Source organism: Lacerta agilis, chromosome 12 (genome assembly GCF_009819535.1).
Source record: "Lacerta agilis isolate rLacAgi1 chromosome 12, rLacAgi1.pri, whole genome shotgun sequence".
Taxonomy (NCBI): Eukaryota; Metazoa; Chordata; class Lepidosauria; order Squamata; family Lacertidae; genus Lacerta; species Lacerta agilis.
This window is the reverse complement of record NC_046323.1, coordinates 13,824,969-13,963,649: the sequence shown is the minus strand read 5'-3', so window position 1 is coordinate 13,963,649 and position 138,681 is coordinate 13,824,969. Positions and strand designations below refer to the sequence as shown.

The window sequence follows — 138,681 nt, the reverse complement described above, 5'->3', positions numbered from 1 at the left end:
ATCCCACGTTTATTACCAAAAGAAAACTGTGGTTTTGGAACATGCGAATGCAAAACTGCCCTTATGCCGGCTGGATTCAGGCAAATAGTTGGGGTGGGGGAAGAAGAACAAGAACAGTGTGTGTGTGTGTGAGAGAGAGAGAGAGAGAGAGAGAGAGAGATTGTTCTCTGATCCAGTGCATGTATGAGGGAAATTGCAAATTCATCGCCAATTGGCTTGGAAAGCTATTCAGTGGCATTCCCAACAGATACTCAGATGCAATCTTGCTTCTGATCTGCTGGCATGCTCTGATGTGTTGGAAATGGCCAGTACGCGGAGAGGATAAAACCTCTTGCGGTTTCATTGTCTTAGTTGTTTATCCACTCCTCAAGTTACCATTAGAAATAGCAAATTCTCCTGTATCCCCTTTCCACAGAAAGATTCCTACACAGGGAACTTAGTGCTGTTATCTGACAGCAACTTGTGTGGCTGTGATTCACAGGCCCTGCTTTCCAGCACTCAGTATGTTGTGCTTAGTGTAGGTCGGAGGTGGATAACTTACAGCCCTCCAGATGTTGTTGGACTCCATTTCCCATCAGCCCCAGCCAGCATGGTTGATGGTAAGGGATGATGGGAGTTGCGGTCCACAACATCTGGAGGCGCACAGCCTCCCCATCCCTGGTTTAAGTAATATACCAGGGGTTGCTCAGAATACCACACACCGATGAATGTGATGGCAATTGCCATTAGCACATGATTGTATAATCAACGAACTGTGTTCAGTTATGACTCTGGCTCATTTCAGTGCCTGTTATGACTTTTCTGCCCAGCTGTTGAAATCTATTTAATAGTTGTTGTTGTTCAGTCGTGTCCGACTCTTCGTGACCCCATGGACCAGAGCACGCCAGCCACGCCTATCCTCCACTGCCTCCCGCAGTTTGGCCAAACTCATGTTAGTAGCTTCGAGAACACTGTCCAACCATCTCATCCTCTGTCGTCCCCTTCTCCTTGTGCCCTCCATCTTTCCCAACATCAGGGTCTTTTCCAGGGAGTCTTCTCTTCTCATGAGGTGGCCAAAGTACTGGAGCCTCAACTTCAGGATCTGTCCTTCTAGTGAGCACTCAGGGCTGATTTCTTTGAGAATGGATAGGTTTGATCTTCTTGCAGTCCATGGGACTCTCAAGAGTCTCCTCCAGCACCATAATTCAAAAGCATCAATTCTTCGGCGATCAGCCTTCTTGATGGTCCAGCTCTCACTATTTAATAGTACCCGCTGACTTAAAAAGAGAAAGGTTTCTGGGCATTCTTCCTCATCTAAACTGCCTTGACCTCCCTGGCGTCTTAAAGGAATATCTCAGAAGTGCCCTTGAGTGCAATGGGACTTGCTCCCAAGTAAGTGTGTATAGGACTGTGGTCTTAAAGACTGAAATAATTACTTTACCTTGAGATTTAGAGCTGTTGAAGAATCTGATATATCCCTCAATCAATTCCCTTGTTAGAATTGGACATTAAATAGTTCGCCTATTTATGTTGGAAGAAAAGATACCAAAAACTGGGGGTGGGTGGGGAATGTTGCCAGATGTATTAATATGATTTCATAACCTGGAGATGAATGCAAGTATGTCAAGTATTAGAAGACAATCCTGTGCCGATTATGGAACTTTCAGCATGGAAATTATTATACATTTATACCCCACTTTTCCTAAAAAGGATTGAAAGTGGTGTGTGTGGTTCTTCCCCTCCTCAAGTTTAACTAACAACCCTTTTGAAGTAGGTTAGGCTGAGATGCGATTAGCCAAAGGTCACCCAGTGAGCTTCATTGTAGGATTTGAACTTGGGTCTCCCCAATTGTAGACCAGAATGCTCTCGCCACTCCAGCACACTGGCTTTTAAGCTACCTTTACATACCCTCCTGGGAAGGGGAGGTGGCGCTATGGGTTAAACCACAGAGCCTAGGGCTTGCCGATCAGAAGGTCGGCGGTTCGATTCCCCGCGACGGGGTGAGCTCCCGTTGCTCGGTCCCTGCTCCTGCCAGCCTAGCAGTTCGAAAGCACGTCAAAGTGCAGGTAGATAAATAGGTACTGCTCTGGCGGGAAGGTAAACGGCGTTTCCGTGCACTGCTCTGGTTCGCCAGAAGCGGCTTAGTCATGCTGGCCACATGACCTGGAAGCTGTATGCCGGCTCCCTCGGCCAGTAAAGCGAGATGAGTGCCGCAACCCCAGAGTTGTCCACGACTGGACCTAATGGGCAGGGGTCCCTTTACCTTTACGTTTACATAACCTCCTAGCCCTCAAAGGGATTGGGTGTGGTTATTACGGTCTTTCTTGTTGGAAGTTCAACTCCTATATGATTCAGAAGACCCGGAATAGTCCTGCTTTAAAGACTATGGAAGTGCCCCGAGTAGTTTTATTGTGCAGCCTTTTGAGGTTATACGTGTTATGACGATATGGATGATGCCTGGGAATGAATGCCTCATGTACATTTATTTACACAGCTCAGATAGTGCTTAAAACCTGCCATGCAGGGAAAAGGATGGAAACTGAAAATGCAGAGCATGATGTTCTTTGTGTGTGCTAATTGCATTTGCATGTATTTGCTACATAGGGGGCTTCTTTATACTTCTTTATCCATCCAGTGGCATAGTGGGGGGGGGAGGCTACAGGGGCGCAAAATTTAAACGCCTGGTGCTGCCTCAATACAGCTGTGCACTTCCGTCGCTGGGCTCCGTTGAAAACGGCTTCTCCGTGCGAACCAGGAAGTGACCTTTCCAGACAATGGAATGACCCTTATTTTCTTATCTCTGCGGCTGCAATCTGCTGGGTGATGCAGACACCGTTAGGCAATTGAATGCACATGCGTACTCCATCCGTTTCTCTCCCACCCAGCCCTGAACACCGGCAACCCATGCTACACCACTGGATCCATCTAGGTCAGATTTGCCTACAGCAGGGGATAGAGAACTTTTATTGCTCATTGCGCCAGACCTTTCTCCCTCCTTCTGCAGGCGAACTCTGACAGGTGGGCGTGGTTTGGGGGAAATTATGTCACAGGCCAACTTGGACTCCCTGGTGAGTCATGATTGACCTGTGGGTCGGCGTTTCTCATTCCTGGTCTACAGCTAACTGGCAGACGCTGTCCAGGATTTCTGGTAAGGGGGAGACTTTCCCAGCCCTACCCTTTAGATTCTAGGGATTGAACCTCTGACCTTCTGCAAGCAAACCAAATTCTCTACTGCTGAGCTATAGCCCCTTCCCCATAGTCACATAAGTGAATTGCACACCTTCCCCCCATGTAATAAAAGCACATGTGAAACAGCCTTTGCTATAGCAATTTTTTAAACAATCATTCTGTAAACATGTTTTGTTAACTCTACACCGCGAGTGTGCAGCTGCTAATTTTATGGGATGCATTTTGCCTTCATTTTCTTTTATTCCACTATTCTGTTGATTAGGAAAGATGGTCAGGACTTGAGTGGCTTGAAATTTAATGTGGTATTGCGAGATTTGTTTAGAATCTCAGGAGAGCATGTTTGAAAGAATGGCTGATCCAGCTGTTGGTGGACTATATTGGGCAGAAAGCACACACTCCCCTTGATTGCATAAACCCTATTGGGTCTTATGGGAAATTATGACATTTTTAATTTTTAATTACTGTATCTAGCTTAATAATGGATCTGCCTTTATTATTTTTTTAACATACAATGTGTATGTCGATTTATGCTTTGTGTAGTACATAAAGGGCTATGTAAACTGAATGTAGCAAATTACGTGTACTGTTGAATCACTTAAAAAGCTATTAACTCTGTTTAATGAAATGAATATTTGTTTTGTTTCTGTTAAGCCACTTGGCTTTGAAATGCAATGGAAGTAACACTGAATGGTTTCTCCAAGCTCCACTCATTGTTGTTGTTGTTGTTGTTGTTATTGTTTTTTCCAGTAAAACATAATAATCTGTGTTTTGTGTTGTGTTTATTCCTGTAGGCATTTATTTGCCCAGCTAAATACTCCTATGTTACAAAGACTCCCCCCCCCCCTTCATTGCTGTTTTCTGCTACACTTTAACAAGACTTAGAGTTGGAGGACAGAATCTTTCCCATAGATTTCCTAAATTAGGCTGCAGTCCTTACGCCTCTAACTCTGGAGTAAACTCCCATTGTATTCAATAGGACTTAACTTCCAGGTAGACATAGTTCGGATTGCCCACAGGTGGCACAGTGGGGCAGTGCATCTGGCTGTTAACCAAAAGGTTGGTGTTTCGAGCCAGCTGAGGGACAGGTGTGAGCAGGATTCCTGCATTGCAGGGGGGTTGGTCTAGATGACCCTTGGGGACCCTTCCAGCTCCACAATTCCATAATTCTAAAAGTTACACAACTAGCGCACAAAATGATAGGTGGCTGCCTTGGTCGACTGAAGGGGAAGCACAAAATCCAAAGTAAAGTACAGCATGCCTTTATTAAGGTCAGCCAAAATTACACGAAATAAGCAGCAATTATTTGAGTTCTTCAAAAAGTCTCCTTTATGTAGCATATTGAGCAAAACAGCGGGGTGGGGAAGACAAAATTGGCATGATGTTAAAAGTCACCGAAGCCTGCAGTTTGAAGGAACACTGTGCCTGCCACGAAGTATATTGGAATGTGCCTCTTAAGGTTGCAATGCTAAGTACGCTGACTAGGGAGAGTTTGCTTCTACGTGGACTTGTTTAGGATTGTACTGCATGCTAGCTTTTTTAAAAAAATGATACACTATGGCAAAGGGATAAACATTCAACTTTTTTAAAGGGGGAAAAATAGCTGGTTAACAGAGCTCTCTACCTTCAACCATGTAGTGTTATGTGGGTCGATATTTTCGTTAAGTCACAAATGAACAGCAATTCAGCCATTAGGAATCTTTATTTATTTACTTACTTATTTCACTTACTATTTTTATTTTAAAATGTGGCACATAAACCATTCTGTTTGTTTCACATGACAAGGCTGTTGTGTATGAGCGTCTGCCAAGATGAATGGGGCCCTGTGCAAGTGGTAGAGATCACACATTGGTAGCAACAGGGAGGGACACTTACGATTATCTTTATGAAAACGTAAGACTTTCACTTGTGGCATACCATCCAAATTCTATTCTTGTTTATTCAACCATTGCACAGTGTACACCACCACATTTCATTGCGATAATGTGAAGCTCCACTAGAGGGCATTGCTGTGCAAATTGCTGGGGTGGTTGACCCCAGCATTTTCTCTGCAATAGTTGCTGGGGTTGTTTTAGAACAGGGGTAGGCAACCTAAAGCCCAGGGGCCGGGGCCGGCCCAATCGCCTTCTCAGTCCGGCCCACGGACAGTCTGGGAATCAGCATGTTTTTACATGAGTAGAATGTGTCCCTTTATTTAAAATGCATCTCTGGGTTAGTTGTGGGGCATAGGAATTCATTCATTTATTTTTTCAAAATATAGTCCAGCCCACCACGGCTGGAAAAGTTTGCTGACCCCTGTTTTAGAATTATAGAATAGTAGTTGGAAGGGACCACAGTAGGGTTGCCATGTGTCCAGAATACGGCAGTCAGAACTAGTGTCTGGGCAGAAATAGCTGGAATGTCCAGTTAAATCGGGACCCATGTCGGAAGTCTTGATTTTGGCGAAGTTCCTAAAAAATAACTCAAAACCTTTTTTTCCTTTTCCTTTTTTGAGATTTTGCTAGCGCAACTTTGGCCAAAAAAGCTCAACAATTTTTTTGTGTCCGGGTTTTCACTTTTTGAAATAGGGCAACCCTACACGAGGGTCATCTAGTCTAACCACCTGCAATGCAGGAACCTTTTTGCCCAATGTGGGGATCGATCCCACAGCCCTGAGGTTAAGAGTCTCCATGCTTTACTAGCTGAGCCATCCCTTCTCAGCTTATTCCAGTTTCTCATGCTCACTGCTGTTCTGTGACTTGATGTGGCCCCTTTGCTATTTTGTGCCCTTAAAGGCAAAGAGTCGAGCATTTGCTGGTGCTTTCGCCAATCCTTGTTCACATGGTGTGGATTACTCCCTACAAACAAAAGCCCAACCAGGCGATGTGTCTTGACTGATAGGGCATGTGTGACAGGACCCCTGGTCTACCTGGTGCGCAGTGGCATGATTGCATGCAGCTCGTTGCGATGGAAGTGCTGAGTGCATGCAGGGATGCCCTGTTAATTGGGACAGGTGGGCAGGTCACACTCTGCTTCCTCATAGTGTCACTCACTAATCTTTTTTTAAATAAAAAAATAAAAATGGGCTATGTTGGTGTTCCTCCCATACACTTGCCCTAGAATCCAAATACAGTGGTAGCGCAGGTTACATACGCTTCAGGTTACATACGCTTCAGGTTACATACTCCGCTAACCCAGAAATAACGCTTCAGGTGAAGAGCTTTGCTTCAGGATAAGAACAGAAATCGTGCTATGGCGGCGCAGTGGAAGCGGGAGGTCCCATTAGCTAAAGTGGTGCTTCAGGTTAAGAACAGTTTCAGGTTAAGAACGGACCTCCGGAACAAATTAAGTACGTAACCAGAGGTACCACTGTAAAAGGCTTTCAGAAGCTTGTTGTTGTTGTTGTTCAGTCATTCAGTCGTGTCCGACTCTTCGTGACCCCATGGACCAGAGCACGCCAGGCACGCCTATCCTTCACTGCCTCTCTTTCAGAAGCTAAAGAGACTTATTTATTATATTGCAGTGTTGATGCTATATGCACTTTAAATGAATAGTGTGGATGTGAATGATGTTCTTACAACCCAGTATATTTATTATATTATATTATATTATATTATATTATATTATATTATATTATATTATATTATATTATATTATATTATATTATAATAAATATAATTCTGCTACTTTCTGACCATTCCGAAGACTTGGACGTTGCTTATTTAAGAAAGCAGAAGAATGAAAGCTAGGCTTCAATAATTTGTAATGATATCCATCTATCTATCTATCTATCTATCTCTATCTATCTATCTATCTCTGTCTATCTATTTATATTGCATACTGTAGTTTTAGCTTTTTCAGTAAAAGTCCAAAGGGCGCCCACTCTATATAGGTGAGAAACAGCTGGGAAAGTCCTGCCCACAGCTCCTGTTTTTTGTTTTCTGTTTTAACTAGGCATGTTACATATATGCAATTAGGGAACTAATTGCATACATTGTAGCATTATTATATGTATTATATATAGTGATGGTTGAACAGCTTTTCATGTTCAACGGACTAAGTCCCAGTTTCCATTCGTTCCTTGTTAATTATAACTTCTATTAAATTCTTTACAGTCAGCCCAAGACGACATCTTTCTTCTAAAAGGAGCTGCGAGCATTGATTCCCTGTAGGTGCTACAAAGCACAGTTGTTAAGTTTTTAATTCAGCTCTCGGCTCTGTCTTTGTGTGTATGTGTGTGTGCGCTGTGCGTGCAATTTTGAGGCTGCTCTTTTGTAAGCAGTTCCTTAAAATCCAAGGTATTCAATCAACACAGAAAGAAAGGCAGAAATTATCCAACAAGCATGTATAAAACCAGAAGTTTGCCAAGGGTTCCTTTTCCAAAACAAAGATACAGTACTCAATAATTTCATTGCTAATAGTGCAACAGCAGAAACATTATGGAAAAGGCAGTGTTGGGGAACCTGCCAGGACTTCTTAAAAAACAAACCCATAAGCTGCCACCTTCTGCTGCCCTGGAAAGAGACATTGATACCGCATAGTGGAAAACAGGCTCTTCGAATACAACCTTCATCAATTTATCCTTCAGCGGTATCTCCCCTTATCCTAGCATACAAGGAGTTTACATTAGAGTGGTTCACACAACCTACTCACATGTGCTTTTGATGAACAGAATTGCACCTGCAGCCAGCATGTTTGATGCACGTGTGAAGGGGACAGTTCTGCACGATGACTGATCCTGAATTGTCCCAGGATCCCCACTTGTGTCAAGGATTCCTTCTGTGTGCATCTGTACACCTGCATGGCCCTTTCACACAGGTGCCAAGCACGCAGGCCGTCGTGTGCACGGCCGATGTGCATGTTGGTGCTCGGGGAAAGGGCCAGTAGTAAGTGCAGTCCCACTCTCTCACATCACATACATGAACAGGTGAGTTTGGGCGGTGTGGGGGGGGCATGTGTGCGTGTGTGCAAACCTCCGTATAGTTTCTTAAACTGGTAGGAACAAGCTACAAGTACCGTACATTTCCGTGTATAAGACTAGAGCTTTTTTACTTTAAAATAATGTTAAAAATCTGGGGGCGTCTTATACACACATGGTGCATATGCCCATTTTCTAAATTTGGGGTCCCCAAAAGTAGGGGGCGTCTTATACATGGGGGCATCTTATACACGGAAAAATACGGTGAGTCGAAAACCCTGGAATATAAACAATGCAATGCAAACACTGAAAGCCAGCAGTTTTTCAAGTACAGGGGGAAACACAAGTTCTCTTTCATGCTCTAACTGGTTCTTATTCATTTTGTTCTTTGATGTTCATGGAGCAGGAGGGGGGGGGAGTTAACTGAAGTCATTCCTGCATGAAACTCAAGAGTTGCCATATACGGTACTTGGTTCTGAGGAGAGATCTCCTTGAGAATTTCCGTCCTCCTTTTACTCAGAAAGTAATCAAGCTAAAGCAGAAAGTGTATAATAAGCCATTCCATCTTGTTGATTCAGTTTCCTACATTCTCATTGCAGACAGAAGGCGCTGCCAGTTCTAGCAAGTATTCCCCCAAAGGAGATTTCAGGTAGCCCAGAGCTACATTAGGACAGACAAATTATTCAAGCAAGCACATACAGTTCAGGGCTGCCACTGTGTTTTTGGCAGAGAGAAAAGAATATCTAATTAAAGTGGCTGAGTATCACCTGAACAATTTTATCTTCATTTCTGTTCTAGCCTGGTTCGGGCTAAGACATGTCTACACCTCATTCACCTGAATTTCTTTCTTTAAAATATTGTATATGCTGCCTTTCAGCCTGACACAACATCTAAAGCTGTTGAAAATCAAATTAATACTATTTCACTGTTTTAAACATACGATTGTGGTCTGAAGTCTACTTTCTCAGACCCTCCAAGTGCCCCTATTTTCCAGGGACAGTCCCAGATTTGCAGAAGCCGTCCTGGTTTCTGATTCCATCCTGGAATGTCCCGCTCTTCCTTAGGACACCCCTATTTCCATCGGAGAAATGTTGGAGGGTATGTATACATAAAACTATCATTAGAAACATGATTAGAAATGTTTGGGGGCTTCCCATAGGTAGATCTGGTTGGCCGCTGTGAGAACAGGAGAGTGGACTAGATGAGGCCAGTGGCCTAATCCGGCAGGCTCTTCCTATGTAAGGATAAAATCAACAAAACTTTTAAAACAAACAAAAGTTCTCAACAGGCATCTAAAACAATACAGCCAAGACTGTCTGCAATGCAAATAGTCAAAACAAAATAAAATATAAAATTCCTTCCAGTAGCACCTTAGAGACCAACTAAGTTTGTTCTTGGTATGAGGTTTCGTGTGCAATGCAAATAGGCAAGCGATAACAGAGACTTCCTAGGCAAGGCTTAACAGAGACTTACTAGAAATAGCCAGATTATTTGTTTTTGCTTCTGACCATTTGGATAATAAGTGGCTAGTCCTCGTCACACTAAAAAGGACATTTAACCTGCCGCCTCTTTGCTTACACACCAGGTGTTACACCTTTCTTGTATTGACCTAGAGGCACAGACTTGTGGGAAAACTGGTGTAAACGCCGCTAATGAATCATTCCTCAAATTGTAGCTCTCCTGTTGCTACAGCTCAGGCCTCAAACATGCCACCAGAAGTCACATGTGCACTTGACATGGTGATTTACTTGAGTTCCTGCATAGCACTTAGTTCTTCATATTAGTCCTGTTGCTAAGAGCTTTTATACAATGTTGGTTTGGTCAAAGTTTACATTGCACAGTTGAAGCCATTCTTCTCGCTGATAATATTACAAGTGGATTAGTATTTGCTTCAGGCAAATTCCCCCCTTCCTATACCCGTACTTGCCGTCTGTATGTCGCCCCGGAATTCAAACACGTGAAGCAATAACATGGGCATGCTAATCTATTGTAAATAAATACCTGCACAGGGCGGAGGTAAGAAGTACCTAGTAAGTTAGGAACTGGGGTGTAAAATAGTGTAGTGCAATCTTGTGCACATCTAATCAGAAGTAAGCCCCACCTAGAAGTTTCATGGAGATACTGGAAAGGCTGACATGGAATAATGCATTGCTCTTCAAATTCTCCTTTTGTAATATGTAAACAAGAATAATGACACAAAGGTAGGGGTGTATACCAGACCAATCGAACCAAATATGACTGTTACGTATTGCATTTTTAGTATGTTGCCATTATATATGAAACATATTAAGTTCCCCCCACCCAAAAAGAGAAGTAAGCCCCACTGGGTTGCTCCCAGGTTAGTGGGCACAAGAAAATTCCCTAACACCCTTAAGGACTGGATTCCTACAGGGGAAATAACTCTGTCCCCTCCAAATATCCCTTCCCTTCTCCCTCGCCCACAAAACTTTAAATTAGGCTCTCTTGCTGATCAAGGGTCCCTCCATAGAAACACTCAAAAGGGAATGCCATAGGAACAAACCAGCATTTCTATATAGAGTTTAAAGGGGAAAAAAGATTTGGAAAGATTAATTTTAAGGCGCCCTTTTTTGAATCATTCCAAGTGACATAAAGAACGCAGTGCTAATGAACACAGCTGTTTTCAAACTGTGATTGAACAACCATTGCACATCTGTTTAGTTTAATTATTCCACACACCCCCAGAAACCCATGTTTTTTCTCTCTAACCTGGTCTTGATTAGGTTATTAAGATAATCGCTAAGATGAAGCATCTCTGGGCAAACTGTCTTTCTGACACAGGTCTCCCATTCCTGTTCTAAAAAGCAGCAATAGTGATAATTAGGAGCAGGAATTATGCAGTGCAGCTTCATAATGTGAGTGTTTGCAGGGTTCTTGCAGCTTGTGATATCCAGAGCCGTTCTCCCGGAGCTCATTTGCCTGGCTTCTCTGAACTCACCGCTCCTCACACCTCTGCAGGCACATCTTCTGCAGATAAAAGGTAAAGGTAAAGGAACCCTGACAGTTAAGTCCAGTCGCGGACGACTCTGGGGTTGCGTCGCTTATCTCACTCTATAGGCCAAGGGAGCCGGCATTTGTCCGCAGACAGCTTCCGGGTCATGTGGCCAGCATGACTAAGCTGCTTCTGGTGAACCAGAGCAGCACATGGAAACGCCATTTACCTTCCCACCGGAGTGGTACCTATTTATCTACTTGCTTTCGAACTTATAGGTGGGCTGGAGCTGGGACTGAGCAACGGGAGCTCACCCCGTCGCAGGGATTCGAACTGCCAACCTTCTGATGAGCAAGCCCTAGGCTCTGTGATTTAACCCACAGCGCCACCCGCGTCCCATAGTGTTCTTATAGGCAAGTGTAAATTTGAGGAATCCACCTCTGTGCTACCTGCAATTTGTTGCCTTTAAAACAGTTGGGTAACTAGAGCAGCTGACATGCCAGTAGATATTTGATGCTATTGATGATAGCAACCCCAACAAATTCCAAGTAAATGCAAAAGGGCTTGATAACAATAGGAATAAATTCACGAGATAAAACACTGGAATAACAAGCTATACGGGCACTAAAACTATGGGGTTTTCAGCAAAGATTCGAGGTAAAGGTTATTTCCCCCCCCCTACAAGGTTTTAAAGCTCTGGTTTAGACAAGTTGTCTATCTAAGGAAATTCCAGATGTATTGGGGTTGTCCCGTAAAGGTCTTCCTCAACCTCGGCCCTCCAGATGCTTTGAGACTACAATTCCCATCATCCCTGTCCACTGGTCCTGCGAGCTAGGATTCATGGGAGTTGTAGGCCAAAAACATCTGGAGGGCCAGGGTTGAGGAATCCTGATTTAGAGGCATTAGCTGAAATTACCTACAGGAAGTAAAGCAGCTGTAGAACGGCATAGAAAAGGAGAAACTGATAATGCAGAATTTTTGCAAAGTGTGCTAGTCTAAGCTGAGCTGCCCTGCCCCAAGGCTCTTTGTTTTAGCAGCAACAGAGTAACACAGTGCCCTCCCCCCCACAATGTTTTTGTGTTTGCCATTGGGATTTGTCTTGAGTAGGCTGCACAGTTCTGAAGATAACTGGAAATAGCACTCATGCAATGGGATGAGATCAATGGGTTGAAGCCCCTCTGATCTTGGAGTATTTACCTACAAACAAAAATGCAAATTTCAGTAGCTGAAAATAGATTCTCCACCCCCACAACCACACAGCTGCTTGACAAACACCCAACCAGCCACTGTATGGTAAACATTAAAAATGACCTATTTATAAATATAGTATGTGAGAGAGTGAGAGTGTGTGTAAAGAAATAAAGGAATTGGATGTTTCTATATGCTGGGACTAAGCAACAGGAGCTCACCCTATCAAGGGGATTCGAACCTCCGACCTTCTGATCAGCAAGCCCTAGGCTCTGTGGTTTAACCCACAGCGCCACCCATGTCCCTTCACCCTACCTACCGCTAAATCCCACATATTAGAAAACAACTGTTGTTTAAAGCTATTGACTTCATGGTAACTAGCAGATACAAATTACTGTTTGTGGGATTCTATTGGGGGAAGCCACGTGATATAAGCACATGACATGGATGTGACTCCCATTGACAGGGATCAGGGACAAGCATGGGATAGGTAAGGCTATACAGTCGTACCCTGGTTGCCGAACGCCTTGGAACTCGTACGTTTCAGCTCCCGAATGACTGAAAACCAGAAGTAAGTGTTCCAGCTTCCGAACAATTTTTGTGAGCTGAACATCCGGCTTGGCTTCCTGCAGCCAATCGGAAGCCATGTCTTGGTTTTTGAACAGTTCCAGAAGTCGAACAGCCTCCCGGAACGCATTCTGTTTGAGAACCAAGGTACGACTGTAGCTGGTAAATGAAGACATTTGGGGGTTTAGAGCTATCTTTTTGGCATGCTTTTTTGGCTGTTCTCCCCCATACTGTACCAAGAAAGGGATGTCCTTATCACTGTTTTGGTTTTGTCAAAAGCTGTTGTCAGGCAGTTCTATTCCACAATTTATTTCTACCTAATTATTTCAAAACAGAACACACGTCAGAGGTTTGGAGGGACATGTTCTCGGGTTTTTCTGGGTTTTTTTGAGCCTTAGTGGATGCTTCTTTGCATAACCTTTGTTCCCACCAGCTGAGGCTGGTTTTTTTTTTATCAAAAAACCACATCAGCTTGTTTGTTGTTAGAGAGTTATCAAAGCCCAGATCAGGCTCACATTAACAAAGATAAGTTTCTGCATTGTACTACTGTAGTCTGTTTTAAGGCTCTGCTAGAAATCAGTGTGTCATATTAAATTGCTTGCTTTGTTCAAGGGCTGTATTTCATGCTTTCACATCAACAGGAGCATACAATTAATGTGTACTCTGTGAGTGTTTGTGTGTACACACACACACACATATAAAGTGGAGGTACATAGTGGGGTCATAGGTGAAACTCAGCAGATTCCATAGCTTGCTAGCATTTTGGACCTTAGCATAGGAGAAGCATTTTGCTGAGTAGGTTGTAAAGCACTGGCTCATTGGAAATAGTGTCTTGCACACATTGTCTTCTCAATGCAGGGACGCGGGTGGCGATGTGGTCTAAACCACTGAGCCTCTTGGACTTGGCAATTGGAAGTTCGGTGGTACGAATCCCCCCTCCCCCTGCACAACGGGGTGAGCTCCCGTTGCTCTGTCCCAGCTCCTGACAACCTAGCACAGTGGTGGGGGGGTTCAGGTCAACACTGTTGAGCTTTTTTTAGGAAGGAAAGTCCTGTTTTTTGGGGTTCGCATAAAAGTTGTGCTTTTTTAGGGAAGAGGAAAACAACATCATGCTTTTTTTAAGGAAGGAAAGCCCTGTTTTTGGTGGTTCAGGTCATTTTAGGGGTGCAGGGCAAAGATGTTGAGGTTTTTTTTAGGAGAGCCAAAGTTTTTTAGCTTCTTTGGGGGGGAGCCACTGATCTACCGGTGACCTACCACAGACGTCCAGTGATCTACCGGTAGAACATTATCTACCTGTTGGACATGCCTGACCTAGCAGTTCAAGAGCACACCAGTGCAAGTAGATAAATAAGTACTGCTGCGGCAGGAAGGTAAACGGCGTTTCCGTGAGCGCTCTGGCTTCAGTCTCAGTGTTCCATTGTGCCAGAAGCGGTTTAGTCAGTCATGCTGGCCACATGACCCAGAAAGATTTCTGTGGACAAACGCCGGCTCCCGCAGCCTGAAAGCCAGGTGAGCGCCACAACCCCATAGTTGCCTTTGACTGGACTTAACCGTCCAGGGGTCCTTTACCCTTTTTTTACCTCCACTATGCCCTCCTTCTGTGCTTATTCTATCACAGAATGTGTGGACGGGAACAACTACTAGAAGCTGCTAAGTTTCTTACTTATATTCTTCAGCAGCCTCTGTTACACCTAAAATATAGGCAGATATATGCTGGTTTTTCTCTTCCATCCACCCATTGCATAATGCACTGGAAGTGAACATTTCACCCAGGCTTTTGCTAAAATAGGATAATTGGTGGGGGAAGGACCAGTCAAGCCTCTGTTTCAGGTGAAGATGAAGCAACAGACACATAACCAGGTGATGTACCAGCAGCCATAGAACTCTTGGCGCGATTTTTTTTTTTTGGAAGCAAATATTATCCTATACTTCAGGTGTACATGATGTATTGGTAATCATCTGGAAATAATGCCAAAGTTCATCAAAGTCAGCATGATAATATTGCTGTTATTAAGATTCCAGCTGGGACAAATCCTACCGTGGCATGGGATATATCGCTGAGGCTCAGCTCAATGCTGCAATTAGGTGATTTTAGACAGAGGACTGAAAAGTCTAATGGGGACCTACCTCTTTAGATAGCAGTGGGTATCCATTACTTCACTTCTTGCAAAAGGTGGCAATCTGTGCTGTACTTGCTCTGCTCTCTTGCTGAATAGGGCCCTAGAGTGCTGCTCCCAAATCCTATCCTGACTGCACCACTTGCCCCCAATTGTACAAAGAAGAAATAGTATGGTTTAGGAAATGACTGCAAAGCACTTTGTGCACTAATAACGCTAACATTGCATTGCTCAGATATCGCCTCTCTTATCTCCTGTGCTCTGGCAACTTGTTCTCATGCGTTAATCTATCTGTAAACATTTCTAGTCTAGCTACAGATAGCAAATTCTCTATAAGTGACTCCAGAGTACAGTGGTACCTTGGTTTGCAACTGCTTTGGATTACAACGGTTTTGGATTACAACCACGTCAAACCCGGAAGTGCATGTCCCCCTTTTTTTTTTTTTGGATTACAACCCATTTTGGGGGGGAGGCCCCATTGGCGAAAGCGTGCCTTGGGTTACAACCAGTTTTGGCTTACAACCGGACCTCCGGAACGCATTACGGTTGTAAACCAAGGTACCACTGTACTTAACCATGCATATGGATTGCAACCTTCAGGGTTCAGAGCTATTCACCTGCACTCCCTATTATTTATTAAAACCACGTGATGCTCTCATCCAGCCCTGGATTAGAGCTCATAACCATCTAAGTCTCTGTCAGCTGCAACTTTCAATGCCTCCCGTTATGCTTTATTTTCCCCAAATTAGCATGAGGGGTTGTGGCTATTGTCCTCTGCACTACCCTGTCATGCTGGTGTGGCACATTAGATGAATCTGTAATTAGGGTGCATGACGAAGCACAGTTGCCAAACTCAGGTTCCAAGTGTGGACTGAAGTATCATAGTGACCTGGCTTGCACTCTTACTTGAAAAGTTCATTATAAAAAAAATAAGGTAAATGGGCTCCTTCTTTCATTCTGACTGCACAGCTATGAAAGGGTGATTGCATCTGCTGCATTTTTCATTTTGCAAGAATTGGTCTGCTGAAGGAAAGAACAATTTAAGAATGCCAGATGGCTACCTAGAGGTACAATTTAAAAAGAACTGCAAGAGAGCTATAGTTCTTGTGTTGAATTTCAGCAAACCGAAATGCAGCACAGCGAAAAGTTTCCTGCTGGAATAATTGTCCTGATATGTTTAAAGAAAGGCTACATTAAGCCTCTCGTCAACTTGAGAAAAGTGATGGCTATACAAATAATGTCTGAAATGTCCTACTGGGAGAAAACACAGGATAGCTCCTTCCCACTTACTAACCCTCCCCACACCCCCAAAGCAATTTATTTGTTGTTGTCTAAAAGTAAAGAGCCCTCACCACTCGAATCACAAAGCACAGACTGTGGGAAGCACATTACTTCTGCAATTAAATTCTCGAGAGGGGGTGGGGGAAAAACCTCAAGGAGGTTGAGCTACACTTTGAAAATGGGATTATACCCCACCAGCTACCTTGCATAACCCCTCCATCTGTTGTTTGACTGCCAGCTCCCATGATCCCTGAGCACTGCCCATTATGACTGGGACTGATGGAAGGTGCTGTCCAACAACTTCGGTTAGCCACCCCTTCGTTATCGGACGTGCAGGTCCTAGCTCCTTCATCTCAAATACCGAGTGTGGCATTGCATGCCTAAACATTACGGGGGACAGATGCAGAACAGATGACAAGCAATAGATGGTCCAGAGGCTTCTACAGAATCTTAACTTCTGTGCTTACATATGCATGGAGAACGATCACACCTATCAACCTTAGGCCCTTGGCATTTACAACATCCACATGCCATGTTGATGCACAAGCCTCTGAGCACAGGCCTATGAGTAGGTCTACACTGCATCATCTATGCCATGGGTAGGCAAACTAAGGCCCAAGGGCCGGATCTGGCCCAATCACCTTCTAAATCCGGCCCGTGGACGGTTTGGGAATCAGCATGTTTTGACAGGAGAAGAATGTGTCCTTTTATTTAAAATGTATCTCTGGGTTATTTGTGGGGCATAGGAAATTGTTTATTTCCCCCCCCACCCCAAAATATAATCTGGCCCACCACATGGTCTGAGGGACGGTGGACCGGCCCACGGCTGAAAAAGTTTGCTGACCCCTGATCTATGCCTTCCAATGTTGCAATGATCCAACTTTAAGCATACAGTAGTTGGCCTATGCAGCACAGATTCCTATGTTGATTTAAAGGTCCTGAAAGGAAGTCTGGTATGGTGAAGATGTAAAACAAGCAGCCACAAAGAAGCATAACCCCCTTCTTCCAACAGTAAATAATAATAATTATCAATAGAATTGTTATTGTTATTATAGCCCGCCTTTTCCCCAGACTCAAGGCGGCTTACGCAAAACAATGTAGATAAAATGCATAAAACTAAAAACATAGAGAAACAAACTGTTAAAAAGGAATTAAATTGTAATGGGATTAAAACATAAAACAAATCCATTAAAACACAATAAAACACACACAGCCCTTTCCTTAAAAAAAACAAGCAAACCAGTCAGTTCCCAAAAGCCTATCGGAATAAAACAGTCTCCACCTGCCAATGTTTTCAAAACTGAGGCCAGGCTCTACACATTTAGAAAAAGCATGTGGCATAGCTCTCCCAGGGGTACTGTACCACTTTAGAATGCCGGCAAGGAAAAATCATCTTCAGCCAGCCTTTCCACACATTAAAGACTCCATGCGCACAGGCAATTAGCATGGCCAGGGTGAAAACTAAGTGTTAACCTTCCCCCATCATATGCTAGCTCCCAATAAGCAAAGGGGACCTGGTGTGATGAAGCTGACAGCCATGCAGACCTCTATCTGTATTCCAAAATTGTATATCCATGGAGGACTGCAACTGTGCGTGTGCGCTTGTTACTTAGTGTAGATTAGCCCTGAGATGTAATTGTAGATCAATGCTTTTATGCAGACTCCATGCTGCTTTATGTTTCACATTTGCCTGACAGCACCCCCGTGTGAAAATTGCCACAATTATATAAAGAAGCCTTGGTTATTCATATTAACTTTGCCAGGGCAATCTTGGTTTTTAACTTTGCCAGGGCAATCTTGGTTTTTAACTTTGCCAGGGCAATCTTGGTTATTTTAATAAGGAATGAGGGGGAATTATAACTTATCTTAAAAACCATTGTAAACAGTTAAAATCGTTAGTAGGATTGGAATGTCACTTGTAGTTTAATGGCAAATTTTGGACACAATGAAGAGGTAAAATGATTTTGGAATAATATCATAAAAGATGCAGGAGGAAATGATTAACAATAGGGCCCACAAAGGGGAGGAGGGAAGTCCAGGAGATTCTTTGGAAATCTTGTTTTTTTAATGTAGTATGCTGGATATGTGACTGTAAAATCTTAATCTGAAAAAAATATCAAATAAATAAATTTATTTTAAAAAGGAGACCATTTGCAGGGGGGGGGGGAGGCCAAGATTTCCTAGGGGGGCCTCGACAATGGCCCCAGGTAAACCCTGCCCCACAACACACACAGTTTGAATGGCAATGCTTATCAACTTTTTTAGAGGGGGGGTGTTTCAAATATTTCTTAAGGGACCTCGCCCCCTAGAAGTCGGCTCCTATGCGTCAGGGGGGAAACTTGAGGCGAAGAGGGAGCAGAGGACGCCACTTCAGGGCTTGGCGCGCGCGGGGGCGCGCTACCGGGTGTCTCCTCCTTCCCTTCTCCCCCGCCAAGCACGCGCCCCACGCCCCCCTCCAGGGACCCGGCTGCCTCAGGCCTCGCCCCCTCCCCGCGCGCCCGGCTCCTTAGCTCTGCCCCCTGGAGTCCCGTCGACCGGCTTCCTCACAGGCGCCGCACAAAAGCCGCCGCCGCCGCTTCCCCCTCAGGCGCTTCGTCCCGGGGCTGTTGCAGAGCAGCGCAGCAGCGCGCAATTCGCCTCAGGTGGTCAGAGCGGGCGGCACCGAGTCCGGAGCGGGCTGGCCTGACTTTGCGGGGAGCGGCGGCGGCGGCGGCGCCCTGGCTCGGGCGGCGGCCCTCCTCCGGGAGCCGAAGCGACGATGGAGCAGCAGCAGCAGCCGAACCACGAGCCGCACCGCCACCCGGCGCAGGAGCGCTCACGCTCGCACACCGTCACCACCACCGCCAGCAGCTCCTTCACGGCCAACTGGTCGTCCGCTTCCAGCACGCTCGCCTACGACCGCGAGTTCCTGAGGACGCTGCCCGGGATCCTCATGGTGGCCGAGATTGTAAGTAGCCCAAGCTGAGGACCAGCAGCAGCAGCGCGTCTCGCTTGCTCGCGAGGAAACGTGCGCCGCGCAGGACTAGGAGCTGCTGCAGCCACAGCCCGCGCTCGCTGGGACCGATCTTCGGCTGCACAACCCGGACCTGCCACTTTATCCGGGAGGGAGCCCCATTGAGTTCCATGGAGCTTACTTCCGAGTAGACACGGTTGCTATTTCCGCTCTTCTTCTTGTCCACATCCCCCTCGCCAGTACATTTCTCTCTCTTTTTTAAAAAATAATTTTTATTAGTTTTCCAAATTTTAACAAATCTATCCAAATTATTAAATTTAATACAATTAAAAAATAATTATTATAATTAGGTTTCCGCTCCTGTTACAAACACATGTCCAAATGCTTCTTGGTGTTGCCACTTCTAGCCCAGTGCATAGCTCTCCCTGCCCCTAGGCAGAAGGGTTCAGTTCCCAGGGCAGGTGTAAAGTAGAAAATGCAATAAAATCAAGTATCTGAAGCTTCTCTCACATGGAATTGTCTCTGCCCCCGGAGTGTTTTGGAACGGGATGTGTTTATAAAATAAAGCTGGGGTGCAAGGGAGAGAGATCCGTCCCTGCACTTCCCTTGGACTTGGAATATTTCACAGAATCCAAATGGGAAGGGATCCCCGAGGGTCATCTAGTCCAACCCCCTGCAACGCAGGAATCTTTTCACCCAATGTGGGGCTCGAACCAATAACCCTGAGATTAAGAGTTTAATGCTCTGCCGACTGAGCTATCAACATGTGTGGCTTGTAGTGGATGGGGGAAGAGAGAAGAAAATGACTTTATATATGCTCAGAGGCACGCCCATTGCTTTAAAAGTGGCAAGACTTGAGCATTGTGAGCTAGTCAAAAACCCCGCACCAATTAATAAGAACTGATTTAGATACAACTGAACAGGTGTAACGCTTGTTTGGAGATACCATTTGTGATGTGGAAATAGGATACTGTTTCTTCATTGTAACTTTTTGCTGTGAGCAACCCCCTAAAAGGGAAGAAGAAAGGGGGAGGGGAGAAGGATTCATGCATTAAGATCATTTTAACTGCTAAGGGACCTCAGTTCCTTTATTTTGTTATGAGAGATCTGGAAGATGCAGGAGTAATACAGATGGTTGCTTTCAAATCTACCAAAGAACGGTTTCCTCTCTCCATTTCTGTTTCTTACCTGAGCTTTGTTCTGTGCTTGCTGTCCACTGACGGTTCTTAACACACCTCTCCCAACTTGTTGCAAATTCATTCCAGCCTGACAGATCATTTGGGCAGCAGAGAGTTAGACAAAGAACCTATGCCCTGGAGTAAGGGGGGGGGGATCTCCTTTCCCCCAGCTATCTGAATAAGAAGCTCCTTAGGGCCATTTCCTCTGGTTGTTGTTTTCTTTGTTGAAATGGAGGTGCTAAAGTGGTTGTAGGCTGGACAGGTTATTGTTGCCCGTAATAGGTCACCTGAGGCAAGATTAGAATCCTGGTGTCAGGTGAATCCTGAATAACTCAAGATAGGCTGGCTGGGCACATTCACAACAGTCTTTTATCTCCTGTTAAGCACTTCAGTACCTACGGCCAGAATGGCATTCTGTTAAGCCTTTAGTAGTGAAGAGGAAGAAAACTTCCCAGGAATGTGCCTAACAGCCTAAATATCCCCCCCCCCCAAGAATGTGTGCTGTAGGAGAGCCCAGAGATGGGAGCGCAGAGGTTTCTTGAACAACTCCCATTATCAAGGTGTGTAGTAGTATAGTATTATACTATACTGTGGTCTAATCCACTGAGCCTCTTGGGCTTGGCGATCGGAAGGTCGGCGGTTCGAATCCCCGCAATGGGGTGAGCTCCCGTTGCTCTGTCTCAGCTCCTGCCAACCTAGCAATTTGAAAGCACGCCAGTGCAAGTAGATAAATAGGTACTGCTGCGGCGGGAAGGTAAACGTCGTTTCTGTGCACTCTGGTTTCCATCACGGTGTCCCATTGCGCCAGACGCAGTTTAGTCATTCTGGACACATGACCCGGAAAGCTGTCTGTGGACAAACGCCGGCTCCTTTGGCCTGAAAAGCGAGATGAGCGCCACAACCCCATAGTCGCCTTTGACTGGACTTAACCGTCCAGGAGTCCTTTACCTTTTACCTTAGTATAGTACAGTGGTGCCCCTCGCAAGACGAAATTAATTCGTTCCGCGAGTCGTTTCGTATTTGTGAAAATTTCGTCTTGCGAAGTGCGATTTCCCATAGGAATGCATTGTGCAAAAAATAATAATCGCAAAATGTTTTCGTCTTGCGAAGCACGACCATAGAAAAATTCGTCTTGCGAGTCGCCTAAAAAAACGCAAAACCCTTTCGTCTAGCGAGTTTTTCGTTGCGCGAGGCATTCGTCTTGCGAGGTACCTCTGTATAGTGAATTGGAAGTACAGTAGACTACAGCAGCAGGTGTTTATGTTACCCATATTTTCTTTAATTTTTTAAAAAAGAAAAATATTTATATGCTGCCTTTCTGTCTTGAGCAGGTAGCCTGGAGCACAACCCAACAATAGAAAGGTTTTTAAATTGTAATACAGTAGTACCTTGGTTTACGAACTTAACCCGTTCCGGAAGTCCATTCTTAAACCAAAGCGTTCTTAAACAAAGGCGTGCTTTCCCATAGTAGTGGGGGACTCAATTTACAAATGGAACCCACTCAACATGTTCTGCTTCCAAGGCAAAGTTCACAAACCACAAGACCTACTTCCGGGTTTGCAGCGTTCTTAATCCAAGTTGTTCATAAACTAAGCTGTTCTTAAACCAAGGTACCAGTGTACAGGCAACTCACCATTGATGCGGGAGTTACATTCTGAGGCACACCCATGGGGGGGAAAGCATGCAAACACCACCGTCGCTCCCTCCAAACCTCCTTGCTTAAGCTCCCATCTCTCCGCAGGCCTCGAGGCCTCCTGGAATTGCACTTGCAAATGCTCATGGAGTTGCTAGATGCCATTTCTGCACTCTTTTAGGCCAGTTTTTGCCGCTTCCGGGTTTGTGGCGAAGTGCATGGTTGCGGATGACTTGAATATGCATAGATGGGGAGTTGCCTGTATTTTTTTTTTAAAAAAGCAGATGAAACCGTTACCAAAAAGGGAGACAGAAGTGTGAAACTGGGCGTGTCAGTTTAGGGTTGGTGCCTGCTCTATATAATACAGGATTGTCCCATATTTCAATGTAAAATGCTATGTCCTGTATTGATACAGTTTTGTGCTGTATTTCAGATCATCTCTCTCTCTCTGCCAAGTTAGCGACCTTCTCCAAATGCATGTGTTTGAAAAGGTGTGTGAAAAGTAATGTATTTAAGCTCTGAGTAGCCAAGCACAGACAGATTTACAAATTCATGTTTGTGTGTTTGTGCGCATGTGACAAATTCCAGAGGGGCCATCCTGTTAGGCTGCAGTAGATTGTAATGGTTACAGGTGGGTAGCCGTGTTGGTCTGCCATAGTCAAAACAAAATCGAAAATTCTTTCTAGTAGCACCTTAGAGACCAACTGAGTTTGTTCCTGGTATGAGCTTTCGTGTGCATGCAGGTATCTGAAGTAGATTGTAATGGATTGCTTTGAAGTCACTTCAGCACCAGATAGAAAGAAAGAAAGAAAGAAAGAAAGAAAGAAAGAAAGAAATCACCCCCAACCGCCCCCTGCATTTTTCCAGAACAAAGGTGGCAACCCTATGTGTCATACCAAATACATTTGCATGATTTGTCCCATCATGATTTTGAAATACTGTAAAAACAAACATTAATCAATACAATATTTTAAAACGGTGGCTAAGACAAGCAGTGATAAAACGTCTTAGGCAAGATAAAAATTTGAAGGCTTTGGAGAATTAAAACAAGTTTGGCCTGGCATTAGATATACAAGAAAGTGGGCATCAGTTGTGCCTCTCCAGGGAGATGGTACCATAACTAGGGTGCCGCAAGGGACTTATAGGCATGCTGGAACATTTCTTTGCCTGGATGCCATCAGGGAGCAGAACCAATCAGGAGTCACAGATAAAGGAACCCCAGAGCCTGGGTGGTCCTACAGCAGGGGTCAGCAACCTTTTTCAGCCGTGGGCCGGTCCACCGTCCCTCAGACCATGTGGTGGGCCGGACTATATTTTTTTTGGGGGGGGGGAATGAACAAATTCCTATGCCCCACAAATAACCCAGAGATGCATTTTAAATAAAAGCACACATTCTACTCATGTAAGAACACCAGGCAGGCCCCACAAATAATCCAGAAATGCATTTTAAATAAAAGGACACATTCTACTCATGTAAAAACATGCTGAGTCCCAGACCGTCCGCGGGCCGGATTGAGAAGGCGATTGGGCTGGATCCGGCCCCCGGGCCTTAGGTTGCCTACCCCTGTCCTGCAGGGTCTAAGTGCCCTCATTCGCACACTCACCAGCTACTGGTGGTAATAATGCAAGATCTCCCGTTGATCTGAGCGGAGAAGCATGATGGTGCTGGAGGTTCCATACTGCTTGGGCTTAAAAAGTAAATAATAAGTACTTTGAATTGGAATAAAAAGCAGAACAGAAGGCAACTGATATAGCAACTGACTTGCATGATGAGGGAAAAAATGACCCTGGTCAAAATACATGCTAGTTTGTATCTGCTAGAGCAGGGGTCCCCAAACTAAGGCCCGGGGGCCGGATGTGGCCCAATCGCCTTTTAAATGCGGCCCGCGGACGGTCCAGGAATCAGCGTGTTTTTACATGAGTAGAATGTGTCCTTTTATTTAAAATGCATCTCTGGGTTATTTGTGGGGCATAGGAATTTGTTCATTTTCCCCCCCAAAATATAGTCCAGCGCCCCCACAAGGTCTGAGGGACAGTGGACCGGCCCCCTGCTGAAAAAGTTTGCTGACTCCTGTGCTGGAGTTTCCAAAGAGTCTTCAAAAGCAGCCCCACTTACTTATAGAGAGCATTACAGTAATCCATCACTGATTCAGGTAAATGTGACCCTGGCCGGCTCCCCCTTTTCCAGGAATGCATGCAGTTGGCAAGTAGCCTAAGCCGTGCAAAAGCACTGACCACAGCTGCCCCTTGGTTCTTCAAGACTCTTAAGTGATACAGGGAGCCTAGTATCCACAAACTGCAGATCTAGCTCTTCAAGGGGAGTATAACCCCATCCAGAATGGACTCTGTTCCTATCCAAAGATCGGCAATCCTATCACTTAAGGGCATTTCTTTTTTGTCTGGATCGAGTCAGTCTCATTCTCCTCCACCTAATCCATTGCTCATCCCGGACACAAATTTGAGACCTCAGTTCTAGCACTGTACAGATATACCCAAGATGGCATACATGGTTTAAGCGACCAAAACAAAATGAAACAGCCCTCAGGTTGCATTGATAAAATCCTGAAATCACATTGATAAAAATAGCAGCAACCAAAGCCCATCATCTGATAACCAAACTTAAAAAAAAGGCATCCTGAAATAAAACAATTCTTTCTTCTTGAAAGGTTCATGGGATTTGCAGGTAACTCTAATTTTATTATTGCTGATTTTTTCATATTTTTCAAGTGCTACAGCAGCAGCTAATTACCTTCGCTGCAACTCTTCAGAGGGAAGCAGTTTGAAACTCTTGGTTTTGTTTTGCATTGAAGTAGTTTGTGCAAAAGTTATCTTTTTTGAGGACCACGCTGAAGGCAGAATAACTTTTGGTTTGGTTTCAGCATGCCTGAGTAACCATGACTGGCATAGAAAAAGGGCTGCTTAAAGCCCAATGTTTTATTTCTTTAGAATAAATAAATGCATTTAAATTTATCTGCAATGGTATCAAGAATGCTCCTGCGGGGGAAATGTTGTTACTTCATGGGAACGCAGTGTGAGTCTGAAGATCTGCCCACACAGATCAAGTAGTAACTGTAACTGTTCTGTTTTGTTTTTGTCCTGGGCCTTTGTCGAACAGGTTATTTACACATCCAGAACCTCTCTTCTAAAGCCTGTTCCATAGTGTACTCTTGAGGTATCACTCTCTCTCCTGCCACACTTATTAACTGCCACCACGCCTTCAGTGCTGTGTTCTGCCAAAGTTCCCGAGCATTATTAGAGAGACCGGGGTGCTTTCTGTTTGAATGCGTTCAACATATACTTCTGACATCTCGCTACGCAAAACAGAAACATTCAAAACAGCAGAAAATGCTGTTATTTGCAAACAGTGATCCATAAGCTAGTTATGTCAGGCTATGTAAATATAAAGTCGGAAACATTCCTGCTATGATCTTGACCGTCGGTGCTTTAGCTCATTATAAAGAGTGCTGTGTGTGTTTTGGGTGCTCACCCCTAGCACAAATTAATTTTAAGTGGTTAATGATTAGGGGATCTAAAACCCTTTGTTCTGCTCCTCTCTCTTTTTTTTGCAAGTCCTCCTTTATACCTTTTACGAATTGTTCTACTTGACTGTTTGGCTTTGATGATGTAAATAGGCTGTTTGCTTGATCACGTCTACCTTGATGCCTTGGGAGTGGAAAGCTGCTGTTGGCTTTGCAGATAAAACAATGGGTTGGTGGAACGCTCAACTCACTTCCTCATGGCTTCCAAACAAAAGCAGCCTGATAGGAAACAGAGGCATTTTAGAACTTTGGGAATAGGGCGGGTGAAGAACTATCTTACAAAATGTTGACTAAAGCTGCAATTCTTATGCCAGGGCTGTGTGTGTGTGTGTCCCTCTTCCTCGTCAAGTACATCTTTAAAATAGTTCAGATACCAAACTTTGTTGTTTTGTATTCCCCAAAACACTCTTCTTCAAAGTGTTCTCCTAACTTGCGGCTGAATTCTCAAAGTTGCTTTGCTCTTCTTTCATAAAACTGTTGTTGTTTGCAGGTAGTTATTATTCATATTTGCAGCACATAATGGCTGCAATCTATAGGAATTGTTTGCAATATTTTGATTAAGTCTGTGGGATTCTTTTGGAGCAGGAGTCCCCATCTTCACTGATTTGGTTATTTTGCATAGCTGCTTCGAAGGAAATCATCAGAAATGGATGGGTAGAAATTCTCCATGATAATTACGGCAACAACAACAACAACAACACACATTTGATTCCTTGCAGCAAAATAGAAAATAGTCACAGACAGTGAAGAGGGACAGTTGCTCTGAAATTTTGAGATAGCTCATTTGATAGATCATGTGACTCAGGATCATGGGTTCGAGTCACAAGTCAGAAAAAAAGAATCTGGCATTGCAGGGGGTTGGACTAGATAGCCCTCGTGGTCCCTCCCAACTCTACAATTTTGTGATTCCATGCCAGTGTTTGTGATCACCTTCACTATGCTCTTCTTTGCAGTTATTGCCTATATCTTGTAAACGATGAAACCATACACCAAGCTACCTCCAGCAACAGCATTCCTCTAGCTCAGGGTGGTCCACCTTTTCATACCAAGTGGGCTGCAAGAGTACTTCAACATTGAATTCATAGCTGGGGCGCTGTGTTCCTCTTCCTCGTCAAGTACACCTTTAAAATAGTGCCTTATTGCACGGGAAGAAGGTGGTGAGACTCTGGCAGGGTCCTAGAGCCCTCCTACCTTCTTCCCAAAGATGGGAAAGTTCTAACTAGACTTTGGCAAGGAGACAGGATGACTCTGGGACCCTGTTAGAGACCTCATGCCACCTTCTCAAAGCCCAGGAGGGCTGTTGGTGGGGAACGGGATATCAAATGTTGCTGAGACCGCCAAAAAAGGCCTTCAGGGATGTCTTGTTTGGTGCCATTATTGTACCTTTAGTAACATGTTGTTATCTTCTTAGTTAAAAGAGTGCAAGTTAATCTAGAGCTAAGAGCAGCGTTCGAAATCCGCCAGGTGCCAGCTACATTTTGCACCTGGCTATTGGCCGCTCGCAGCCAGGTGAAGACGCCTGGGCGCCAGGATGTCACCTGACGTCTCCGCCTTCTGGAGGTGTCATACCTGAGGATCCTTGGATCCGGACTGTTTTCACACACTAATACCCCATCCTGTAGAATTCTATCAGTTATATTTTATCTGCACAATCGGAATGAATTTCAGGAACCAAAAAGTCGTGTTTTTCAATATGGCTTTCGAGCCGCCTGGCCCCAAAATGGCAACTGGGCATTCCGTTTTGGTGGCTGCAACCCTGGTTAATGGAGCCATTTGGCACCTAGCTTACATATCTGAGTTTCTAACACTGGCTAAGTGTAAAAATATTTTATTTTTAAATTGGATCATTGCTACTGAACACAAACTAGGGATTATTCTGAGGGCAGGGACTGTTTTACTCCTGATTTTTGTAATAAACTCTGGGGGCCTTTTGGATAAATGATTTGAATACTATCAGGGTGGATTTGATTTAAATCAAACTGATTTAAATCACGATTTAAATCACTAGTCAGTAAGGCTTGATTTAAATCACAGTTTTCTACATAAAGTCTAATTCTTGCTGGTATAACTTTAATATGCAAGTAGATGAAGATTTTTAGAATAACAACTTTTCATATTAGCTTTTTTAACCCCAGATTAATAGGTTAATCATTCATATTTGGACAACTTTTCTGTTGTACTTAAGAAGGAGAAAAATAATCACTACCTTAATAATAACAATTTAAATAGATTTATTAGATCCATTCCACTCCAAACAATCAGAAACTATTCTATTCACTGAACTTCTTGAAACTTAGCACTGAAGGGGTTGATTCTGTATTCATAGGTTTGTAGAACAATAGGATTAAGGTCTTTTTCTCAACTCTGTTCATGTTATAACATTTTTGCTGTGAAGAAGAGGCATGTGATCTCTGCTGAGTCAAATTCAGTTTTGAGAACTGCAAAAGTAAACCAAGCATCTGTGATAATATCTTGTAGGCAGAGAAACTGCCCAATAATTTTACAAAAAACCTCTGGAAGAGCATAAATGACATTGTGAATGGATTAATGGGATTTATTTACCAAAAAAAAATTAAACATATACAGCCTTATTCTACATGATTAAAAAACTAATCTTTATTTCATGATTGAATAACCTTTGGATGGTAATATATTTTCCTCAAAAAGCATTTTATTTTAAAAAAATCTGATTTAAATTTTAAAAAAAACCGATTTAAATTTTAAAAAATCCGATTTTTTTTTTAAATCATTGGTTTTTATCCACCCTGAATACTATATAGGGCAAGCTCTCTCCATCCCTCTGTCCGCTCCCATAAAGCTTCCCTTTTTTCCTGCGATCCAGGTAGTGCCTCTCATAAGGCATTTTATGTTTGTCTTTCCAGTAATCTTATGATTAAATGATGAGACACTTCCAAGCTGTTACAGATCCTGTTGCAGAATGTTCAGGTTGCCAAGGATGTGGTCCATGTGTTTACTTTCTTGACAGGGGCGTTTGAGAGGACACACGTTTTACTAGTAAGCTGAATGTTCAGAGGCTACCAAAACCTGACTGTAGAATTGTCATGCAGGAAAAAGCAGAAGCTAGAGCTGAAGCTTGACTAATTTCTTGCCAAAGATTGCATTGGAGTTCCATTGCTGCCCTTTTTAATGTGGATTTTTAAGACAAAAATTTGTCTTCTTATCTCAAAAGGGGAAATATTTAATGGAATTTTGGGTGAAATCATGTGCCTTTTGCAAATCCTGGCCTACCTGGTTTTTGGTGGACCTCTCTAGGGGGGATGCATGAGGGCAACTGAACTATTTCACTTGGCACACAAGGGCAAATAGCTGCAACTTTTCCAGCAGTGAAACTAGTGTTTCAGCCATACTAGTGTTGCACCCCCAAACCAGTTTTATTGCTGAATGTCAACTGCAGATTTTACTTCCTAAGAAGATCTAGCAACAGAGTGTTGAGGACATCAATCTCCTGATTGCATCTGTCCTATACACTTAAGGTCACTTCATTTTAGAAATCTTTTGTTTTATATACACTAAAAGTGGGGAAGGGAGCAAAGTACTCTGAATATTTGACTAAGCACCTACTCTTCCTGTTCAGGTAAAAATCCCAGTGTAGTCAAATTTCAAAAGGTAGCAGACCTGTAAATTTTGTGTGAGTTGTCTGTTTCTTTTCTTAACAAGGTGGCTATTGGGAGGTCTTTTAAAATATGTTACATTGTTATTATCTTTTCTTCATAATGAATAATCAGAACTCCACTTGAGCGTGTTCCATGTTGTGTTTGTGTGTGCATCCATGTTTTCCTTGCTTTGAAAACGTACCATTATTTTAAACTCTGTCTCCTGACAGACCTACAACTGTCCAGTATGTTTCCTTGAGAAATATGGCGTATTTTTCACTCCATAAGACGCACCTGAACATAAGACTCACCTAGTTTTTAGAGAAGGAAAGGGGGAAAGCCCTGCTTTTTTGAGGATCAGCTGAAAGTGGTGCAGCTTTTTTTGCAAAGGGAAAAGCCCTGCTTTTTTGAGGATCAGCTGAAAGTGGTGCAGCTTTTTTGCAAAGGGAAAAGCCCTGCTTTTTTGAGGATCAGCTGAAAGTGGTGCAGCTTTATTTGCAAAGGGAAAAGCCCTGCTTTTTTGAGGATCAGCTGAAAGTGGTGCAGCTTTTTTTGCAAAGGGAAGAGCCCTGCTTTTTTGAGGATCAGCTGAAAGTGGTGCAGCTTCTTTTTCAAAGAGGAAAAGCCCCGTTTTTATGGGGTTCAACTCACAGTTCTGCAGCTTCTAGTCCTACAGCCATTTCTACAGTTTCCAGACAGATAATCTAATCAGCCAGTCACATGTTGCTGGGGAAACAAACAGCCTCCCTCTGCATTCAACAATGGAGGCCTGGGCAAGGGGGCGGGGCTGGAAAGGGAGCCTTATCTCTCTCCCAATCACTTGCTGAACAGCTGTTCAGCAGCTTCCTTTCAACACCCCCTTCTCTCTTTGCAAAAAAAAAGAGCATGATCTGCTTTTGGCCCCTAGGCAATTCGGCTCCAGGGACCATGCATTCGCTCCATAAGACGCACAGACATTTCCCCTTACTCTCTAGGAGGGAAAAAGTGTGTCTTATGGAGCGGAAAATACGGTAATTTGCTGTGCTTTACTGTGGGGTATTTTTTGGGGGGGGGTGTGATAAAAGTGGGGGATTGGTGGTGTCAAAGACAGGAAAAATGAAAAGTGACACATGGAATGAGCCCAGCACATCAAGAAAATGATGGAGAGATTGACAAGGGAATGAATTACCATTCAGTTCACATTTGGATTGAATGAAGGCCTAATGAAACAAAAAACACCAAGCCAGCAATGTGTACTCAGTGCTCATATGGAGGAAATTCTCTGGTCTTTTAAAAAGATGTGTGTGTGAACAACCCCTGACTTGCAGTGCAAACCTATGCAAGCTTACTTATCAGTAAAGGTAAGCCACAGTGTGTTCAGTGAGATTTACACCCAAGCAGTGCTATTTTTCTGGAAAAAGACGTGCTGGAACTCACCATGAATGCCTCCCTTGTTCTCGTATAATAGCAATGGTGCCCACCTGAGAGGTGCGGGAACTCCGTTCCAGTGAGTTTCGGCTGAAAAAATAAGCCCTGCTCCTAAGTAAATTTGTAGTCTTAAAGTATTCTTCCTATTTCATTTTCGGCTTCAGTCATATGCAGGTGGATGCTGCTATAACTGAAACCAGCAAATGTCAGTTAGTGTGATGGATAATCCATCCTTTGATACGCATGACTGAGACCATAGAGACAGAAAGCAGAAAATAAATGAACAGTTGTTCTTAATACATTTTGTGAATCGGCACCTGCGATTGTTTGCACGGGGCCCCACCGCCTCAAGCCTTCTGTTGAACAATCGGTGCCATATAATTGTGAATGACTAGTTTAATTATTAAAGGACATATAACCGCAAAACATGTCGCTACGTATAACTGTACTTGTATAACTGTGTGCATAACTTGCTCAGTCAAGGGAACTGTACAGCAGTTAGGGTTACAAATCTTACAAAGTTGCTCCTTGTCTTGATCCCTGGGAAAGACGTTTCTGAATTCCTATCTGCTGATTAGTCAAGACATTTTAGCCAAAGGTAAAACCTATCTATCTCTTTAGAGATACTCATAAGCATGAGACTTTTTAAAAGTGGCCAGATGTCTTGGCCCTTTCTGTGCCTTTTTGTTTATTGTTGTTGTTGTTGTTGTTGTTGTTGTTTGTTAGCTTCAATTGCACAGTTTTGATTAGATTCAAGCCATCCACCTTTGCATTAAATGTACCAGAGGTACCTATGCATATAAATTTGTACTTAACAATTTTTTTATACATGCAAATTATTATTATTATTGATTTTAAACAAATTGCTTCAAAGCGCACAGTGTTTGTGAGATTCCAGCCATCCATCTATGCATTAAATGCATAGGTACCAGAGGTATCTGTGCATATAAATTTGTACATACAAATGCAAAATAGCATCATGGGCTGCGTGCCCCAACTCTTTCATCTATCTAGCAACTCCTCCACCCCACCCAGTGGGTGAGCAGCCAAGATTTTTGGCATGTGGTCTGATATTGATGTAATATCCTTACGAAACTTTATTTGGTTGTTTGATCTATCGTAAGGCAACGTTGCTCTGGAATAACAACTTGATACAAATTCATTATTCCAGTGGGTAACATTTATGATATACAACAAAAACACAAGAAGTCTTTTGACACCTAAAATTTTTATTTTTTTAATTTTTTAAAATCTTGTAGGATGGCTTCCATGGGCTAGAGCCTGTTGTGATATTATTACAAGCCAAGCTGCGAACGCTGCAGCAGCGAGGCCAGCATGACTATTGTGTCTGTTTTTATCCTGTGGGAAAGCCACTAGTTCTACCAGCTTTCCCACACACGTGATGTTTTTTACTGTACTGTTGTATTTTACTTTCATTTTTTTTTTAACAAAATTTTATTAGCATTTTCATAATATAACACAAACCCAACCCCACACCTACAAATACAAATACAAATACAAATACACATAAAGTCAGGATTTTTCTTCTTGCTTATATACCTTACACACAAAAAAAAATTCTAGTTCTGAATCTTGACATTTGACTTCCCCCGCCTTTTCACCTTCGGTTTTAATTCAGTATACTATTTCCTTAACAACTTTTTTCTATAAAAAGATTTAACTTTACTTAAAAAAAGAAAACATACTTATCTCAATCTTTGCATTATAACCTAAATCATAACCAAATATTCTTATAGCTAAACTTATTTCTTCTGTCCTTTATCATGCTGCTTTTAACTTAAAATTCAATATCTCCTTGCTTAATTAAAATAAACTTGTAATTAACAGACTTCACACTCCGATTTCGGATACCATGGCAGACCATTTAAATTATACATTTAGTACTTCAACCCACTCCCCCTCTATCCATTGTCTTTTCCTGTCTTTCTCCACAGCCAAATCTCCCTTTGTCTTCCTCTGAGTGTCCACAGATCCAGGCAGCGTCCGCAACAAACCCAGCATCGAGCCTCAGGGCGTTCCTCATCTCCAATCTGGGCTCCTCCGATTTTTTTCCTCCTTCTTCTTGTAAAAATCTTAATTCCATGTCCCTTGCCCCCGAGCTGCCACCTCGGGGTCTGGATATTGTAAATTTTCCCGTTTCAAGTTCCTTTTCCTGTCGGGTTCGCCCAGCCATTTCAGACCATTCTCCAAGCGCCCCTCCCAGCTCTTTGCCAAGGCTTGATTCCATTGTGTAAAACTTTTGAAAGGCCTCCTCTGTGGAAAGTACATCCTTTTTATGAATAATTCCACTCAAGACCTGTAGTTTCCGATTAAGCAATTCCATCTGCAAGATAGTGAGCATTTCCTCATCCCTTAAATCAGAGTTCGATGCCAGCGCAATCACAAAGTCCAGCATTTTAAGAGAGAGGGTGAGTATCAGATTTCAGTTCCTGTCTCTTCCTTCCTTTGTTTCAATTTTTTCCCACGACAAACCAAGTCGCCGCCATTTCTCCGAAGCCGGAGTATAAAGACCAAAACTTCAAACGGAGATATTTTTTCCCCAGTTAACCCCCGAAGGGAGATCTCAACAGACTCAGTTTTCAAATTCCAAGTACTTTCTATTGATTGTTGTAGCAGCAGCAGTCACTTAAAGGGTTAATCTCTTTCCCCACTCGAAGGGAGGGAGGCGGGCTGCCTTTCTTCTTTCCCCCAGAGCGTTCCAGGAATACAAAGAGTCAATCAATTACTCACAGCCTCTGGGTTCTTATCAGCTCCTTAATGACAGGTAGAACTTAGACGCTCATCACAGGCTTTGCCGCCGCATTTCCATCCCGGTTGGGGCATGTCCCCTATAGCCCGGCTCCGTCGTCCCTTCACCCCCACTCCCCCTTTACAGGGGGCGCGGGGGAAGGGTTCGGAGCCACAACGGGCACAGCCGGGGAGCCCAGGGTGCGGGACGCTCTTCCCGCACCCCAACCGGAGCCCCGCTATGCGGCTGCAGGGCTCCTGACCCCCGGGATGAACTGGGTGCTTCGCAGCCGAAGCAACCCACGACCACCCATAATGGCGTCCGCCGCCAGAAGCCTGTTGTATTTTACTTTCAGTTCTGGCTCGAGAGATGCTGGACGGCATTACAGACAGCTCTGAAATCATGAGCTGGCTAGCAGACACATACTCTGCATTTTAACTGCAATAAAGTAGTTTTTATCCTTCACTGGCTTGTGTGTGTTGTTCTTCAAGCTGGGAACAATCGCATATTACTAATGTGCCCCTGGGCTCGAGTAGCCAGGAGGGCACGCAAGCTTCGTTCCTGCCTGGGGGTCAGTCCAACAACTTGCCCCCCCGGGACGTATCATAACAGAGCCCACTTCATTAAACACACAAGGTCTTGCCTGCAGTCAGCAAATCGTCTGCATGGAAGAATGATGGGATAGGGAGCAAAATGTTATTACAGAGCATGACCACTAACCCTAGAGTTAGTAGCAGATGTGTCAAAGTATTATTTAGAGCACTAAGAATGAGGAGAATCATTCAAAAAGAGTAAAGGATCCAGTGTGCAGAGTCTTCGCCTTCCTGTTTATAAAATATCAGCTGTTAACCCCATGATATTTTATATAAAAGGGGTAGAGGGGTAGTTTTGCTGGGGTGGCAAGGTGTGATATGGATATGAAAATGGTGTGATATGGATTGAGAGAGAGGAGAGAAGGTGGTGGCAGAAAGAGTGGGCTGCCCTGACACCCCCATTTTTATAAGGACAAATTGCCATTACAGATTATATCAATTGAAGCATGTCTAAAGCTTATTTTCCCTTTCTCTTAATAGTAGAAATGTCTAAGAACAAGAAGTCATTGATTCTTTCACCTGTTGGGAGTGATCAAACCAGACAATATGCAGTGAGCCACACAATACTTTAATGAGCTTGTTGGGGATTAATTTCTAGAATCTGGTTATCATCAGACATGATGACCAGACGCATTGTGCAAAACCCATTGGCTTGTCTTTTTTTTGTCCGACAGAAAAGGCCTGAAGGGGCAAATATTTGCAGAGCAAGATAATCTCTGGGAGGTAATGGCCCCGCTTTAGAAAGTGCCATTGTTGAGACCAGTCAAAACTCACTTCATCACTCACAAGTGATTGATGAAGCCAAATTCTTTAAGTTAGTTACATGTTGGCATTTATGTTCTCCTTATAAGATTACGTGAAGAAGTAGAGTTTCAGAGTTGATATGACTATGTACTGTCTTTTGTTTCAATCCTTGGTAAGGTCTCACAAGCCATAGGAATTTCTGGAGCAGTTTTTGAGTAGTTTGAAAGGATCACAGTGCAGAAGTGTGCATGCACACAAAAGCTCATACCAAGAACGAACTTAGTTGGTCTCTAAGGTGCTACTGGAAGGATTTTATATTTTGTTTTGTTCATGTAACATATTGGGTCTTCCCAGCAGTCGGATGAATTAGGCAAAACAGTAAAAATGGCAGAATAAATTAGACAAATTTACCCAGGGAAAGTTAAGCACTTCTGAGACCTCGTGGTTTCAACAGAGCATTAAGCACATCCTTCAATCTCCCACAGGCTTATAAAAGGGCTTTTAACTTTGCATGGATTGTATCTTTGGTTTCTAAAACTTGTAGAATTCAGTCCTTATTTTCACAATTTTGGGCCTCTTTGGTGCAGAAACTAGATCTGAAAATAAGCAAGCAGATAAATTTTCATGGTTTCAAATTGAAATATTAACATAAACCTTACTTTGCTGTATCGGAACATAAGGAAAACTGAACGAGGAGAGATGAAATAGGGGAGATGCTCTTTCTCATGGCTGTTCCAAACCTTCTCCAGGAATGCATAGTAGAGTCTGAGTTCCAGGAAAGATGGGTTCGTGAAGGAAAGAGACCCCCATGTTCTAAAGCTCCCCTAAATCTTTCAGAGGTACTATAGCCAACACACATTGTGGACATCCAAATGTTTCAAAAAAACAAAAAGTGGTTTACCTTTGAAAGTTTTAAAGGTTGGAAATGGGGGGAAATCCTTGCATCTGCTCACTGGTCATAGTGGGGAGATAGCGGTTGTCCTCCTGCCACGACTTGGGAAGGCAGGTAACGTTTGCATGGTGGTTAATGCAAAAGTACACTTTTTAAGAAAGGGGTGGATTTTTGGTCATAGTTGGTATAACTAAATCCTATTTGATCAGCATAGCAATTTCAATGCAATGATTAGAGAAAACCCTGATGGCCATCTCTGGCAAAGATCCACATAGTCAGGAAATGGGAAGCTAAGGCTGATGATGCCTTAACACAAATGCAAATACATTTTGCAACGTTGTAATCACAAACTGTGCTTCATTACAACTTAACCTTCCACAACAACAACTTTACCTTGGTCTTTCAGACCCAAATCCAGATGTGGCAGATGAAATGCCTGGGACAATCAAAGAGGCACCATGTTGCCTTATGCAGCATCTGAGCTGTTCTGTATTGCTAGAGGAAACCTCCTGTGAGTTGACTTGTGTCCATTTGTCATTTACATCAATAACTAACAGGATGGATTAAACCAGAGGGGGGGGGCAGGTGCTATTCTGTGACTCCCCCCCCCCCCAATCCTTATGCTGGCTCACAGCAGAGGACGTATTTGTGTGGCACCACAGCAAGTGTGGGGAACCTTTTTTTCTGGTCTGGCCAGAGGGCCACGTCTTTATTCCCCTCACCCATGATGGGCCAAAGTTGACAGGTGGGCAGGGCTGCCTACCTGCCAATCAACTGACATCATTGTGACATCACCCGGGAGATGCTACCTGGTTGTCAGGACTTCAAAAGCCAACAGCGGGACTGTCAAGCAGCCCTTTGAGAGCATACTAACACAGAGAAGTTTACAAAGAAGGGCCCCACATTGCTTCTTTAAACCATGGATATTTTTTTTTTTTTTTTTTTTAATAATAAATTTTTATTATTTTCCAAAAAAAAAAAATAAAAAAAAAAAATAACAAATTACAACAAATAATCATATCTAATAAACAATGCAATACTATAGCTCCGCCGAGCTCTGACTCCCCTCCTCCACGTCAACAGGTTTTCTAGTCCAGTTTTGTCGCGCAGTTCATATTACAACCTTATTAGTCTTTGTCAAAGGTTTATTCCAGTCCTACAAGTGTTTTTAAACTTCCTCTGTTCAATCTTAGATACTCCACAAATTTACTCCAGTCTCTTTGAAACCTCGAGTCATCCTGGTTTCTGACCCTGCCGGTCAGTTTTGCCAATTCAGCATATTCCACCATCTTCGCCTGCCACTCATCAATTGTAGGCAACTCCTGTAATTTCCACTTTTGGGCTAATAGTATTCTTGCAGCAGTTGTCGCATACATGAACAATCTTTTGTCCTTCTTAGCTATTTCATCTCCCATCAATCCCAACAGAAAGGCTTCAGGTTTTTTTGGGAAAGTATATTTAAACATCTTCTTAAGCTCATTATAGACTGCTTCCCAAAAACCTTTGACCTTATTGCAAGTCCACCACATGTGATAAAAACTACCTTCTTCTTGTCTACACTTCCAACATAACTTATCATGCATTCTATACATTTTTGACAATTTTACTGGAGTCAAATACCATCTATACATCATCTTATAAACATTCTCTTTCAATGTTTCACATGCAGTGAATTTCAAAGTCTCATTCCATAGTTTAGTCCATGCATCATAATCTATATTGTGCCCAAAGTCCATTGCCCATTTTATCATCACCTCTTTCGTCAACTCATCTTTAGTATACCATTCCAACAACAAATCATACATTTTTGTTAAAAATTTACCTCTACCTTCTAATAGCTCAGTCTGAAATCTAGATTTTTTATCTTCAAAACCAATCTTTCTGTCTTCTAAGAGCAAATTATGCACTTGGTGATATTGAATCCATCCTGTAAAAAGATCTTCCATCTGGTGGTATGGTTTTAACTTCCAACCTTTTTCTGTTCTCATAAGCAAGTCCTCATATGTGGACCTTTTACCTTCCATGTTAACTTTTTTTAAGGTAAGAACCTCAATCGGTGAGATCCACCATGGGGTCTTGCTCTCTAAAAGTCTCTTATTCCTTTCCCATACTTCGAAGATGGCCCTCCTTATCACATGATTTAAAAAACCTCTATGAGCCTTTATCTTATCATACCAAAGATAGGAGTGCCATCCGAATCTATTATCATATCCTTCTAGATCTAACAGATCAGTATTTTGCAATGTTATCCATTCTTTTAGCCAACACAAACAGGAAGCTTCATAATACAACTTCAAGTCTGGTAGGGCGAAACCGCCCCTTTCCTTTTTGTCAATCAATAACTTCAATTTAATCCTTGGTTTCTGTCCCTGCCAGATGAATCTATTCAATGTTTTTTGCCATTCTTTAAACTGTCCTGTTCCCTTAATTATTGGTATTGTCTGAAATAGGAATAACATCCTCGGTAAAACATTCATCTTAATTGCTGCTATTCTTCCACTAAGGGAAAGCTTGAGTCTAGTCCATACTTCCAAATCTTTCTTAATCTCCTTCCAAACAGGTTGATAATTATCTTCAAAAAGGTTGATATTTTTTGGAGTTAACCATATTCCCAGATACTTTATTTTCTTTGATACTGCTATACCCGTTTTTTGTTCTATCTCTGAAATTCGCTCTTTTTCCATATTCTTTACCATCATCTTTGTCTTGGTTTTATTCAGTTTAAATCCTGCTAATTGTCCAAAATTCTCCATCTCCTCTAATACTTTCGGGACGCTGTTCTGGGGTTCTTCTAACGTTACTACCAAATCGTCTGCAAAGGCCTTTAATTTAAATTCTTTTGCACCAACTTTAATTCCTTTTATTTCCGGACTTTCTCTCAATTTCTTCGTTAAAACCTCCAGGACCGTTATGAACAGTAGCGGTGATAGCGGGCAGCCTTGTCTAGTGCCTTTTGTTATTTCAAAACTTTCTGTTATTTCATTGTTCACTATTAATTTTGCTTTCTGATCCGAGTATATCGCATCAATTCCTTTCAGGAAAGATCCCTCTATTCCCATTCCTTCCAAACTCTTTTTCATAAAATGCCAAGAAATATTATCAAAAGCTTTTTCCGCATCCACAAACATTAATACAGCCGTTTTTTCATTCCTGGTTTCCAGATACTCTATCACATCAACAATATGTCTTACATTATCTTTTAACTGTCTACCAGGAAGAAATCCGGCTTGATCCTTATGTATTATTTCATTCAATATTCTCTTCAATCTTGTTGCTAAAATATCTGCAAAAAGCTTATAGTCATTATTCAATAAAGAAATTGGTCGATAATTCTTGACGTTTAAGCGATCTGTATCTTGTTTGTGAATTAAAGTTATATAGGCTTCTTTCCACGTGCTTGGGATCTTGCCTCCTTCTAAAATATTATCCATTACTTCTTTCAAAACTGGAATCAGCTGTTCGCTGAGTATTTTGTAATATTTTGCCGAAAGCCCATCCGGTCCTGGAGATTTCCCCAATTTCATTCTTTTTATTGCTTCTTGTATTTCCAACGCCGTAATTTGAGTATTCAGGATATCGGATTTCTCTTTTGATATTTTCTCCAATTTATGTTCTTCCAAATACTTTTCTATTTTTTTCTTATTCTCCTTCTCCTGCTGGTACAACTCTTTATAGTATCTTTGGAAAGCTCTCTTTATTTCTTTTGGATCCTCTATTACACCGTCTCCAATTTCTAATTTGTTAATTATATTTTGATTTTGTCTCTTTCTCAATTGCCAAGCTAGTAGCTTTCCTGTCTTGTTAGCTGATTCAAAACTCTTTTGTCTCATCTGTTTAATTTTCCATTCAATCTCTTGATTCACCAGCGTGGAGAACTGAGTTTGCAATATTTTTATATTCTGTTTCAATTGGATATCCATTGGTTTCAATATCAATTTCTTTTCACATATCATCAGTTGAGTTAAAATTTCTTCTTTCTTTTTTTCCTTGTTTTTCCTTTGATGACTATTCTTTTGTATCAAGAATCCTCGCATTACAGCTTTGCTTGCATCCCAAACCACATCCAGTCCGGTTCCCTTCTGTAAATTCAAATTAAAATACTCTGTTATTTCTTCTTTAGCTTTGGTTATCACTTCTGGATCATCAAATAGACTATCATTCATTCTCCATCTTGTGGGGGTTTTCTCTTTGTTCTTTAAATCCAAATCAATCGAATTGTGATCCGACAGCGTTCTCGGTGTTATTTCACATCTAGACACCCTCCCTATTAATTCCTTTGTAATCCATATGTGATCAATTCTTCCAAAACTCTGATTCGGCTCTGAGTAAAAAGTAAAGTCTTTTGTAGTAGGGTGTTTCAACCTCCAAATATCCACCAATCCTAAGTTTTCCGTCATATCAAAAAATGATTTTGGTAATTTACCTTCTCTTGCCGTCTTTCTTGTAAAAGATTTATCAAGTTCCGGCATCACTACACCGTTAAAGTCCCCCATCACTATCAATTTCTGATCCATAAATTCCATCAATTTATCTTCCAAATTCTTAAAAAATTCTGCTTTATTTTCATTTGGTGCATAAATTCCGATTACCAGCAGCTTCTCGCCTTGCAGCGTGATTTGTACTATCAAAATTCTGCCTTCCTCATCTTTCGAGATCAGTTTTGGTTCAAATTTTTCCTTTATATATAGTGCAACTCCTCTCTTTTTCGAAGAATCCGAGGAAACAAATTCTCTTCCCAGTTTTTTATTAATTAACACATGTCTATGTTTTTTTGCAATATGAGTCTCTTGAAGACAAATTATGTCCAATTTTTTCCTATACAACACGTGTCCTATCCTGTTCCTCTTGTTTTTATCGTTAAGACCATTTACATTCCACGAAGTAATTTTCAAAGCCATGTTTTCCTTTTCTCTTGTTTTTAAACCTTTTAGGGTTTATTATCCTTATTATCAATATCTTCCTCTTCTTCTTCTTCTTCATCTTCCCCCTCCAATTCTTCTCCTTCTTCTTCTTCTTCTTCTTCTTGTCCTCCGTGTGCTCCTAACTTCTCCAAATTCTCTTCCTCCTCTTTCTTCTTGTCCTTTTTCTTCTTATCCTGTTCCCTCTTGCCCTCGTCCGGTGCTGGTCCTGGTGCTCCTATCTTCCCTAAATCATCTTCATATCTTCTTGTAAATTTCTTCACCTCCAGTGCGTCTGTCAGTTTAAATCTTTTATCTTTGTAGTAGAAGGAGATCCCCTCCGGATATTCCCATCTATGTTGAATCCCTTTTTTCCTAAGCGATGCCACCAATGGTTTGTACGGGTCTCTCTTTCGCAGGAATCTTGTCGGGATCTCCTTAAACACGATGATTTGCTTCCCATCGATTACCAACTTCTTTGTATAGCTCAATCTTAAAATAGCATTCCTCATATCCATTGAATTAAACATGACCAGACAATCACCTGGAAATTTCTTTGCCTTTGCTTTTACCGATCTTACTTTAATTCTGAAAGCATTAGTGATTGAATAGGCCACTTCCTCTTCCTTCAAATCCATCCACTTAGCCAATTCTTCAATTATTTTCTTCCTTATATCCTCATTTGCCTCTTCCTTCAATCCTCTGAATTTTAAATTCATCTGTTTCTGTCTCATCTCCGTTAGGGCCAAATTATCCCACATCTCTTCCTGTGCTTTATTTATTTGTGTCATCTCCTCTTTCACTTGTTCTGTTTCTTTTTTCGTCGCTCTCACCTCTTTTTGTGTCCTCTTCAATGCTTCTTCCATTGTTTTGGATTTTACTGACAACTCTTGAATTTCTGTTTTTAATTCTCCAACGGCTCCCTCTATTTTTTTATCCAGTGTTTCTTGTACATCTTCTAATTTTTTCTCCATTCGCTGTTCATTTTGCCTAAATTCTTCCTTTATTTTTTGCCACAATACTTCTAAATCCTTTACTTCATCTTGTTTAGAAGGCCTTCTTTCTAACGGAGTCGCTGGGACTTTTTTTGATTCTCTTCCTGTCATTTTTCCAAAAAATTTAATACCTGTAATTACAGAGATTCACCACTAGGGGGAGCGCCTGTTATTTGTTACTTTGGCCACTGGAGGGAGCTTCTATTTACTTTAAGTCTTAACCAGTCTGCAATACCACCCGTTGCCACTAGATGTCCTCTATAACTCTAATCACTCTCCAAAAGCACAGGATAAAATGTTGCTATTGTTTTTCCCACACACAGGCAAGGCAAGAGAAAAACAGGAAGAGAATGTATCACAGGGAACTATCACAAAGAAACATTGTCTCTTGCACACGGAGTTACAAAAGTTACCAAAAGTCAAAAGTTGCACCACACACAAAGCAAAAAGTTCAGTTTCAGTATTAAAACTAAATTATATTCCCACCCCGATGGGTTTTGTAATCCTCGCCCCCCGACTGGAGGCAGCGAATTAAAATCAATAATCCCGCCCCGATGGGCTTTGTAATCCACCCCCCCGATTGAGGGATCGTTATGTCTCTCTATCACTACCAATAATCCGCCCCGATGGGCTTTATAATCCACCCCCCGACTGGGGAAAGCGATCTCCCTTCCCCCCCGATTGGGGGATCTTTTCGCCACCGATCTCTGTCTGATGGAATAGCGCGCCTTCAGTGAACCCCCCCCTCAGTCGTCCCTTTAAAGCAACACTCGAAACCAAGCCTCCAAACCAGGACGGAGTTTAACTAGTCTTTCCGTGCCCACTGGATGGGTTTTACCCCCTCCACAGCACTATTGTCTCTGGCTATTGTCCGGTATGGTTTTAAGTTCTGGGCTGAGGTGCAGACGTATTTCACCCCCCAACCTCTCGGTAGGGACTTCACCAGGGGTTTCCCGAGGTCTCTCCACTACTATTAAGTTCAATGTAATTCCAATTCAAAGTCTAAATGCCTTTCCCTTAATGGTAAAGGTCTTTACTTAGTACTCACTCAGTAGGTTTTTAATACGAAGATCACTCCTGCGACTTTCTGTTCTGCGCCATTTTCCTCCCCGCTGTCGGGCGGACTCCCTTGTTGCGCCCTTCAGCTATCCGAATTCTTTCCAACGTCCGAATTAAATCAATTTACAGGGATCCTTTCCCCTCTTTAAAAGCAGAATCCGATTGTAATTTTAAAGGAAATCCGACGCTTTCATCAGAAGCCAGAGGCTGCGCAGAGTCGGGATAGCGGTGTCTCCCCTTGCGCCAGCAGCTCGATCCCGTCTTGCGGATTTACTGCAAAATCCGCCGATCGGGAGAGCACGCTTGCAGCGCTGCTGGGTGCCACAGCCCACAAGGTACCCCCTCGTGGGTTTAGGGGTCGCAGAGCCTTTGCGAAACCCCTTAAAACTCCCGACTTTGCTCGGAATTCCCCGGAGGGCTATTCCGCGCTTCTTTCCGATGGCCGCGCCGAACCGGAAGTCCCTAAACCATGGATATTTTAAGGAGAAGCAGGGAGGTGGGAGAGTTGGAGGGATGCACTCAGCTACCCATCAGTTGATGAGACAGAAGTGTGCCTTAAAACCCCCTCTACAGTTCAAAGAAGAAGCAGGGAGTGAGGTTGGAGGCAACAGCGTGCCTTTCTTGATCAGCGGAACACCTGGGAGCTTGGAAATCCCACCCATGCCTTCCCCACACTTGGTGTGTTTTGTGACATCAGATGGTGTGTGTGTGTGTGTGGCAATGCTACATTTGGTCCATGGGTCAGATGTTCCCCAGTCCTGCATTACAGGAAGTTTAAATGTAACAAGAACTCAAGCTTCTTATTCTGGATTTGGAACTGCAACACAGTGAAAACAGAAATCTTCACTCGCTACCATGTTGATATTTTTGCCAGCAGTTAAACTGCAAAGCATCTTTGGCACCCGAGATTCTTGGTGGAAAGAAAACGGGCTGGGCAATAAAACCACCCTTTTCCAGCAATGCTATTTCTTTATTTTAGACTGCACCTCCCAACACCACTTTACAACAGAAAGATGGTTTGTGAGCTTGGCTGTCTAAACTACCGTATTTTTCGCCCCATAGGGCGCACTGGACCATAGAGCGCACCTCGTTTTTAGAGGAGGAAACAAGAAAATAAATTTTTTTCTGGTTTTCCTCAAAAATCCCTGTTTTTTTGAGGATCAGCTAAAAGTTTTGCAGAGGGGGAAAAGCAAAGAGGAAAAGCCCCGTTTTTATGGGGTTCAACTCACATTTCTGCAGCTTCTAAAGGAAAGGGAGCCTTTTCTACAGTTTCCAGACAGATAATCTAATCAGCCAGTCACATGTCGCTGGGGAAACAAACAACCTCCCTCTGCAGCACATTCAACAATGGAGGGTGGGGCTGAAAGGGAGCCGGGACTCTTATCTCTCTCCCGATCTCTTGCTGATCAGCTGCTGAGCGGGGACCTTTCAACACCCCCTTTTCTCTTTGTAAAATAAAAAGCATGATCCTCTTTTGGCCCCTGGGCAATTCAGCTCCAGGGACCACCATTCGCTCCATAAGACGCACAGATATTTCCCCTTACTTTTTAGGAGGAAAAAAGTGTGTCTTATGGAGAGAAAAATATGGTATATGCAGAGGTGGTGAGCACTGATTTTGAGCAAGTACAGATTGCTCAATTTATATTACAGTGCATTTGAAGGCCAGTGCCTCTCCCTCCCCCCCCAAAAAAAACCCCCCACACACACCCAACACTCACAATAACTGTGGGATAAGAAAAGAAATAGTTCAGGCTCTGCATAGTGTACTGTGCTGAACAATATTGGACTTGACAGTCTTGACATATAGTGGCTTTTAAATGCCAGAAAAGGTCTGCAGGTCCTGCAGTCAATGGAATTGCCTTTAGATTCTCTTGCTTTCCTTTCCTTTTGCAGTTTTCCTGCGTTGGCACTGGCACTTCTTTAGCTCTACATATTCACAAGGTCCGCTGGAAGCAATTATACAAAGCATTTTCATACAAACAACAATGCTAATTTATGGCGTGTTCTGGTTGGAACTAAATTATAACGTTATTTTGCTAAAGAGCTGGTTTGGGGTGTTGTAGCTAGCTCCCTTGTGCATTTAACTCCTCACATGAAAAGTGTAACACAGGGAAACAAAGGAGGGTATGAGCTATTTTGCAGATCTCCTTGGCTGAACAGGATGTCCAGTGAAACAGGGCGTCTAGCAGATTAAAGTTCTAAGAAGCTCATCCACCAGTGTCATGTTGTTCATGGGAGTGGAATAGGGGTGGGCAACCCTTTCATTCTGTGAAGCCATATGTGGTGGTGGGTGGGACTTGAACTGGTGTGTGTGTGTGGGGGGGAATTCATAGACATTCATATAGGCACACCTCCCCATTTGTGTACCGTTCTCTCTTGACAAAATTACATTTCCCCACTTTGCCAAACAGCTTTTGGGCAGGCTGTGGAGAACATAACTTTTCGTGGGTGCATTATTTTTATTTACATTCCGCCTATCTAACTGGATTGCTCCAGCCACTCTGGGTGCCTTCCAGCAATCAAAACATTAAGCACAGTAAAATATCAAACATAGAAAACTTCCATATACAGGGCTGCCTTCAGATGTCTTCTAAAAGTCAGATAGTTGTTTATTTCATTGATATCTGATGGGAGGGCGTTCCATAGGGCAGGCGTGACTACCGTGAAGGCCCTCTGCCTGCTTCCCTGTAACTTCACTTCTTGCAGTCAGGGAACCACCAGAAGGCCCTCGGAGCTGGATCACTGTGTCCGGGCTGAATAATGGCGGTGGAAACGCTCCTTCAGGTATACTAAGCCAAGGCTATTCAGGGCTGTAAAGGTCAGCACCAACACTTTGAATTGTGCTCAGAAGTGTACTGGGAACCAATGTAGGACTGGTATTACTTGGTTCTGGCAGCCACTCATTCTCCGATGATCAGGCAAATATGTATTTACGGAGGCAGGCAGGCACCTGACCTTATAAAAAGCTGAATGAATGAATGAATGAATGAATGAATGATGCTTTGGCCGCTGTCAGTATGTTGCCATTTGTTCAAGCAGATTGCTTGATGGCTGTTGTTATGGATGTTTTTACCTGCCTGATTTTAGGCGTTTAATTCTCGCTTGGTATTCTGGTCTCTCTCTCTCTCTCTCTCTTTAAAAAAAATTGTTTTAAAATGAATACATTTATAGAAGGTTAAGGGGGGAAACAAACAAAAAAACAAATAATAGAAGAACACACAATTAACAACAATACCGAAATCAGCAAAATTAATATAACGGACATCATTTATACACCCAACCATACAATTAGTTGTGAAACTTATAAAGAAGAAGAAAAATATAAAAAATGACTTCCAATTAATCTCACTGTACTTTGTCTATTAATTACCTTATACCGCACTGTTACATATTTCTTGTGTAGTTTCTTTATGCATCCCTAAAAATTTGTATTTATACAATTCAAGGTTCAGTCTAGTTCTGCCAAAAGGTTTCCTTTTATATCATAGTTTTTTAAAGTATTCTTTAAAAATTCTCCATTCCTTATAGAATATTGGTTTTGTTTGGCCTCCTTCCTGTCATTTTTGCTAGCTGCAGGTATTCTGCCATTAGGATTTGCCAATTTTTCCATACTAGGTATTGTTGTATTTTTCCAGTTCCTTGCTACTAAGAATCTGGCCGCTGTTATCCCATACATGAACAATGTTCTTTTCAATTTCCCTACTTCTTTTGGCAATATACTTTGTAGAAATATTTCTGGCCTTTATCTAAAGAAGTGTGCATGCACACGAAAGCTCATACCAAGAACAAACTTAGTTGGTCTCTAAGGTGCTACTGGAAGGAATTTTTTATTTTATTTTGTTTTGACTATGGCAGACCAGCACGGCTACCTACCTGTAATTTTTTTAAGTTCTTCATACTGTATATATTATTCCAAAATACACAGATGTCTGTACAATTCCACCACATATGTAAATAAGACCCAATTTCTTTATTACATCTCCAACATATAGATGTTCTATTTTTATACATTTTAGCAAGTTTTTCTGGGGTATGATGCCATCTGTGCATCATCTTCCTTGTGTTTCCCCTGAGATTGTAATAGGCCGTAAATTTTATGTCTACCCGCCATAATTTTTCCCATTGTTCCATGTAAATATTATAACCTTGATCTTGTGCCCATCTCACCATTACCGCTTTCACTTGTTCTTCCTTTACCTCCTGTTCTAATAGGAGATCATATACCCGTGAGATATATTTTCCTTTACTTTGCATCAATTCTTAATTTGGTCTCTCTTTTACTGTCGTCAGCCTCCTTGAGCAACATCTGGTGGGATTGAAACTGAAAAAAGAAACAGAGAATCCTGTGTGGGTGTGTATCAAGAGAGAGAGAGAGCGCTGTGCACAGACCTCAATTATGGCTCCTCTTTTGACCTGCAAGGAATGCGTTTTACCTCTCCAAGGACTGTGCAATAAAATGGCAAACAGTGCTGGGAAAGCGGATGGAGAAAAGTGTTTGTTCCTCTCAAAATACTAGAACTCAGTGGGATTAAACAAAGCTAAACTTTGGGAGACTCAGGACAGATGAAAGAAATTACCTTGCACAGGGCACAGTTGAACTATAGCATTTGATCCCAGAAGAGGCAATGATGTCCACCATCTTGGCTGGGTTTAGAAGAGGATTAGACAAATTCATGAAGGGTATGTGTATTGGGGCTTCTAACTGATGACTGCTTTACCTCTGCTACCTGAGGCAGTTGGCCCCTGAATACCATTTGCTGGGAATTGTAGATGAAGATGAAGAGGAGGAGGAGGAGTTTGGATTTGATATCCCGCTTTATCACTACCCGAAGGAGTCTCAAAGCGGCAAACAATCTCCTTTTCCTTCCTCCCTCACAACAAACACTCTGTGAGGTGAGTGCGGCTGAGAGACTTCAGAGAAGTGTGACCAGCCCAAGGTCACCCAGCAGTTGCATGTGGAGGAGCGGGGAATCAAACCCGGTTCACCAGATTACGAATGTACCGCTCTTAACCACTACACCACACTGGCTCTCTGGAATAATGCTGTCCTGCTTGAGTCCTGCTTGCGAGCTTCCCATAGGCATGCGGTTGGCCTGATCCAGCAGGCTTTTCTTATGTGTATCCTAGAGCAATATGAAGTCCATAATTTTTAGAGTTCATCGGAATTGCCTGGAAATTTGAGTTGAGGAAAACAGGAGAGCTGGACATAGATTGGGGCTCTGCTCTGACAGGCAGTGCCCAAATGCACACTGCTTGTTCCACAGGCAAAGAATCTAAATAATTTGTTTCCAAATTTGCCCATTGGGTTACCGGTACTTGGAATAACAGTTCTGGCACAGCAGCAAAAAAAAGCTAACACTATTCTAGGCGGCACCAATAGAAGGATACCGTCCAGATCAAGGGAAGTAATAGCACCACTCCATTCTGCCTTAGTCAGACCACACTTGGAATATTGTGTCCAATTCTGGGCACCATAATTTAAGAAGGATGTTGACAAGCTGGAACGTGTGCAACCAAGAAGATCAAGGGTCTGGAAACTAAGCCTAAACATTTGGAAAAACTTTTGACAGTAAGAGCTGTTTGGCAGTGGAACAGATTCCCACGAGAGGTGGTGGGCTCTCCTTCCTTGGAGGTTTTTAAACAGAGGTAGGATGGCCATCTTTCAGGGATGCTTTAGCTGAGATTCCTGCATTGCAGGGGGCTGGACTAGATCCCTTCAAACTCTTATGATTCTATGGAGTTTGAGAAGTTAAATGTTTGCACTGCTTGAAAATACTGCTTAACTGTAAGAGAGCCTTGATCTACCCTGAATGTGTTTTGCTGCAAATTTTCTAGAGGAGAATGTCCACGCTTCTGTTGGATTATGCAGAGTAGCTGAAAGTACTTTAATTCACAGGCATAAATGAAGGTTCCAGTCTTCTGATTTAAAAAAAACCACCATGAATAGTCTTGCAGAAGGGGTTTAGAATTTGTCTTTGTTTTGTTTTTAACTTTTGAGGTTGTGGGTTGACTTTTGTTTCCTTGTTGCATTTATCTCACTTTTCAGTTTAGGTATTCATGTTTCATTTTGCATTCACACTGTTTTCATACTTGTTTCTTGAAAGCTGCCAAGAGAGCTTGTAGCGTAGCATGCAAATGTCACAAACAAGATGTACAGTACAAAAATTTAGAATTGTTGTTAAATGGCTTCTTTGAGAATATGTTAATGCATCTGTTGTCTGGTTGGGCCATGTTTCCATTTTGTCTCTGCCTTGTTTAGTTGTTCAGCTTTTATTGCAACAGGAGTCCATGCAAATTTTGTTTCTAACAAGTGTTAGGGAAAGCTTTTTCTCATGTTAAAAACAGATCCACAGAACAATGATGGTACCAGCTATATATAGATGGTGTAGCAGGAAGGTGGAGATTCAAAAACAACAAAAAAGCTTGCCACTATTAACGAAGCAGATGTATACAGCATTGTTCTTTTGCAATGGTTAGAAACTCTTTAAACAAACCAACCAACCAGTGTAAATAAATCTTTGGTCAGGAGTTATTAACAGGCACTGTTAGACATTCCTCAACAGAATAGAAATTGGGGGGGGGGGTCACACAGATATTATTTAGGCATAACACTAGCTCAGTAATACAATGGGCTATTAAATCTGCAGTCATTAAAAAGACAACTCTTCACAGTGTATTTGCATTTAAACAATATCAATGTAAATAAAACCTTTTAATATTAAAGGGCAAATTTTAGGACTGAAGTAAAACCAAAAAAAGTCCCAAGTTTCTTTTTCAAAGGGAATATTTTATGCAATTGCTTAGACAAAGGACATACTTTAGTATTTTACATTCCACACATTTTTCCCGCATGTGGCATATGAAATGTTTAAAGTCTCTCATAGCTTGACAGCCTGTTCCTCATCCTGTTTAAGTTGAAAGTGTAAGTCCCCTGAATTGGAATTCATTTATTTATAAACTTTTTTTAAAAAAAATACACTGTATACTGCTTTTTGGCTCTCACAAAGGGGTCCCTAAAGCAGCTCATTTAAAGAGCAAAAGGGAAATGGAATGAAAACAATCAAAATACAATGAAACTGGGAAACAGGATGAGACGTGCATCCAAGTAAGTGTACTTGGAGGTGAGGTCAGAAAGAAGCTTCTGCGGGACCGGACATCTTTCTAGCACAGTAGTTCTCAAACTTGTTTCTCTAGGGCACAGTTTCAGAATAAAAATCTGTTCGCGCCTCACCAATTGTTTTTATTGCTAGGAAATACCGTATTTTCCCGTGTATAACATGCCCCCGTGTATAAGACAACCCCTGTTTTTTGGGACAACAAATTAAGGAAATGGTGAGAGATTGCCCAGAGTTGTGGAGCTTTTTTTGGGGGGGGGGGGAATTTCCCAATAATAGGGATGTGGGTGGCGCTGTGGGTTAAATCACAGAGCCTAGGGCTTGCCAATCAGAAGGTTGGCGGTTTGAATCCTTGCGACGGGGTGAGCTCCCGTTGCTCGGTCCCAGCTCCTGCTCACCTAGCAGTTCGAATGCACGTCAAAGTGCAAGTAGATAAATAGGTACCGCTCTGGCGGGAAGGTAAACAGCGTTTTTGTGCGCTGCTCTGGTTCGCCAGAAGCGGCTTTGTCATGCTGGCCACATGACCCGGAAGCTGTACACCAGCTCCCTCGGCCAGTAACGCGAGATGAGCGCCTCAACCCCAGAGTCGGACACAACTGGACCTAATGGTCAGGGGTCCCTTTACCTTTACCTGCCCAATAATAATAATAATAATTAATAAACCATCATCTTATACACGGAAAAATTCAGTACATTAGAAAACAAAGTAGAAGCAAGTTGAAACAGTGAAGGTCTTCATTTGCTTTTGTAAGACTGTTCCCTGGTTTTATGAAGTTATGTACCCAACTTTGAGCCAGTTGACGAGATACCGCCTAATTGATAAGTTTATGGTGGAATATGGCTGGTTCTCTGCAAGCTCCTTTTGTTAGCGTGGAAGACGAGGGGGATAAACCTGGCGCCAGCTTCTGAGAAAAGTTATTCCATATTTTAAAATTAGTTTTAGTTGAGGAACGAAATGTGGCATCAGAGTTGTTTGTTCATACCAGTGCTTTTCAACCAGTGTGCCATGGCACCCTGGGGTGCCTTGAACAATGTTCAGGGTGCATGGGCAACACTAGCCTCTCTGCCTCTTTCCTTCCCTCCCTCCTCTGATGCCCTCTCCTGTCTCTGCCTCCCAAAGGCTTGGACAGCTTTTTGTTGCAGCAGCGGCTGCCTGGAAGGACTCCCAAGGAAAGGGGAGAGGAGGCTGAGGGAACACTCTGCAAAAGAAGGTGTTTGAAAAAGGGTGGAAGAGAGGTTACTAGGTCTGCAGGCAAGGGGTGACATAACTGGGCTCCTGAGCCCCACTGGGGTGCCGCAGAAAGAATGTAGTTGGTCAAGGGAGCCGTGGACTCAAAAAGGTTGAAAACCTCTGGTTTATGCCATAAGAGTTACCACAGCTGTGACCCACATTTTGTTAGCTTACCTTTTAAAAGATCTAGCTCTCTTCCACCTCTTTTTGTTGCAGAACAATTACAAGGGACAGTATTTCATTTAAAAATAATAATTGCTCTTAAAAAAAACCAACCCACAACATTTCCCTGGTAGTATGGTTTGGGTAAAAGAGGCTTTCGCCAGTTCTCTGAGAACAGACTTGTAAGTTCCTGCAGTGTGTGTGTGTGTGTGTGTGTGTGGATATATAAACACATCAAAGTCAGAGCAGAATTACTTTCAAGTGCTTTCCAGAACAATAGCTGTGTTGGTCTCTGGTACTGAAATCTTTTCTCTACCCATTTGAGAGCAAATCTACCAAACCTGGTAGGGCTTAATTCTGAATAAACTTGCATAAGCCTGGGAACTCTTATTTGAGGTTGTCATGATGGAAGATTGAAGCAGGGCACCCTTTATTTTGAATTAGCTTGATCCACAACAGCTTTGTCTCTGGCTCTTGCCACCACCAGTATGCATCCCCTAACAGATTACTCTTGTGGGAATGTAGCTCTCAGCAGAAAAAAAAAATATTTCCTGATCCTGCAGTAGAACCATAGAATCATAGAGTTGGAAGAGACCACAAGGGCCATCCAGTCCAACCCCCTGCCAAGCAGGAAACACCATCAAAGCATTCCTGACAGATGGTTGTCAAGCCTCTGCTTAAAGACCTCCAAAGGAGGAGACTCCACCACACTCCTTGGTAGCAAATTCCACTGCCAAACAGCTCTCACTGTCAGGACGTTCTTCCTAATGTTTAGGTGGAATCTTCTTTCTTGAAGTTTGAATCCATTGCCCCGTGTCCGCTTCTCTGGAGCAGCAGAAAACAACCTTTCACCCTCCTCTATATGACATCCTTTTATATATTTGAACATGGCTATCATATCACCCCTTAACCTTCTCTTCTCCAGGCTAAACATACCCAGCTCCCTAAGCCGTTCCTCATAAGGCATAGTTTCCAGGCCTTTGACCATTTTGGTTGCCCTCTTCTGGACACGTTCCAGCTTGTCAGTATCTTTCTTGAACTGTGGTGCCCAGAACTGGACACAGTATTCCAGTTGAGGTCTGACCAGAGTGGAATACAGTGGTACTATTACCTCCCTTGATCTAGACGCTATACTCCTATTGATGCAGCCCAGAATTGCATTGGCTTTTTTAGTAGAGTTTTAGCTGTAATAACTGCTGGCGAACTCAGTTGTATTTGGACATGTCACCAACGTAACAGCTGAAGATACTCAGAGTAAGCAAATTGCCATCTATTTGCATTTTGCACTAGCCGCTGCTACTTAGGGAGTCCAGATTTTATCTGCAGTTCAGTGAAATTCAGACCCATTTGTTCTCGTGAAACCTAAGTATGCTTTGGTGTGTGCTGAAGAACAGTACTGGTGCCAGTGAAGATTCCAAGGAGATTCATTTCAGCAAGTAGGTTGGAAAGGGGGGAGGGAGGAGGAAAGCTGTGTTTCTTTGATCTGATTATGTCACAATTGTAAGAGAGCGGAGCAGACAGTCCCTTTTGTGTAAGGTCAAGCTGAGATCCATGCAAGGATGGAGGCCTTGGCTTTCTGATATTCTGCCAGAAGCAAACTGGGACAAGGCTTGAAAAAGGAAAACCAGACTCTTTTCTCCCCAGTGAGATCCTCTTGCATTGTACTCCACTGTAGGAAACAAACATTTTTAATTGAGTAGGAAAAGTACCGGAACATAAAAAAACAACACTAATGTGTCACAGCTTTCCATTGAGAAACAGGAATATGTTTATTCTAGTTTAGAAGGGTGCATGTTAAACCAATGAAGAGTCGTCTTTGAGAAGGAAGAGCCTTCCTTGGAGGTTTTTAAGGCATCTGTTTTGAGTGCTTTAGCTGAGATTCCTGCATTGCAGGGGGTTGGACTAGATGACCCTTGGGGTCCCTTCCTACTCTATGAGTCTATGACATCTAAAAGATTTAACATTGTGGCACATGCCATCCTGGGCCAGTGCCCACTTTGACAGTTGCATGACATGTTCTTAGTTGACAGGTTAGGTACAGTATAGTCATGAGTACTAAGCAAAGCAGAGCAGAAGGTGGGGATAAATTATTACAAAGTGAAGTTAGGAGGCCCAGCAAGGCAATGAGGTGCATGTGTCTGTCACTTTATTATGCGGGGCATAAATGATAAGGAGAATAAAAGATCCAAGCCGAGTTGCTGCAACCCACCATCCAACCAGCGGTGAATTTGCAATGCCAGATGAATATTGTGTGTACAAGTCTAGATTGAGACAATTCCTTCCTGTCGTCAGCCACCTGCTCCCTGCCTTGAGCCCAAGTCTGATAGTGCACATGAATTCCAACTTCGGAGCTTATCATCTTTAAATGCCCTTGTGTTGAAGCACAGCTGCTTTCAAGTCTGTTACAGCATGTCATAGAATTGCAGAGTCATCTAGTCCAAACCTCTGCAACGCTGGAATCTCAACACATGGTCCCCCATCCAATTTGAAACTATACTGAACCCTGCTTAGCTCTGCAAATGTGCTAGCAGTTTTATTGCTGCGCCACTAGGTTTTTTGAGCTTTGCCATATGTAATGCCTGATTTTTGTCCATTTATTCTGTTGCACAAAGATGTTCCTATTTCATCAATATGTGCATTGCTGGCAACAAAGGTTGAACAAGTGATCAATCAGAGCTATTTTTCACAATGGATCTCTGAAATATAGTCCACATGTATTTGATTATCCAAGTTCTATGTTAGAATAAAGTCTGTGAAAACATAAAGCCTATTTGAGTTTTTATGGGGTTTGTTTGCAGGGGAGAGTTATGTCTTAACAAGATCCGACATTGCTATAACAAATCAAGGTTTAGAAACTTATCACACTAGCAATAGATTTGTATGCATTATATCCTTTATACACTGCTACAGACTTGCTCTTTCCTTCATAAGGAAATTTCTAGGCAGAGGTTAAAGAATTTCAGGTTTATGGAATGAAAGTTCTTTATTGTGTTACTAACTTTCTCTCCTAATAATAATAATAATTTATTTATTTATACATCGCCCATCTGGCTGGGTTTCCCCAGCCACTCTGGGCAGCTCCCAACAGAATATTAAAAACACGATAAAACGTCAAACGTTAAAAACTTCGCAATACAGGGCTGACTTCAGATGTCTTCAGATAGTTATTTATCTCCTTGACATCAGCTGGGAGGGCGTTCCACAGGGCGGGCGCCACTACCGAGAAGGCCCTCTGCCTGGTTCCCTGTAACTTCACTTCTCGCAGTGAGGGAACCGCCAGAAGGCCCTTGGAGCTGGACCTCAGTGTCCAGGCTGAACGATGAGGGTGGAGACGCTCCTTCAGTTATACTGGGCCGAGGCCGTTTAGGGCTTTAAAGGTCAGCACCAACACTATGAATTGTGCCTGGAAAAGTACTGGGAGCCAATGTAGGTCTTTCAGTACAGGTGTTATGTGGTCTTGGCAGCCACTCCCAGTCACCAGTCTAGCTACTGCATTCTGGATTAGTTGTAGTTTCTGGGTCACCTTCAAAGGTAGCCCCACGTAGAGCGCATTGCAGTAGTCCAAGCGGGAGATAACCAGAGCATGCACCACTCTGGCAAGACAGTCCACAGGCAGGTAGGGTCTCAGCCTGCGTACCAGATGGAGCTGGACACAGAACTGACCTGCGCCTCCATGGACAGCTGTGAATCCAAAATGACTCCTAGGCTATGCACCTGGTCCTTCAGAGGCAGAGTTACCCCATTCAGGACCAGGGAGTCCCCCATACCCGCCCACTCCCTGTCCCCAAGAAACAGTACTTCTGTCTTGTCAGGATTCAACCTCAATCTGTTAGCCGCCATCCATCCTCCAACCACCTCCAGACACTCACACAGGACCTTCACCTCCTTCAGTGGTTAATGTTCACTTGTTATTGTGATGACTTCTGAGATCGTTCAATAAACAAACTTGGCTTGACTGTTCATTCCTCCACCTAAGAAATGCAGAGGAGCCTATAGGATGTATTCCCATTTTATTATTCTAGTAGCTTTACGAAACAGATTGGATCAAGAGATAGAAACTTGCATCTTGTTGCTTTTGAAGATGGGTGTTTCTTAGGTGCAATGACCTGGTGCATCTGAAACGTACTTGGCCCAACAAATGGTGATGTCCAAAATCAGGATTGCAAACCATGGTTTGCAGGAACCATGGGAAACTGTAGTTTAACCAACCAGAAAGTATCCTATCAAGGCAGGTGTGTGAGTGAAGGGGGAGCATGACTCACTCTCATTCCGACAAACCACAGTTACTGAACTGGGGGACATTTGAAATCTGTACCAGGGCATTATGTGAATGAGACCACACTCTCTATTGGACCAGGCAAAAGATCTATGGGTAGATCAGCAGGAGGGGCTCTGGATATGCAGAATGCAAAACCCCTCCTCTGTTCTCTTGACATCACACCATGAATACACCAGTTGACATACTTACTTTCAATACTTACAAATGGCGACCGATGTCTCTTTAAAAGGGAGAAGAAAGGAAAGATTCCTCCCCTGTGTGCGAGGCTGGCAGTGCTTTTGATTGATGTTTCATCTGACATGGCTATGCCATCCCCCTTCCATGTAGGATTGCTCTTTTAGTTACATTGCAAATCACTTTGAGATGCCTTATGGGAAAAGAGTCATAAAAGCTCTGGAATAGCACAGTTGGTAGAACGTGAGGCTCTTAATCTCAAGGTTGTGGGTTCAAGCCCCATGTTGGGCAAAGGATTCCTGCATTGCAGGGGGTTGGACTAGATGATCATAGAGGTCCCTTCCAACTCTACCATTCTGTGATTCTCTGAAATAAGGAAGGAATATTTCTATTCCTCATCCATGACAAAAACTTTTTTTTCTTCTGATAAAGATGGTCAACAAGATGTTCTTGTAGGGTCCGTGTGAGCTTTGAGGCACACTTCATTAATTTTGGTCTCAGCTTTGAGATATAATGGGTTCAGGGTGTTTGACATTTTCAGCTGTTCCAGGAAAGCTGAACACTGTATTTTATTGAGCCTGACAAAACTCCAAAACAACATTACACATTTCTTGATTAGAATTTCGAAAAGGTCAGGCTGGCTGTTGGCTGATGACTTATGCTCAATCCATACCTGTATACATGTGTGAAATACAGCATTTCCACAGTGTTAAAAATGTCTCTTGCAAATTGATTTAAATATTCACAGGCCCAGCCAGCTAAGAAAATATATGAGGCTGTAACACCCATACCCACCCACCCACCTGCACCGAGAGACATCTAGGGGACTTATCAGAACAACCCATTCATTATTTGCTAGTTTGGTATGTCAAAAAAGTTGACTACCACAATTCGGCAAGCCTGCCTCGTAATGTCCCGCTTGTCCTCTGTGTTACAAGCCCTTTGCCCCTTTCGTGGTTTGTAGAATATGTTGTGAATTCTTCTTGTCGCCTTGCTTGCTGGATATTCAAGCCTAAAATAAATAATGAACAGTTATTAGCCTATGTGGACAGGTTACCTCTAAGCAATGGTTAAGATAAACAGAGGAACCGGACCGATGAGAGAACTAGGCCAGTGAAAGCAAAGCTGGCATCTTGGGAAAGGAAAAGCTACAATAAAGCTCACAACTGTTTTTAATGCAAGAGAAAAGAGAAAAGAAAAGCTGTTGCGCCCTTATGTGGCTGTGGCAGTTAGAACTACTTTAACTAGGTGCTATGATAGATTAATTAGAAATTATAGTTATTGATTGGTTCAAAATTGGGAAAGGAGTACGACAAGGCTGTATATTGCCTCCCTGCTTATTTAACTTATATGCAGAATTCATTATGTGAAAGGCTGGACTGGATGAATCCCAAACCGGAATTAAGATTGCCAGAAGAAATATCAACAATCTCAGATATGCTGATGACACAACCTTGATGGCAGAAAGTGAGGAGGAATTAAATAACCTTTTAATGAGAGTGAAAGAGGAGAGCGCAAAATATGGTCTGAAGCTCAACATCAAAAAAACTAAGATCATGACCACTGGTCCCATCACCTCCTGGCAAATAGAAGGGGAAGAAATGGAGGTAGTAAGAGATTTTACTTTCTTGGGCTCCATGATCACTGCAGATGGTGACAGCAGTCACGAAATTAAAAGACTCCTGCTTCTTGGGAGGAAAGCAATGACAAACCTAGACAGCATCTTAAAAAGCAGAGACATCACCTTGCCAACAAAGGTCCATAAAGCTGGACCATAAAGAAGACTGATCGCCAAAGAATTGATGCTTTTGAATTATGGTGCTGGAGGAGACTCTTGAGAGTCCCATGGACTGCAAAAAGATCAAACTTATCCATCCTTAAAGAAATCAGTCCTGAGTGCTCACTGGAAGGGCAGATCCTGAAGTTGAGGCTCCAGTACTTTGGCCACCTCATGAGAACAGAAGACTCCCTGGAAAAGACCCTGATGTTGGGAAAGCTGGAGGGCACAAGGAGAAGGGGACGACAGAGGATGAGATGGTTGGACAGTGTTCTTGAAGTGACTGGCATGAGTTTAGCCAGACTGCAGGAGGCAGTGGAGGATAGGGGTGCCTGGCGTGCTCTGGTCCATGGGGTCACGAAGAGTCGGACACGACTGAACGACTGAACAACAACAACATAGTTATTGATCATTAATGGAGATGTGAAGAATTGGATAACTCAGTGGTTACCACTGGTTATTTCAGAACTGGAGGTTTGATCAAGGCAAAAATCACAACCAAATTCTATCATCTGTTTTTTAGAAACTGCCTTAATACCTCAGAAGAAACATTTCTGTGCAGAACAATGGTGACCTCCAGTGGCAGAAGAAGCTGAATGGTACCAGAAATGATAGTCGGCAACCGATGACAATCTATATAAAAAATATAACAATGAATATTAATATGGACTATTACTAAATTAAAGGAATCGCCCGTCAGTTATTTAACAGGCTTTTCATTTGCATAAAATACTCATGTAAATGAACCAATCTAAGATTTAAGGGTTTGGATAAGCATGCCCGAAAGTATAGTAGCCTCTTTCTGTTGTTCCTCTTAAGCGTTAATTAGAATTAAGAAAAATGAACGTGTATGTAGGATGTGAAATATTCCTAAAATTCTATGACTGCGGTGCAAAGTTAACATGCATTTGTATATATCCTGAGCAACGCTCAGTAGGTCCTTGATAAAGCGAAACGGCTTCCCCTCTTTCTATAATACGAAAGTGTATGTAATGTTTGATTTTAAGGCCTGTTAAATATGGGCATTTGGAACTGATATAATCCTACTGATTCGGAAAGAGAGATTAAAACTTTCCTCAAGGTCATAGCCAGGAAGAGAGTAGACTATTCCATACATTACTTTGACTGTAGAGTCTCTGCTGAGTTGACAAAACAAAACTCTCACTAAAGGATTCCAAACTTTTTTTTTGCTATCCTACCTTACTATAGAGCTGTTTACCTGATGTTATACATTTTGCCTAGCTTTCATTATATTAGATGATACAAGCAGTCTGTCTACTGAAATTGCCTCTTGTTTAACCATGGATGCTTTTTTTTTTTGCTGTGAAATATTATTTAAATTGCTTTGGAAACAAATCTGTTGCACTAACATTTGTACGGATAAAAATAGGAAATTCTTTTCAGTAGCATTTTGTTTCGACTATGGCAGACCAACACGGCTACCCACCTGTAATTTGTACGGATCAATTTCATATAGAAATGCCTCTTGCGGCAGACCTAGATGTGGTAAAATCCTGACTACACTGATGTCAAACCTAATTCCCATTAACTGTGACAGGATAGGAGCTCTATCCCGTTCTTGTGGTCATTTTCTGTGTTTTCTGTGCCGGCAGATAATTGCTTAGAGAGTTGGCCTTCTATTCCAGTAACCCATTTTCATGAAGCAGAACAATATTTTGTGCATGTACATGTGATGCCTTTCATCTGGGTAACACTATTCTGTTTTCTTTGCATATTTGCAGGTTTTGGGGTTGTTGGTATGGACGCTGATTGCTGGAACAGAATATTTCCTGTATCCTGTCTTCGGCTGGGTAATGTTTGTGGCTGTGTTTTACTGGGTCCTTACGCTGTTCTTCCTAATCATCTACATGACGATGACTTACACTCGGATTCCCCAAGTGCCATGGACCACTGTAGTGAGTATCAGCTTTCATCTACGTCAGAACACGGGAATGTCATGATAACAGCATATCCTTGTGCATATAGGAAATTCCTGTGGGTGCACCAAGCTCCCCAGCCTTGCAAGAACCTTCCATTCACTTCATTGGAGGGGTCATTGTTACAGAATACTGAGGACCACACAGGGTTTTCTCCTCAACCTCTCAACCTTGACCTCTACCTCTTTCCTTTAAAAAGTCCAAAAGCCAGAAAGAGTCAACATTCCTGCCACTGCTACAGGTGCTTGAGCCCCTATACACTCGTCGAAGTTTTCTTTTTACAAGAATCCCTTCAATTTTTCAGTATTGGACTAATAATAATAATAATAATAATAATAATAATAATAATAATAATAATAATACCTTGTCCATCTGGCTGGGTTTCCCCAGCCACTCTGGGCGGCTCCCAACAGAATATTAAAAACAGGATAAAACATTAAAAACTTCCCTAAACAGGGCTGCTTTCAGATGTCTTCTAAAAGTCAGATAGTTGTTTATTTCCTTGACATCTGATGGGAGGGTGTTCCACAGGGCAGGCGCCACTACCAAGAAGGCCCCCTGCCTGGTTCCCTGTAACCTCACTTCTCGCAGTGAGGGAACCGCCAGAAGGCCCTCGGAGCTGGACCTCAGTGTCCGGGCTGAACGAAGGGGATGGAGATGCTCCTTCAGGTATACTGGGCCGAGGCAATAGCAAGTTTGGTGAGAACAGACAAAGGATAGAAACAAAGGAGCAGTCCTGCACTGAAAAAAGGACATGGGTTTATTCAGTGCTATTTTTCTCGAAAAAAGAGGTGCCAGAACTCACCACAAACTCATCCCTTGTTCTCTTATAATGGCAATGGAGCCCAGCTGAGAGGTGCTGGAATGTGAGTTCCTATAAGTTCTGGATTTTAAAAAAGCCCTTGGTTTATTTCAAACGAAAATAGAGGTGGTAATGTCTCTCTGTAAATAACTCAAATCAGACAGGGGGAGGGAGAATGAAAAAGAATAAAGTTTCAAAGTGCATAATAAAAAAGGAAGTTTTAATAGTGACACACGAAATAATTTAAACAGAAAACGTTACCAGCAGGAGCAAAAATGAGAAAGAATAATAAAATGCTCCACAAATCAGAAGCCAAGTGTGTACATAAGCAGAGATAATCAAGCTCAAAGACCTTCTTAAAAGAAGACAGGTATAAAGTGTTTGGATTTTTGGGAGTGCATTTCTTCCTTTACTGGCTGGCAGAAACGGGGTGGCAGGCAGGGATCCCAGAACTTGTGTGTCTCAAAAGCCCTCTTGATTTCCAGCCACTTCAAAGGGGAAGAATCCTGAGCCATCCTTGTGTGGATGGAATATTAATCTCTGGTTGAAGCATGAAGAAGAAGGGGCAGGAGGGTTTAACCCATGGACAGCCAGTTCTAACTGCAATATCTTCCTTGAGTTCTTGGAAGAGTGCAGTAGAAGGGATGAGCCCTTTGGGGAGTTGGACCACTCCATGTCTTGACATGCCTATGAATTCAAGTGATGAACAGCTGACGTACAAAATAAAACGTGAAGCATACCAGAGAGAGGCTGCTTGAGAGTGGGAGCTCTTGACATCCTTGAAAGAATGGATTGGATACGGTTGTGTTCTGTTGGCCACACTCGAGAAATCCAGCCAGCGCACAGAGGTAGTGATGCATGTGTAAAACTGCCCCTCTCACCTAAGTGAACAAGCAAGCCAATGCAAATTATAAACAGTAATAAGTTGTTCCCGTAACACTTACCGTACTTTAAGGAGGAGGAATGTGACATTCTCCTTGCAGAACATTCTTTGTTACTCTTTGGCCTTGTGGACCTTCATTGGAGGTTTAAAACCATCACTGGTAGGTTTTTAAGCAGAGGTTGGATGGCCTTCTGCATTGCAGGGGGTTGTACTAGATCGGGCATAGGCAAACTCGGCCCTCCAGATGTTTTGGGAACTACAACTCCCGTCATCCCTAGCTAACAGGACCAGTGGTCAGGGGTGATGGGAGTTGTAGCCCAAAAACATCTGGAGGGCCGAGTTTGCCTATGCCTGGACTAGGTGATTCTTGGGATCCCTTCCAACTCTACAATTCTATGATTCTGAGAAATGTGTGTCGCAGAAACTGGAGCACGAGAAGCATGTGGAAGCACCCCAGTCTTGTGAACCAGCGAATTGGGATGTCTACTTATTGGTGCATCTCCAGGCAGAGTGCTCCACAGCTTGCTAATCTGCCCAGGAAAAGATGGGGAGTCTTTTTCCTGGAGCTCTTCATTTCAAGCAGCACACTCGGAACATTTTCCGGCCAGCTCACTTAATCCTGGGAGACTTAAAACAACAATAATTGTATGGAATTGTTCCTGGGGCACAGATCTTTTGACAAAAGTTGTTGTAAAAGCAGAAGCTTCAGCTAGATGTGAGCAGACCTAGATGAGTTTTCAGTAGAGAAGTCCAGCATTAACAGCAAGTCTAGGGTTGTGGCCACAGGATTAAGCTCTCATCTCTTGTTATTCACATAGCTTCCAGTTGAACAGGAAGCATCTATGGAACACTGTACATGGAAAAAAACTACCCTCTTGTCTTTCTTTGCCCTCCCTACAGGGCCTGTGTTTTAACGGGAGTGCCTTTCTTTTGTACTTCATCGCTGCCATTGTAGACGCATGTGCCGTCACCAAGGAATTGGACAGCCACAACTACAACAGCTGGGCAGCTTCTTCAGTAAGCTAGTTTTTAATCTTTGAATCATGGATAGTACTCGAAATATGGAAGTGGGTGGAGGAAGTTGTTTATGTGTTCCAACAAATAATTCAGGAACGAGGTATTAAATTGGTGCAGGTTGAAAGACCAGGTAATCTAGATACGTAATTATTGTTGAGACCGTCAACAGAGACTGGCGCAGCATCTTCCTTATTTTTATGTTTTTATTTAAGTAACCTTTTCGTCCTCCCTTTCCACCTGTAAAAGTGCTCATGGCAGCTTTGCGTAAATAGCACGAATTATATAATACATAAATGGTCTCTGAATTTTCGAAATAAATGAATACAGTATAGGTATTTGTTTATTATTAAAAAAAAATAGCTCTCCGCAGGACCATTTCGCAAGTTCCTCCATGCACAAAGAAAGCTCATCAGGAGGGTGGAAGACTCTGCCTGCTCTCCCAGTGTTGCTTTGTTGTATTTCTGGTCTGCATATGCAACAAAGGTTTGAAGATGTGCATTGGTGCTCTGTGTGATCAGGAATCCTGTGCATTCCGCCTTCCTGATGATACAGGGGCTGGATGTACATACATCTATAAGTGAGTGCTCTTCTGCAGAACTTTGGTTCTGAGTGCAGGGGCCCAGGGATGCAGTTAGCAGGTGCAATCCTGATCCCCTCTTTGTATGACTGTGCACGAAGATAGCTCATTTTGACAGTGGAATCATACAAAGGAAGTAGGTTGTGTGAGTTTTCAGTGCTCTTGATGGGTCTTAAAGGTAAAGGGACCCCTGACCATTATGTCCAGTCACGGATGACTCTGGGGTTGCGGCGCTCATCTCGCTTTACTAGCCAAGGGAGCCAGCGTACAGCTTCCAGGTCATGTCGCCAGCATGACTAAGCTGCTTCTGGCGAACCGGAGCAGTGCATGGAAATGCCACTTACCTTCCCGCCGGAGTGGTACCTATTTATCTACTTGCACTTCGATGTGCTTTCGAACTGCTAGGTTGGCAGGAGCAGGGACCGAGCAATGGGAGCTCACCCCGTCGTGGGGATTCGAACCGCCGACCTTCTGATTGGCAAGCCCCTAGGCTCTGTGGTTTAACTCACAGAGCCACCCGCGTCCCTTACCTGTGTGTAATTATGATACTCTTGGCACGCTGATGAATGGTGAGGTGCTTGGTGCCTCCGTTCCGGTCACAATAACCTTATTACATATGACCTTGAGATATTTCTTCCTTGATACCTTCAAGGACTACTACCAGCATTGTTCATATTCTTTGGACCCATTCAGTCACAGCAGGATTTTGGTACTAGGTTTGCAAGTCATCATGCTGGAAAATCATGTTGAAGTGTTTGTTTTTTTCATTTTGAAAAGAAAGTATGTTTCTAGTCCTCGTGACTGGAAAGATACGATTGAATGTTCATGGCAAATGTGGATACTGTCAGCATAAGAAGAGAGCTCTGCTTTACACAGAACATCCAGCTTTCAGAATGGTTATCTACTACTGAGTGTTCTCTAATCTACTGAGCCACAGAAACTGCAAGTGGCTGGTTCAGACATAACTATCACTGTCTAATAAGCCATGCTTTATTAGGCCAGAACTCAGCCTTATGTCTGCATGCTAACTTTTCTTCTGCACTAGAATTCAAAACCTCATGGGTTTATTAAAACACACTTTTATTCACCCCTGAAGACATCCCCTACATTGTCTCCCAAGACAGACAGGTGCCAATTTTCTTGCTACATCCGAAGGGGGAAATTGTGGTTTAAGCTCTGCTTACAAACCAGGATATGAAACCAATAGGTTTCATTAAACTGAGACCATTAAAGCAGTGGTGGTTGCTGAACTTCCAGCACATTTTAACCACATGTGAACTGAAACCAAAAGAATGCCTTACATGGCAAGCTGAACAGAACAGAAGTGCTCAAGACAGGGTCCTGAAGGACAATAAAACAATGAGTGGTTATTTTAAAACCCTTGTCTTGTACCCCATGAATGATCTGGGAATACAAATAAATCTGCTAAATGGTTTTTACTATTTTCTAACAGCTGTTTTCTTTTCCCCCCACAGTTCTTTGCATTCGTTGTAACTTCCTGCTACGGTGGAAATGCCTACTTTAGTTTTGTATCTTGGAGATCGCGGAACTTGCAATAAATGTCCTCTTTAAGTTAAGAAAAAAACACATTTGGGTATAGTGCATCGTTTTTTAATTATCAATTCCTGCAGTGGTTTTTCTTAATGCTCAGGCAAAGCATTTTTACTCAAGAGAATTTCAATGGCTCATGGCTCACATTATGACCATCTTCTTACTTCCTGATTTGTGGTAACCATTGTTTCCTGTGACTTCCAAATTGCAGGATACCATAAATTGAGAATCTGATTATGGATTAGCATGAGGGATGGTGAGAAGAAAGCATGGAAGCTCATAGCATGTTCCTGATGGCCAAACCCACGGTATGGCTATGATACCTAAACTCAACCAGTGATCATGTTAGCATCTAATACTGAACCACGATTCAGTACAATGCACTCTCCCTTTCTCCTGTGTGAGTTGGAGGAGGACACCAGAAAGTTTTACTTAGTTTTCTTTAAGCAAGGCTTGTAGCATCTGGATTAGGGTTTAAGCTATGACAGTAACTCTGGCCAATTTCAGAACAGGCAAACTTCAAACCATGGGTTATGAAGCTGTCTTGTTTAAACTAACCATAGTTGATATAAACTACAAACCCCAATTTAAGTGTAATGTGACAAGCTGTGTTTGAGGGGAAACTAAAGCAGAGGTTTCTGAAGTCATCCTGGCCGTGCAGGAAGAGATGAGAACATGTGAGGCCAAGGAATTTGGTATGTTTAGCCTGGTAAAGTACTGAGAGGAGTTATGATAGCTATCTTCGAATATACAGTGATACCTCAGGTTAAGTACTTAATTCATTCCGGAGGTCTGTTCTTAACCTGAAGCACCACTTTAGCTAATGGGACCTCCTGCTGCCGCTGCGCCGCCAGAGCACGATTTCTGTTCTTAAGCGGAGTACTTAACCTGAAGCGTACTTAACCCGAGGTACCACTGTATAAAGGACTGTCACAGGGAAGACGTAGCAGGCTTGCCTTCTCGTGCTCTGGAGGCTAGACCTCTCACCAATGGCTTCAAGTTACAAGAAAGGAGATTCTGACTAAACATCAGGAATAACTTTCTGACAGTAAGAGCTGTTTGACAGTGGAACAGACTCCCTCAGGACTCTCCTTTGGAGGTTTTGAAGCAGAGGTTGGGTGACTTTATCTGTCATTCATGAGCTAGTTGAGATTTCTGCATCGCAGGTGGTTTGACTGGATGACTCTAGGGGTCTCTTCCAACTCTACAATTCTATCATTCTAGTGTGAACAAGAGACTAATGTGTTTGATGGTGCCTACTTCCAAGTAAGTATGCATAAAGCCCTAAATGGCCTTAGCCCTCTGTAGCTGAAGGAGCGTCTCCACCTCCACCGTCCAGCCTGAGGTCCTGCTCCGAGGGCCTTTGGGTGCTTCCCTCACTGTGAGACATGAAGCTACAGGGAACCGGGCAGAGGGCCTTCTTGGTAGTGGCGCCCGTCCTGTGGAACGCCCTCCGATCAGATGTCAAACAAATGAACAACTAAAAAATTGTCCAGTAGCACCTTAGAGACCAACTAAGTTTGTTCTGGGTATAAGCTTTTGTGTGCATGCACACTAATTCAGATACAATGAAACAGAAGTCCAGTGTTTCAGTGTATCTGAGGTCCTTCTGTTTCAGTGTATCTGGAGAAGTGTGCATGCACATGAAAGCTTATACCCAGAACAAACTTAGTTGGTCTCTAAGGTGCTACTGGATAATTTTTTATTTATTTCGACTGCGTCAGACCCAACACGGCTACCTACCTGAAATGAACAACTACGGTATTTGACTTTTAGAAGGCACCTGAAGGCAGCCCTGTTCAGGGAAGTTCTTAACGGTTGGTGTTTTGTTATGTTTTTAATATTTTGTTGAGAGCCGCCCAGAGTGGATGGGACAGTCAGATGGACAGCATATTAATAATAATAATAATAATAATAATAATAATAATAGAAGCCTTAGTTAGATTTGATGGAAAATATAAGGGATTAAGACTGGAATCCTCCACCACCACCCCTTATGCTGGACTGGGGGGGCGGGATTTGTAGGGAGTGAAGACATTTATCTCCTTGCCTCTGCCGGTTCATCTCATCTCATCTGCTGACTGATGCCAATGGGGTGATGTTTCTGCTACTCTGCCAGCACAGACCTCACTCTTCAGCCTATTGAAAGTATTCCACCCACTGATTTCTCATCAGTCCAGAAGAAAACTCTGAATTAAGTGTTCCAGGGATAGGACTGAGGCAGCTTGGAATCCCAAGTTGCTCTCTTAGCCTATGCTGGCCAGTTGTGGGTGTGATCTGGGCCCAATTTCTGCACCAACCTAAAGCCCTATCTTCCTGTGCCCACACCAATGCCATTGTGAGTGTGTCTCGTTTTTAGCAAGGAGCAATAGTGTCCTCTGCCTGATTGAGAAGTACTGTGAATATTTTACATCAATTAATATGTTTCAGAAGGCAGTGTATGTATTCTGTTGTAATGAAATGCGCCTCCCTTTATTTTTTTACTTTGTAAATATAACTGTCACAGTCCATTTCTATGTATATTGACTCAGATACACATAGGACTGCAGCTTTAGAATAGGTGATGAGATATATATTAGAATAATTTATCATATTTTTATACACGTTAACTTTCTGTCTTTAGGAAAACTTTCCTGCTTAAATGCTACTGTACACAGTCTTGAAGATTTAGAGATCTAAATGAGATTCTCCTTGGAGCGCTAATGTTTCTAAATTGGCCTGGAAGAATTTATTTTGTATTGTAACAAGACACAATCCAGCAATTGCTTTTGAGAGTGAACCACCTAAAGGTGCCAAAGGCCAAAGTTAATGTACTATTCTGAAGCTGCTGCAGTGTAAACATATGACTAGAATGGGAAATCTACAAGACTGTAGAGTGGATCCTTTTTCAAATTAATATGGGTAGGCCAATCAGCTTTCATAGCTGGTAGATAGTTAGAAGCAGTGGGAACCTTGTAAATTCACAGCTCAATTTTATATGTGTCTACTCAGAAGTAAGTCCAACTGAGTTCAATACGACTTACTCCCAAGGAAGATGTGTCTAGGATTGCAGCCTTAAAGAAATTACTTTCTAAGTAACTGGCTCATATTGGGTGGCTATGTGGAATAAACAGAAAAACATCCTCTGGAAGTTCACATTTTGTACATTCTTATCTCAGTTCTTTTTCATTTGATTGCTGACAAACAAGTTCTTCCTTTATTATGGATTTGTCCAATAGCAATATTGGTGCTACAGAATCTGTGTTAGAGATGATTCGATTCTTTCTTTTTTATCTTTAAATCTGCGTATTACGATTACCAAGCTATTTTATATATATATATATATATAGCAAACCATTTCCAACCTGTGTGGTGCCATGATCATCTCCTCCTTCGTTGCACATTTTGTAAAGTATTGGATTTGTATTCCCTTGAACCATTTCAACGTACATAAAAATGAAAGCTTTTTTTAAAAAAAATTTTTTAATTGTTGCAGTGTTCTTTATTTCACTTACTAATTCAAAAATTGTGGAATGTCAATCCAAGGAGCATTATATATACCTTGATCTTTGACTTGGTAAGGAGGCCTCCTTCCTGTCAAAGGTCTCATATCTTCAGGACCAATCTGTCAAGGACAGCATGTTGAGCAGACCTAAGAGCCCCAAACATGGCAGAGCTACCCCTTCTTCTCTCTTTTGCTGTGAGGTATGGGGTCACCAACCTTTTTGGGCCTCTAGGCACACTTGCAAACAAGAGATCCTGTCATATATAATAGAACTGTAGAGTTGGAAGCAACCCCAAGAGTCATCTAGTCCAGGGGTCCCCAGGCTAAGGTCCGGGGGCCGGATATGGCCCAATTGCCTTCTAAATCCAGCCTGCGGACAGTCTGTGAATCTGTGTGTTTTTACATGGATAGAATGTGTCCTTTTATTTAAAATGCATCTCTTTGAGTTATTTGTGGGGCATAGGAATTTGTTCACCCCCCCCCAAAAAAATAATAATAGTCCAGCACCCCATGAGGTCTGAGGGACAGTGGACTGGCCACCTGCTGAAAATGTTTGCTGACCCCTGATCTAGTCCAATCCCCTGCAATGCACACACACTCTACAACCAAGCATGCACAACATATTACGTTAACTATAGCAGAAACCTTTCATGCCTAATTTCAGCAGATGCCACAGAATGTAGAGGTATCAGGGAATGCCTCTTGCAGCTGCATGTACATTGGCAATGCTCCAGTTTGGTCACTTGTTACAGTAGCACAGGCTCTGGTGGGTTGAGTGGACGAGACCCAACAGAGGATCCAACGGTCAAGGCGGTGATTTCTACACGTGCTATAGAGGGAAGGGAGGGGCAGGTGGGGCTCGTCAACCTGGGAAGCTTGCCCTTCCAGAAGGAAAACTGATGCCTTGCAGTTATACTCATTTTTGAGAAACAGGCTTCAGGAGTAAACCCTGAAGAAGAATCCATACCCTTCTGCCTTGCACAATACATTTGGGGGAAGAAAAGGCAAACCCGTTCCATTTCAGCAGGGGTTTCAATCACACCTCCTGGACGGGAAAACCAAGTTGTCTTCTGGACAGGTGGTGGAGGAAGGTGACTGATGGACCTAATAAGGACTTGGCCCATGAAGCCAAACTACTTCCCCTCTCCTGATTTAAAGGGTGGGGGGGAATGGTAGGCTAACTCTCTTTCTCAGTCTGGTCTCTGGGCTTGCTGTGTTATGATAATGCTCCCATCCCCCATACATTTGAATGAGAGATAAATGAACCTTCATTGTGGTCCCTTGGAATGTTACTGTGAAGGTAAGATTTTTTGTGGAGACCATGTGCACTATCTCTGTTTGTATAATACATCCCTGCACACTGAAAGGCACCCCAGAAATTAGACAAACTACACCACGAAGAGAGGAAGAAATGCATAATAAAGTCCTTTATTCACACTAGCAGGGACAAGTATTGCATATTCCTCCTGCGTATTTGGGATGAAGCGGAAATTTCTGCTGGTCTCAGCAAGCCCCTTTGAACTTTTGACAGGTGGGCACCCTGTTCCAACCTGTCAAAATTGGCCCATGGGGTATGGGCAAAATAGGGATAAAAGTTCAATTCCTGACATATAAAGCTATGGCTGCGAAGATCTCTGCCTGAAATCCTGGAGAGGTGCTGCTCATCATTGTTGTCAGAGGGTGGCCAAGACCATCAAAGGTCTGGAAACCAAGCCTTATGAGGAACGGTTGAGGGAACTGGGTATGTTTAGGCTGGAAAAGATGAGACTTGAGATACGATAGCTATCTTCAAATATCTATCTACAGTGCTGCCACGTGGAGGATGAAGCAAGCTTGTTTTCTCCTGTTCGGGAGGCTAGGACCAGAACCAATAGATTCAAGCTAGAAAAAAGGAGATTCCAACTAAGCATCGGGAAGAACTTTCCAACAGTAAAGAGCTGTTGGACAGTGGAACAGGCTCCCAAGAGAGGTGGTGGACTCTTCTTTCCTCAGAGCAGAGATTGGATGGCCATCTGTTACGTATGATCTAGTTGAGATTCCTGCATTGCAGGGGGTTGGACTAGATGACCCTTGGGGTCCCTTTCCAACTCTTACAATTCTGATTCTATATGAGTGCCAAGCCAAACAGACCAATGTTCTGACTAGCTTTAGGGCAGCGCCTGTTTCCCAATGACACGCTGAGCCCATATAAGTAGGCTGTGACAGCAAACTCCTTAAATTAGTTGTGTGACAAGTATTCGTCAACGAAAGCTTAATGCCATAATAAAATTCGCTGGTCTTGTAAGGTGCTGCAAGGCTCCCTGCTGATTTTGCTGTAACAGTCTAACATGGCTCTCCCCCTGTAGAAACTGATAAAAGGGAAATTGACATTCCTGAATTGTTGCCTACATTATCACTCACCTCAATTATATTCCTTATTGGGGAAAGTTGGCGATAATGAGTAAAAACTTCAACTGAAACAATTGAGCAGTCTTTAAAAAAACAACATAGTGCCTTATAAAGGGAGAAGTTGACTAAAATGCTCAACTATTATGCCATTGTTTTTGCACAAGCAGCAGGATAAATAGGGAAGGGTTTTTGTTCTTCCCACCAGAACCTCCTGTTAGCATATTTCGTTCACAATCTAGAGTTTCATTTGCTGCCTATTAAGATCTAATTAAAACAAAAACACAGTCCAGAGCTTAACCTTTGGAGAGGAAGTTGGTAGCACTGAATGGAAAACCCATCACTTGCACCTCCGTGTAATTAACCACCTCCTTTTATTAAGCAGAGGAGTGAACCCTGAGAGACCTTTCGGAAAGGAAGTTGCAAAGCTAAAAGACGACTTTCCAAACTCTGGCGGGTATTAGGTGGGAGGGGAGGAAGAGAAAGACACCGTCATCGTTTTTAAAGCTTCTGCAAATGAACAGCCCAGCAATCTTGTGACACCTCGACGACTGAAATATTTATTGCGGATTTGTGTTTTCTAGGAAGAGTTTCTCTCAGTAACTTCGGCCCCGCCGCCTGAGGCGGGATAGGCAAATAAAAGCGTTCGCGAGAGAGGCCTCGGGCCCGGGAGTCTCGTGTGAACTCTCGCACCGGGTAAACTCAAGTTTTAAGAGTTCTTGTTAAAGAGGGTGGGGTCCCCTCCTCGCCGCCTGCAGCCGAGCCCCGCTGTCCCGGCTAAAGCTGTGGCTTGACACCACCACCGTCCTTTAGGAAATGGCTTCTGTCTTAGGCGGCAGCAGCTGAGGCCCACCTTCCCTCTTCAGGACGCGCGCCACAGGCCGCCTGGTGGAGGAGACTCAGGGGCGCCGGGGCCTCGCTCGTCCTCTCCGCCCCGCTCCAGCTGTGCAGAGAGGCGCGCCAGCCAGCCAGCCAACCCAGCCCGCCCCGCCCTGTCCCGCCTCCGAAGCCCCATAGCGGTCCTAGCAGCGCTGAGGAGGAGGAAGAAGAGCGCGCGAGGGAAGGGCCGGCCGCGCCGTCTCCTCGCCCGCCAAGATGTCTCGCGGGCTGCAGGTGGTCCGCACCGACGCCAGCGGCGGCGGCGGCGGCGCGTCGACGTCCTCGGCGGCGCCTTCGGCCTCGGGGCCGGACTCCGGGCTGCTGGACAGAGGCTACGCGGGCTCTTGCTCCGCCTTGCTCAAAGTGGCCCAGATGGTAAGGGGGCGAGGCGGGGTCCACCAGCAGGGATTCCGGGCGGGTTCCGTCTCCAAAGTTTCCGCGCCTGGCTTGTTTTGCCGCGCGCCTTTCCCGCCCCACCCCCTCAAGGGAGGACGACGTGGCCTAAATCTGGCGCCGCTCGCTCGCTCGCTCCAATGAGAGGCAGGGGGTTTGTTGCACGTGTTGCTCCCGCCAGCGCGCCTTTCTCTCCAAGAATAGCGGCGGGCGCCACATTGCGCCGTCGAGCGCGCGAAGGTGTTATCGCTCCACTCCGCCTTTGGTCAACCCTGTTTGAGCGGGGCGCGGGGAGGGAAAGCTGAGCTGGCTGCTTGTTTCAAAGTCGATGGCCTAGCAACTGTAACTTGCTTTATTTACGCAGAGGCGTACCTACGGTAGGCTCCCTCGTGCGTCCGTGGCGAGGAGCTGTATCTGCGCCTACGAAGGCGGGAGAGACCATGGACCAGAAACTCAAAAAAAAAGTTTGCTTTCCGTCGTCTTTCGCGCTCCGCCAGCGACTTCCCCCGCGGCCATGGGGTCGGGTCTGCTCTGCTCAGCCTTTCCGACGGCCCAGCTGTCTGTCTGTCTGTCTCTGTCTGCCTGCCTCCCTCCCTCCACTTACTGCTTTCCCTTCTGCCTCCTTCCTTCCTTCCTTAGATGCCCTGGAAGAACCACAAAGGACTCAGACCTGCAAGCTTGCCTAACTGTTTGATAAATTAAGTACCTTGGGGCACAGGTAGGGCAGCTACACTTGTTAGGGTTTCCTCCAAAAACAGCCTCCTTCATGAGTGGAAGAGTTATTTCCACTAGTGAAAGGGCACATTTGGATCCAGTCCTCTACCTTTGTTTTGTGTTTGTTGTGCATGGCTCTCATCTAGATCTGAAGAAAAAATAATAAGGGGAAAGTTTGCATCTGCATATGAATTGAAAACATGTCAATTTAAACTAAAAAATAAAAAAATCATTCCAGTTGCACCTTAGACCAGTGTTTTTCAACCTTTTTTGGGCAAAGGCACACTTGTTTCATGAAAAAAATCACGAGGCACACCACCATTAGAAAATATTTAAAAAAATAACTCTGTGCCCATATATATATATATATATATATATATATATATATATATATATATATAAAGACTGTTACAAATCTGAATCTTTATTGTTCTGAAATGCTAGAAACTTAAGACGAAACCCTCCAATTTTCAGTCTCAGATGAGGTGTGGTTCAATGCCCATTTCACATGTAACAAGGCTTCCTTTAAAAATAAAAGGGGAAAAAATGACTAAAGTTCATAAGGATGTGAACGCAACCCTTGGTTTTGACTCAGTTTTTGCAACATCACAAGATCCAGCACCTTCTTCAAAGCTGCTCTTGCTATGATGCTTGGCGAACCTTTTGCCACTCCACAAATTCATCAAGAAGAACAGGCCATGCCCCATCTTCATCATAGTTGCTAAGATCTGCATGGACAGTTCTGCTGAATTCTAACACATTGTACCACTGATCTTTGTTAATTACTCTGTATTTTGACTGCTCCAAGTATTGGTAAAATATTGAAAACAGAGGCCACGTTCTTCCAAGCAGAAGAGCTAACATAGATTTTGCAGTGTCAATATCCAGACTTCTCTGGTCTTTATCCCTTGCAAAATCAAAGGCATATCTGTAGATATTCTTAAATGTTGAAATATCATTCAGTTGCGAGCGCAAAAAATCAAATTTACTCTGCAGCTTTTCTGTGCAGTCACATTGTAATGAGGTCATCCCCTTTAACCATTCTTCCTTTGTAAAAAATCCCATGCTTTCAGCCTCCAGTTTCCAGGCTAAAACTAGCATAATAATATTTTCAGGTTCAACGCCAATGTCCTCACAGAATTTCTCCATTCCTTCTGGCCCTACCACTTCATCCTCACCTGCATATTCATAAAACCAAGCCAGGCACTTCTTGCTTGAAAAATGCTCCTCACCGCTTATCACTTTACTAGAAGCTTGAGACCTGCAGTAGCTGCTGATTTTGCACTTCTTGAGGCCCGTCTCGTCCCCCGCCTGCCCCGAGGATTTGCGCTTCTTCTTCACGGGCATCTCCCTCGGTTCGCCCCGGACGGGGGCGCGGAGGCGGAGGGCCGCGGGGCCCCTCGGGAGGGGGGAGGGAGCCGCCGCCTCTTCCTTCCCTCGCAGCTGAGGAGGAGGAGGAGGCGGAGGAGGAGGCGGAGAAGCTGCCGGTGCCGTCGCGGCTCTTGCCTTCCTTCCTCTCAGCTCGCCGCCGCCGCCGCCGCCGCGCCTGGTAGATTCAGGCGTGGGAAGGGGGATACTGTGGTGGGGAGCGAAATAAAGAGCTTTCCTGAGGGAGAAGCGGCGGCGGTGGCGGCGGTGGCAACGCTGGTCCTCTGTGCCTATATTGACTACATATAAAGTAATTTTTCCCACGGCACACCAGGCAACATCTCGCGGCACACTAGTGTGCCGCGGAACAGTGGTTGAAAAACACTGCCTTAGACACCAACTAAGTTTGTTGTTAGTATGAGCTTTCGTTTGCATGCACACTTCTTCAGATAACCTTGGTGTCAATTTAAGATTTCTTTAGGACACGACAGGATTAAAGCTCAAGATTATTAAACCCTTTGTCTGTTTTGGCTTGGAGGCTAGCTCTGGAAAGACACTGCATTAAAAATCATCACTTGCTAGAAAGAGAAACATTTTTTTTTTGCTGTAATCTTTTTCCCATGTGAGGGCTCCCTATTTCAGCTGCAGCTGAATTTCCTCCCAAGGTTTCAAAATGTAAAACCAATTCGGTATGGCTTTTTTGTTTGCATGTTTGTTTGTTTTTTTAAAGGAGGGCTCTATAAATATTGAATGATTTGCTGTGATTTGAGCAGCATTGTAAAGAACTAGTAATAGCAGATTCAGCTGAGTCAAAACAGGAAGGCACAAAAAATGTGTTTCCTGTTCAAAGAAGACACTGGGAATTGAGGTGTTTTACTGTCAACTACTTTCTCTAACCTTGTGTGTGTGTGTGTGTGTGTGTGTGGAAGGCTAGAGAAATTATTGCACATGGTGACCCTGACACCTGGAGATTTAAAAAGGTACTTCTGCTCAAATGCGTAATTGTCAAGTTACGGCTTATTGTATCAAATCTCTTACCTTGCACACACTTGTTGCATTGCACAGTGGGGACTGGAATCCATCTTTCACTGGAGAAGGTGCATGAGTTTTCCTTTTCCAGGATCTCTTCCCTATCCCTTTCATTGTTATTTTTTGAGGATTTCTCAAGTGGAATTGCATTACCCACCTAATGGAGAGAGAGAAATACGGTCTCTTAACTTTTATCTAGAACAGGGGTAGTCAACCTTTCTGTACCTACCGCACACTAGTGTATCTTTCTTGATGGTAAAATTTCCTTACCGCCCACCAGTGCTCGATTGAAGGAGGATTCAGCTTGTGCCATAGAACCCCCTACCGCCCACCTAGAATCCTGAAACGACCACTAGTGGGCGGTAGGGACCAGGTTGACAACCCCTGATTAGAAGGAGGACTTTTTTTTAGCAGATTATTATTTCAAAAATACATATTGGTTGAGAATTAGTGGACTGGTGTGCTCTGGGAGGTCAAGGTTCTGTATGCACCTCAGTGAAGACAGCCACATTTGCTGGGGTTTCCTTTTTGCATGAAGAGCTACCCTTCATGGAAGAAGAGTTTGGATTTGAAGAGTTTGGATTTGATATCCCGCTTTTCACTACCCAAAGGAGTCTCAAAGCGGCTAACATTCTCCTTTCCCTTCCTCCCCCACAACAAACACTCTGTGAGGTGAGTGGGGCTGAGAGACTTCAGAGAAGTGTGACTAGCCCAAGGTCACCCAGCAGCTGCATGTGGAGGAGCGGGGACGCGAACCCGGTTCCCCAGATTACGAGTCTACCGCTCTTAACCACTACAGAAATCTCCCATCTGTGCAGTGGAATCGTTTATCTCCACAAAGGGTTGTTGAATTGGTGTGAAAGAGCAGTTCAATTCAGGCATTATATGGATGAGTACGTAGAATATGTGGGTGGGGAGGAAAGTGCCACTTCTGTTCCACCTGTCCCTGTCACCTTGCATAAGTTGGAGGACAACCATCTGCAGTGAGGAACCTCTGGTACTTAATGGAAGATTCCTATGGCAGTGTAGAGCCTAGATTTCTCCGGGATTCTGCATCTTGTGGGGGAACCTATAGGAGCACAATGCCTTCACTGCAGACACTCTGCCTTCTAACTCTTGTACAGTGATGGGGGCAGAGGTAGCATGCTCGTCCCTGTTTGCATATTCTGTGTAATGTGGAGTTGTATAATACCAGAATGCAGCTAATCAGAAGCACATTCATTGGTTGTAGAGCTTGCTAACCTTCCCAGTATCTCATGCAAATGCCTTCCCCAGCACCTATGAGGTCCTGTCCTCCCCCACCTGCCATGCTGAGAATAGTTTTGAAAGACATAGTCTTTTGCAGCTGTTAAATGGAATGTTTGGCAGGGGAAGAATAAGTGTGTTTGTGTGTTGCATCTGTGTTCTGATTATGTACATGGTGCCCAGAACAGTTTCTCTGGTTTGCAAATGTACTCACAGGCCCAGAAAGATTGGCGGCCTCTGAAGTGTGTAAATAAGGTTGGATGTCTCTAAATGTGGAGGATCTTGGAATTTTGAAGCTTAAGGAATCTTACGTGTACTTCCTTAAGTACTGAAGGTCGTGGGTTTTTAAATATAATTTTCTGGGTAGCACAAGAGGAGGGGAAGGTGCTATTGAGTTCTGGTCCACATTGCAGGCTTCCTATAGGCATCGAGTTGGCTCTTGTGGGGAGAGGATACTGGACTGCATGTGGTGTTTTTCATATTTAAAACAACTGTAAATTATTCTTAAATGCAAGGTTTTCCTGATTTAGTCATAGTGAGACATAGTGTTAGCATACAGCCATTGTGTTCCGGATCTCTGTTTGCTGATGACCTAAGCCCCCACTTAGCAAAACAGTAGTAACTGTTGCCAGTCCTTAGAAACCTGCCCTCTTGGCAGCTTGAACCCAACAAACATTTACACCGAAGTTCCACTGACTTCAAACTGAGTTGCATGCTGTAAGTTTGCTTAGGGTTGTACCCCAGTGTATTCCCTCCCCCAGTATATTTTTGTAATCTAAACTTTTAAGTTTTATTATCATTGCTTTAGCTGGAATTGTTTTCCTCTGTTTGACTCTTCAAAAATTGGTTTTTCTTTTCTTTTTTTCATTTTGAGCATTTTATTGCGAGTTGGAATTTGGGAATTTGTTTCTTTGGCATTCCTATTCACTCACCCTATTTCGTCTCTTGCCTTTCAGCTATTGCTCCTGATCGGATTTATCTGCATCATTGCTTCGCCGGTGGCCGGTCACAGTTCATATACCTACTTCAAAATTGTCTCCATGTTTGACTTAGTTATGATCTTTATTTTCTACATCGTCTATATCTTCAGAATTTACCGGATGCTGACTTGCATCAACTGGCCACTTGCAGTAAGTTCCTACTCATAGTTAAAATAGTTTTTGTTTTTAATTTCCTGGGTGTGTGTGTGTGTGTGTGGCTACAAGTTGTTTTTAATAAATTGGCCCATGACACTTGTAAAGACAAACAAAAGCTTCCCCAACCCACAAAAAAGTTAGTAAGACACTGGGACCAAAAAGCCATAAAATGTGACAATGAGATCTAGGCAGAGCCCAAACGTAAAGAGAATTAAATCTTTTTAAGTGTGGTGTAGTGCAGTGTTTTTCAACCACTGTTCCGCGGCACACTAGTGTGCCGCAAGATGTTGCCTGGTGTGCCGTGGGAAAAATTGAAAAATTCAAGAAAATTACTTTATATATAGTCAATATAGGCACAGAGTTAATTTTTTTTAACATTTTCTAATGGTGGTGTGCCTCGTGATTTTTTTCATGAAACAAGTGTGCCTTTGCCCAAAAAAGGTTGAAAAACACTGGTGTAGTGGTTAAGAGTGGTAGACTCGTAATCTGGGGAACCAGGTTTGTGTCTCCACTCCTCCACATGCAGCTGCTGGGTGACCTTGGGCTAGTCACACTTCTCTGAAGTCTCTCAGCCTCACTCACCTCACAGAGTGTTTGTTGTGGGGGAGGAAGGGAAAGGAGAATGTTAGCCGCTTTGAGACTCCTTCGGGTAGTGAAAAGCGGGATATCAAATCCAAACTCTTCTTTTCTTCTTCTTTAAGTGATCAGCTCCCAGTCATCAGTTTTCACAGTAAGAAAATTTACATTGTCAGAACATAAAGAGGAACCTCGGGTTTCCCCCAGCACACTTTCAGGCCCTTTTGAAACGGCAGGATTCCCGTGACTCCTTGCTGTCCTAAAATGTGATGAGCACTGCAATCTGCATTTGCAACAAGCAAGTTAGAAGGGCATTGCATGTGAATTGGTTTTCAAATGGAAAAATCAAAACTGGAAACAGAACTGATCGAATCGAACTCTAAAAACCTTTCCAAGATGTATAACTTGATGCTAGAGTGGCATACGAAAGATGAATTGGTTAAATCGACAATGATAGATTGGGCGAAAGATGTGGGTCACAATATTATGATGGATGACTGGGAGAGATTGTGGCAGAAAGGTATCAAATTTACTGCTTGTAATAGTTTAAGAGAAAATATAATGAAAATGATGTATAGATGGTATCTGACACCAGTTAAGATAGCTAAGATGAATTCCAAAATGTCTGATGTGTGTTGGAAATGTAAATCTGCGAAAGGTACCTTTTTTCATATGTGGTGGTCATGTCCTGGGGTGAATGCTTTCTGGGATAAGATTTATAACGAGTTAAAGAAGGTAATGAAAATTACCTTTAGTAAGAAACCAGAGGCATTCCTTTTGAGCATGACCAATGAAGAGATTCCCAGTCAGGATAGAGTATTTTTCATGTATGCCACAACAGCTGCTAGAATTTTATTGGCAAGAACCTGGAAGGGTGAAGAGATCCCAACAGTGGAAGAATGGCAGATGAAGTTAATGGACTATATGGAACTCGCTGAACTGACCGCTAGAATCCGAGACCAGAGGGAGGAGGAGGTGTCGCAGGATTGGAAGAAATTCAAGGACTATTTACTTAAGTGTGTAAAATTGAATATTTGAATATTTGAGCAGAACTAACTAGAAGAATCGGCTGTAGCAGGTTAATATTAGAAAAATTGTTCAGAAGAAATTTATGTTGTGAATGATTTAATGGTGTAAGAATATTTTAAGATATTGATTATAAGTGATGATTTATATTAGATTAAGTAATTTTAAAGAGTATTAAGAGATCTGGTTAATGTTATTGGAAAAAGATATAAAGCTACCTAAAGAGTATATATGATTTTAAAAGCAGTGGAGGGAACAGGGGAAGTCCCCTAACAGATAAGCCAGAAACAAGAAAAGTACAAAGATAGATGTTCGTTAAGGTTTGTATATGTTTTTCTTTGTTTGTTGTTATGGTTATTATTTCTATTTTGATTATTGTTTATTATGTAGTGTGTTTTTATTGTGTTTATGTTTATGTAATGTTTTTTCTTCTTTCTTTGTTTTATTGCAAAATAATAAAAAATCTTTAAAAAAAGAAGAAGAAGAAGGGCATTGCATGTGTGTTGGCTGTGCTGCTTAGCTGCCACGATGTTTCAGTTTGTGCAGATGGTCGAAGACTATACTGTAATACATGCATGACGATGGCATTCCCCCCCCCCTCCTGATTTGACCCAATCTTCCATGCTGCTATCGCTGCATACAGCATCCATTGGAGAGATGAGTCTGCTCTATCTCTCTCACTTGCTATTCAGGGACAAGAATCAACTGCTGCAGGCCCTCTCCCTTGGGGATGGTCAGACAAATGGAATATTTGCTCCAAAATCTTCACGGCACATGGTGGGCAAAGGAGTGCAAAGTAGCAGAGCAAACTCTGTGTTAGAGTTTGCTCTAATTGGTACCCAAGAGAATAAAGACAACATCTCATGCAGTTCAGGTCTTTCTGGGAAAGAAAGAAAGAAAGAAAGAAAGAGGTGTATTGGTGACATTATCACTTTCCTGTTGTACTGTAAAGTCCCAGTTTCAGAAATATCACGTAGTTCAAACCTCCTGGGACCACCACTGTACCACTTTAGAAATGCTTATCAGTTTTGAAATGCTTCCTCTTTGCAGATCAAAAAGTAGCATGGGTGTGTGGAGACTAGACCCATCTCTGATATGCTAACTTTCAGCAGTAGCCTTCAGGCAGGTGATTCTGTAATCTGCTTTATAGTGTTTAGCATTCCTCGAGAGCTGCATCGTAATATAGGGCATTTTTAGCCCTGGTGTCAAAACGTTTGGAAGTGTAGCTGCAGCATCTCTGTTAAAGGCTTTAAAATCAGGTGTACGTATTATTACAGTTTTATACGCCACTTTTCCTCGCAGGAGCTCAAAGTGGCATTGTTACAAGGTGGGGCATGCGTTTGAATCCATGTGCAGGTGTCTTCCTATGCACAGCCCCAATATTAAGCTGAGAGTTAGAACATGCATCTGTTGTGAATATATTTAGCCAGTGTGGTGTAGTGGTTAAGAGCGGTGGACTCGTAATCTGGTGAACCGGGTTCGCTTCCCCGCTCCTCCACATGCAGCTGTTGGGTGACCTTGGGCTAGTCACACTTATTTGAAGTCTCTCAGCCCCACTCATCTCACAGGGTGTTTGTTGTGGGGGAGGAAGGGAAAGGAGAATGTCAGCTGCTTTGAGACTCCTTCAGGTAGTGATAAAGCAGGATATCAAATCCAAATTCTTCTTCTTCTTCTTCTTCTTCTTCTTCTTCTTCTTCTTCTTCTTCACCTTATGCCCCAAGAAGCTCACTCCAGAGGAATAAAGAAAAGTTGAAACAAAACAAAACAAAAAATTCATTCCAGTAGCACCTTAGAGACCAACTAAATTTGTTCTTGGTATGAGCTTTCATGTGCATGCACACTTCTTCAGATTATTCTGTCTGAAGAAGTGTGCATGCACACGAAAGCTCAAACCAAGAACAAATTTAGTTGGTCTCTAAGGTGCTACTGGAATGCATTTTTATTTTATTTTATTTTGTTTTGACTATGGCAGACCAACACTGCTACCTACCTGTAAAAGAAAAGTTGGTTCATTTCTTGAAATGAAAGTGATAGCGGATATGAATGCTGCTTCAGAAAGCAAATTTGCAAATATAAATGGGCAGCAAATTGTGCCGCATACACACCATGATTTAAAGAGCAAAAAGGATCCCCGTCTATTCCAAAGCCTAAAGAGAGAATGACAGTTTGGCCAATGACAGATGCACACTAAAAGTGAGGAAGGGAAGCAAGCAGAACTCTCAAGAGATCAATAGGGCTTTGCCTTTCTGTTTGGGAGTTACCTTCTCCTTATCAATAACATGCACCAGCAAGTCTGCAGCATCTCTCTTACCCAGGGGTCAGCAAACTTTTTCAGCAGGGGGCTGGTCCACTGTCCCTCAGAGCTTGTGGGGGGCTGGACTAATTCCCACACTGATTCCCGGACTGTCCATGGGCCGGATTTAGAAGGCGATTGGGCCAGATAGTTTGCCTACCCATTCTCTTACCCATTGTGCAATCTCGAAAAGAACTTGTTTGTTTGTTTGTTTGTTTTGGCGGGGAGTGGGAAGAGCAAGGGATAGTAACCTTATCTGTTTCAGCAGAACATTGTCTTTCCTCCAGGAAATGTGATTTGGGCCAGAGACAGCAATCCCATGTTTCCTTTTTCACATGTGATTTAAAGCAAAAGAATCTCATTGGCTGGCAGTGTTGTGCCACATTGAAATGCTCCTTTTATTGGGTTGTCTAACTGTTCTGTGCTTGTTTCTTTTCAGGAGTTTCTCCATTACCTAATAGGTACCACCCTTCTTCTCATTGGATCTGTGGTGGTGGTAGCAAGGAGCTCTGGGTCAGCAAGTCTTACAGCTGGAGCGGTGAGGCTACTTTTTATTTTTTATTTTACTATCGACAAGGAATTGCTTTTGCATTGTTACTGCTGGGGTCTGATTTTAGTGCAGATTCCAAGTTTCCCCCCCTGCATAATTACTCTTTGTATGCATGTAAGGTAGAGCTGTATGTAAAGTAGAGCCACAGTTTATACCACAAGTCAGGATTTGTCCCTTGTTTGTGCTCTGTATCCTGGTTGGGTTGAGTGTTGGAGGTCCTTTGACAAAACCTTGTATGCATTACAGTGGTACCTCGGAAGTCGAACGGAATCCGTTCCAGAAGTCCGTTCAACTTCCAAAATGTTTGGAAACCAAGGCGTGGCTTCCGATTGGCTGCAGGAAGTTCCTGCAGCCAATCGGAAACTGCGGAACCCATGTCAGACGTTCAGGTTCCAAAGAACGTTCGCAAACTGGAACACTCACTTCCGGGTTTGCTGTGTTTGGGAGCCAAAATGTTTGACTTGCAAGGCGTTTGACTTCCGAGGTACGAACTTTGCCTTATCCTATTTTACCTGTTCTCATCCATTACTGGATCTTATTATTACTTCACTTTTTTTACTTGGGGTGTGTGGCAACCACAAGATTCGCCTTGTATCTGTATCGTTTGGAAGCACACTATATGGCTACATCATGGGGCCATTGGGGTCATGCAGATTTCAGAGTTTCTGGGTCATAGCTGCTAATGGCCACTCTTTTAGCACATTAAATTAGAAGCCTAATTTATCCTGAATAGGATCTATCAATTGGATGCATGCAGGTGAACAGAATCCTTAGGGGATAAATCTTAAATGTGGGTATAGGGTATATTGGATTCTCTATACTAGAAGGTTTAGTTATCACACGGCTCTTTTTGTTTTGTTTTTAAACAGGTATTTGGCTTCTTAGCTTCATTTCTGTGTATCTTAAGTATATGGCTATCCTACAAAGTCTCTTGTGTCACTCAGTCAACAGGTAAGTATCTAGTCAATTAAACTGCACCAACCATAGCTAACATGCATTATTTAAACATGGAATGACCAATTGGTGGTCCATCAGCAGAACTGTCTGAGCGTAGGTGAGGATGACAAGCAAGAGTCTCTTAGGCAAGAAAGACAAAGTGATTCTACCCAAGAAATTGTCCTCCCCCAACCTGTCAGTGGCATCGTGGATCGTCTCGGACATAAGAAACAGCCTTGTTCACTTGTGTTCTCTGACTCTTGCAACCTATATTGTAGACCTAGATACTCCATTCCTGTCGTAGCTGCAAGGTTCAACAAATAACTAAGCAATATGTTTGACCCAAGCCAGCTCACATTTAAATTACTTAAATTCCTCCATTTGCTCCCTTCATTGTAAGATATTCTTGGCCTGCTAAGCATAAGCTTGGTACCTATAAGATTCCATCTCATGTGCAGACATCTCTGATTTTATTCATGCCATCCCTTCAATAAATGACTCATTATATAAAGGAGTGGATTTTTTTTTTAAAAGTGTACCTGCTCATTAGCTGCTTTGAGCAGATGGAATAAAATATTTTAAATAAATACTCACAGTTAACTGTAATTTAGCTGGTGACCTTTATCAGGGATCAAAGCATTTGAACACACTCTCATTCTGTATTAATTTCTCCCTGTTCATGTCTATATTTTAAAAAAAAATAAGACAAAAATCTTCTGGTTTGGTACTGTTTGTATATAGTTCAGCATTTAAAAATATTTACTAGAAGCTCCTACACCTGCTCGCTCCATGTGGCAACCCTGCCTACCTGCCAATCCCTTTGCCAACCTTTCTCCCCCACACCAATACCATCTATGCATCAACTCCTTCGTTTACCCCTGACCAACCCCACCTCCCTTTCCACATCTATGTATCCCTTCACCTATTTCCTCAGAGCTCACCCAAACCTGCCCCTTTCCTTATAGGTCGCCCAAACACCTGTCCTCTTTTAAAGGAGGGGAAAGCACTTCAGAGTATGGTTTGGCCAACTGCTCTCTGAAGCATCTCCCACCTTCTGTTTAAACAGCTTGACTGGGCCTCTGACCACCTGCAATACTTCCTCATCTGCCTGCTCTTCTGTTTCCACACTGGAATTGGCATAGTTGCCTGCCGAAGGTCACACAAACTGCAGTGTGATGACAGCCTTACATTTTTATGTATATAGGAGGATATCACATCTACACTGAGAGATGGGGTCTTACTGTAGAGGCATCAATGCAGACAGAATGGATATTGGGTGGTTCCAAGTCACCCCTTGCCCTCTTAAGTATGTGACAAATCTACCGTTACATCTTCATGCCCCAAACATTTACAAAGCTCTCCTCTTTCATCAGATGAAATTGTTGTGTGAGCTTGCCTAGAAAATTCATGTTAGGGAGCAGCTATATAAATTGTGTCTGTAATTTGCTTGACAAGTTTATTCTAGTCATTCTTTTTCTCTCTCTGTTTCTTTTTCAGATGCTGCTGTGTGAGTCTTTTGGCACTCATGATGCACACACCAAACTGAGAATCTCATAGGCTAACAGACAGCAAATGTATGTAAGATGGAATTTTGTTCTGGTAGTCTTCTTGAGGGCTTGCTTTTGTAATGACTCCTGAAACCTCTTACTAAGTGAGCTGACCACCAGAGGGCTCTGGTCTTACACTCCTCATATTCATTTGTCCAGATTGTTATGATAATACCAGCAGCCTCTATGCTGCATTGTCTTAATACCAAGATTCTTGTATTGCTTAAGTATTAGGGAATCTGTTTTTTCTTTCTTGCTACAAACAAAGGGAAACCAGGATTGAAATTCTTACTTAGCCGTGAAGTTAACTGGGTGACCAGATGTTTTCCCTCAGCCTATCCTACCTCACAGGATTGTTGTGAGGATAAAATGGTGATGGAGAACAGTGTATTCTACTTTGAGCTCCTTGAAGGAAAAGTGGGGTGTAAATGTAAAAATGATTATTCTATGTCACGATTTGGTAGGAGCGAGCTCCCCTCTTTTCACGTTGATATCACTCAAGCTACCTGAGTGATCTGAACAGGGACCTGCATATAAAGGTTGAAGGTGGGCAATGTACTGTTTCCTTTAATCTGCAGCTGGAAAATGCTACATTTCACCACGGACCAGCAGCTGCTTTATATTAAGTTTTACATGCAAAGTCTATTGCTTACCTCTGCCTTTCCTGCCTTTTGGCTCCCAGTGCAAGAAAAGGCATTTGATAATTTATGTTTTGACTGGCTTACTGTGAATATTTCTTCAGAAGTGAAACCAAGTTTCTTTTTTGTCCTAGTGTTTCTTCTGTTTTTAAGTATTTTTGTACATGACAAAATAATTTTAAATAAATTTTATACTTCAAAAACATCACTCGCTTCCATATCCATACCTGTTAGACAGAACCAACTCCCCAAAGTTTTCAGTTTTGATAATATGTTGCTTGGCATTATTAAGAGTTAACTTTGGTCCCGGTGAAGATCAGCTCTTTTGGCTGGAAGGCCCCAGTTAAATGCAATCAAATCTTATTTTGTGTTGCAAATGAGCAGTTCATGGGGAAATCTTACGGCAGCTATGTAAAAAGAAGCAAGTTTTCTTGTTTCATTATTTCAGTGTTCAACGTGCTATTTCGGTTTATAGGGATTCTATTGCTGATGGTTTGTTTTATATTCCCCTGTTGTCTAACTGCAATACATTGGACAGTATCTTCTTTCTATGGTAGAAGCAAGCTAATAGAACGCCCTCAGTGAGAATTAACTTCATGACCTTCAGGTACCAATTTAGGAAAATTCACTTCCAGAGCACTTTTGAGTCCTAGATGGTCTTAACGTTATCATTGCAGGTTATTCTCCAGGTCTCTAGTGTGTTTATGTCAAATTGTGTGGTTTTATTTTGTTTCATTGTGCTTTTAATGTTTTTAGTCACTTTGCAAATCTACAGGAAACAGCGGAGTGGAAACATTTGAATAAACAAATCTGCAAAAGGGTTGGAACCTTTCCACAAGATAATCTAAAACTGTTTAGCTGAGAGCAAGTCCTGTATAACTCAGTGGGGCTTGCAGCAAAATCCTATGCTTGCTTACTTGGAAGTAAGCATTTAACCCAGTGCTTTCATTTCACAGCCCGACAGCATCTTATTCTGTTTCAGGATAACAAGGTGGGCAGTTTGGGGTGGGGATTCTGTAATGTTTAATTAAAGATCGGTCAAGTAATTTATGCTTTTAAGTTGCCAATATTATGCTAGCACTATTAGGAAAAAAAAAAACAGGACAATGCATGAATAGAAGTACGCCTTTCAAAAAGGCTCTAGGTAACCAGAAATGGTTCATGTGATATGCTGTCTGGGGTGACTTGCTTTTGCATGATTAGAGGCCAGAGCAAGGGTGCAGAAGACTGGCCATTAGTGCTACAGGCTCAAGGAAAACAGTCATTAATACTGCATGCACAGCAGTTTATCATGCATGACATCAAAGTAATTATGCCCTTGGCAGGCTCAGGCTACACAAACTGTAAGCAAAAACAACCCCGTTTTTCCTCAAAGCAAGGGTTTAATTTCATCATTATCTCCATCTTTTAAATTAAAAATTACTTAAAAAGAAGCAGTTGCTCAGGTGCCTAAGTGAAACAGAACATGCAAGCCAGATAATAGGACATGGCAAGAAAAAGCTGCTTTGAGACTCCTTCAGGTAGTGATAAAGCGGGTTATCAAATCCAAACTCTTCTTCATCTGTAGGAAGAGTTGCATCAGGAAGAGTTTAGTGCACCATGGGATATTTTCAGGATGGTTCATGAGAGATTTCCCTGAGAAAACACAACGGAAAAGGCCGGCACTCCAGTTTGGGTAGTGCAAACTGCTTCCTTGTAACACAATTCAATGGTTCAGCCCTCAGGGGGGGGGGGGAGGACATTACCATTTATCCCTGTTTCTTCAAGAAAAAGTGGGTTCTTGCTGCCCAGTTACCAACAGCAGAAAAGAGAAATACTCCAAAGCAACATGCTTTCTACAACTTTTAATAAAAACAATCATTTCGTAATCAAGGGATTCCAATGAAGATAAAAAATAGGTAGTAAAAAGGCCAGGCTACAATAGAGAAGGTCAAAAAGTTGACATATAGCATACAGTTTACAATAAGAGTCTATACAGTAACAGTTTAGGCAAGAGTTGGTTTGTCATTACACATTTCCAAAGTGAAGACAATGTTATAATTCACAGTTCAAAATCACCCAAACCTTTTTCACGAAGTATATGCTATTAGAAAAGTTTGTGCCTAGCCTACATTTAAAAAACCCATTGTAAATAATTTCTCAAAACCGCTGAGTGTCTTCCCATCTTGACAGTGGGCCATTTGTCAAAGCATTTCCTGTGTTATGGATGGAATGCATGTGATTACACAGGGGGTGAGATCCAAAGAACAGCACCCTTCTGTGTGCCCTAGGCACCATTAGGCGTATCCAAACAGTGGCTGTCTGTGTCATGTGGGAAACCACTTCTGAAACTAAGGGGACTTTCTGACTTTCTCTCCTGGGAGAATGGGGATCTGCTGTACGAAACAGGGAAAGTAAAAAAACAAAAAAAAACCAAGTGTGCTCATGCTCTTGGTGGTGCCACAAGTAGTTGTTTGGATCTTGGCCTGTGCCCCTTCTACTCTAGGACACTGCAAACACAATGGGTTGGATCCAAACAGTCAGCCTTCCTTTAGGCAAGGGGCAGCTGACATTTTTTGGGGCTGACGGCTGCATTGAGCCAAGATTAATTTTTAATGTGAAAATGTTTTGGAGGAGTCTAGAGGCAAAAAACCCCCAAAAAACAAATAAACCACCTTTTGACGTCATGGTGTCATAGTGGTGGGTCCATTAGAGAAGTCAATTTTAATTTTTTTGAAATAATTAATTTAAAAGGGTTAATTTGGTGGATCCTAGGGGATCGCAAAAGACAGCTTGGGAGGCTGGAAACAGCCCATAAATTAGCTACGCCTGCTTTAGTCCTAAAGAAATCTATGCAACAAGTTACTCACTACTTAACAGGTCATTTGATTTCAATGGGACTAAAGTGTGGCAAGCAGTTTGGATCAAACACAGTATGTTCAAAGGGTTTGGTCTTATGGCGCTGAACTATTGGTATAAAAAGGAGATAATTGAAGTGGGGGGTGATTGTTTTGAGCCACCAAGGAGTGTGTTTGTGTGCACATGCACATTAAGGACGGAAACTTAGGAGGCTGTATGATCAAAATCTGCATGAGATTTTGAAGCAGAAAGTGCAATAATAAAAAACTGGCAATTCCAATTTAATCCCAAAACAGCTTTACGCACACTGGAAATAAGCTAGTGTATTTTCAGAGACGCTACAGTAAGTTGCCTGGTGGTGCAACCTTGAATAGATTTACATGAAATTGAAGACCCACTGGATCCATTCACATGAGCAAGATTTCAGCAAGTCCAATACAGTATAGTATATCTGGATTCTTTAAGCAGCAACAAAATTAAATAATGATAAAATGTTCTAAACTTGGAATGAATATGATATGGGGACAATGGTATGAGGGGAGGGGACGGGGACACAGAGGTTTTATTGGGGGGGGGGGAACCCAGATCATTACAATTTGTGCTGAAGGAAGTGAGAACAGCCCCGTAAATAAATATCTCATTAGTTCACCTCTTAATAGTTCATCTATTCACAGATATTTTAAAGTTCTAATACTCACAACTTGCAGCTGGCGGGGGCGACGTGGGGATGACACTCACTAGCTTCCCATCTACAAGAGCTTTCCTGCCAGATCACTTTGAGGCTATCATTACTCTCCATGGAAAACCAGGCAAGTGAATATTTCCAAACCTACATTGTTAAGCAATTGTTGCCGTGTACCTTTTCTTCTATGCGAATTCAGCCTGAACAAGCCGGGAGGCTCTAAGCAGTCGTATTTTCTGGCATCGCCCAGCTATGTGGAAATATTACCAGCCTGGCTTGCTTGAGGTGGTGCCAATTAGGCCATCTCATATTTCACTGTTTTGCAGAAACTTAAAATGACAGCAAACTGAAATTTACAGCGCAACCCTATACAAATTTACTCAGAAGCAGGCTCCACTGCGTTCAGTAGGGTTTACTCCCAGGTAATTGGGTACATAATTGCAGCCCTAGTCTCCCTTTATATGCTTAGTAGAAATAAGCTGCCTCCTAACAGCTTTGCACAATTCTTCCCCCCCCCCAAAAAAAACATAGTTTAGGGCACCTGGGAACTATATACAGTACAAGGGAAACCACATTATTGCAACCCAGGCCCTCAAGATAACCCCCAACAACACAAACATCGGAAAGGGAAAGGAAATATTTGACAAATGAAGCTTGAAGTCTGTTGCCTGTAACTGTTTTCTCAAATACAATTCCTGTTAATACATGAGAGATTGTGGAGGATAGATCTATCGATGGCTACCAACCCTGACAGTTATGTTCTCCCTTCACTGTCAGAAGCATTATGCAGCTTTATACCAGTTGCTGGAAACAGCAGAAGAGGAGAGAGCTGTTATGCTCAGATTCTGCTTGTGGGCTTCGCATTGGTAAAAAGGTAAAGACCCCTGGATGGTTAAGTCCAGTCAAATGTGACTATGGGGTGCAGCGCTCATCTCGCTTTCAGGCCAAGAGAACAGACAGTTTTCTGGGTCATGTGGCCAGCATGACTAAGCTGCTACTGGCACACAGAGGACTGTGACAAGTGCCAGAGTGCACAGAAACGCTGTTCACCTTCCTACCGCAATTTATCTACTTGCAATGGCATGCTTTTGAACTGCTAGGTTGGCAGGAGCTGGGAAAGAGCAACGGGAGATCACCCCGTCATGGGGATTCGAACCGCCGACCTTCCGATCAGCAAGCCCAAGAGGCTAAGTGGTTTAAACCACAGCACCACCCACATGTAGTTGGCTACTGTGAGAACAGGATGTTGGACTAGGTGGGCTACTGGTCTGATCCAGAAGGTGGTTCTTACATGTTCTTATTTCACTCTACAACCCAAATACGCTTCCTTTAAAAACAACAAGTCCTATTCCATCCAAAAATACCACAAATATGTCACAACAGCATCCCTTTTCTACTTTTGAGGCTGCATCAATGTGCAAAACATGCAGGCCCTGTCCTGGCAGTGTGTGTGTGTGTGTGTGTGTGTGTGTGTGGAGTTGTATTAACATTTCACACCGGGAAGATGTGGAAACCTGACAACAGGTTACAGTCGTACATTGGAAGTCAAACGGAATCCGTTCTGGAAGTCCGTTGTAACTTCCAAAACATTTGAAAACCAAAGCGCGGCTTCTGACTGGCTGCAGGAAGCTCCTGCATCCAATCAGAAGCTGCAGAAGCCCCATTGGTAGTGCGGCTTCCAAAATAATGTTTGATAGATAAGGATAAGGATAAGGATTAAGATTAGTTGTAAAAGAAGAGTTAAAGTGGTTACAAAGTTACTACAGTATATTTGAAATGAACGCAAAGGAGAGGGCGTGAGGAAGTCCCTTAAGTAAGATTTTAAGTAAGATTAGAATAGTTAAATGAATGTTCCAGTTACAGGTGGGTAGCCGTGTTGGTCTGCCATAGTCAAAACAAAATAGGAAATTCTTTCCAGTAGCACCTTAGAGACCAACTGAGTTTGTTCTTGGTATGAGCTTTCGTGTGCATGCACACTTCTTCAGATACATGTGTCTTCAGTACATGTATCTGAAGAAGTGTGCATGCACACGAAAGCTCATACCAAGAACAAACTCAGTTGGTCTCTAAGGTGCTACTGGAAAGAATTTCCTATTTTGTTTCGACTATGGCAGACCAACACGGCTACCCACCTGTAACTGGAACTATGGAAGGCACCACATTGAGCCGCATTAAATGAATGTTGATTGTGAGATTTGTTTTTGTTTTTTTAGTTAGGTTGTTGTGTTCTTTATGTTTATTTGTATTTTGTAAAATGTATTTTTCGTATTTTTGTTTGTTAAATACCAATAAACTCTTATATGTAAAAAAAGAAATAAAACCCAAAATAATGTTTGAAAACCGTAACAGTCACTTCCAGGTTTTGATCGTTTGGGAGCCAAAACGTTTGAGAACTAGGCTATTCGACTTCCAAGGTACGACTGTATTTTACATTGCCCGCTAGCTGTCACATGTAGGCTGTTGGTTGGTTGTTTTTTTTTAATTACTTGCAAAACAAACAAATTAAAGCCAGGATGCCTCAGAAAATTTCACTGCATTCTTATCCCTATATGGGCATTATGCGTGGCCTGCTCAGCAACTCCCCAAATGAAGTTACATTTCTGGGGTTTCATCGTCATCCACCACCTTGACCATGATTCCTTCTATACATCAATGAAACTCTTGGGAGTCAATGTGGGCTGCTACACCTTGAGCAACAGTTATTGGTTAACTTCCTGTCACCAACAGCACACCCACCCCTGCCCCCAAAGTCTTCCACAGTCTACAGTATTTCATTCATAAGCAGGAGAAGCTGCACATGCAATTGACTACACAAAATAGCCCAAAAGCATCGCACTATTAAATGTTTTATGAATAAGATTGGAGGTGACAAGTGTTGCTCTTTATACTTCTTCAACACATGAACCAAGCCCTTTTTATATTAATACAATCTCCTTTTAAAATTTCAGGCAGCTTGTTACAGTTTTAAAGTTGTTTCCTCTTGGTTGACTACCTCTCTCTGTCTACTTCTTAAAATTGTAACAGCTCTTTCAGAGTCCTGAACATACAGCGAATGCAGGTGCCTACATACTGCACTGATACTGTACATAATTTAAACCTGAACTTAAAGACCACACAGAAATAAAATAAGGTGTATGTACTGCTATGTTACAAAATGGTATAAGACCATATGGACAGTATCAATTATTAATACAGTATCAATTATTACAGTATCAATCATTACTATCATGAAAAATCATATACATCAATAACAACACCCACACATGCCAGGGCACCAGCAAACATCAGGGAACCCCAAGATTTTCACATATATAAAAAACATTTAGAGGGGGGGAAACCTTCAGTAGAGAATGCCACTTCCCAATGGGGTCAGAATGCTGATTAACTATTGGGGCGGAATGAAATCAAATGGCTGTAATCCTGAATAGAGGACACTATGCTGCAAAACTATGTTTCAGGCCCCTGGCTACATTATAAAAACCTTATTCTCAAATGCCAGCAGTAAAAACCCCACGTTTATGGGCAGGGAGTGGTGAACATGATTTAAGAGGGGAAAACTGATCCCCTAGGTAAAGAATTGGGACCACATCCTGGAGGGGGGGGTGTAAGAGCGAGAGAGAGAGCGCCCTACTGATTTTCACACGAGGATACTCCACAGGCCATACAATATCTAATTCCTGTCTTTGTTTTATTTCCCAATTTCTAGTTTTTTCCTATATAAAAACATGAAATGTATCCCTTCTGCAATCAATCTGGGCAGAAACCTCCACACTGTCCCTTTCTCTTCGGTTATTGGCCCATCCCATCCCATCCCCCTTCATTACTGGGGCCTTTTCCTTACGAAACTAATTTTATTCTGAACTTGAGAACCATTTTTCACCTGTCAAAAATTTTCTTCTGGAAGAAACAAAACCCAATTATTTCATGATCCTACCGCAAGTTTCCCTTCCATACTGGTGATGTATAGTCACATACAAATGAGTGTGCAAATGCACAAAACCGAGTGCTTATTTGAGTGTGTGGGGGGGGGGAAGAAGCCCACAATTCTAGAACTGTTTAGTTGTGCGAACTGTGCAAAGACGCAGCACTAGGACGGAGAGTTGAAAACTGAACGAAACTTAACTATCTGGGTACTCTTTAAAAGGCAGAATCATTTTCAGCTTCACCCGGGCATCTGGTAATAACAATAAGGGTGGTTTAGACCTCAGACTTGCTAGTTATTCAGTGGCTGATTCTCTGTCGGATTCAGTGTATTGGCTGGGTTTTCTGTCTTTCTCTCTTCTTTTGCCTTACGTCTCTTCAGATACATCAGAACAGCGTCCACACAAAATGTTATCGTTGCGAGAAAGCCCAAATACCTGTTAAACAAAGTATGAGAAGAGTCTATATATATATATGAATAAACTTCAACTGAGATTTAAAAGTATACAAGAATAGTTGGATTATCTCCAGGTACATTTTCCTGTTGGTCTGTATTTAAAAAGGGTTGGATTCTGGCCCTGATGACTCTTCCCCTCCTCAGCCACACCCCTCCCTGGCCCTCATTTGCCACCCTCCTTAAGTGCTTTTGCCTGGCTGGACTGTGTCCTTCAACTCTGACAACACTTGCTTGCCTAGATGAAGGATAGAGAGGGATGTGTGAGTTTCCTCCAGTCTCCTGTGCAAACCTAAAGCATTCATTGCTCAACCCACTTTGGCTCTGGCTCCACCCACCACGGACACATGGGCACCAAAACATCGCCCAGAAAGGATACAGCCCTTTTCCATCCTACTATAAACTTGCCAATGACAAATGCTGAAAGGCATTTTGCGGCTTGTGAAAAACGAAAGTGGTTGGAACCCCTGCCAATAGGCAGTGCAAATTAAGAAATGAGAGTAGGAGGCCTGGTAAGACATCCAGGAACAGAACAAGAGGAAACCGGCTGGTCCATATATCTCCAATCCCTAATAAAAGGATCATAGATGTAGCTGGTGCCATTTTAACGGGATATTTTTTTTTTAACAAGACCACCTGCGATGAAGGTAAATCTCCCACCATGTGAGCGCCAAGTACAGTACAGGTTTTCTCCCCTTAGGTTCAGAGACTACATACTTGCCCCCATCTCACTGAAATTTGTTAGGCCTACCAAGTCACAGTTTTGGGGCAGCCCCCAGCTTTGGCAATCCCAACACAGCCATACATTGCACGGTCTGATGAAGTGTGAGCTGAAGAAAAGTGTCTGGCTCTACGCTGCTGTAATGACGTCGTGCCATTTAGTTGTTGTTTTTTAATTTTATTGGTTTTGTAAGATTATAAAAAGATAACATCACGCAACATTTTATACAAAAGATAAAAGATGAAAAAGAAAGAGAACAATAAGTTCTTCTTACATATATAGCTTACAATCACATTCTATGAGACCTCCCTCGGCCCCTCCCCAATCTGCATTCCATTTCCTTAACAATCTCTAGCAGTTTCTATAAACTAATATCTTAAACACTTACATTCTTAAACATATAATTAACCTAATTCAAAGAATATAACAAAAACCTGTAACTACCAATAACGTCGTGCCATTTAGAAGCTCTTTTCCAAATGCAAACACTACTAACTTCCCAAAGCAGAGTACCAACTTTGCACCCTCCAGCTCAACAGCACAGTGCATCTGGCGTATGTTGAGCTAGTCTGAAAGCATTGGTTTGTTTTGTTTTGTTTTTGCTACCTGCAGTGCTGCATTTCCATTGTATTTATTGTCCTCAAGTGCATTCTGTGCTTCTGCCAGTGCACATCCCTTCAACACATTATTTCATTTGGAGCACCTGTCAAAAGCTTCGTGCATCCTGTCTGCATTATCATCTTCTCATGAATACTTGGCTATGATAATGATATGCACTTTGGGGGCAAGCTTAGATTTAAAGCGTGGTGCAGCAGTCTGGCGCACATCCAGATGGGTGTGCACCGGATGTGGGCTGTGGAAAATTATTAAGAAGAAGAAAGGGGAAGAACCATTAAAGGAAAGTGATAAGAACACCAAGGCTAAACGTTTTATTTAAACGGCAAGAGGAAACTAGGAGGGGAATGACCTAGTAGAAAATTTATAACTAGCACAACCTTTGTTCAAATGGGAACCATCAGTAGCACTGAAGGGACATCATGGCAATAGTAGTAATCATTCTCAGAGGTCCTCATTTTAGCACAAGAAAACAACTGGGATTCAGACATGATGTCGTGGTGCAGGCTGGAAAAAACAACTAGTGGTATTCATCATTTCACATACAAAATCAAGATGGGGTGAATTTCCCCCTAGCATCAACGAGCCCCAATCTAGACTTTAGGCTGTCTGAAGAAAACCATTGCCCACATCTTAAGTTGTCAGCCCTGGATAACATAACTCATAAAATGACCTGAGGGCACTGATATTTTTCTTTTGTTACTAGATCCCCTGTAGAAAGAAAGGGGAAAGACAAGTATGTAATGAACACCAATTTAAAAATAACACCAGACTACCAGATGGACAAGATGCACAAGAGTTTTCCTTCCCAAATGGGCCAGGTAATCAGAGGCTTCAGGCAGAGGGGAAGCCACATGCGAGGAATGAAGCAATTTTCAACTGACTCTTAAAGTTATTCCACAGCAACTTTTTCACTAGGTCTTAACAGCAGCATCCTACTGCGTTCTTTTTGCATCACCTGTGCCACATCTTCCTGTACATGCAGAAGGGAAGGCCTGAAAATGCAAAATTGATTCCACACACCAGATATCGAACACAAATAATGAGGAGCAAAGGGCCATGTACTTACAATAGCAGCGCTTTCGGGGGGTGTATTATCGTTGGTTGCAGCAAACACAATTGAAGCTAGTAGGAAGAAGACCGTCACTACTGAAACAATCAAGAAATCCTACAAAAGGGGGAAAGTGAAAGGTAGCTTCAGAACTATCATTTGTTCTTTGTTTTTTTGCTCCTCATTCCTAGCACACAATAAAAATTATAATGCGTATAAACATTTCTATAATCTAGTACTACTGCACTTTTGATGCACAAAATGCCTCATCCTTTACTTTGTTGTCCCTCAAAGAAACCTGCCAAGCGAGATCACTATTACTCCCATTTTACAGATGGAAAGTGAAGTCAGGAGCTAATGACTTGCTCCGGGCAACTCAGTACATTTGTGGCTGAGTGCAGTTTGAAACTGCATTCACCCAACTCAAAGTGTGCCACTGTGACCAGTTTGCCGTGCTTCCTTTCAAAGTAAAGCCCCTCTTGCCCTCCAATTATTTTAACTGTAAATGCTCTACAGAATCTCTTCCACCAACTGCAAAGGTAAATATAGACACCAAAACCAAGCAGAGAAAATTGGAAAGCAAAAACTTCAGTGCTGATGGTATTCATTAGGAAAATGTCAAAGGGAAGCTTGGATGTGAAAAATGTGTACTAGTGATGCATGGTAATAAAGCATACTACTAAAGCATACCAAGATGTTTAAATGCATCTTAACTGGTAACCTCTGGAGATTAAAAAAAGGCTTTTGTAAACCCATGCAAACAAAGGAACATGACACATGCTTGACTTGTAAAGCAGAGAGTGGAGAACCTTAGGTACGGGTTGCAAAATGAAATGCCTGCTTCCCAGACCATACCCCCGTCCTCTCTAGTTTTCCTGCCTGCCTTTGGGGCTTTTGCCTGGTTGGAATGTGTCTTTGAACTGTAATGTGTCTTGCTTGCTTGCCTGAATGAAGGGTGGCGGGTGTGTACATCAGAAGCCCCTGGAATGTCGCCTACTGTGCAAAGGCCACATCTGTTGCTCCACCCACATTTATCTCTAGCCACGCCATCCGCTAACATGTAGCTCCTGGAAGATTAACCCAGAAAGCAAAGTGGTCCTTGAGTTGAAAAAGGATCCCCACCCTTAATATTGGCACTGCTACACATCTCACCTGGGACGCGGGTGGCTCTGTGGTCTAAACCACTGAGCCTAGGGCTTGCCGGTCGGAAGGTCGGCGGTTCGAACCTCCGCAACGGGGTGAGCTGCCGTTGCTCGGTCCCAGCTCCTGCCAACCTAGCAGTTCGAAAGCACGCCAAAAAGTGCAAGTAGATAAATAGGTACTGCCCCAGTGGGAAGGTAAAAGGCGTTTCCGTGTGCTGCTCTAGTTTTGCCAGAAGTGGCTTAGTCATGCTAGCCACACGGCCCGGAAAAACTGTCTGCAGACGAACGTTGGCTCCCTTGGCCAGTAAAGCGAGATGAGCGCCGCAACCCCAGAGTCGTTCACGACTGGACTTAACTATCAGGGGTCCCTTTACCCTTTACACATCTCGCCTAGTCATCCTAGCAGCGTCACTGTTCCACAGGTAACCCCCTGGGGTGGTGGCAATAGACCCTGTAAACATAAGCTGCCATCACTGTTCCTTGTCGGACAGGTTCTATGCCCTGCCCACCAGTTGAAATTCTCAGTAAATTAGCATGACATGTTTAAGTTGCCAATACAAGTTTGGATTTTCCTAATTGCAACTTTTCCAGGCTCCTCCAAGCGCTGAGGCAAGGCCATGTTGACTAATCCTGAGCATGCCTATGGCTATTAAAAATTATGATATTCATAACATATATAAAAAGCGGCTCCCTTTACCACAGTTGCTACTTTTTCCTTCCCTGTCCTCTCGTACAAAGAAGTGCAATATGTAACCAGGATTGGGATATTCAAGAGGAAGGCACTGCAGCTGACAAATTCAAAGAAGTAAAGGCCACCGCAATTGCTGCAATGTTGCACAATTTCTTCACAAGAAGGCTAGGAAGGACAGGGCCTGTTGGAGAAGAAAGAGAAAAAAAAAAACACTGGCTGTTAGAACCTCCCTTCAGCAGGAAGGCAGTTGGCAGATTGCATGGTGTTACCGCGACTCAAGCACTATGTTTATGAAAACACTTTTAAGATCTAGAATGCTTTACAATCTTATCTGCTGCAACTTTGTGAGAAATGTTCTTTAAAAGTTCCCATTTCACAGGACTTAAGCTGAACCAGAGACATTTGAGCCACACACGCTAGCATGCTTCTCGTTTGCAGTAAACCGTCCATTTCCCCGGCAACTGTAGGGGCAAATTGCAAAGTACCTCAAAGGTGCAGAAAACTAAATATGATGGCATGTGGTTGCCGGCCAGTTTTGCAATGCATGTTCTTGGGAATAAGAAGCTCCACTGCAGGCAATTCTTGGTCTATTTTGACAATACAGTGGTACCTCTGGATGCGAACGGGATCCGTTCCAGAGCCCCGTTCGCATCATGAGCAGTCTGCAACCCGCAGCGCCGCTTCTGCGCACGTGCGGGTTGCGATTCGGCGCATCTGCGCATGACGTCATTTGACACATCTGCGCATTTGCGAACCCCCGAACTCGGAAGTAACCCATTCCAGTACTTCCGGGTTTGGGGTGTTCGTAACCCGCACCGTTCGCAACCCGCAGCAAACACAACATGAGGTATGACTGTATTTTTAAGTCACAGGAGAGTTTCTAAGATTTATCTGAAAACAAAGCAAAGTGACATTCACATGTCTTTCCAAGAACACCTGGGCAATGCCACACTGCTCCAGATTCTCATCATTTCCAGAAGTCAGCTGCATATTAATTCTTCCACTTATTGTCTATCTCCCTGCAGTCCATTTCCTGACTGCCTCTTTCCTTTGTCTCTCGATTGCTGAGGGAACAGGGGACAATATGACTCCTGCTTTGTTTTACTTTCAGTTTTTGCGCTCTTTATTTAAATACCAGCAATTACTGCTGCACAGCAACAAAAAGAAGCACGTATGAATTGTCCAACAGCTCTGCCTCAAAACAGACTTACTGTAGGTGATTAAATCCAAGCCTACATAGAAATAACATCAATTGGCCTTGCACAATAAATGTGCAAAGTAATCTGGAATCTGGTGAAATTCTAGAATGGATCAATTCTTTCTACTTGACACATATTTCAATGGCACAGAAGAGGGCATGAAAATATCCATATCCAATTACTACTAAGCATCAAGCTTATAGTATCAAAGTAAGATACTCCAGCATAGGACTGAAATTTTCCCAGCCCTGATTAGTGATGCTATGACTGAAGCAACAGCAGATATTCTCAAGAAATCAATGCACATGGATGATTGCTCTCAAATGTTCTTCCTAGAATGCAAGCTTCCAATTTCTTGCTCGTTAATGTGGCTTAAAATTAGCAGCAGCAGTGACATAATTAATTCACCTTTGTCCATGTAGATAGAAATGGAACTGATGAAGAAGCCTCATGCACACAACCAATTTTATTGGTTCCATCTCTTGACAAGTTATCAGAGCTGTCTGAGTATGTATGAGTGCAGATCCTTCATCCAGCAGTATACTTGGAGGATGCCAAAACTACCTGCCAACTGTAAGCTCAATTAAGCTTGTGAAAAGCACAGATGCTCACTACTAGGCTCTTCCAGCTAAAAAATAATCAGTTTTCATGTATATTACCCACCTACCAGCTGAGCACTGCCTCACAAAGAGCCAGGGCTCAGTTGTAAAGTACAAGCTTGAAATGCAAAAGGTCAAAGCTTCAATCCGTGGAATGCCCATGTAGGGCCAGGAGAGATACCCTGGTGAGCTGTTGCCAGTCCATGTGAATGATATGGTGCTAAATAGACCAGTGGTTTGACCTCATATGGCACCGCTTCCTATATTCCTCTCCAGTATGCCAAGCCCATGCTTGATGTACAGTTCTCTGCAGTCAGGTTTTGGCTTTGGAAGGGCTAGTGAGAAGTACAATACCTACTAATTCCTGCTAGGAAGCACTGATATGGTCACACATCATCATACACCATGTGTATGGTGCAGTAAATTAATTTCCTGGTAATATGCAAACAGTATTGGTTATGGAAATGAATTTACATGTACCACGGTTAGTTATACCATGTGCAAAACCAATAACACTTTCATACCACCCGATAAGAAGTGATTACACCATATACAGCGTCAATGGCTTTTTCTCCCTGGTAGTATTCAATCTTGCAATTTAGAACAAAATTTCTGCTTGCGAAAGCAAAGCAAAAACCCAAGAAGTCATCAACAACCGAAGATTGTTTGTTGGGAGACGGTTCTGTTGACAGGTAGTGTCACCCAATGTAGAGTCAACATAGAATCACAGAATCGTAGAGTTGGAAAGGACCCCAAGGGTCGTCCTTGTCCAGCCCCCTGCTATTCAGGAATCTCAGCTAAAGCATCCATGGCAGATGACCATCTGACCTCTGCTTAAAAACCTGGATGCAGCATCCTGTAGGGACATAGAAATCTGGGGACAATATTCCATACTTAGGAAGTTTGCACCTAGGAGGCCTTGAGTGACAAACTGCCCAGTGCAACTACCGGTAATTGGCTGAGCTGCTGCTAGTTAGGAAGGTGTTCTTAACACCGTTAGGAGCCAGGAGATTAGGCTGGTTAGGTGTTAATTTTTTATATAAAAATTGCTTGCTCTGTTACTGCTAGATGGAGTATGGTCTGCTCAGAGCATTGTGCACTCATGGGGGGAGTTATGTAGTTTGGTTGGTTGGAAGTAAGGGCGACCAGAGAGGCTGTAAGTTTTAAAGGGACATACCCTGGAAGGTAGACATTTCAAAAGAAATGTCACTGCTTTATACAGTGTATATGTCATGAAAAACAAATAAGACTTTTCCTTACAGACTGTGTCCAAAGGTAGCAAATACTTTGCATTTCATGGTGAAATGACCGTGGCTTTCCTTCTACCACTAAATAAAAAAAATCAAAGTGAACACAAAGTTTAAATCTGAAACCACCGCAGTATTGCGGGATTATTAGCTTGTTAAGTCATTTTGATTCTGGTATCTTACTGTAATGGGAATATTCCATTCTCTCAAATGTAATTAAAAAAAACAACACAAAATCTAACAGATGGGTTTCCCCTTTCAAAGTGCGCTGTTGGCTTTCATTTATTTACTTTGTAAGTTCTCAAACTTGGGAAATGACCTCCATCTACCAATTTCCTCCAAAAGGCAGCTATATTGAGACCATGCAAGTTTATTTAAAATTTAAGCCACAGAAAGAGGGACATGCAGAAACACCACGGCAATGTGGTGGCAAATGCACTAAGCAAGACCCGGAAGCAGGGGTGTGGGGTGGGAGAAAAGAGAATGAACTAGTTGCTTAAATTGCCTAATAACCACATTGCAAAACGAACCACATGCCATCGCTATTTATCTACAAACAATTGCTGATGGACAAAACAGGACAGCAAAGCGTCACCAGTAACAAATTGTTCAGAAGCCAACAAACCAAATTCAAGTTATGAGCGCTGCACAGAGCTGAAGAAGCAGCTCAAAATTTTAGGCACCAGAATCACATTTTTAGGCGGCAACTAGGTCAGGCACTTAGTGTATTTCTACATGGGGGACAAGGATGGGCTGCATTTGCCCTATACATAAAAGGGTTTATGTTAATATATTTAGGGTGGGGAACCTCACCTTTTGATTTGCCTGGCTTTGGGGTGCATGGGAGCTTGTTGTTTTGAAGTTTAAAAGAAGTGTCCTTTGAGACACATCTGAAATCCCCAGAGCTGGAAACTCTGTCATTTGTACCGCACCGTGTAGCCTAGTGCTTCATGACAACTGCGAACTTCCCAGATGATATCCAATCCCTACCCTCCCAGCCATGGTCTCGAGGGTGGGGTCTTGCTGCACAGGAACATAATCATGTGGTAGAGTAATAGCCTTCCTATTATTTCCAATATTCACTTATGGAAGACTTCTAATCTAGCCTGGTTTCAGAACTGGATCAGTCTTGGTTGACCTGCCAGATTTCCCTTATTAGAACAAGGCGGCTGGTGGGGAGGGGAGTGCAACACTTCTTTATCTTCCAGGGGCTTTTGATACCATTGACCCTGGTATCTTACTGAACCAGCTTCTAGATCAGGCATAGCAAACTCTGGCCCTCCATATGTTTGGGACTACAATTCCCATCATCCCGGACCACTGGTTCTGTTAGCTAGGGAATTGTAGTCCCAAACACCTGGAGGGCCAGAGTTTGCCTATGCCTGTTCTAGATCTATCACTGTGACCGGAGGCCTAATTAATAATAATAATAAGAATAATTTATTTGTACCCCGCCCATCTGGCTGGGTTTCCCCAGCCACTCTGGGCAGCTTCCAACAAAGATTAAAAATACATTAAAATATCACACATTAAAAACTTCCCTAAACAGGGCTGCAGATGTCTTCTAAACCAGTGTTTTTCAACCACTGTTCCGCGGCACACTAGTGTGCCGCGAGATGTTGCCTAGTGTGCCGTGGAGACGGTTGGGATTTCCCCCCCTACTTGGGTGCAGATGTCGCGGTATGGCCGTTACGGTGGAGGTGAGTGGCGCGGGTGGAGAAGAGACCGCAGCGACTCTCTTTGGCTCTTTTCGAGGCCCCGCTTAGCTAAATTCGCGGCGCCTAGGAGGGGACTCCCCTCGGGGTAACGCGGGCGGGGCTTGTGGCTGGACCTGGCGGGGTTTGTTTTCCCTCCCTTCGGCGCTACTGACGCTGCGCGGGCAAAATGGAGGCGGCGCCAAAGATGGCGGCGCCCAGGGCTGCTTCGCTCGCCTTCGGCAGCGATGAGATGGGCGGGCTGGTCGAGGGAAGAAGCCGCGAGGGCGGCACCGCGGCCGTGCGTTTGGCGGAGCCGTCGGCAGAGGGAGGGCGGTGCGAGGGCGGAGAAGCGGCGCCGGAGGGCGTGAAGGGCAGTTACCGCTGCTTGCTCTTCTCTGCCGGCTGCCTGCTCATTGGCGCGCTTTCCAGGAGCCTCTAATAAAGGGAGCGGCGGCCTTCCCCTTTCTCCTTCTACACGCGCCTGCTTAAACTTTTGTGCCCCGAAGTATGTGAAGTGCGCTTCCTATGCGGGTTTTTTTAAATTAATTGCTTTGAGTATCTCGGCTATAACATCCAATTAGATTGACAGAAAAACTAGGCGAAATCTTTTGCGTTGATACAGGGTGTCGGTATAATAGTATTATTTTCCTCCTTGCCGTCGCTTTGACGTGGGCCCTTCCCCGCCCCCTCCATAAGCTGCCAGCATGGATGCTGGAAACTTGCGTTTATGATGGTTGCAGCCCTCCTTTTGCGGTTCAGTGGGAGTGCAGTTTGGCAAGTGAAGTGAACATAGCCTGAAATTGGCTTAAGACTATTAAGGACGTGTATTTTCTTGGAATTTTCCATAAAAAAATCTTTTTTCTTTTGTGGGCGCGACTGTGTCCTGGGTATGGGGGGTGGGTTTTTTGACATCATCTTCCGACTTCCTTCCCGCCCGAGCACAGTGTGCGCAGCAGCGGAGAGAAGAATTTCTGTTTACTTACTTCATAATAAAGTAATATAAAATACTTTATTTGTGTTTATTTGATTCCTATTAAAGAGAATTACTTTATATATAGTCAATATAGGCACAGAGTTAATTTTTTTAACATTTTCTAATGGTGGTGTGCCTCGTGATTTTTTTCATGAAACAAGTGTGCCTTTGCCCAAAAAAGGTTGAAAAACACTGTTCTAAACGTCAGGTAGTTCTTTATCTCTGACATCTGATGGGAGGGTGTTCCACAGGGCGGGCGCCACTACCAAGAAGGCCCGCTGCCTGGTTCCCTGTAGGGAACTGCCAGAAGGCCCTCGGCGTTGGGCTTCAGTGACCCAAGTGGCCACAGTGACTAAAAGTGTCTTCTATCAGCTTCAGCTGGTGGGATAGCCCGACAAAACCTGACAACAGTGGCCCAAGAATTGGTTACCAGTTGGGATTGCTCAGTCAGTGAGTAGAGCATGCGTCTCTTAATCCTGCATTGCATGGGGTTGGACCAGATTACCCTCGTGGTCCCTTCCAACACTAGAATTCTATGAAGACTAGATTACTGTAACCTACTCTGTGTGGGGCTGCCCTTAAAAGGAACTGCAAAACGCAGTAGATGAGGAGGGCAATCTTAATGCAAGCATGCGTTATCACTTCTGAAAGAACTGCAACAGCTGCCAATTTATCACCAAGCCCAAGTATGAGGTTTTTTGTTTAAAGCTGTAACAATTGGGAGCTGGATATTCGAAAGAACAACTTCTCCTATACAGGCCTGTCCTTACTGATTTTCAAAACATACATAACATATCACGATTTCGGGGTGGGGAGAATATTAAAGCAGTTTACAACAATTATATATACCATAAAGCCACATAAAACTATTGTTGCAGATTACCAGCTATTACAGAATTATTTTTTTCCTTAATTGATGGTGGTATTAAAAGTTTTCATCAAATATTTAAAGATGAATGCATAAGACGTGTACTAATCTCTCCAGGAACAGCCTTCCCACACAAATATGCTAAGATCTCTGCATGAGGCCCTGCTGGCATTTGTACTGAAAACCCCGGGGAGGAGCTGTTCCAGTTTGGTGCACCCCAGCCTGTGGATCACCTCCCCTCTAAAGAAAAGCATTTTGATGTGCTTTTGATGATTGCTTAAGACCCTTCTATTCACCCAGGTATTTGCAGTGGCTGTGTTAATAATCTGGCTGTGTAGTATCGGGGTGGTCTGCTGTAGATTGTAGTGGTTCAATTAAGGCTGGTATCAAAATGTTTTAAATTCATAGAATCGTAGAACCTTCTGGCGGTTCCCTTGCTGCGAGAAGCCACGTTACAGGGAACCAGGCAGAAGCCTTCTCGGGTAGTGGCACCCGCCCTTTGGAACGCCCTCCCACCAGATGTCAAAGAAAAACAACTACCAGACTTTTAGAAGACATCTGAAGGCAACCCTGTTTAGGGAAGCTTTTAATCTTTGACGGACTATTGTATTTTAATATTTTGTTGGAAGCCACCCAGAGTGGCTGGGGAAACCCAGCCGGATGGGTGGGGTATAAATAATAGATTATTATCATCATCATCATCATCATTATTATTGAATTCGAGGGTCAACTAGTTCAATGTCCTGAAATGCAGTAATCTTTTGCCCAACATGGGGCTCGAAGCGATTAATAGTCTCATGCTCTACTGACTGAGCTATATATATATGTAAAATACTGTATAGAAATTACTGTGCTGGCCTGGAGTTGGAGCAGAATGCATTTCCCCGTGACAAAAAGTGTATCAAGTGATGATGAAATCTGGTTTACTTGTATCAGAAGTGCTGCCTTCAAAAGAAACATCTAGATCACTCCCAACTTAGATACTAATTTTAATAAAGACAAAAACTGTACTAAGTAGCAACTCCAAGGGTGTAGCCATATTAGTCAGTAGCCATGAAAACAATGTAGAGAGTTGGCAATTTAAAGGCTAATGGATTCATTATAGCATAAAATCTGGGAATAGAGAGGACTCATTAGATGCAAGAGGTGTTATCTTTAGTTGGCAGGTGCATTAGACATGCTTGTGTGTATTATATATGCACCCACCTGGGTATTGGGGGGGGGGCATGTACAGTCATACATTGGTTGTTGACGCCCCAGAACTCATACATTTCGGCTCCCGAATGATCAACCGGAAGTGAGTGTTCCACTTTTCGAACAATTTTCGGAAGCCTAACATCCGGCACGGCTTCCCATTGGCTGCAGGATGCTCCTGCAGTCAATCGGAAGTCACGTCTTGGTTTTCGACAGTTCCAGAAGTCAACATGGACTCCCAAAACACATTCTGTTCGAGAACCAAGGTATGACGGTATATGTGTGTTATACCTGCCATCGATGAAAACAGTTCATGCATCTGATGAAGTGGATGGACTCACTCTACCGTGTTTCTCCTAAAATAAGACACCGTCTTATATTTTTTTTCGCTCAACAAAACACAGTATGGCTTATTTTCAGGGGATGTCTTATTTTAACCGCGTCGCATCGGTACGCTGCATAGCCACGCCTCTCCAGGTTGTTTTAATGGGAGGTACCACGTCACTATGGCTTATTTTCGGGGTATGGCTTATTTTTGGGGAACGGCTTATATTTCGCAAATGCATAGAATCCTGCTATGGCTTATTTTATGGCTATGTCTTATTTTAGGAAAAACAGGGTAGTACACAAAAGCTAATGCCATCATAAATGAGCCTTCAAGGTGCCACAAGGTTATGTTGCACATAGGAAGAGTAGCAATTAAGAAGCCAAGCACTACCGGGGAAACAAATATTGTTTTATTGTAGCTTCATTATAGGCCATGCTACATGTCTACAAGACATTTCAGGTGGGAAAATGCAGGCTAGTGGGAAGGGGTGTAAAAATCTCCCAGATTCCTTCCAACCCTACAATTCTAGGACTCTGTGATTCTACTGCTGCTGAAGTTGGTTACAGGCATGAGACTCTTAACCTAACCTAGTTCAAGCCCCACGTTGGGCAAGAGATTCCTGCATTGAAGGGGGTTGGGTTAGATGGCCCTTGGGATCCCTGATGCTATAGATGTGTGTTTGTAAGAAAGGTGCCACACTCCCCGCTGTGAGTAGCCGGGGCCAGATGCCCATCCCCAAATCAATAAATAAAAATACTTAACTGACTAATTGCATCACAGAGAGCTCTGTTCTGCTCCCCCTAACAATAATCCAGACTGTGCCCATGCATTCCCCCACCCAGCCCCAATAGGAAAGTTTGCCCAGTGTTTCTCAAACCTGGGTGTTGTTGGACTACAATTCCCATTATCCCTAGCTAGCAGTTCCAGCAGCCCAAGATGATGAGAGTTGTAGTCCAACGACGGCGGGAGACCCCCCCCCAGTTAAAGAAACACTGGGCAAACTTGTTGTTGGACTACAACTCCCATCATCCCTAGCTAGCGGGCCCAGCAGTAAGGGATGGTGGGAGTTGTAGTCCAACGGCAGAAGACACCCCCATTTGAGAAACACTTCTCGCTGCACTACAACCCCCATCATCCCTAGCTAATGGGTTAGCGGTAAGGGATGCTGGGAGTTGTAGTCCAACAACAGTAGAAGACCATTTGAGAAACACTTCTTGCTGCACTACAACTCCCATCATCCCTAGCTAATGGGTTAGCGGTAAGGGATGCTGGAGTTGTAGTCCAACAACAGTAGAAGACCATTTGAGAACACTTCTCGCTGCACTACAACCCCCCATCATCCCTAGCTAATGGGTTAGCGGTAAGGGATGCTGGGAGTTGTAGTCCAACAACAGTAGAAGGACCATTTGAGAAACACTTCTTGCTGCACTACAACTCCCATCATCCCTAGCTAGCGGGCCCAGCGGCAGGGATGATGGGAGTTGTAGTCCAACGACAGCAGGCGCCCCAAAGCTGAGAAAAAAAATGGCCTGAGCGTTTGCTGGTTCCCCTTCCAAGCACGTCCCGAGGACCCTAAAACTCCGTCAGCGAGCGAGCCAAGGGCGGAGCTCGGAGGACGCCAAGCGTCAGGGCCGCTCTCCCTTCCTCGTCCGAGGCGAAGAAAGCGGCACCTGCTGCTGCTGCAGCGCCGCCATGAGCTCGGGCGGACTCTCCTCTCGGCTTCGCCACGAGATCCGAGCTTGGGAGGCGGGTCGAGAGGCTAGCTATAGTCCCGAAGCCCCTCACGGAGGCTGCTGTGGGCCTGGCCGTGCTTGGCTCCCTCCCTTTCCCCAGTGCTGTGTGTGTGCTTAATCCCCGCCCTCCCTCAGCCTCGGCAAGGCGGGAAAGAAGCCCTGGCTGAGGGGAAAGGGAGGGCCGCCATCCCGCCCTCCCTCACGCCGACTCACCAGCTGCGAGGCCTTCAGCGCCAGCCGCCTCACTCCCAAGTTGTCGGCGGTGCAGCCAGTGCAGCGGGGGCCCTTCCCCGGCGGCTGCTCGGCGGGGACGGTGGTGTCGGCGTAGACCGGCGCCCCGTTCTCCATGGCCGCGAAAGGAGTAGGCCCTGCGAGGAAAACCAAAGGGAAAGACGGCCTCCGCTTCAGCTTCAGGGGGAGTTGTCCCCAGAGAGGGCCGGGTGCCAAAGCCTAGAGGAAGGAGGAGGTGTGCCGTCGAAATTTCCCCGCCTTTTTTCTTCTCCCGCGGAAGTAGGTGAATCGGTCGCCTATCAGGAGAAATGGGGCCTTTTGCTTCAGACCCGCGGCCAAATTCACCTCACGCGTTTCACCCTGTTCATTTATTGCCCAGAAGCATTGAGGAGCAGGCTTCAAGCGCCGCCCTCTTGCCGTTGGCAAGTCCTCCCTGCATGCCGAATAAATAGGCTTTCTTCTTCTAAGAGACGAACCCCCCAAATAAGTTGCATTATTAACATAAAACTGCAAAGCCCCGCTGCCACATAATAAGGAGCACGTTTTTTTTTAGTCCCTCTGAACTCTTAATCAGGATGGATGTTAAGCAAAGGCAGAGGGGGAAGAGAGGAAAGGCTGGCTTTTGGTGTTGAGGCCATTATAGCTCTTTTGGTAAAGAAAGAAAAAAGAATTATTTTTGTTGCTTAGGCTTAGAAGGGGTGTAGCTTGTGTGGGCTTGTGTTCAAGAAGCCCATACTTTAGAATTTTCCCACTACATTTATTGCTTGTAATGTACAGTTTCCACCCCATACTGACCAGAGCAAAGGTGTTTTTTAATGGATAGCGCAGGTTATATAAGTAATGGCAAGGTGTGTTTCAGGGCACAGACGATAAAGAAACAGGGCGTTAACTTCTGAAGAGTTTTGAGCCCCTGCATTTGGCAAATCAAGCTATTATCCCCACAGTACCACACACACAAAAGTTAAGCAGCAAACTTCTCCAATTAACAGCAACAATTCTATATTTCTTATCAGAACTTATGCCTGATACCGACATGCAGTTTAACATGACTCTTCCTCTTTCCATTCATAGAATTGTTGAATCCAAAGGGATCCCGAGGGCCATCTACTCCAACCCCCCTGCAGTGCAGGAATCTTTTTGCCCAAAGTGTGGCTCGAACCCAAGACCCTGAGATTAAGAGTCTCTTTAAGGGACCCTCAGGCAATGGCTATTTCTGCCAGTGTAGCTAAACATCATGCACAGAATACCTGGGTGGGAAGCCTGGGCCCTCCAGATGTTGTGATCTCCAACTCACCCATAATCATCCCCAACCATTGGCCATGCTAGTTGAGGCTGACGGGAGAGAAATACCAATAGCCAAAGTTTCCCCTCCTGCTTTAAGAGGTGGCACAGATGTTAAGAGGGTAAGGGCTCCGGATGACCCATTTATTGTGGTGACTACTGTACAGTAGAGTTTTGAACTTTTGGAGCTGGCAGACTTGTATTTTAGTTCTACTGGTTCACCTTGACAAAGCGCTCTTGCACTTGCTCAAACCAAAAGCCTCATTAATTTAATGTGATTTACTTCCAGGTAAATATGCAGAACTGTAGCACTAGAAGATTAGTGTCATGCATCACAAAGCTATGGGGATCAATGCATCTTCCAACTCTCACAATTATATCTGAATCCGAAAACATGTTACAGGAAATCTAATCTACATTATTTGACCTTTAGTATTTTTTTCTTTAAGCCTTCTCAAAAGTGTGCTACCTCCCCCTTGTGGACATCTATATGAAGTACCAATACATTTTCCTTACATATTTTAATGTACAGGTATGTCAATTGATAACCTAGGGCAGGGGTTGTCAACCTGGTCCCTGCCGCCCACTAGTGGGTGTTTTAGGATTCTAGGTGGGCGGTAGGGGGTTCTATGGCACAAGCTGAATCCTCCTTCCATCAAGCACTGGTGAACGGTAAGGAAATTTTACCATCAAGAAAGATGCATTAGTGGGCGATAGGTATAACGCAGGTGGCGCAATGGGGGAGGCGGGTAGCACTGTGGTCTAAACCGCAGAGCCTAAGGCTTGCTGATCAGAAGGTCAGCGGTTCGAATCCCTGCGACGGGGTGAGCTCCTGTTGCTCAGTCCCTGCTTCTGCGAACCTAGCAGTTCGAAAGCATGTCAATGTGCAAGTAGATAAATAGGTATCGCTCCAGCAGGAAGGTAAACAGTGTTTCCGTGCGCTGCTCTGGTTCTCCAGAAGTGGCTTAGTCATGCTGGCCACATGACCCGGAAGCTGTATGCCAGCTCCCTTGGCCAGTAAAGCGAGATGAGCGCCGCAACCCCAGAGTTGTTCGCGAATGGACCTAACAGTTAGGGGTCCCTTTACCTTTAACTTTAGGTATAAAAAGGTTGACTACCCCTGTCCTAAGGGTATGGGCACCAGGCCAAAATGCACAAGACAAGACTGAACTTGTACATAAAGACAGTAAAGCAAGTGGTAACACCTTCCTCGTAGTTATCTCTCATACTCTCTGACCAGCTTATTTTTGTGTGAAAGTTATTGGGTCAAACTGGAAATTTGCAGGATGTTTAAGAAATAAATGCAGAAACTTGCTGCAAACAGGTTGTTTACCCCCCCCCCCCATGAGTGGGGATGTGTGTGCATGGGTTTCCTCCAGCCTCAATACTAGGTGAGAAACTCTTGTTTAGCATTATTTTAAATTTACATTTAAATAATAAAGCTTCCCTTTCTTGATAGGATCTAGTGTAAACAAGGAGATGACAAGTGTGTGAGAGAAGAATAAAACAAATTAATTTTAGAGTCATTACATGATTGAGGAATATAAACTAATGACTAAGGCTGTAATCCTATACCTTAGCAATGGGCCTCCAGCCCATGGTTCCAATTTAGTCTGCCAACCCATTTCCACCAAGTCACACTAGCTGCCTTACATTTGATGCCATATATGATTATAGCAATGAGACAGGGAAAGATGCAGCTGGACGAAAACTTCAGGCACAGCTGATCCACAGTGGCTACAAAGCCCTGTGCAAAGCAGATTGTCAGGTCTTGTGGAGCTCCATGCACAGTGCTTTGTGAGACTCAACAATTTGCAGGCTGTACCTTTGCCTGCATGGCTTGATTTCAAACCATGAACAGTAATTGGGCACTGCAGTTATTTCTAAGAAAACGTCATTCTGAGCACAGAATATGCTTTGGGGGTGGGGGAAATTCCAGTAGTTAAAGAAAATAAATACTAATTTAGATGTTATTTGTCAAGTGCATTTTTCTGTTACTAAGTGATATGTCACACTGTTTCTGAATTTATGTATATATTTATGCAACAACTATGGTTTAATACAAATTATTAGTGTGCCAGTGCATGGTGCTCAATAACTCCCAGGGTGCTCTTCCCCACTCCTCCTCCTGCTGTGTGCCATAGACAAAACAAGCCAGGTCTGGCTTATCATGTCATCCAAATCCAAGCTAGCTTGTTTTCCCCAAATAAATCTTGTTTACTTCTCATGATGTCTTGGGGGAAAACAGATCACAAGCCCAAGATCAGACAAACAGAAGTCAGACACTGGCTTGTTTCATCCACAGTGCAGCAGGAGAAAGGGACGAGTTATGGGAATTTCTGAGCAGTGTACACGTTAAGCTATGGTTTAATGTTATGTACAAAGAGTTGGAAGGGAGCTTTGTGGGGGGGGGGGACCACTTGTGTGTTTTTCACCTTGCAAAATATGGACCTAAATTTCCCTGTACTTTTTCTACAATGCAAGATGCTAAAAAAACTGAATGCAACAGTTAGACTCCAACCTACCTGAAAAGATGCTTCTGCCATATCTCACTGTGATCTTTGATTCTGAACTATTTGACACAAACCACGTGCAAAATTCAAATGAAGAGGGAATGGATAATGACATTTTCAGTGATGGTTCCACAATTATATTTTCCCCTGGTAACTCCACAATCATCTCTTTCCCTGGTAGCTCCACAATCATCTCTTTCTCTGGAAGGCAGATAGAGCACATTCTAAAACTATGCTAGGCTTGACCAGCACTTAGTGTACACAACTAAGCTTAATATATTTTACATTTGTATGCTACCCATTTTTTACTCATTTTATGATGTTGCTATCTGCGTCATGCTCTCTCATATTTCCTCCCCTCTAGCTTCTTGGTATTGGATTGGTAGCTGACAAAGTAAAAGTGCTTCTGGCACCTTTTTGTCCTTTCAAAGCTTTTGTTGTTATTAAAAATGCACTTCACACCAGCAGAGATAAATATATCTGTCTATACTTTTGTTTGCAAGAGGGATACTTTCTAATAAACTCCAGAGTGTGTAATAAGTATCTTAAATCATTTGTTTAGTGTCTTTAGATAAGCCATTTCATATATTATTATGTGAACAGTAAAGATACCTTCTACAACGCATAAGAATTACAGAAATATTAAACAATTCAACTCTAGGATACAAAGTAACTGAAATAAAGACTCGTTACTTACCTCATCAGTAGTATATACTCATGCACATCTTAAATATACTCAAATAGTTCGCTGTGTTACATAGTAGTAATCTGTTCAAAAGTACAATTTGTGCCATGCATGTGATTGGAAATGAAAAGCTTTGTAGAGTTGCTCCTTTCATACAGTTGCTCCTTGTCATGTTAAGCATTCAGTCAAGAAAGTTAGATTTAAATGATGTAAAATACTACAACCATCAAGTAGTTGTGGAATTCCTTATGGTCTCTCAGAAAGGAACTTTTTTTGAGGGGGGCAGAATTTCAATCCAGAGAGCTTTACATTGATAAAACTATTCTTAAAAACAAAACAAAACAATAATAGTACTGGAAATGCAAAGAAGAATGCCCCAAAGTAGACTACTAACTTTTCAAGCAACGTTGGCCCAAGAATGTAGACATTCTACACTAGAGAAGTTTCCTATTTTCTGGAAGTTTTGAAAGCAGCACTTTCAAGTTTGCTATACTGTTCACATATTCATGTTTATTTTCTTCCATGTTTATTTTCTGTTCAAAGAAACAAGCCCAAAGTATTCATAAACACTACTTACAGATCATTGCCAGTCTATGTGCAAGAGTGTTTTGGACTTGTTTCTTTGTTCAGCATCCTTACATGCTATATGGCTTTTGAAAGTGAGGGGAATTGCAAAAGCTGTTGAATATGCCATCATGGCTGAGTGTTTGAAGGAGGGGGTGGAATCTACTGAGGACACACAAGACCATGGACAATTCTAAAGTAGCTGTATGGCTCCCAACCTATGTATATCTTAATGAAAACTACCAGCTAACTGCTCATTGTCATCAAGTGTAGGGTCTTGTGACAAAGGTTCTGCTCTGAAACCAAACAGAATCTAACCTTTACGAATTACAGCATTTCATTTGCAATTACATCTATGCATTTGACAGGAGTTTGTCAGAAATTTTGGTTTGGAGTCCAGTGAATGGCCTGGAAGTGTCAAAGTCTGCAGAATCATCAAGGATAAGCAGGTACTAACCTAATCAGTTTCTTGGATGGGAGATAATTGGGAGTCCTATAAGAGAACAGTTTTGTTTTGTTAAAGGAAGAAATATTACTTTGAGGAAGAAACAGTGAATACAGCACTGTCTTCCAAAAGTATTAACATTTATTTAACTGATCCGGAAGGCAGCTTATTTAAGAGGTATGTGTGAAACAGATGTAGGCTTTATCAAAGGCAAAAATCAGTATGGCCTTTTGTTAAATGTATTGAGAAACAACTTAGATCTTTGTAACCCACTTTGAGGGTTGTTGTTTTTTACAATCAAGTGGTGTATAAATTTTATGTAATAAAAATATATGTTGAGAATAAATTGCTTGATTATGGATAACTAATATACCCTTAAAATGAAAAGTATGGTAGGTCTATTGTACATATATATCTGCATACATCCATGCTCCAAAGGTTTTCCAGCAAATTTAGTTTCAGGACCTTCTCCAGCTAGACTGGAAACATTTATTATTAAATTCCAAAATTTATTCAGCTTTAAGCCTGAGCTTGGTAGGAAATCCTCAATAGAACAATATGTTCTTGTTTAATAGTTCAAGTTTGTTCAATACAGTTTAGATTTCAAATGAGACCAGCACAGTCTGAAGTCATATTCCAAATGAAGTGTTAAATTTTATTTGAGTTAGTTTATTGATGATGCACAAAAGAACAACAGTTGATCCATCTCTTTCCAACAAAAACTAGTAAATCCTCTCGAGGTTAATTTGCAAAATTGCATTAAACTAAAAAGTTTGGGTGATCAATATAAATTAAGTGCCCATGTTGAGTATCACCATTCCAACTCTTCAAGCAGCCTTTTGCATTACAAATGATTAAGTGGACACTTTCAATTTTACAGAATTACACCGACTTTTAAACAAAATTCAGAATTCGATATTTCTGAATGCCACATTGTACTGTGAACAGCAGTCTTACATTGTGTGATAATTTTTCATCTGTACAGTTCCCTTTTACAAAGTTGGGCAACACAAAAGACATCAACTGCTTGTCCTTCTCTGAACATGTTCAGCTCTCTAGTCCCAGTCACAGAAGGAAGAGGCAGAGGCAAGTTTAAATTATCCCAGAAAATTGAATAAATGGCTATATTTGGTGTCTTCAAGATGTTTCACCTTCTGTGGGGGATGTAGGTGTTGTTGGAGAGGCCAGATCTGGTTTTCGTGACATTCTGTCCAGTTCAGCTTGAACATCCGTTAAGACAGGCTTCTGGCCTATACATAAAGGAGGGGACATAAGATTTTAAGCTAAATGTTTTTCACAAGTAGCGCACACAAAGACAGGCCAAAACTAAGCTGAAACACAACACAACAGGTTCAGTCCCACTGCGGGAGATAATGTAATTCCAACATTAATTACTATTGTACTCTACATTCAAGGCTTTTACTACCATTAGCTAGATTGTCTTAGGGTAAGTTTGATAGGAAAGTATATTTGCTTACAAGTCTGCAAAACAAGTGTCACAACCAAATGGATCTACACCAACACATGAGAAAAGAGCAGTTTTGGGGGGTATAATCCCCCACATTTAGCCACTATGTATGCAGACACAGTGTACCTACAATATATGTGATCAGCCATATGTTCTCTGTGTGTGTCATCTGCTCATACAGGTAGAATGCCATGAATGCAGGACAGAATCTGAGCTGAACAATGATGTGACATTCATGGCTTTCACCTCTGCATCTGCTTGAACTTCTGTACTTAAAGGCCCCTAGCTCGATCCTCATAGCATACAGAAAGGACAGTAAGGAAGACCAATATATCCCACATATATGATATGCAAGTAAACTTTAGAGTTTGTGAAAGGTCCAGGTTTTGACACTGGTAAACCTAATGTTTTTCCTGGCTACCCATTATGTGCCTTGTGCATATATCAGTGCCATAACTCTATCCAGGGGTTACATGAGGCTCAGGTTGTGTATTCCAAACCCTGATGCAATACGAGACAGTTTCCACCTCACCCCAAGTTCTCTAGCAACCACAGAGGACTCGAGAAAGGTGCTAAGGCAAACATTTGTGAATTCTTTCCCTTAGGTATATAATCAACTTGCTCCTTGATCAAACAAGGGCTAGCTGCACAAAGATATCATTACAAAGGGGCCACACATGCAAAGGAGGGATAATGTATAAATCTTTTTTAAAATAAAAAAGCATAGGCATTTCCTATGCAAGACTGCTCACATAGTGATCCTTCTTTATCAGGTTCACACACACACACATCCAAAATGGTTTTGACAGGATCCATCGTTTGTTTTGGGGAAATGACAAAACTCAATCCAGTCCTGCGCACCCACCCACTCCCCAATAGCTGAGTGAGACTGTCAAAGGGGAACAGCACCATCTAAGGAATTCAGAGACAGTTAGTACACAGAATATCACACAATCCAATATGCACAGGAATGTATGGATCCTGGATCCTACCCAGCACCTAACATTATACAAATAATTTAAATGATTTTTTATGTCATACATTTGGCAGTACTGTAAAGATACTCGCTTCAGCAAAAAAAAAAAAAAACTGCATCTAGCTTGGAGTGTTCATTCTATCTAATACCAAAATGTTTTATATACTGTTCTTACCTGACTTTTTTGCAGATGGTGGCAAGCTGCTGCCACCCCCACCTCCAGGACTCCCTACTCCTCCAGGACTACCAACACTACCAGGTCCACCAGGTGAGCCAGTTTTCTTACTCAGCAAACTGTTGAAAAAGTTAGCCAGTACTCCTTCGCTTGTGGCTCCAGCTGAAAAGAAGTCCCCCCCCACAAAAAAAGATATTTTGATAATGCATATTAATTGTATCTGAACTCTTTAAACATGAAATGGCAACACAGGGTTGGATTCAGATGTAAATCAACTGTTACACTGATTTCAGTGGGATCCAAATAAAACTGTGACTATCATGTCTCACTGTTTTTAGGGGACTCCAGTTCAATTAACTTAGTCTGGATCTAACCCACTGAGGAAGCCAACTCTATCAAAGTGATCACCTTGCATGCTGAACATAAATGTCAACATCCTGGAGTACATTAGAAACAGTAAGTCACTGCTTAACTACCAGAACAATTTTTTCTTCAACAGACCACATTTCTAGTGTTAACTTAATAGATCAAGCTATTTCTCGCAAGGTCTTAAATAGGGTAAATACGCAATGAACCGGAACTTCTATTTCATTCAATTCACAAGAACGCTTCCTATTTTTAAAAAGAAATCCTCATCGCAAAATTACAGCAAATTTAATCCGATTAAAGTACTGTATAAGTAATTGCTTCCCTTAGTTTGAAATTTAAAAGTTATCAATACTTCTTAGAGTAAAATTATTTTAGAAAGGGGGAAGTATGCAACACTTTTACTACTGACTATGAAGTCAATATTTGGAATATTTAGGTTTCAAAATTATTATTAATGTTTTACCTTTCATACTGGGATCAATTTTTTTGGATCCAGCAGGGATGGTTGTAACACTGGCAACATTGGAAGTAACCGATCTGTTCGGTGTCCTAGGGGATCCTCCAGGGACTCTCGGTGAGGTATCCTACATAGAATTAGAAAATACAATGAAGTACTTAGACTGAAATACTGAGCTGACAGTTCCATTTTGAGAGGGACATTTCTAAGTTATGAGATATTCATAGCAAAAAAAATTAATTAATTAGCTTTAGATTAAGAAGTGTCTGGTAAGAAGAAAGCAGTTATAGATTATGTAGTCTATAAAAGCAACTACAAAAATACTTATTTAAAAGATTATGGAAAAATGCCATGCCGCTGCCACAAACACCCCAGTTTTATCAGATGAAGGGCATTACAGAAAAGCCAGGCACAGCCTATGGCAGGCTTTTAAGAAACATTTTCTAGGCTAGGAAAATATGTAATAATTTCTATTGGGAAAGAAACATTCCCCAAATTTACTTCATGACATTCACATTTAGAAATTGGCAAAGTTTTGAAATGCACATTTAACAAACAAAACAATGTTGACTAGCACTGTATTCCATGTCCCCAGAGAGTAATTTGAAAAATCTACACATCATAATATATGTTTTGGGAATTTTTCCTGCAAAACACACTTAATACAAAAAGCTGATAAAGGCACTGAACTGTACCCGACAAAGTCGTGCAAACAGGATGACTTCGTTGGATACAACCCATTATCAGCCCAACCTTGTACATATCTGAGAATTAAGTCCCATTTTGTTCAGTGGGACTTGTTGCCAGGTAAGTAGGTACAGGACTGAAGCCTAATGGCAGCCAGCAAGCTTTCAGCTACAGAAATCAGAGTTACTAATGTATTAAATACTTCGCCAAAAATGAGCTCCAAAATTTGATCCAAATAAATGTACTGCTAAGTTATTAGTATTTAAGTATTTACTACTAACCACTGGTCTTCCAGCTGCAGTAGGTGGCTGTTTTGCTAACAGAGACTGAAAAACAAAATGAAAGAGAAATTTTGGAACAAAAAGTTGTTGGCAAATTCCAACACAAATTTAATTTTAGTTTGAATGAAATTAGATTAAATGAATATGCAGAATATACACCTGTTGCTTCATAAGAAATACTTGGTCATCTTCTGCTATTATCTCTTTCTCATGTACAAACTGCAATAAAGGGGGGAAAGCCATTAAGAGATGCCCAACTAATTCCCCCCCCCAAAAAAATAACACAATCACAAATATTTACTGGAACAAGTGGATGGAAAGCTCATGAAGATGGTTCAAAGGTTGCAGCTAGTACACAATGCAGCAGCCCATTCATTTGGCTACAAAGAACACATTAGTTGGCTCACCTAGACTGGCTGCCTATGCGCTACCAAACCCAGTGTCAAAGTATTGATTATGACCTTCAAAGCCTTGTACAGCTTGGACCCAGTCTATCTCTGGGAGTGTCTCTACCCATGTGAATAATACATTTTTCTTGAGATCTGCCTGGGAAGCCTTGCTCTTATCCTTTATTGCAGGCATGACTAAACCTGGCCCTCCAGCTGTTTTGGGATTACAATTCCCATCATCCCTGACCACTGGTCCTGTTACCTAGGGATGATGGGAGTTGTAGTCCCAAAACAGCTGGAGGGCCAAGTTTGGCCATGCCTGCTTTATTGGGACATTATAAAACGGTGTTGAGTCAGGATAGGTCTCCACCTCACAATGGTGATTTACAGCTTTGTTACAGCTGTTGAGATGCTTATCAAGCTCTGCCATTCGGCTTAATTACTAAAGAGATCTTCTATGTTCAAGATATTACATCTGAATATGCAACACCACCACAAATAGGGCTTACAGGGCACATGCACTGTCCCTGCCTCAAATATCCCTGCGCTATATTGAAGGGGATTTCAAAATAAATTCAGCAGAATGCACTTAGAGACCTCTGTGATCAAGAAACCTGTGTTTTCATTCCTGATCACAGGGAGGCTTCTAAGCATGTTCAACAAAATGCACTTAGAATCTCCTTTCAGACCTCCTTATTCAAGGCAGGAAAGTCAGGGACTGGGCAGGTGGGGCTGGCACATGTAGCCTCACACCCCCTACTTGTTTTCTCTTCAAACATAATGTCTGAATGTGGACAGTAACACTGAATACCAGCTGCTGGAGACACAATGAGGATGAACTATTGCTTTTATTCCTGCTGAGCTTCCCTGGAAAATGGCTGGCTATTGTATAAAGAAAGATTGAACACATGGACTGCTGATCTGATCAGCAGGACTGTTCTTATGTCTGTAATTCAAGATCTTTGCACTGAGGCGCATTATAATATATTATTAGGCAATGACATTTTGCCTGCTTTATTGTGTGCAGAGGGGTTTTCAGCTGGTACAGTTAAAAATTGTATCTTTGTTGTCATGTAGTGTAAAGGCACATAGTAAATGACACTAATTTATTTGACAACCCTTATTACACATTTAGATCAGCTATGTAGACTAAATTAATAGAGATGGCCAGTTTATAGTTGAAAAGTAGTTATCATGCTGTTATCAGTGAGAAGCTTTCTTGAGTTGTTGTCACTGCACTGAGCAATCAGTGTTACAAATTCCCGTCATCCCACCGATCACTAACAAGGCAATGTGTTAAATTAAAGGTATTTCTTCTAAACACAGGAAACAGTTACCTTTCTGACCGGAGGCTTTGTTATTATATCCTCAAAATTGTCACCCACTTTTAAAGTCTGAAAGTTCTCATGTAATATTCCTATCTTCTTTTCATTGTCCCATCCTGCAGGACTGAAAGCAAATACAGTGTCACATCTTGAATTTCAGTTGTTCAAGGTTTGGTTCACCTTCTGTCCAATCCCATCCTATACAAAGAACCCTGTTCTTTGTATAGGATGGGATTCAGGCAGAGCATGAATTTTATTTTTCATTTTAAGTCCAAGATGGATGCTCACCATGAGGTTAAAAAAATTCCCCCTGAAACATAGGAAGGTTTCTTTTCTTTTTGCAACCCCCACCCAAAATATAATAATAAAGCACTTTAGTTTGGAATTGAAAGTCCTTAGCACTAAATACAGCACAGCAGGGAGGGAAAAGATAAAACAGTACTTTAGTGTCATTTTTCCTCTTCCACCTCCTGAAATTTTACCATACCATTGAACTACAAACATTGTTATAATAATCCTATTTCAGACAGGCTTGGTTCCTGAACAGGAGCACTCTTATTAGGGGTTAGGGATACAATGAAACACTTACATTTTTTTATAATGCAAGACACCCAATAACTAAATAACTTACATAAATACTGCATCTTTTTCCACAACAGAAGCAGATATATTGTAGGGGAATCCATATAATTTCTGGACAATAAATTTATACACATAATCAATATTCTTATTTTCCTTTACTGAAGTGTAAATAAGTGCTGCACCATCTGAGTTATTTGTTAAAGAAAATGTGAATGTATTTTTCTGCTTGGCAGTGGCAAGAAACTATTCATGATACTTTAATACTTCTGTAACATTCATCCAGTGGCAAAGTGTTATAACATTAAGTGTGTGATGACATAATTAAAAATATCTGGATATATTACCTCCTCTTGTAAAACATGCATCAGAGTATAGAACCCAAACATTGACACAGAAACTATCAGGGGAAAGCAGGTTTGCCCAAACTCTCAAGCGGAAAAGCAATTTCATTTCATCAACAATTTCTGTTAAAAGACAAATTAGGTGCATTCCTAACTTTTGTACTGCTTTCCTACACAAGCCGCACTTCCATGTAGGTTGAAGGCTTCACACCTACACTACATTAGCGGTAGGAACTGCTGGCGGCCCCCAGTCTTCTTCCGGGCCCTAAAGCCTCTCCACATCTGACCCATCAAAGCCCGGCCCCAAAAGGAGAGGCGAGGGAAGGAACTTTGTTGACATTGCTGGTTTTGTGATGTTCTACTACTTAAGAGTCTTCTTCCCCTCCCCATAGCTCTATGTTGACTTTTCTCATTGGGAAGAGCAAAGGACAAGGAAAGCCAGTTCTCTTAAGGGTTTTCAGGTGGTTCTTAACAGACTTTTGAGATGGAGAGGGGAGGGCAGAATTGGTTGTTTGTACTTGTTTGCGTCAGATAGTCAGCTATACCTACCTAAATGCAAGGGGTTAGTCATAAGCTGAAAAATGTTCACCACCCTTGTGATGGACAAACAGGCTGCTATCTACACTGGATACAGCTTTTCCTTCACTGAAACGATATCCTTTGCATAAAGCACCCATCTTAACTTTCAAACAACTAGGCGCTATCCAGCTTCCCATGTCGACTTATAAGGCACATGCCTAGCTGTGTTTATTTCCCTGAGAGTCTTGGAAACAGAACAGGATACCAGTAATTATTGCTGTGCTTAATACTGTAATCACCATGTTTCAGTTCTTGTGTGAATGCCAATTACTGAATAACAGCATTTGTATGTGCTTTGTCAAACTAACTTTGAACAATATAATTGCTATGAAACTGTAGCAACATGGTCAGACTCCAAAGAACAATAAAGCTTATTCTGCATGCCCAGGGGATGCTTTTGCATTGTATTTCTCAAACAGCAGCTCTTCATACCACACAGATAGCCACTTTGGAAATAGACTATTAAAAATGCAGTTTCTGATATAGATTACCATTCAAAGTAAAACATTCCCCTAGGCATGGCCAGGTCCTTGGGCATACCTGAAATAATTATGGGCCATGGCACCTAAGTGCACCACCAAATATGCTTTGCTTATCAACTCTCATAGAGCCATTGGTTCTGACAACATTATATCCAGGCTTTGTGATCTGAGATATGAAGTTTTTTGCCTGTATATTAAACTCCTACACTACTCAAACAAACAAACAAACAAACAAACAAACAAACAAACAAACCCTCTAGCGAACCAGTTTGCAGTTACATCCAAAATGGGATATTATGGTTGCAAGAACAAACCAAGTTATTAAACCAATTCAAACTATACTTTAACTTAGTTTCCTGGTTTGGATGAAATTGGAAACTATGGTTGATTAGAGATTGATACAGAGGGTCTGTAAAGGCCATTCATATCTTAGTTTAGTAAACAGAGGGATGATAATCTAAACCCAGCATTTATCACTTATCATTCAGATTACATGAGAGTCCAAGGCTTGCAGTGACTTGATAAAAGACTACCCAGCAAATCATGGGGCTTCTCAGATCTGAATCCAGTTGTAATTTTAATAATAAATCTACATTTTAAAGGATACACTGTAAACAAAACTGTCGGATGTGCGACTGAATGAAGTCAAAGTGCTCATCTCTGTAATCGTGCTCTTTTTCCAGCAAGCTAATGGCATCACACTGTGGAACAATAATAATAATAATAATGCAATTTTAATCACGATTGTACCTGGAACTTACCATCATTGGAATTATAGAAATTCCCACTGTTCATATTAGCTATGAAATATATAATCCTTGCATTTTACTACATCCAATGTGAAAAACTTCTATAGAGATCTCTTAATATTTCTCTCTTTCTGAAATCTATTCATGAAGGCCAGGATCCAAAGAGCTACTTCAGTACGTTCCAGGGCTACAATGCACTTAGCTGCATTTTTCATTCCTTCTTTTTAATGACAATCTCACACACACTGTTGCCTTGATGCTACATTAGAAACTGAAAGTCTCCTCAGTTTCAAAATTAATGTGACATATGCATTGGGCAGGGGCAGGGGATGGCTTTTGGAATTCAAACTTCTTGGAACTTAGCCTGTTAAGATTTAGAACATAAAAAATATAAATATAAATAAAAACCTCAACCAATATTCGGCATTTGGTAAAACGTGTAAAAATATTTATAGGATAAAATATATTCTAAAGAATTTGTCTCGTATGCATTTTCTTACTGCATGGGAAGATTGATCACCCTTCTCTGATATAGAGAAGACAGGTGATAAAATATAGAGAACAACAGAATATTGAGAGGGGGGGGTTTCCTCCCGAAAAATTCCAACCAAGTTTTTTGTTTAAATAATAACTTAGCTGCGCTCCTTGACCCACTTACTAGAGACTAATGGTTCTTCCAGACAACTTTACTCGAACCTCTATCATAGCTTAAAACTGCCATTTTCCTCCCAGTGCCTCTCCATAACTGCTTTACTTCAACCTCTGGCACTGTTTAAAATTATAGCTAATTTTAACTTTTCAATGTCCCTCCCTCCTTGCAGAACTCAAATTTCTCCCTCTGTTCCTCAGCTGCCTCATGTGAGAGAGATAAGGGATGTGGAGTTTATTCAAACCTCTGCCATTTTCCTCAGTTCCTTCTATCCCTGCTTCACTCAAACTTCTGCCATTATTTTAAACCATGAGTTTCCCCCTCTCAGTGGTCTACCCTCTCACTTCCATGCCATGGCCCTGCAATTGTGCAACCTGCCTTCACTTTTGTTCCCCTACCCCGCCCAGACTTCATGCAAATCCAGTATTATGATGTGGCACTACAACTCCTCCAATGGATGCTACGCAATGACATTGTTAAATTTTTGTTATATGGCAAAAAATGGTTAAAATAACTTTCTAATTTTTTATATAAAGGCTGCCATCCATTATACAGTCTTGTGGAATTCAGGCTATTAATTAAAATCTATACCTGCAGTACACAGCATCTTTGTTTAGTTGCTCAAACAATGTGTTAAATATTACACTTGAGAAAGTGAAGAATACTTAAGCTGATGGAAAACCAATGTGCAGTATTCAAAATGGTTTTATTTAATGGAAGTTTTCCAACCCCCACCCCATTTGAAAAAAATATTCTGTAAGCTCTGTTTTCCTTGTATAGATATATCTTGTTACTTGAAATTAAAAATCATTTAACAATATTCTGATGTACAAACATAATCTGAAAGATGAAACAAACCTTTGTACAAACTACTACTACAGGAATGCCTAAGTTGCATGTTAGTGTATCGGCACCCAGCGGTAAAATGACACTGTCATCTTTGTCCTCCTGTAATGAAGTGTTTCTCCTCTGTGGAGAAGCTGGAAAGTCTTCCCCTGGTTCTGTGTATTCCTGAAAATCTCTTATAACTGAAATAAGATAGAAAAAAATGAATCAAGCAAGTACTTTGTTCCTGGGAGTCTGTATTTGTACCAAATACTTTTTATTCTATTTAGCTTTGCCAGTTTTTAAATGTCAATTTGTTTTCCTAAGTACTAAAAGAAGTATTATTATTATTATTATTATTATTATCTGTAAACCACCCTTCATCCAAAGACCACATAGCGGTTGGTTCACAACATAAAATTACAAAATGAGTACACAAAATACATAATAAAAACAAAAACAAACCAATAACCCCCTCCCACAAATGCAATTAAAAGGACATAGGGATAAACAAACAAACAAAGAAGGATTCAAGAAAGCTGCAAAATTTAAAAATCAGACTTTCAAAAGAACAATGTTAATTCAATTAATACAGTAGTTCTAAACATTTTGAAATATACACTACTGGTAACTAAGTTCTTCGGCAAAAGTTTATACTGCACAATAGACAGCAAAAGTTAAGAACTAAGGCAAGCTAGTTAATAGATAAAACATATATAAATATAAGTAGATATAAAGAGGCAAACCCAAACATTTTAGGGTTTGTTTCGTTTTTTAACCATGAGGGCAGCAGTAGTTATTTTATTTAACCCAAATTCTATAAGGTTTATCTCAAATACAGAATGTAATAGGTTATCAAATTTACATTAAAAATGTTTCAGTGAAGACTGGTAAATCTAGAGTCTGGCATTTTAAAAAGATGCTAAGTTAAACGAAAAACAAAACTTTCAACAATACTGGAATTAACTTACTTCTGGACCCCAAACTAAAGATACGGACAGCAAAAAAATCCTCCCATGCAGATCTTTTAGGTATCTTAAACTCCCTAAATGCCAGCTTTATTACTAATTTGTTTGGCTTTAAGCCAATATTGTTTTGTGCTGGAAATTCCAGAATTTAGATTGTATCCAAGAAACAAGTGGCGAAAGCTTTTTTTTGTTGTTGTTGCTGATTTGTACCTCATTTGTTAACAACACCTATTAGTTTCAGTGGATGGTATATTGATTGGTAAGTGAAAAGTAAAAGGTAAAAAGACAATAGAAGCATATGGAAGGGAAGACAATGGGAGCATTTTGCAGCAAAGATACAATGCTTATAAGACTTCTTATAAGGCCTATTCTGTAGGATGGAGAAGACAATCAGATTCCTGACAACACATGCAAGCTTCCACTATCATACCACCACAATCTTCTTTTGGAATTAATCTAAGAAGGATTTGTTTGTTTTTTAACTTTAGATAGCCAACTTCTCAGCAGCTGGAATGTTAAAAATATTTGTATTACAGATTCATACAAAATATCAAAACAGTTTGCAACAATTAAAATACAGAAAGAACACAAAAATTAAAAGAGATCGTATTTATGAAAAGTGTACAGATAGTAGGGCCATATAGTAGAGCCCATATAGTAATTACAAGGAACTGACTTGTTACATTAAGAGGCTCAGTACACATTATGGGCCAAAGGCACATGTCAAAGCACAAACATTATTTTATAAACCACTTCAGAAAGGTGTGATTTGGGAGAAGGAGCTGGTAGGGGACAAAGCACCTCTTCCTCCCTAGTATTTATCCAAGTCTGAGTAATCTCTTGAAACTGCTTTGCTTTAAAATTAAAACAGGGGTGAAAAGACGATAAGCTTTGTTTTGGTGCTCTAATATGCATATTTGTATGTAACATTTATTTAAACTCCCGAAATATTTATTTCAAATATTACTCCTTTCACTAGCTTGCAACGAGGGCCATGCTAATGCAATGTGTATTTCAGATAACTGCTACATAATGCAGAATGTGTACAGCAGGGGCAAGGAACCCTCACCCATCAACAGAATTTCAGTTTGCCCTCTAAATATCCTCCTAACCATCAGCTGTTGAGTAGGGAGCTGCTGTGAAATAAAGGGGCTGTGTTGTGAAGGTGTGTAAAGCATACAAACAGCTCCTTCCTCTGCAAGAACATCAGCTGCAGAAGGGAAAACATCTTGAGAGAGGGGGGGAGAGGGAGAGAGAGAGACAGACTTGGGCTTCCTGCAAATACACAAAAAGTGCTCAAGTAATTTGCAAAGGTGTATTGAAGTTGGTGACTGAACAGTTCACAGTTCAACTGTTGTTGTTGTTGTTGTTTTGTTGTTTAGTCGTGTCCGACTCTTCGTGACCCCATGGACCAGAGCACGCCAGGCACTCCTGTCTTCCACTGCCTCCTGCAGTTTGGTCAGACTCGTTTTGGTAGCTTCTAGAACACTGTCCAACCATCTTGTCCTCTGTCGTCCCCTTCTCCTTGTGCCTTCAATCTTTCCCAGCATCAGGGTCTTTTCCAGGGTGTTTTCTCTTCTCATCAGGTGGCCAAAGTATTGGAGCCTCAGCTTCAGGATCTGTCCTTCCAGTAAGCACTCAGGGCTGATTTCTTTAAGGATGGTTAATTTTGATCTTTTTGCAGTCCATGGGACTCTCAAGAGTCTCCTCCAGCACCATAATTCAAAAGCATCAATTCTTTGGCGATCAGCCTTCTTTATGGTCCAGCTCTCACTTCCATACATTACTACTGGGAAAACCATAGCTTTAACTATACGGACCTTTGTCGGCAAGGTGATGCCTCTGCTTTTTAAGATGCTGTCTAGGTTTGTCATTGCTTTTCTCCCAAGAAGCAGGCGTCTTCTAATTTCGTGACTGCTGTCACCATCTGCAGTGATCATGGAACCCAAGAAAGTAAAATCTCTCACTGCCTCCATTTCTTCCCCTTCTGTTTGCCAGGAGGTGATGGGACCAGTGGCCATGATCTTAGTTTTTTTGATGTTGAGCTTCAGACCATATTTTGCGCTCTCCTCTTTCACCCTCATTAAAAGGTTATTTAATTCCTACTCACTTTCTGCCATCAAGGTTGTGTCATCAGCACATCTGAGGTTGTTGATATTTCTTCTGGCGATCTTAATTCCGGCTTGGGATTCATCCAGTCCAGCCTTTCGCATGATGAATTCTGCATATAAGTTAAATAAGCAGGGAGACAATATACAGCCTTGTCGTACTCCTTTCCCAATTTTGAACCAACCAGTTATTCCATATCTGGTTCTAACTGTAGCTTCTTGTCCCACATAGAGATTTCTCAGGAGACAGATGAGGCGATCAGGCACTCCCACTTATTTAAGAACTTGCCATAGTCTGCTGTGGTCAACACAGTCAAAAGCTTTTGTGTAGTCAATGAAGCAGAAGTAAATGTGTTTCTGGAACTCTCTAGCTTTCTCCATAATCCAGCGCATGTTTGCAATTTGGTCTCTGGTTCCTCTGCCCCTTCGAAATCCAGCTTGCACTTCTGGGAGTTCTCGGTCCATATACTGCTGCAGCCTGCCTTGTAGAATTTTAAGCATAACCTTGCTAGCGTGTGAAATGAGCACAATTGTGCGGTAGTTGGAGCATTCTTTGGCACTGCCCTTCTTTGGGATTGGGATGTAGACTGATCTTCTCCAATCCTCTGGCCACTGCTGAGTTTTCCAAACTTGCTGGCATATTGAGTGTAGCACCTTAACAGCATCATCCTTTAAAATTTTAAATACCGGTAGTTCAGCTGGAATATCATCACTTCCACTGGCCTTGTTGTTAGCAGTGCTTTCTAAGGCCCATTTGACTTCACTCTCCAGGATGTCTGGCTTAAGGTCAGCAACCACACTACCTGGGGTGTATGAGACCCATATCTTTCTGGTATAATTCCTCTGTGTATTCTTGCCACCTCTTCTTGATGTCTTCTGCTTCTGTTAGGTCCTTTCCTCTTTTGTCCTTTATTATGGTAATCTTTGTACGAAATATTCCTTTCATATCTCCAATTTTCTTGAACAGATCTCTGGTTTTTCCCATTCTGTTGTTTTCCTCTATTTCTTTGCATTGCTCGTTTAAGAAGGCCCTCTTGTCTCTCCTATTTTTTGGAAATCTGCATTGCGTTTCCTGTATCTTTCACTATCTCCCTCACATTCTGCTTGCCTTCCCTCCCCGCTATTTGTAAGGCCTCATTGGACAGCCACTTTGCTTACTTGCATTTCCTTTTCATTGGGATGGTTTTCGTTGCTGCCTCCTGTATAATGTTGTGAGTCTCCATCCACAGTTCTTCAGGCATTCTATCCACCAAATCAAAATCCTTAAACCTGTTCCTCACTTCCACTGTGTATTCATAAGGAATTTGATTTAGATTGTATCTTACTGGCCCAGTGGTTTTTCCTACTTTCTTCAGTTTAAGCTGGAATTTTGCTATAAGAAGCTGATGATCTGAGCCACAGTCAGCTCAAGGTCTTGTTTTTGGAAAAGAGTGTTTGTGATGACCAGCTTGTTCTCGACAGAATTCTATTAGCCTTTGCCCTGCTTCGTTTTGAATTCCAAGGCCAAACTTGCCAGTTGTTCCTTTTATCTTTTGACTTCCTACTTTAGCATTCCAATCCCCTATAATGAGAAGAACATCCTTCTTTGGTGTCATTTCTATAAGGTGTTGTAATTCTTCATAGAATTGGTCATCTAAGGCACAATCGCAACACAATAATTAAAATAACATCAAAGTTCAACTGTACTTTTATGTTATTTTAATTCTTGTGTTGCAACTGTGTCTTAGGTAAATTCAGAACAGAAAAAAGCTCACCAACACACTTTAGCAAATGTTATAAAAACAAAAGTCTATGGAGAAAATTGAAAATGAAACCCGAGTAAATACTAAAAATATATACTTCCATCTCCAAAAAGAAAGACTTTTGTGTGTGAATGTTATGGTGTGAAAAATGTGTAGGTCTCATTATAAACACTATTGAGGCTGGAATGCAGTTCCTATCAGCTTTTCACTGGAGTAATGTGGTCCTTGGCCTGAATTTAATTCTTCACCCCTGCATGTACAGGGTGCACTGAATTTAGAATGCAAAGCATTTCTATTTTCTTTTATACAGGAAATTTCTATCCCAGGAAGCTGCTTAGAAGAGTATGAAAAGGGTATGAAAGCAGAACCTTCCGAAAAGTCAAAGCAAAGGTGACAGTGGTAAGAACTCTGCTAAATAAAACTGCTCTTTTGATCTTCTGGGTGAAGAATTTGGATTCCACAGAACAGAGAACACACACCAATGCATCCCTTCCAAGCCCAATAAACTTAAGTATTACATCTTCACAGTTCGTTTTTCCAGCTGTTGTTTATCATTTTAAGAATTGTTTATCAATTTAAGATTTGTTGTTAAACAACACTGATGTGCATTGCACTCTATACCTCTGGGTATAGGGCGGTATATAAATAATAATAATAATAATAATAATAATAATAATAATAATAATAATAATAATAATAATACACAATATGGCAGGGCCCTGTCTCAAGGAGCTTACAATCTAAAGGTTGGCACAGGAGACTAGACTACAAAAGAAAAAAGAAATGGGATCAGTTTCCATAGATATAGCAAGCCAATGTTCATGATTCTGCATGAGTAAGGACTTCCGTTTTATTTGCGTATCAAAAACCATATAGAGAAGCTCTCAACAGCTCCGTGCATGCACAAAATGAGCTGCTGTAGCAGAATAGATTTTAGTAGTATTTGCTTTCAGAAGTTTTGAGCCTACTGAATCACCCTCTCCACATGACTAAGATTTTAGTGCACCCAATTCCAGATAACATTTCAGCATTATTAAAGCTAAAAAGTCAGTAAAATTATCAGAATTAAGATGTAACTAACTTTTTTGCTCTGGCACTGAATTCCATATAACAAAGTTTTACAATGGATTTAAAAATCTTATGTTGACAACAAATATTCAACTGAATCTATTATCATGTGCTAAACCATAACATTCCCAACACAGGTTGCAAAGATAATGCTACATACATTAAATACTATAGTTATAATGAGAATTCACATGGTCAAGAGAAACCCCTTAGAAAACTGTTATAAAGTATAAGAGTGCATATAGCTAAATCAGCTGGCAAACATGTTGGCATTACATTTCCTGTAATAGACAAACACATCACAAAAGAGTACATTTACACAAAGATGAATTCAATATTTTTTTTTCCTAGCATCTATAAAGTGTATGTACTCACTCTTTTGCTCCATTTCTTTCATTTCTTCAGGCGGAATTTTTAATTTGTCAATATGCTCCCTTACAACACTTGCCCATTTTTGTAAAGAGTCTAAAGCAGCCCATGGCTTAGACATGTCCACCACCAACATAATCAAAGTGTCCTTTAGAGAGATGGCTTCCAATGCAAATTTAAGTAGACCTTTATGATAGAGGTCACCATCCAGTATCCATATATTACATCGTGTCTGATCTGTAAAAAAGCATAAACAAGATGTTCTTAACATGTACCATAGTTTATTATCAGTGGACAATATCCAAATGAGTTATTTTCACTCATTAAAAACAATGAACTGATTTAAATGGCTCTTCTTGAAATATGACTACCATTGGTTATCACTCACTGCTAGTATTTATAAATATACTGTTAGAATGATAATGGTTTTACGTCAAAACTCTTAAATGAATTTGGATACCAGATACTTTTCAAGCACGGTTTTTAAATCTTTTGACTAGCAATATGCCTGGTGAGACAATCTTGATGTTCATCAGGTTTTTAAAGCTTGCAGTAAGCTACACAATATGGATTCTTCTGTGTATTTCAGAGCACAAAAAAGAAAGAAATTTTAAAGAGTGGAGAAAGGAGGGAGAGGAGAAATATAAAAGGAAAAGGCAGGAAGACTAAAGAAGAAATAGGTTGGGAAGATTTAGGATAAAAGGGGAGAAGGGAAACGGGAAGTAGAAGGTGAGAGACCAGGTCAGAGAAAAGAGGCAAAATTAAGGAAATATTACAAATTGAGGGCTTTTTTAATTTAGAAAAGAAAGGCAAGTAAGGGAAAGGATATAACAGAAGTGTACAAGTGTGGAGAAAGTCAATAGACAGTTTTCCCTCCCTATCTCATAGCACTAGAGCTAGGGATCATCAAATTAAATTGAGGAACTTCACACAATGTGTAGTTAAACGATGGAATTCGTTCCTAGAAGATGCTCTGACCACTTTAAGGGAAGGTTACACAAATTCATGGCTACCTAGTCCTGATGACTATGCTACTTCCTATATCAAAAGCAACATGCCTCCAAGTGATAGTTGCTGGGGTTCACAAGCAGGTGAATGTTACGCTGTTTGTGATCTTACCATGGACATCTGATTGGCCACTGTGAGAACAGAATGCTGGACTAGGTAGGCTTTTGGCTTGATCTAGCAGGGTCCTCTTTCAGTTCTTATTCCACTCTGGTATTGTTAACATCACTCACCACCACCACCCAAAAAACCCCACTCATTCTCTCTTAAGTTACCCTCCCCATACCATTCATCCTCCTTTGCCTGCAAACTCCCTTCCCTGAATAGAAAACAAGGAAATGCAGTGATAATAAGTTGGAGACAGAATCTGGAAGTTGCTGACTAGTGAAAATGCTATACATTTTTAAAATCTGGAATATTCCCAAGCAATGAAGAATTACTCACTGTTGTTGTTATCAGAACTGGTACTTACCATCTCTGTCTTCATCATGTACATTTAAGTAAAAATATTCCATTCCTCTTCCTTTCTTGTATTCATCAATTTCCCGAAGTTTTCCAACTAAACTAGTTTTACCTGCACCATCTTCCCCTAGAAAAACGTTTAAAGTGGACTTTATTAATAACATATAAGAAATATATTTCTTGTAATATTTCCATTTCAATTTGTGAGACTTATTTTGCTTTAGGACACTGGGCCCAAATAGTAGTGTGTAGCAAACATTGCCATGTAGACATGGTATATGCTCACTCATGCTTCCGTCATGCGTACTGCATTATTAGCAAGAAAAGCACATGAACAAGTCCTGTTGCTGCTATCTTATTTGTAATTTTAATAATATGGGGTGGTACGGTGGACCCCTCTGCCACCACGGGGAGGCACAGCAAGGCCCTCTGCTGCTTCAGGAAAGCGCAGTGCACCCTCCACCGCCATGGGGAGGTACGGCAGGACCCCCTGAGGCTGCAGGGAGGCATGAGTCAGTTTCTGAGTGGTCAGAGAAGTCTGGCAAAGTTCCCAGAAGCTTCACTGTGATCCCCACATTTCAGATCTTTTACACATTATATATATATAAATCCTGTTTCTAGGTGCTTTCCTGCATGCATTTTATATAACATTAGTAGGAACATACAACCCTTGGAAGCCACTGACTTTAACCTTTCCTTACCCCCCAAAAAATCTCTATCAAATTAGTCTGTATTGCCCAATTGGTGGTGTCACTAACCTAGAAACAGAGCAACAGACACTTTTGAATATATTTTATAAGTATTCTCCACAAAATATACAATTCCTAGTGTTTTTAAAACAAATTTGCACTAGTAATTTTCAAGTAATAAAGTTTTAGTATCATAAATATTGATACAATGTTTTGGATACATATCATTTAAATAAGAACATAGCTACAGAGAATCATTTTTAAAGTTAGCTGCAAGGCATATCTGCTCAGCTGAGATGCAAGCAATTTAGGCCGCTAAACCACCGTTTATTGGCCCAAGAACACATACATTCCTGCATGTTCCCTTCTAAGCCCTTGCCTCAGTTCAATACCATGTTAGGAAGCAGGGAATAAAATCACAGTTTCTCAGTTAAGATGTAATGGGAAACAGTGGCTTAAATAAACCAAAATGTCAGCACTGAATCTTGGAACACAAAGAACATGCAGCTATATAATTAATTAGTGGGCAGATAAAACCATGATTGATCAGTTTGAGATTGTTACATCTGTGCTAGCCATGAACAGATGAGTTTATTTCCAGTCTGTGCCAATTTTGCATGTGTTTATTCATGAGCTCAATCTGTCCCATATCATCTCTGACCTGCATTTTTTAAAGTCTGTGCAAAAGATTGTATTTAAATTGTACTTACTAAATAAATAATTTATCTCAATGTACATATTTCAGGCTAAAATATGCATTTAGGTACTTTTTTGAGCTGAGAACTAGAGAAAAGCAAACTCTGAAGGATAACTATGGTCTAAAATCTATTTATTAATCCAGGATGTGTGAATAGGGTCAATACCCAATGAATATCTCCTCCATCCCTACTCTGCCCTAGGCCTTACTGTGTAAAAGAAACTTAAATAACAATGGCTGTCAATGGCTACTAGCTATGATGGCTGTGCTCTGCCTCCACAGTTGGAGGCAGCATGTTTCTGAATATCAGTTGCTGGACATCAAAGGGGGAAGAGTGCTCTTGTGCTCAGGTCCCACTTTTGGGTTTCCGACGGGCATCTATGTAAACACTGTGAGAATAGGATGTTGGACTAGGTGGATCATTGGCCCTATCCAGCAGGGTCTTCTTATGTTTTATGCCATAAGTGTAACAGAAGATATGCCTGCTGGTAACCATGTAGTGCTTATAACAACCTAACCTATCCTCATGTAAATACAAATTTCAGTATAATCAGATGCTATGGGGGAAAATAAGTCAAGATAAAATGTCTTTTAACAAAACAGGTTCAATTCTGATGCACATAAACACTTTAAAAATAAACTTTGTGCTCTCCTATAAATACATCATCTTGTAAAAAACAAAACAAAACAAATACAGTTTGATGAGCATGAATCAAAAGAAAGAGCAATCATAAGTGCCAGTGTAGACATAATGCTTTTCAACTTCATAAGCAGAGTTAAGTGATTCGGAATGAGCCATGAAATTGTATACTCCACCACCAGATCCCTCTCTATCACTTCATTCCACTTCTCTTTATTACGGTGAAGCTTTGCACAGGCACCAAAACTAAGCACATACAACTAGGGTAAAGTGGGAACCCTGACAAGTCCCCCAAAGTGGCTTGCCTGGTGGGGTGGAGGTGCAGCAATAGCCTCCTGTGTCAGCAGAGTTGCTGCCACTTACCACGCCAGAGAAGGGAAGGGGCAAGATGACAGCAAGGTTGGGCCACACTGGCCAACCTCATCCAGTACTGCCTCCAGTGCATCCACACAGCCTGAACTACACCTTTCCTTCTCCTGGTAAATGCAGTGACATCGCTGCTGGGAGGCTACTGCTCTGGTTGCACCTGACAAGCTCCATAGTTAATATTGGTACCAATAAAATACTTAACTGAGGGGTATGGATAGGAAAAGAAATTGCTCCCAATACAAGAGGAGCCTTGGCTGATCAGTTTTTAGGCATGCTTGCAATAGTGAACATTTTGACTCCCTTGGTTAACTAAAGCAGGCAATGCTACCATCACATTGCATTTTACAACTTCACTGGCCATCCTATAGTCATTCATATCTAACAGGGATCTATAATGATAAAAATAATTAGTACCTTTCTCATAGAAAAGATCTTATTTTAAAATTTAAGACAAAATAATGGTCAAGTAAATGGTTTAATAAAGTTAAAGGTAAGGTAAAGGAAAAGGACCCCTAGATAGTTAAGTCCAGTCAAAGGCAACTATGGAGTGCAGCGCTCATCTTGCTTTTCAGGGGGAGGGAGCTGGCATTTATCCACAGACAACTTTCTGGGTCATGTGGTCAGCATGACTAAACTGCTTCTGGTGCAACGGGACACTGTGACAAGTGCCAGAGCGCACGGAAATGTTGTTTACCTTCCTGACACAGCAGTACCTATTAATCTACTTGTGGTGGTATGCTTTCGAATTGCTACGTTGGCAGTAGCTGGGACAGAGCAACAGAAACTCAGCACCATCATGTGGATTCAAACTGCTGACCTTATGATCGGCAAGCCCAAGAGGCTCCGTGGTTTAGACCACAGCGCCACCCACCTCGCATAAATTATAAATAAACATTAAATGGTTTAATAAAGTTATAAGTTACTGAGAGTGTAAATATAGAACTTAGGGTGCTCAGAACTAAATTTTCAATGAACTGACAACCCTGCTTGACCAGATCTATTTAGTGCAGCTTCCTGTTTCTCATAGTGGTCAATCACATGCCTTTAAGAAGCCCACAGGCAAGACACTGTGATAGCACTCTACTGCTATTGTTTATCAGTGACTGGTATTCAGCAGTATATTGCCCCTGGTGGCTATATACTATCTCCTCAATCAAACTAGTACCCATTGATAGTCTTATCCCCAATGAATTTGTTTAATCCCATTTTAAATTATGCAAGATGGTAGACATCACTACATCTTGTGGTAGCAAATTCCACAGTCAACCATGCTCACTTTTTTCCTAGACTAAAAAGTCCCAAAGGCTGTCACCTTTCCTCATAGGAGATTTGCTCCAACACCTTGATACTTTTGGTTGCCCTTTTCTGCACCTTTTCCTGCTCTTCAATATCCTTTCTGAGGTGCAGTGGCTAGACTATTCTAAGTGTGGCTGTGCCACATATTTATATAAAGGCATTATAAGATACAGTAATTAGATTCCTTTACCTAATGGATAATTTGCCTTTTTCAAATTGGATAAAGGCAAGCTACTTACCATGCCCCCCCAATCCCTTTCCTGGTAAATCATTGCCTGCCTCCCCATAAGTATATGTGACATTATGGCTTTTTGCTCCAATGTGTATCACTATACACTGAACTGCATTTTCCATTTTAATGCCCATTCACCTGGACTGGAGATGTCCTCATGGAGCTCTTTGCTATCCCTTTTTGCTTTTATAGAATAATTCTGTGACATCAGCAAATCTGGTGACCTCACTGCTCATCCCTAATATCATATCATGTATGAACTTACTAAAAAGCACTGGTCCCAATACAGATGCTTGTGGAGCTCCCCTTCTTATATCCTTCCATTGGAGCACTATCCATTTATTTCTGTTCTCTGCTTCCTATTCTTTAATCAGTTACCAGCCCATAAGAAATAGCTGTGGGGTGACATCATATCTTATCCCATGGTTGCTTATGCATAATTACCTCATTGAATTCATTGCCATGATAAAAAAAAACTAGCACAAAAAACAGTATTTAAAAAAAAGTTAAGTTCATGGGAACATCAGTCTATCAATGGGTTACAACAAGGCATGACAGTTTCAAGTGCAATATCAATACCCATCCAGTGTATTATCATGTATTTCCACTATGTTCTTTTTGCAAGTTTCCCAGAAGCACTTGACCAGCCAGTGTTGAATACAAACCAGTAGAATGTTTGGATCTTTGATCTAACCCTAAAAAGAGTTCATACTATTTTTTATGAAATAATGTAAATAATCCATGCTAAATATCTATCGTTTTGATTTTTAAAAATCTCTCTGCCACAAAAAAACTTGTAGTGCAAAGTAAGAGGGCTATAGCATGTTATTATGACTAGGAAACATTATGTATTTTAAGCTCTCTATGGACAAGGGGACGACAGAGGATGAGATGGTTGGACAGTGTTCTCAAAGCGACTAGCAGAGTTTGGCCAAACTGCGGGAGGCAGTGAAAGATAGGCGTGCCTGGCGTGCTCTGCTCCATGGGGTCACGAAGAGTCGGACACGACTGAACAACAACATGGCCTTGTCTACAGTCCTTTCACATTCTATATTCTGTATTTTACAGAACCATGTGTTTCTCTCAGTTCTTTACTTTATTATTTACCTTCATAAATTGCCCCCCTTTTGTCACATAGAACCTCAGGGCAGTGAAGACACGTAACTAATCTATGAAACAATTTTGTTGTTCAGTCGTGTCCGACTCTTCGTGACCCTATGGACCAGAGCACGCCAGGCACCCCTATCCTCCACTGCCTCCCACAGTTTGGCCAAACTCATGTTAGTAGCTTCGAGAACACTGTCCAACCATCTCATCCTCTGTCGTCCCCTTCTCCTCGTGCCCTCCATCTTTCTCAACATCAGGGTCTTTTCCAGGGAGTCTTCTCTTCTCATGAGGTGGCCAAAGTACTGAAGCCTCAACTTCAGGATCTGTCCTTCCAGTGAGCACTCAGAGCTGATTTCATTAATTTAAACTTCATTAAACCAATGAAGTGCTCTGCAGCAGCATAAAAAATTATGCCCACTCACAGATTTCCCTCAAATGTCTGTGCGAAAGTATGTTTCAAGTGGTTATATAAAAACTATCCTTGAGGGTGACAGCTTTTTCTCAATAAAGTTCCACAAACAAGGGTTTTCCACAGAGAAGATCCTACCTCTATCACCTCTCCTTCCTAAGCTTTTCTAGTAAATGGAGGGGTAAATTCCTCCTTGTCTTTGTACACTGCTGTCCCGTAATATCTAGTAGTACAGTAGTGTGTTTATTTACAAGCAGGACTGCAAGTATGTAGAATTTCAAGTGTTACAGTATTCTCATCAATGTCACCCCCAAAGTGTGAAAACTAAGGCAGGAGTTGCTTGAAAAAGCCAGCTGGAAGGATCACCCACATGTAGGTCTACTCATAAACAGTTTAAAGTTACTGTTTCAAGCAACAAGGTTATTGAGAGCACTATGTTGCAGGGGAAGCTAGTAAGAGAACTAATTTCTCCAACACCCAGAACCTATACAGGGACATCAGTCAGTACAAGATGCAGACAGCACAAGACATCCCACCAAAGAAACAAAAATAAACCAGCTGATGCAGCAGATGTACCCTGACACACCCAATTTTCAGTTTCTCCCAAGCACCCCAATGAAAGCAACACCTCTAAGTGCCAAGAAAGAAAAAACAGGAGGAGGTGCTAACCATATCAAATGGGTGGAGCCATGAGGGTATAAGACAAGCCAGCAACAGAGAGTCAGGCTGATGCTGACACATAATATGACAACAATGCCTTTGGCAGGCCTTCTGCATATGGGCAGAGCTCACTCCCCTAGTCTGCCAGCCAACAAACAGTAGATCCCTCTATAGATTTTGGAAGTCAGGCTTGAAGTATCACACAGCATGCAGCTGTACCCTGAAACAATAAGCAGAAAGGGGATTTAAGCCCTGTGCCCATAGTGCATTTCCCGTTCTGCGGAAGGGAAACTGCCAGTTTCTGCGCAAGGCTGGGGTGGGTGGGAAGGCAACGGTGCGATCAATGAACCGCTGCGGATGCCCCTCCCTCCTGCACAGCTTACAAACACAACGAGGTCCATGGCCAGCAATTCGGCGCGCACACCCTCCGCCCTCATTAACAACAAGTGAAAACGATCGCAAACGGGAAACGAGACGTGCAAGCAAAAAAACAAACACAACAGAAACAAGGCGAGGAGAAGACAGGGCCGCTTACCCAGCAGCACGACGTTTTTCCCCGGCGGCAATTTAGACCTGGAACGAGTCGACACCTCGCTGAGGATGCAGGACCTGCAGGGGCAAACAAGAGAAACGAGGAAGGCAGTGAGGAGGGAGGAGGGAAGGTCCAGCGGGAGAGAAACAAGCTCCTGTCAAGCGGAGGCGATGAGAGGAGAAGCAGCGGGAGAAGAGGATGGGCAAGGTGGGGGAGAAATTGAGGAAATGGGAGTAGGGAAGTGGGGAGAATTAGCAGATGTGGGGAATAGAGGGAGAGATGGGGGGTGTAGGGGGAAGATGGGGAGAGATGAAGGGAATGGGTGTGGGGAGAATTAGGAGATGTAGGGAATAGGGGGAGAGATGTGGGGGGGAAGGTCGGGGAGAAATGGGGCTGCAGGAGAGATGAAAGAAATAGGGAGGTGAGGGAAATTGGGGGAGATGTGGGAGAAAGAGGGTGGGAGATGTGGGGGGAAGAGAGTAAGGGAGGAAATGGGGAGGTGGGGGGAGGAAGAATAGACAAACCTCCCCCGCCCACCTCAGAGAGGGCGACAGGGGAGGACCCGCAACATGGCGGAGGGGGCACTATAAGGGTTTTTCTTCTTCTTCTTCTTCCCCTGTTCACGGGACGCCCCACTTAAAAACAAACAAAAGGCGGGGTGTGAAGGGAAGGGATTCGGGAATCCGCCAGGTGCGGGAATGAGGGCGAGGAAAGCACCTTTGCCCGCAATGACTGGAGTGCAGCCGCGGGGGTGGGGTTGGGTGGGAGAGGAATGGGGAGGAGCTACCAGGTAGTAACGGTCCCTCTCTGAGGAGGCGAGGCGACCGGGTGCGGGTGAGTCGGGGGGGGGGGGCGTCCTCAATTACCAGAGATTCTGCCCGTCGTCCTCGTCGCCACCCGCTCGCGAGTCCGCGCCGCCGCCGCTACTCGTGGCGTTGAAAGCGGCCGCAGCCCCGTAGCCTGAGCCCAGCCCCGTCGAGGAAGAGGAACCGTAGGAGCCGGCTCGCCCTCCTATCGACGCCGCCATCTTCGCTGTACACACGCGCGCGCACGCACACTCACACAGAGTCGCAAGAGCGCGCAGAGGAGAGGCGGCGCCCCCCCCCCGGAAAGCGCGCCACTGACGCGGACGCCGCCGACGCCCGACACCTCCCTTTTCTCTTAAATGAGGGAGAAAGAGGGGCGGGGCCGGGCGGCCGACACCCGGCGTTGCCGAGGGACCCGGATGTAGGCGGGCCTGCGAGGCGCGAGGGAGAGGCGGCGGTGCTTGTCTCTTCGCCGCCCCCACCCCGGCTGCCTCTGCGCAGCCCACCCCCTTGACTGGGACTTTGTTGTTGTTGACGTTGACTTGGCGCGTGACGAAACCAACCCCCCCCCCGGAAAAGGCGCCCCTGGCACGTTGGGCAGAGTTTACAGCCGCCTCAGCGACCTGCCACACACACCTTTTCAGGTGTCTTCCAGCGGCTTTGCTTTTCGCCCAGGTGAGGGCTAACGCCGCTTTCAAAGCATCCCCTGAAGTAGCTGCGACGGCGGGAAGCGAAGGTATCGATTCCGGCGCCTGAAAATAGTCTTGAGAAAGGTTGGGCTAGATGACCCCCCCCCCGGGGGTCCCTTCCCTACTGTGATTCTGAGAGAGGCGCCACCAATGATGACCAAGCCCTGACCTCTATGGAAACCCGCCGACTCTGGCCTGAAAACAGAGGAATCTTGGAAGCAGTGCTTTTTTCTAAAATAAAATGTTTAGGGGTACTCTCATTTTCCTACTCGTATTGAAATACTTCCCCTCAATGCCAAACTTCGATTCACAAAATGTTTAGGGGTATGCGTACCCCCAGAAAAAAGCACTGCTTGGAAGTACTTTCCATCCTGTTTCCAGAGGTGGAAGCTGTGCCAAGTCTTGTTTGCAGCAAAAGCAAGGAGGAAGAATCTTTTTGGCTCCTTTCATGACCTGATGGATTCATTACCACATGATCTTTTGTGGGAAAGATTCCGATTCATCATATACATGAGTTTGAGATTACACTCCCTGGTCCACAGACGTTTATGCCGTAATGAGATTTGCTAGTCTTTGATGTGCGGAGGGACTCTTTGTTTTCGTGCACACGAAAGCTCATACCAAGAACAAACTTAGTTGGTCTCTAAGGTGCTACTGGAAGGAATTTTTTATTTTGTTTTGACTATGGCAGACCAACACGGCTA

At 42.5% G+C, this 138,681-nt stretch overlaps 5 protein-coding genes and 1 long non-coding RNA gene across 6 annotated transcripts; 2 read left to right on the top strand and 4 right to left on the bottom strand.

Moving 5' to 3' along the window:
* Positions 1-18,882: 18,882 nt before the first annotated feature.
* On the top strand, positions 18,883-63,957 carry CMTM8 (CKLF like MARVEL transmembrane domain containing 8). The gene is made up of 4 exons (XM_033165853.1): positions 18,883-19,112; positions 58,900-59,073; positions 61,680-61,796; positions 63,849-63,957. The coding sequence occupies exons 1-4, from the start codon at positions 18,924-18,926 to the stop codon at positions 63,930-63,932; spliced, it is 564 nt and encodes a 187-aa protein (XP_033021744.1). The 5' UTR covers positions 18,883-18,923; the 3' UTR covers positions 63,933-63,957.
* Positions 63,958-70,716: 6,759 nt separating this feature from the next.
* On the top strand, positions 70,717-84,433 carry CMTM7 (CKLF like MARVEL transmembrane domain containing 7). Its single transcript, XM_033165745.1, has 5 exons — positions 70,717-71,047; positions 76,378-76,551; positions 80,892-80,990; positions 81,872-81,953; positions 83,436-84,433. Exons 1-5 carry the CDS (start codon positions 70,889-70,891, stop codon positions 83,447-83,449), a joined length of 528 nt encoding a protein of 175 aa, XP_033021636.1. The 5' UTR covers positions 70,717-70,888; the 3' UTR covers positions 83,450-84,433.
* LOC117055850 (DCN1-like protein 5) lies at positions 72,268-73,126 on the bottom strand. Its single transcript, XM_033165744.1, has one exon. It carries the CDS (start codon positions 73,124-73,126, stop codon positions 72,422-72,424), a length of 705 nt encoding a protein of 234 aa, XP_033021635.1. The 3' UTR covers positions 72,268-72,421.
* Positions 84,434-94,231: 9,798 nt separating the features above from the next.
* CMTM6 (CKLF like MARVEL transmembrane domain containing 6) lies at positions 94,232-106,540 on the bottom strand. The gene is given in 4 exon segments (XM_033165845.1): positions 94,232-94,522; positions 96,245-96,395; positions 96,397-96,419; positions 106,290-106,540. Coding segments are annotated over 4 exon segments (585 nt in total). The 5' UTR covers positions 106,425-106,540; the 3' UTR covers positions 94,232-94,246.
* Positions 106,541-110,132: 3,592 nt separating this feature from the next.
* Positions 110,133-112,116, bottom strand: LOC117055459. Its single transcript, XR_004427638.1, has 2 exons — positions 111,808-112,116; positions 110,133-110,302 (listed from the first exon to the last, which is right to left on the bottom strand). It is a non-coding gene; the product is annotated as an uncharacterized LOC117055459 (long non-coding RNA).
* Positions 112,117-112,424: 308 nt separating this feature from the next.
* On the bottom strand, positions 112,425-137,540 carry DYNC1LI1 (dynein cytoplasmic 1 light intermediate chain 1). Its single transcript, XM_033164994.1, has 13 exons — positions 137,349-137,540; positions 136,486-136,559; positions 129,862-129,978; positions 128,391-128,621; positions 122,163-122,332; positions 120,514-120,607; positions 118,554-118,689; positions 117,935-118,046; positions 116,368-116,427; positions 116,209-116,253; positions 115,247-115,367; positions 114,415-114,576; positions 112,425-113,045 (listed from the first exon to the last, which is right to left on the bottom strand). Exons 1-13 carry the CDS (start codon positions 137,507-137,509, stop codon positions 112,933-112,935), a joined length of 1,596 nt encoding a protein of 531 aa, XP_033020885.1. The 5' UTR covers positions 137,510-137,540; the 3' UTR covers positions 112,425-112,932.
* Between the last annotated feature and the right edge of the window lie 1,141 nt (positions 137,541-138,681).

Bases quoted from the DNA above. Each gene is read 5' to 3' on its own strand.
- CMTM8 (XM_033165853.1), top strand. From the start codon at position 18,924: ATGGAGCAGCAGCAGCAGCCGAACCACGAGCCGCACCGCCACCCGGCG. The intron at 19,113-58,899 runs GTAAGTAGCCCA...GCATATTTGCAG, and splicing joins TCCTCATGGTGGCCGAGATT to GTTTTGGGGTTGTTGGTATG. The intron at 59,074-61,679 runs GTGAGTATCAGC...CCCTCCCTACAG, and splicing joins AAGTGCCATGGACCACTGTA to GGCCTGTGTTTTAACGGGAG.
- CMTM7 (XM_033165745.1), top strand. From the start codon at position 70,889: ATGTCTCGCGGGCTGCAGGTGGTCCGCACCGACGCCAGCGGCGGCGGC. The intron at 71,048-76,377 runs GTAAGGGGGCGA...CTTGCCTTTCAG, and splicing joins TGCTCAAAGTGGCCCAGATG to CTATTGCTCCTGATCGGATT. The intron at 76,552-80,891 runs GTAAGTTCCTAC...GTTTCTTTTCAG, and splicing joins GCATCAACTGGCCACTTGCA to GAGTTTCTCCATTACCTAAT.
- LOC117055850 (XM_033165744.1), bottom strand. From the start codon at position 73,126: ATGCCCGTGAAGAAGAAGCGCAAATCCTCGGGGCAGGCGGGGGACGAG.
- DYNC1LI1 (XM_033164994.1), bottom strand. From the start codon at position 137,509: ATGGCGGCGTCGATAGGAGGGCGAGCCGGCTCCTACGGTTCCTCTTCC. The intron at 122,333-128,390 runs GTGAGTACATAC...ATCTTATTTCAG, and splicing joins GAAAGAAATGGAGCAAAAGA to TTATAAGAGATTTTCAGGAA. The intron at 113,046-114,414 runs GTAAGAACAGTA...CTTTATGTATAG, and splicing joins ACCATCTGCAAAAAAGTCAG to GCCAGAAGCCTGTCTTAACG.